This window comes from Amblyomma americanum, chromosome 9 (genome assembly GCF_052857255.1).
Source record: "Amblyomma americanum isolate KBUSLIRL-KWMA chromosome 9, ASM5285725v1, whole genome shotgun sequence".
In the NCBI taxonomy this organism is placed as follows: domain Eukaryota; kingdom Metazoa; phylum Arthropoda; class Arachnida; order Ixodida; family Ixodidae; genus Amblyomma; species Amblyomma americanum.
In genome coordinates, this window is record NC_135505.1 from 141,617,479 (window position 1) to 141,759,223 (window position 141,745).

Consider the following 141,745-nt stretch of genomic DNA (forward strand, 5'->3'; position numbering starts at 1 on the left):
AAAAAAAGAAAATCTAAGAAGTGAACAGAAGTCGGGAGAGTTGTAAGAAAGAGATAGGAAAGTGAAAGACAGAGGGGAGGACAGGAAAAGGCGACTGTCGATTTCCCCCGGTCGGGTCAGGCCGGAGGTGCCGTCTACAGGAAGCTGGGGCCAAAGTGGTGTGTTGCCTCCGCCGAGAGGCCTTAAAGGTCCAAACGCTCGGCATTGGCTCAATCACCAAGATCCCCTTTTCCCCGCCCATGGCGATGCCATGGACGGCTAAGCGCGGGTCCGTGGTGATGCACTGCTCGCCATAATCCCCTTGCGGGGATGTGTCTGCGGATGCTCAGGAACCCGTGGTGTCGCAACTCACCAACATCTGCATGAAGCAGATGCTCCTGCGGGGATTTTTCCAAAAGTTCTGTGCACCTAACTCTGGAGCTTTTTTTGTTTGGAGTTACAACTAACAAGCCACAGTTCGATGCCTTACATTATGCAGTGCCTCTGGCACTTCTTGAGGAAATTATTTTTTATTTAAAACACTGAAATTTGGTCATTTTTTTCGTGGTATGGAAAGAGTTAAGGATCTGACTTGTCAGTCTCCAATTACACTTGCACTGCATTGATAGGGATATTAAAAGTGTGGTCTACACCCCATTAAATGGCTTACCCATCCTCGTCATCCACAATCACTGATCATCACCATCATCGCTGGTTGCTCGCCAGGATAAAATGCTTTCTGCAGAAGAATGCAGCTGATGTGAATCAGTGTGCAAGCTTCTCAAGCTGGGAAGTTGGAGCCTGAGAGAGCTCGCTTGTTCACAGCAGTTTCTGTACAAAAAAAGACGAGCAGAAAGACATCCACGACACATCACAACTAGAATTTAACTATTGTCTGTGTTTTTAATCTCGCAACTTCTTGAAACAACAAGGCAATTCTGCCTGTGCAAATAAAAGGGGAGGCCAAAAGAGAAGGGAAAAAAAATAAAAAAAGAGAAAAACAGAATTTAACACCCTCCCAACACCTGCGCTCACAAATCCTATTGTCTGCTCCTTTGTTGCGAATCTTGCACCACGACCACGGGCAATTTCCACTACAACCGTGTAAAGAGAGTCCTCTTCTTGACGAACGCAGGCGCACACAGGTTGAGCTTTGAAGGGAACACCCCCGTACGACTAGCAGCAGTTTGTTGGTTTCACAGTTCGAGAAAACACGTGGCATCACAAGAGCGGTGGTGGTGGCGCTTGCAGCCGGAAGAGTCTTTTGCCCGCCGTCTTCACCAGAGACCGCTCACGCCCGCCTGAAGTAGACCAGCACGCCGAGGAGAATGGCCATCACGGTCATGACGTAGAGGTCCCAGTCAGGCCCAAGCGCATCACTCGGGCTGAACTTAGGCAGCAGTTTGTCCCACTGTTGCTGAGGTGCAAGAGAGAGAGGGGGGTGGGGGGGTGGAAGGTGACCAGGTGCAGTTCGCCAGAGCTTGCGACCAAAGTACAGTAGACAATCACTAATTTGAATTTGCGCTCGATTAGAACCTACAGTTTATTTGAAGGAACGCACTGGTCCCATCAACATCAAGTGTATTAAAAAAATTAACGTTGCACACAACATGAATGGCACTTGACTGAACCACATGTAATCATACTGCTTCAACAACGCAACACGGACAGGACAAAACGGAAACACAGACAAGTGCTGATGATCAACTATCCCATCCTTGCTGCGCTGTTCAGCCAGTACGAATATAAGTACCACTTGCCCAATCACATGTCATCAGCCTACTGTCCATCCTAACGCTGCATCATAGTTACTGCCACAGCGCAAATGCATGTACGCCTCATGCTCATTACCAGTAGAACATTATTTTACCATTGCCCTTCCGTGCAGCCTTGAACAGGTACATAGTACAGTCTAATTTTCAGTGTACAATTTTGCACACTGCACCACAAAATCACCAGCAATGTGCCATAGCTTCAAAGAAATTAAATGTCCGTGTGAATAAAATTTTTTTTTTTTTCCTAAGTCCTGTTCCACAAGTTTTCAATGGTGGGCGTGCACCTTACACAGTGAAAGAAGCTGGCTAGGACCACGGATGGACGTTATTAGCACGTTTCCTTACCAAGCTGCAAAATCGGAGTACGCATACTGTGTACAGCTCGCTCCTTTGCTAGCTTTATCTGAAAGCATGACTTCTGCTCTTTCTTGCATGCATGTCAGGCAGTAAGAAGCAGAAACCAGGACACACGCAGTATTCCTCAGCATCCTGTGAAAGCTGGCGAGGTCGCAAGAAGGTAAAATGACCAAGATCCCCTGGTTTATCCGTACACATTTGCACACTACTGCGGGGAAGATGGTTTAGCCTTACACGCTCGAACACTGCGTGCGGAACCACGCAGGAGCCAAAGGAAGGTAGCACGCATAGGAGAACGCCAGTGCCTCACCTCCTTGAGGTAAGCGAACCCGTAGAGCAGACCAAGCTTGACAAGTGCCAGTGCAACGGGGAGCTGTGCATCCGCACTCGTCTCGGCCGCCATGTCGTAGTAACGCTTGGCCAAGTGGATGTCCTGCGAGGTGAATTGTGAAGATGTATCTAAGCATTTTTTTTCCTGCACGCTGCAGGTAACATTAAAAAAAAATAATTACAGACAATCAATGTGATCGATGTGGCACAGTACGCTTCTGCACAAAAAGTAAGAATGCACCAGGAATTGTGCTCTAAATAGCGGCTGGAACACTGGCCCACATAAAATTGTGATTGGCGGAAAGTACAGATACATGCCAGGGACAGCTGGCCTAATGGCAAGCAATTGGAGTATGATGCAGGTTGAGCTTACTTTTTTAAGCCCCAGCCCCTGTTCGTGCATGTAGCCGAGGTTGAACATGGCCTGCGCATTGTGCTGCTGCTCGGAGGCCAAGCGATAGTGGGTGGCTGCCGTCTCGTAGTCAATGGTGGTGCCGTAGCCGTAGTAGTGGTAGTCGCCCAGCTTCACCCGTGCCACCGAGTAGCCTGCGAGCAGTTATCGAGAGCACCATTGGTAAGGCAGTCACAGCACAAGCAACCACGGAATTTAAGATTGCTGACAGCTGAGTGGCTCGCAGCCACAAACTGTAAACAGCGGGATTTCACGTCCCTAAGCAACACACGGACCATAAGGGATGTTGTAGTGGAAGCCTCCAGATTAACTTGGTCCGGATTAATTTAGATTAATGGCTGTTAGTCTAAAGTGGAGGGGGGACCACGCCTCGCAGCTATTTGCGCCATTGCCCACGCCGCCTGTGCAATTTTCACAATGAATTCCAAGAGTAACTGCATTTACTCGTACAAAAATTTCATTGCGCAGCGCCACTCGTCATCTGTCAGCAATAGCGTTCCTGTATATGATATGGAGAGTAGACTGGGCAAGAAAAAACAAATAAGAATAAAATTGCCCAGCCTGCACACCACCAGAGTGTATATGATACAGGAACACTAGTCAGCAAAGACGATATTCTGGCAGATGCAGTGTGCTGTATACGGGGCACAGCCTGGACCAGAGGGCACTGCGGATGCCAGTGAACACCGGGCCTCTCCAAGCAAACTGCACGTAATTGATCGGGCAGGCCGTGCAAATGCGTAGATAAATAAACAAATTAAACAGAGTGAGAGAAAAAAAGCCGCCTTCACCTTGTGCGGCCGCTCTGTTCCAGAACAGCAGGGCCCAGGCGAAGGTCTCGTTCTTCGGGAAGTGCTTGCTCTCACCTGGAAAGCATGGAGCAGTTTTCAAAAGGAAAATGCGAACCTGCTATTTGTGACGATATGATTTGAATGCAGAGGCACAAGGGCTGCAAGGCTAAAAGGGAGTCGAGGTTAAAGTGGTTTTTGTCTACACTTAGGCCTACTTCACCTAGCACTTTGTGCCATGGTTAGGGCAACCCAAAAAGGAAAGGCATAAATAAAAGCGGAGGAAGCCTGCGCCTAATGAAATTTTGAGGTATAAACCAAATATCTTGATGATATGAACGTCACAGAGTCACGAAAAATTCGTTATCATCCGGAAATTTTTTATCATCCAAAACGAACAAAAACCCGATGCAGAAGCATAAGAAATGCATTCGTGCAGAACTATTTACGGCTATCAGGATTTATGTAGAGATGCATGGCACAGCTTAATTTGTTTCTGAAAACAAAATCTAATTTAATGGACATTTGTGTGCTGTAGCACAGCCTGAAAGTCCCTGCACAAAATACTGTCTTGAAATCACCGTAGGTTCCTAGTAAAAATGACTCAGGTTTTACTAATATACTGTTTTTATCATTAGAACGTGGTAATCAGGATACAGTAACTTCAATATGTCCTCAGTCTCCCATCAAGCCGTATTTTCCTGCCAGTGCTGATCTCGGCCACTGTTTCTTTTGTGGATTAGGATTTTTGGCTTTTGATTTGATCACATCAAAGCTGGTCCCCGAAACTGGTCGCCTACCGCACTCAGCATGCTTAATGCTCGGAAATGTTCGCCAACCTCTGTCGAGGATGAAGGCAGAGTTGCTCTGGGCCACCTCGTAGCCGAGCTCGGCGAGGAACGCGTACTTCACGAGGGCGGCATCAATCCGGCCGTCCCGGTAGTCGGCGTATGCCTGCATCAGCTTCTCGCTCCATCGACCGCGCTCCGCCACGTTCTTGAAGAGCTGCAAAAGGAAGGCACCCAGAAACACACATGCTTCAGCCTGCACTGGCCACGTACAAGCAGTGTTTTAACAACAAAAGCTTATGTGCTTGTAATGCGCACAGATGAAATTTCTTGTGTGCTTTTCTGTGCTTTTGTGTACTGAAGGCCAATAAGACACCAAACTGCCCGTTTCATTCACTTTTTTTTGCTTAGGCGTCTGCCATAAGCGTGTGGCTGGGCGGACATATGAGAAATTTTGACTCTCGCAAAAAAATATGTCCAGACCCTTTTGCAGCGATAGCTACATTACGGTAGCATTTCAAACTTTCAAACGTTCAGCATGGCAGCGCCGCCACCCTGGGGCTGTCACGTGGTGCGAAGCAGCTGCTGGTGGCGCGCGTCATGGCTGGTCACGTGACAAAGTTCCACTCGGCCAGCTGTAGCTATTGCGTCACTCCAGGTTTAACCAGAGCTAAACCACCGCCAATTTTTTTCCCCCATGAAAGAGACCCTCCAAATTGATAACTCATCATGCGAGTAAATGTAATAAGTTTCAGGGAACCAAAAAACTGCTCCAAGGTACCCAATGGTTCCACAGAATCCCACTCGAAAACTGCTGCTCTATCCCATCTCTCTTTACCTGACTCTGCCACAGCAGCAGCTAACTCAAATCACCTGATAATGATTACAAGGACAGTTTGATGGAAACTATGCTCTGGACATGGAACCCACCTCGACGGCGGTGCTGCAGGAGCGCACGGTGCCAGTGCCGGTGGCATGCATTTGGGCCAAGTTGTAGAAGGCCAGCACATGGCCCGACTGTGAGGCCAGCGTGTAATACTTGATGGCCATCTTGAAGTCGCGCAGCACACCGAGTCCATCTGCACAGAGGAACGTCACACCAAGTTAAGGCCGTATGCCTACAACTACAAGTCCAACACCGCAGCTAAAGCTCTTCGGTCACAACCTACACAAAACCACCCCCTTCAGCCTGATGTCTGGAAAGGTAACAATTGTTTCAACGTTTGGAAGTCTATACAGATTATACCACCACCTGGAGGGAAGCAGATCAACTCCTAAGTACTGTTTGGTGCTGCCAAAACTTCCCATGCACAAGGTCATCCACTTCTGGGGTGAACATGTATGGCCACAAGTTGGCTGCTTGCCAACAGACAGGCACTGGTGGCGTGGGCAGCTATCACTGTGCACATATGTGGACATTACTCTTGAGTGATGATCAGTGAAACCATGACTAAACTTGATCACATGATCCTGTGTTCACCTCAGAATTGGACAGCCCTGCACATTAGCCTGTTTCCATCTGATAAAGGCCAGGCTATACCATTTGATGCTGAGAAAAGCTGGACTGGTCCCATGCAGGGGCAAAGCCAAGAGAATACGGTTAACAAGAAAGCTTCAGACTTTTGAACATCTGTCCTCGAGGAACGCGTTCCCAGAGCCACAAACCTGAATAACACAACCACACATGCACACTTTCATAACCAGGAGGCCACCGTGTGAAACCGAAGCGGTGACATCAGTGAGCATTCTGTTTTGACGTACGTACATGTTGTTACTACGGTGGCTACTATGAAGAACATACCCAATCTCATCGCAAACCCCAGAAAACTTCCCCGATCGAGCAATCATTACAAACTATGCTTTTGCAAATGCTCTGATCAAATCATTCTCCCTTACGTTCCCAAAATGCTGAACGTCACTCACTATAGTACATGTTGCCCAGCTGGAGCTGGCCGTCAACCCAGCCTTGGTTGGCCGCTAGTGTGAAGTACTTGAACGCCTTCTGGTAGTCCTGCACAGCAAGAGCAATAGAGTATTGTGCATTGCAGTTACTGAAAGGTAAGGAGAAAGAATAAATGTAGATAAATACGCCGTGCACTGGCATGGCATGATACTGTCAGGGGTGGCTGAACGTTACTCGCACGCTACTGCCATCTGGTGATGGTGGTCAGAATAACCCCTTCTGCTTACATCTGTTGATACAGGGCAGACTTTTATCTACGTGATGTGTCTTATGTGTAGCGCGGAGCTAATAATAATTGGTTTTGGGGGAAAGGAAATAGCACAGTATCTGTCTCATATCTCCTTGGACACCTGAACCACACCGTAAGGGAAGGGATAAGGAGGGAGTGAAAGAATAGAGGAAGAAAGTGGTGCTGTAGTGGAGGACTCCGGAATAATTTCGTCCACCTGGGGATCTTTAACGGGCACTGACATCGCACAGCACACAGGCGCCTTAGCGTTTTGCCGCCATAAAAACGCAGCCGCCACGGTCGGGTTTGAACCCGGGGACTCCGGATCAGTAGCCGAGCGCCCTAACCACTGAGCCACCGCAGTGGGTCAACGAGCGGAGCTACGAAGTCAACACTCTCAACTACACATAAACCTTCCCCTCCGACATGTTGGAAGGTTGCTTTCTGCAAAGCCAGGTGGCACCTCTGCATGCACCTCCACCAATTTACGCGAGGTCGCCTGGTCGTTTCCGAATGCTGGTGCCACTAGGGAGCTTCCACCACGGTGCATTCACGGCCTGCGGCTAAAGCTCTGACTTCCTTGCAGCAGAGCTACCGAGCTAGTAGCAGTTTGCACACCTACCTTTTCCACTCCCTTGCCATGCAGGTACATCAGGCCCAGGCCACTCTGTCCAACAGCGTTGCCCTGGAAGGAGAAATCAGAAGCACAGTTTCAGTGCTCTTCATGCTGTATGGAGCTCAAAGATGTTCCAACAGGCTAGCCAGCTAACTCCGCAATCTAAGAGAGGCAGCGGCACAGATAGGTAAAAGAATGGCTGTGTTTAGGCCCGTTGTTTCCGTTTCTTGCTTTGTATGCATTGTTGCGTTTGAAGTCCATGTTTTATTTATGCCAGTGACTTTCATGGTGCTGCAGAAAGTAAGTCTGCATGGACCAGGTGCTTGTGTGTGCTCTCGGCCAAAGCCAGTTTGAGGGAAAGCAAGCCATACAAAGTAAAACGAGAAAAAAAACCCTCCGTGGTTAATTACAGTTTTTCCCGATATCAAAACTTCAGGTGCGCACTTCAGCTTAGGAACTAATCAAAGACAGCAATCAGTGGGTGTCTTCCATTATAAACTATCACTGCTCAAAACAATTTTTTCATACCTGCAACAACTACAAGTGCACAGGAACGTCGAAGGGCACTACTGAATGAAAAATGCAAATATAGTCAAGGAGAAAGCACCTTAGCCAAGAGCAGCCACCTTTTACCCAGTGCAGTAACTATTATTGAGCCTCTTATTTGTTTTCCTCCTTTGCATTTTGCCTTGCCACACAAAACATATTACGGATTTTTTTTTGCCTCTTTTGAATTCTGTGCTTCAAATACCCTACCACTGTGCTTGATGTCTTCAAGTCGTGAGTAAAGATGAAATAAAGTACAAGAAGAGGTAAAAGGCAAACACCTTACCAATCTTTTAAAGACCGTTTCGCCACCAAATTCCGCGATGTTGCAGATTTCCTTCTCGCTGGAACTAACCCTACTCCCAAGTTGTGGGGGACCCACCTTCTCGGCGGCCATGGAGAAGTACTTGAAGGCGGTCTCATTGCTCTGGGGCACCACGGAGCCACCCTCGAGGAACATCTTGCCCAGGAAGGCCATGGCATTGGCGTTGCCCGTGTTGGCCGCCTGGGTGAAGTAGCCGAGCGCCCGCGAGTGGTCCTGCTCCACACCGCGGCCCCCCTGGTAGTGCAGCTGGCCCAGGCCCACCTGTACGGAGGAACGCAAGCGTCTTCAGGAGGCCGTCGTCACGACACCAAGCGCGCACCAACAGGAATGGTGCATACACGACTGCCACTGCTACTAGAGGGCATCACTGCATCATCCACTGATGCAGCACTGCAGGTACAATAGAACATTTTAATTTTGACTTGAAGGAGATGAAAAAAATATGAATTACGAGGCATATGCCATACATCACGTGAGGCTGCAAATGGAGGAACTGCACATAGAGAAACTGCAGCTTTCCAGCGCAAATTCATGCAGTTCAGCTGAAACTTTGGATGTCCATTACACGCATCTCTGCATTTCTTGCTTTTTATTTGTAAGATGAAAACAATACAAAGCCCCGACTTTGTCATTACCTGAATGACACATGCTTTTAAGCATATAAATCTGATTACACACTTGCCCTCTTCGTTACTCTTCTCATTATTTTTATAACCTTTAGAGACGGGGCAGGTTCTGTACTCATTTGGTAAAAGAAAGAAACCAATTTCGTTTCATTTATATTTCCGACCGAGTTTAAACTGAAGAAAAAAAAAATCATTTATACACCACTAGTCGCTACACAAGTGCAAGCCAACTCACCTGAGCTTGAACATCTCCCTTATCAGCGAGGAACTGGTAGTACTGGATCAGATCGTCATCGATGAGCCCCGACGAGGAGCCGGGGTTCTCGACCTCGTCGAGCAGTCGAATTCGCTGAATCACGGTCGAGCCGCCCTTGTTCACGTCCTGCTCCACTGGAAAAGCAAGACGCCACCCTGGAGTCAAGGCACTGCCTGGGCAAGCACTCGCGGTACCACAGAGGCTGCTCAGGAAATGCAGCATGACAAGTCTGTCACAGGACCATGAAGGAAAAAAAGAAAAGGACCAGCACACGAATGCTGCTGTAGAGGAAGTCAATCTTCACAAAAGTCAAAGAGCTCACTCAATACGTGTTGTATATCTCAATACAGCACTCAATAGGTGCTGTATAAGAGCCAAAATGGCTACTGGTGATTCAAACATTGCAAAGTGGCAATTAGAGTGAATTGAGAACGCAACAAAAATTTAAGAAAAGCACGTGGGGGGGAGAGCTCTCTTTCTCTTTTTGACTCGGGAACACGTCCTGTGCTCCGCTCTCCGCCAGGGGGGCGAGGCCTCATGGGAACATATTCCCACGAGCTCGTCCCGTCCAGCCTCTGAGTTTCTCCCCTGCCCTAGAGTATATGAACATTCCCTCATAACCTTGCTAGTGAGTCGGAAGATTTCGATTCCCTACCGCATTTTGTTGCTAGCTGGCGTTATTATTGTCGTGACAATAAATGCCTTTCTGTTTCAGCCGGTGTCGTTACAGCATGCGCTTGTTTGCGCGCGCGATCACGGGGTGGGGACCGGCTGTTTAAGCGAGTAAAACGTATTTACCTTGGTATTTCAAAATGCACAACAAGCAGCGACGCGAGCGCATGCGCACCTAGTTCACGCCGTAATGCCTCCCGGCAGCACAGTTTCAGACAGATTCTCGTAGAGCGAAAGCATGGGTGCTTTTATAACACGTGCAGTAAAATTTTTTGTTTTGATAACAAATTTAGCAGTGCGTTTATTATACAAATACATCCAATGTCGGATATTTCTAGGGCACCAAGAAAATCGTGCCACAGTGCTGATCTGGAAATGGCAAAAAGACCAAAGGCTGACAGATTTTTGGGAAATAAATGTCATTCATGAGCTATCCAGTCCAATCTGTCAATGTTCTGGCCTGATTTCCCGATAACGAAGCTTCCGCTTCAGCAACATTTTTAGCGGGTCTCGTGAACTTCATTGTAGCGGGATTCGACTGTATTAGCTTTCAGCAGAACGTAATGCACACATGAAAAAATTATTTTGGCTTATATATATATATATATATATATATATATATATATATATATATATATATATATATATATATATATATATATATATATATATATATACACACACACACACACACACACCTTTTTTTGAATTACTGGTTGCCAAGTTCAGGCTGTGGCCATTGTAACAGTATGTACGATATCCATTCCTCGTATCAAATATGAATTCAATAAAAAACACATTTAATTTGTATTTGAAATTTTGAATGTTTGCAAACTCTTAAAAAAACAGCAGTCATGAAACTCACCCCTTTTGGCCACTTTCCGGTAGTAGGTGAGCGCCGCCTCGCAGCTGGTGAGCACGCTGGTGCCGTACCAGTACCGGTAGCCCAGTGCCATCTGGGCAAATGGGTTGCCGCCCAGGGCCCCGAAGGTGTAGTAGATGAGTGCCTTTGCCTGGCTCGAGTCAACACCCAAGCCAATGGCATAGATGAAGCCAAGGTATGTCTGGCCGGCCGGCGACCCGACTGAAGCCAGGGCCTCGAAGTAGAGTCGGGCTTTGGTCACGTTCTGAGCAACCCCGTCGCCAAACAGGTATGCCTCGCCGATGGCCTCCTGAGCCGACGTATGGCCAAGGTCGGCCGCTTCCTCCAAGAGCTCATAGCCTCTGCAACGAGGTTTGACAAGGTGACAGACCAATTTGAGGTGCACAGGGCACCTTGATGTCACACAGGAACTAGTCTCCTGATTACAACAAGCGGGCAAATCATCTTACTGTCAGAAATGAGCCAGATCTGGTATGGTGTTTGGGGTCCAAAGGAGCATGGGGTACAACTCCTTCTACGGCATTTACTCGCACAATGAACCACCTTTTTCCAGAAAGTTGACATCAATGCGGGGAGATGGTTTATTACAAGGGGAACAAAAAAAGTTTGGGCAAATTTTTGCGTAAGAGTCAAAACTTCATATCCCACATCTGTCCATATGTTCGCCCGCCCTTCCGCTTGCCTGCCTGTCCACTCGCTAATCCGCCCATCCGCCAACCTGCCCGCTCGTTCACTAACCTGCCTGCACATCTGTCCACCTATCGCCAAAAGTGCATGGTCGACAAGTTGCTTCTCCGCGTCACTCACATTCGTGTGTGGCCAGTGTTTTTAGAATCGTTTGATTCAGAAGGTGTTTGCTGTATTATGGTGCAATCCAACGATTTTCCGACAGTCGACTCTGGCGGCCAATCGTGGCAAGATAAACTGCTGCAAACCAGCCTGGCGGTCAGGTGCATGCCTTTTATGCAAGGTTAAAAAAAAAAAAAAAAGAGTACATCCTCATTGACAAAAGTGGGGGGCTGGGTTCATTATGCCGGTGGATTCATTACACGAGTAAATGCAGTGTAATTTTCATTCTAAATATTTATTGCATGGCCCTTTCCAGTTGCGTTCATGCTTGCTCAGCAGCAAAAGTCGTGTTTATAACTGAGAGAACTAGGATTTAAGAAATATAGAAGATTTTTAGCCCCTCAATTAAAACTCATAATGTCAAGGCCAAAAACCACTCTGTGATCACCACAGGGAAGTGAATGACTGTGTGTCCTAGACTCAACTTAGGTATCCATGCGCAAAAAAAGGTTTGCTCACGAAAACGATCACCGCCGGTGACACCTGTATTAAAACTTTTCCTAGCTCACAGAAGTTCCGATTTTAGCGAAAGCAGCCCCCTGCCTGCAGAATGCGGCAATTTATTGGTACAGATCAACTTCATTTTGCCCCCAGTGATCCTTACACGACCGAAGCTATACACGGGCTATGGGAGAAGACACTGTAGTTACAGACCTAGCTGTTACCACAACTTGCCGACATCAAGTTATAATATGCGTGACTCTATGTATAGTTACTGTGAGCTATTTTGCACATTTTTTTTTTACTGCAAAACTAGTGCTACCGTATGTGCCCCAAAAATATGATGTCTATTGAAGTGAAGCCTCCAGTGCAAGCTGCCACCCACTAACCACCCACTAGTCACTGGTTCGAGTCGTAAAGTGCGTCAGCATCACCCGCGCCTCATGCGGCACGCCACGATTGGTTCACTACATCATGCCACTCTGGTCACTTGCAGCTCCACCAGGGTATACAAGCGAGAGCCGACACACGACGCAGCCTTTCTCAACGCAGTGAAATGCATTAGATGCCATTTCTCTGATCACAAGGTCATGGTCCCGGCGATGAATCCAAATCCTCTGCTGGAAAGATCAATTCACACGTGCGCCTAGAATAAAGCATCCATCAAATTCAATGAAGGGAAGACATTCGGTAGTTATTGATGGGTGTACACAATTACACCAGCTTGCACGGCTAGAGGCGGGCCATCGTGATCCCACAGAAATGACAGCGGCAAGCCTTCAGGTACTAACTCATTCATCAGAAGCAACACTGCGGCAAGCCCAGGTGAACCAGCCAATGAAAGCCGGATGCATTACTACGACCAGTTCAGGAGTTTGGACATGGCAAAATTGGAAAAGCACCAAAACCAAAGCACCATTTGGAAAAGCTTTACTCCTGACTGCGTATGCAAGATTTGTTGCATCAGATTGTCTGATCATCCGTCAATTTTTGTCTTCGACTCATACTCATCATAAGCCTTTGATTCTATGGATAATGAATACATACACACCAACATGATCAAATGAGAAAAAAAGGAAATCTGATACCACGCAGCTCTCAGATTGCTACAAGTGAAGAAGTACATGTCACTAGCGTCGTCTCCTTGGCCTGAGAATGTTGGTTCATGGTGATAAAATACAGCAGGGAATTGCGTTAAGCTGCCACACTGATACAGCAGTTGAAGGCCCCTTGAAGGGAGATTGCTACAGGGAAGTTTGACAAACATTAACACACCTGAAAATGTTAGCTAATTCGTGAAGGTAACTTAACATTCAATAAGAAACAAGTAAGCACACATGCACCTAACCGAACACTTACTGCATGGACAAACATTGTGTGTTGTGACAACTTACTTTCTCCTGTCGGAGTCGGTCGAGTTGAGCAACGCCCTGGCCGCCTCGTAGAGGCTGATGGCTGCAGAAAACAAAAAAGAAACAGAGTTGTTGGGGAGCATGACAGGCCTAGAAAATGTGTCTAGAGGCCAACCACTCAGTCTGCATACGAGAAAAGCATCACTTTCAGTGCACGACTGGTGTTTAAGCAGACCAACCACTTGGGGCCAGCGAGAGCAGTAGGGGGCTAATACTACAGTCGACTCAATATTTCAAATTCAAACGGGACCACAGATTCGTTTGAATCACCGCGGAGTTAGAGTTCACAGTAGTACTTTCAAAACGCTTGACGTAGAAAGGATGAAAGAATCAGCTGGAATAAAGCAGATGTTCTGATTAGTGAGAGCCCAGAGTATGGTGGAACCCTTCTGTAGTAAAGTCACTCGGACCAAAAAAATCTTCACTGTAGCAGGGACCTTAACCATCTTAACATGTGCTAATGATCTATTTTCAGTTATCACGTTTTCGTTCCATTTACAAATTGAGGAAGTACCACATTTGCATGAATACAACATGGCTAAAAATATAACAAGTTTGATTCTAAGTAAAAACAAAAGCGCTGCATGAAAATGGCATCATCTTCTACGGCCTCGGTGTCATTTAAGATAGTCAGGAAACTCGTGCGACACAGCAGGCTGCGAAAGCTGCGCAGATGCTCGTGCCCGCCTCACCCGTACTACCCCAGATGGCACGCTCGCTCTACTCAACCACCTGCGCCCACAATACAGTTTTTCCATGTCGTTTTCGGCCAGCAATGAAAGTTCGTTACATTGAAAGTGCGACAATATCTACTTCGTTATACTAAAGCTAAAAATATATGGTGTTCTATGGATGTGAAATTATGAACACTGGAATACTTCGTTACACTGCAGTTTGTTACATTGGGGTTTAACTGTATTAGCAACAACTTATTTCCACCCTATAAAAGCTTGAAAAGGGTCCTCAGTAGTATAAAGGGTTGTTCACATGCAAGCGGTCGAGTGAACTGAACGACCAGCGGCTCGGTGCAGCGATGCTTGTCGAAAGGTTCCGTTTCACATGCGTCGCTCCAGAGCGTTTACTGCCGCTGCGAATCCCAGTGTTGCTGGCAGAGAATACGAGCTCGCGGTTGGTTCCGGTGGTTTGCAGCTATCAACATAGACCACGTTCATGCATTATTTTTCTAAGATTGCTCAAATTTTGTTTAGAAATAAAGAACTCTTGTTTGTTAAATAGCAACTACTCATTTTGATGCCAATAATTTCATTTTTTTAAGTTCGTACGTGCGTGGCGGAAGCACGTGTAGTAAACAAACATTTGTCTTTCCCGCACGAATCCTCTACTTGTCACGTGGTTTTTCCGCCGTGCAGTCATTGGTCAGAGGGCGGAGCTATCGCGCTGTCGCCACGAAAATTTCCAACTTGTTGGAACCCCTTCGCCCTGGCCGGCCGAGCTTCCGTGACGGGTCGAAACAGGTTTTTCATCGCGGCGACAGGCTTCGCTGGCATTTTCACTTGCATGTGAAACACGCTTAAGTGAGTAAATAACTAAATAAATGAAGATGCAAAAAAAGGAAAAGAAACTTGCCTCTTTTCTCCTCTTCTGTCAGTTCTAGAGGAGCAGGTTCAGGTGGCGGCACTTGTGTCTCTTCAATGGTCGCCTTCGGGGAAGGCGGCACATCGGCAGTAGCGGAGGTGGCATCTGGATCAGAGTCGCCCTTGGCGGGCGGCAGTGCACTATCACCACCAGCTTCATCTTCCGCTTTCTGCTCAATGGTAGCATCATCTGCAGTTGATGTCATCTCCCCTTCTTTCCTCTGCATTGATTTTGAAAACGAGGCCATCGTTTTTAAAGGGCCACCAACGACCAATTTTCAGTTGGTCTAGCAGTATAATCTCATAACAGACCTTGAAAGTGCTAAAGATGTCGATTTTTTGTAAAAAGTCCACAACCCCAAATACTGTTATTAGAGACTTGGATTCACTCTGCAGGAAGCTAAGAAACTTAAAATGAGCTGCATGGCTAACAGCTTTTGATTCAGACTGATCTGAACCAGCCAAGGTCAAGCGTACAGAGGTTGCACTGCCCATCTATGGAAAGCACCTCCATGTGAGCGGACAACACTCACCGCCCACATGCGTATATTGTTACACACCGCCGTGGTGGTGCGACAGAACCTCGCTCAGAGGTGTGCGCTTTTTGTGGACCACAAATGAATTGCGTCATGGTTGTGGTGTTGGCTGGTTGTCCCTTCCTCAGAGGCCACTTGAGACAAAGCATACTGTGTAGTGCTGTGAATAAGTCTTTTCTCTTTTGTAAATGGCCATCAGTAATTGGGGTGTTGGGGATCTACCCATGGAGCAGACCTATCTGCATTATGTCCAGGGTCAAAGGTAGTTTTGGCCTACCTGTGAGTAGCAATTCATCTCTTGTGAGCATAATTCAGTACATGAAGGCGCCACTGGATTCAAGCTTTCGGATAACTTTAACCTTAGCCCCGCAATCTCACCAGAATGCATAGAGCTATAAGTGCACAAAAAAAAAAACCTCATCACCTCATGTGCAAATTGGGTCGGCCACTGATATTTCAAATTGTGTGCCGTCATAGCCACTCTTACTGGTGATGTGCTCATGGCAGCAGTCGCTTTCCTGTATAAACAAGAGGTGGCGCAAGCACAACCTTCATCATCAGCAACTTCGTGAGCTTGCGCAGCATGCATCGCACCGGAATCTAAAACCACAAGGCTGCTGGCAGAGGTTGGTAGTTTATCAGTTCAAATGGCCACTCACCAGGCTAACCAAAGTGCGAACTTAGAAGTGCTATTTTACTGTCCTTGATCTTTGTTAGGCTCCAACAGTTAGCTTTGCGATTATGTCGTTACATTCATTACCATTGCTCTGAGACATCCTAACCTGTGTGCATGCCACGATGTCAACACCTTGCGGGAAGAATGTAGCAGGTCACCAAAGCTCCCGGAGAAACTTTGGCAACTGACCGGGAGGTTGATGAATGAAAGGTGAGTGAGCATGGGTTTGCGAACCACATACCGAAGAGCACACTGCAGGCATTGCTCCGTGACATGCTAAAGCTGAGGGGCGAAGAGAACCATTAGCTCACATTTAAAATCAGCTTTGTTTTTGCTAGCCAAAGAGTCTGTGAGTTCGGGATCAGTTGACTTATATTCAGAGCCGACTCAAACGTGGCATTATGCAGCTACTATAATAAAATGGCAGCTCCCATCTTTGCTGTTGCAGTTGCTGTGTACCGCCTAGGTACAGCTGTGGGAAAAAGTAAGAGCCCCCCCCCCGCCACCCATCGCGTTCTGAAGCTTGCTGCTCTACAGCGCAAAGCTTCGGAACACAATGGGTGGCAGGGGGGGCTCTTACTTGTTCCCATAGCTGTATATCGAGGAATACGTAAAATTAACCACTGCCGTCAAAAAGTTCCCAGTAACAAAGTGCGAACCAGCTTATTAGCCTCCTAATTTAGTCCGTTCTATCCGAATGTATGATGTAACCAAATCCAATCCATACCATACTATGCGGAGTCAGCGGCAGAGACAGAAAGACCAACCAAACATGGTAGATTGGTATATTACCGTAAAAACCGGACTATAGGTCGGACCGGTATATAGGTCGACCCCCTAACTAACCAATTCTAAAAATGAAAAAGATCTTTTTCAATGGGAAAAGTACCGAAAGACATCCTTACTTTGAAACAAATGCGACTCGAGAGGTTGCACAATGGTGACAGTATTTAATTTCATTTAAATGCTGCTTGTATGTACACCCGGCAAATTTTTTAACAATATCGCGCACCAATCGGCTTGCGTGTTTGTTTCTGGCACAGGCAAGTACGGCGCCGTAGAGCAAAGCCCTCCTCTTCATGAATCGCCGCAACCAGGATGGCGAGCCTTTGAATTGCGCCCTCGTGAGTCTAGAGGCACGCGCGATCTGCCGCTTTCACGCGGATGCATTCGGCAGTCACAGGCAGCGATCTTGCTCGCAGCGCAACGTTTCCTTCCTATTCTCGATACACTACGCTCTGCTCACGAAATGATGTTGTCTTCTGGTTGCTGCAAGTTGCAATACGCAGCTTCTGCCTCCGCCAGTACTGAATACTCTTTTCGGATACTCCAAATTCGCGCTGTGCCGCCAGGTACCCGTGAGCTTCCTCGTACTCAATCGTGTTTTTCTTGAAGGCGACAATAAATTGCCGTTAGCTTCCGCTTTGCATCTACTGAAACGCAAAATGGCGGCACTGCTGCCGATGGCGATGGTGATGGAGGCTGCTGACTTCAGTCACCCATTGTTGCAAGACTGCCGTATTTTTTCCGCCAATGACCGGTATATAAGACTGGTGTCGACTTTTCTCCATGTTTTTTTGAAAAAAAGTTCGACCTATATTCCGGTTTTTACGGTACATCCGAATATCTGTTTGAACCCGATCAGTTGTAAAGAGATTATTCTGTTTATCACTTGATCACCACATCCCAGCACTTAACAAGCATGCTACCTCTATTGAAAATGGAAATTTTATAAGACAGAGAAGGCAAAAAAAAGGAATTGCTGCTGCAGTCATCTTTTACAGGCAAACTGCAATGATAGCAACACAATTTTTCTGTGCGTGGACCTCTGATGTTAGACCATACCATCATTAATTTTCATTCAGTGACCAAGGAGCCACTAATCATTAATGTTAGGGGGAGGAGGAGGAGGAAGAAGAGGAAAGGCAAGGATGTTGACCCGAACAATAATCAGTTTGCAATTTCTATCTTCAAGACTCTCCTGCCAACAGCACTGAAGAAAACAGTGAAATGAGCAAACCAACTCGCCTCAAGTTTTCGTGTCTGTTCACTGGACACATCCCCGCTGGGAGTCTGTACAGTCCGCGTTGCAGGCATGGGCTCAAACCGGTTATTGCTGCGGGCCTCCAATGTTTCTCTAGCTTCTGCATTCGACGATACGTCATCACTGTTGCCAACAGCACTTGCTTTTGGCAGTGCTGGCAGGCGGACCTCGGAAGCAGGTGCCTGGAGAAAAAAAAAAAGCATGACTGAACAACACTTCCATCTAGTTCGAAATGCAACTCAAACCTTACGTAGCCCAAAACTTCTCAGCTCAGTCAGACATAGCTCTATTCTGTGTGAACTGGTGAGACCGTACTCAAGAAATTGTGTTCATAATGCGAAACTGATCTCCATAAAATTGATTCATCTGTCCACAAGGTGGGAATGTCACTATCTTCAAGGCTTATGCTAATCCACGTGCCTTTCATCGCACTCTCACTGCATCATCAATACATGACAATGTATACCTTCAATAAACACACACCTGCATAATCTGACCAATCATTTGTGAAGATGATGGGCTATGATTGTCTAAGCATTGCGAACCACTTGTCCAAAAGTGCGACTTACAGAGTGGAGGCTGTCAAGGCTATCCGTGGAAGGATTTCATACTTTTTCCTAGTTGCAAAAGCCTTTGCTATATGCGTGAGCTGTCAATAGCCTAAATTAGCTGCAAGCATTGGTCTTGAAATAAATAGATAATCTATGGATATGCATGTAGTCAATTGATAAGTGCACTTAAGGTGCTTACCTGCGACATAACTACACATCATAAATTAATTTTTTCTAGTGAGCTTTCGGACACTGCCGACTACTCGCACTACTACACACTACACAGAACAAGACCTGTCTTGTTTTGTGTAGTGTGCAGTAGTATGAGTGTCTGCAAGCTTGCCAGAAACTAGGAAAGATGAATTCAGGAAGCCGTTACCAACTCGCCCAACTAAATGTGTTAACTAATCACCCATTTTACTGCAATTTACATCTTCATCCACCTCAATGCTTCAACTGCTTTTATTTTTGTCACCAAATTTTTCCAAATATATACTCCCTTGATTATTTTACAATGCAGAGACACTTTTCATGCGAGGCAGATAATCTCTGACATACAACCTTGCTGTAAGGACTGACAATGTAAAAAAAAAAAGAAAGTTTCCTACACCAAACTGGGAGACAACAGTGAGGCTCGTGACTACAATAGACTGATGAAATGACCAAACTGATGAAATGACCGGCAGTTTATGTTGTAGTCACTTTTGGTAGTCACTTTCCGCAGCCATTAAAATGCCCACTCACCTGCAGCCCTTCCTTTTCATCGCTACTGCTCGCTGAGTCATCGGAGGGGCGCTTCCCGGTACCATCCCCGCTGGCCCTGTCACAGCTGCAGGGACCAGGCAGAACTGCGAGCACCAGCAGGCAGCACACCAGCCCCGACCACCACCACGCCCGGTACCACATCCGCCTTCTCGAGCCACGCTGCATTTTGCCCGGCTTTGGTCGCTAACAATGCATCTGCAATGGAGACAGCATGCGTCAGAATGTGCCAGACCAACAGCACTCTTAAAGGGACACTTAAGAGGCCGGAGATGGGTGGCACACACAAAGCACCACAAGAAAAAGAAGAAAATGAAGGACAAGAAAAATGCAGCACTGAAACACAACTCCCAGTTTACTGCAAAACTTAGCTGTTTAAGTACAAATCCACCACAAAAGAAGAAGAAAGGAATGAGCAAATAGGAAATAATGATAAACTAAATGATGAAATGAAAATTACGGAGGGGACTTAAGAATACTTACGTGTTTTGAAGGCTAAAGCATTAAATTTTTAATTTATATTTTCCTTCCTTTCTAATCACAAACCTACTAATTAGCATAGAGTCGCAAGGCAATGCATACACTAGGTTCACCTTTATTTGTCAAAAAACAACATGGTTTTTTGTGCCCTATGGGTTGAATGCTTGCATCACAATCTGGAAGTCCTTTTTCCAATTCTCCGCACCTTCGGAAGAAATTTCTTTCCTTGCTGATGATGTCATTGTTTTGTGGACCATTTTTCCTGGATGCCGACGTCGCCGCCGGGTTTCGTAGGTAATGATCCATATAAGGCTGTCGCCTTAATGAAAGCCTACATAACAAATTCAATGAATTAAAAGAAGTAACCTAGTAGTTCACATGACTTTAGGCACGGTATAATATGATATGTAAACCAGCACACAAGCTACGGGAGACGCCCCAGTTGAGGGCTCCAGATTAATTTCGATCACCTGGGGTCCATTAACGTGCACTGACATTGTACAGTACACGGGCACCTTTTGCATTTTGCCTCCACTGAAGTACACCCGCCAGACCCGGGATTAATTACAGTGAACTCGGGCTCCGTAGGCAAACATCACAGCTACTAAGCCACTGCAGCGGGTCACATGCTATTAGGCGCTGAGCTGACAAAGAAACGTTTGATTCTTCCTTCACCCTTGTTCTCAAATTGCAATGTATGCCATCAAAAAGACAGGAAATCAGCGCTTGTCTTTGTACTCTTCCTACGTCCCTGTCTTTTTTGTGTTGTATACAATCATGGATTACCAACTCGCCCACGCATCTGTTTTAGCCACTATGAAACACCAACTTGCGGACTGCGATTACGGCTGGTGGATTAGAACCTATCAGAGCGCATTGCAGTGCTCCAACACTTTCGTTTGCCAAAAAAGAAATGCAAATTTCTAGGGATAGAGAAAACTGCCGATTACGCTATTGGCATTGATGTAGTAATTTTTGACACACTGGCCTGAACATGCTGACTTTATTCTTAACTTCTGAGTTCTGTATCTCTGCCTAAGCCAACATTATCAAGTCCATCGGGACACACATGTTGTATTGCATAAAATACCGTTTAAACATCCCCTGTTAAAGCTTACACTGGAATGACAGACAACATCACCATCTGCGTTTAAAACACGGAATGAACCTTAGCATTTATGAAAACTCTCCAAAGCTTCTACAGGATTCAACCATATATGTATTACATGATGCACATGCATTCATGGTGTTTTCTCCATGCTGAGCAGCCATCGCGGTGGCTCAGTGGTTATGGCGCTCTGCTGCTGACTTGAAAGACGCAGCTTCGAACCTGGCCCCGCTGGTCACATTTCGATGGAGGCGAAATGCTAGAGGCCCTTGTATTGCTTGATGGCAGTCACGCTAAAGTACACCAGGTGGTCGAAATTATCCGCAGCCCTTCACTACGGCATCCCTCATAGCCTCAGTCACTTTTGAGACATTAAACCCCTAAAAACCATCAGTGCTGAGCATACGTGGCCACTCACTGCATTTCTTTTTGTCTTTGTCTGCATAATACGCTACCATTAATGCTGCTTCGTAAAGAGGAAGTCAGGATCTCTCAAGCTGTTTATACGGACTTACTACAACACCTTGTTGCAAAATAAACCTTCAAACCGTCTATAGACTATACTAATTTTGGCCCATTTTAAATGCCTGAATGTCAACATGAACACATGTTCAGTGCTGCATTTCGTCCCCTTAATGCAAAGAGACTTCTGCAACATGCGATGACTAAACAGGGGCACTTAACAGCCCTGTAAATGATGATGATAAGTCTACACCAGACTATTCTGCTGCTTGCAAACTGACTAAAAAGACAAATCTACAAGTGGAAAGTCAATTTTTCATTTCAATAGCCTCGTTTTAAGCGTAGCGCCATCGATTGGCCTGTTGACAAGGGTGTCTGTAGAAACATCATGATTGCATCCAGTGACTGACACTGCCAGAAGCACCTCAGAAATTCTGCCTGCTATTAGCAAAGTTGTCATTTGCAATGCAACACTGCACAGCAACAGTGCGGGTGAAAAAACAAAGGCAGATCATACTAGAGGTCCCTAACAAAACCTAGGAACTCTTGTGACTGCAGATGCCACAAAATAGCAATTAGAAACCCTGTGTAGCGCATATGAATTAGAACCTTCGAAAGAGGAAATGGCAATAAACGAAGAACCTAGGAAGTACCCCACAACTTGCATATTCCAGCAAGCTAAGACGTGTGCAAAATAACATCAAGCAGCTCGGGAAATGAAAAAAAATGAACAGCACGAAATGGAAGGCTTCTCACATTTGATTCCACCACAAAGATTGCTTTTAAAGAAGAAAATATGCCTGTAAATGCCCTGCCTTCTCGCTGTCAATAGGTTTTACAAGAATGAAGTGAAAAGACCATGCTCAACACAGTTGTGGGAGACAGCTGCAAATGCCTGCCTGCAGAAGAGGAAATAGTTGTGGTATAAAGCTACTGCACATTCTTCCTACAGCCCAAAAACAAGCTTCTCCGAGGGTAGTGAAAAGGTCTACATGGGCACAATTTCTACAACCACCGCCAAGACCACGTCTCTTAAGGAATTTTTGACGAAAATCCCGCCACTTTGTAGGGTAAATTCATACTGCGACCTAGCTTGTGATGTCAAATTGGGACTCTGGCGTAATTAGATGCGCGATCAGTTATCTCACTCCATTCCACGCGAGTACCCGCCAAAGCTCACAACACTCACACATGGATGATAGCGATCAAATGCCACGTCCAAGTTCACATAGCACTACTCTTATGCATTCTGCTGTAGACGATGTCTATATCTGCATCTTGGCTGTTTTCCGATGTCTGGTCAGGAAAAACAAAGATAGCACCGGCGGCTTGAAACAAATAAGACGCGACCTTCACAGAAAACAGGTTATGTGCGCTCGCATCTCTCGAGATTGTCGTTTGTCGCGGGCAGACAGACTAGAGTTTGGCTTTGTGTCTCGAAAGACATGCTTTTGCAGTGCACGGCTTTTCAAGCAAGAGATCTGTACGAAGATGCAGCATCGGGGGTCACTTTGAAGAAGCTAAGGCCTGCGAAAGACCACGTCGCTTAAAACGACGTGTCCTTAGGAGAAAAGAGCTCCTAGCCCAGACCCGCATCACGGCAATGCCCGTAAATCGACTGACGCCGGCGGAAAACGCCCCCGTACATCGATAACACAGGGTCAGTTTCAAACTCAGCAGTTCATCGGTAACCAGGGACTGACCACGAAGCGATGAGAAAAACAAGAGAAAAACGACCTCCAAAACTGCGCAAGTTCCAAGCGGCGTCGGGGACGCCAGTAGACACAGATAGGGCGCGACGTTTACGCATTTGACCGGCAGACGTCAACGCCGGTGGCTGACGTCTCGCAAGGGCGCGCGACAGAAGCAAACGCGCACTGCTGCGTAAAGGTAAAACCGAAACGTTGATCGCCGATTTCCCCTCACCTGATCGATTTCACGCTTGTGCTGATGCGCCGAAGGGGGCTTGGTCCGTCCGCGGACGACGCCAGCTGTCCGTCGCTGTGACGATCATTCCGGGCGGACGCTGCGCGCCATCGCGGCTTCGCTGCGGGGATTTGGGATTTATCGGGCGCACACGGAGGTGGGCTCAAGCCTGGGCTTCTCGTGCGCGACGATTCCTGCGATGCCACGTAAAGCAAGAGCACATTGCAGTTGACTACAAGTCGATGTCCATTGGTCCTTTTTAGGCTTGACAGCTGTGGGTGTTATTCATTATTCTTGTGGTGCGCTAGGTGGCGCTAGCAAATGTACGGCTTTATTCATACTAAAGTATTATTATTTCTTTTTTTATTATTGGTTTTTGGGGAAAGGAAATGGCGCAGTACCTGTCTCATATATCGTTGGACACCTGAACCGCGCCGTAAGGGAAGGGATAAAGGAGGGAGTGAAAGAAGAAAGAGGTGCCGTAGTGGAGGGCTCCGAAATATTTTCGACCACCTGGGGATCTTTAACGTGCACTGACATCGCACAGCACACGGGCGCCTTAGCGTTCTTCCTCCATAAAAACGCAGCCGCCGCGGTCGGGTTCGAACCCGGGAACTCCGGACCATTAGTGATAATTGGTTTCTTGGGGAAAGGAAATGGCGCAGTATCTGCCTCATGATTCGATAAGACCAGCGCGGAAACAGACAGGGACACGAGAAGAAAAAACACTGACGACAGGACGAGCGCTGACTAACAACTCTTTATTGTCGAGGAACACCCAGCACAATATATGCCAAAACACCACGTGACAGTCAGGGGGCCAAAGATTACAACCTAATCCACAGTCATCAAGGGGCGGCCAACACATGCTTGAACCAGAAGGAAAAACCACAAAAAGTGAAAAAAAGGGGTGAAACTTTATGAAGTGAGCATATCAAAAGTACTTTAACCAGCAAAACACCAAGGAAAAAAAACACAAGTGCCAAACAACATCGTGTCCAAAGGGCGGTGTCAAGAACACTTTAACAACAAAAAGCGAGCCTGAAAGGGCCCAAGCAAGCGAAGCAAAAGCAGTGTCAGAAATCTAAAAACAGATAAAACGTCATGCAACCCTACAGATGCGGACACCTGAACCGCGCAGTAAGGGAAGGGATAAAAGAGGGAGTCAAAGAAGAAAGAGGTGCCGTAGTGGAGAGCTCCGGAATAATTTCGACCACTTGGGGATCTTTAACGTGCACTGACATCGCACAGCACACGGGCACCTTAGCGTTTTGCCTCCATAAAAGCGCAGCAGCCGCGGTCGGGTTCGAACCCGGAACTCCGGATCGGCAGCCGAGCGCCCTTACCCCTGAGCCACCGACAAAGTCGTCTCCGCCGTGAACGGAACGGGACATCTCAGTAACGCCACTCTGTGTTCCTGAAAAAAAAAACCTACTGTCCCGCACCAAGTAGCTCATCGCCCCACGAAGCTTCGAGCGCCCATGGTGGCTGAGGTGGAGTGCCGCCAGCTTTCCCTCTAGTTAATAGTAAGAAACTCTATGGTGATAGTCTGACTTTCGGCAGTGAGGTCCTGTGCATGAGATCAGAGGTTCAAGTAAGGTTAGAAATTGAGCAGCAAGCGGTAGATAGGCTTACCTTGGGAGCATATGGAAATGCGGCAAAACGGGGCACAAGGTGACATGGGATGGACATCATTCGAGGGCACGGAAGCTAGCAGCAAGATAGAATTTGAGAAGCGACTGAGAGAAATGGGGAAAAAGCTAGGAAGGTTTTAAATTAATTGTACAGGATTGTCGACACAAAATGGAGAAAGCGAAAAAAACTGTCTAGCAAATATTTGGACAGCAGTGGGGAGGCAAACAAGGAATTATTGGTTAAGAAGAAATAGAAAGGAGCCAATGGAAAATAAAAATAGGGATGCAGATGAAATCAGCACTGGGAACATACAGCACATTCAAACAACCAAAGAAAATATCTGTGATAATCCAAGGTAAAACTGTTGTTTGAATCCAGGACAAAAGTATGTGAACTAAGACACACTAAGTCAAGTAAGAAGAGATAGACACATTATGTGGATAGGAGTAAACGGCTGAACACCTCAGACGCTTCTGTAAACGGCTTCATCCTACAGTTCAAAGCATTCAGTCTCAAGGACACTAGAGGAAAAATAGACTTCATAGAAATAACCAACTGAAGGTTATCTGACTGGTGGCTAAAATCAAGGCAAGAGTGAAATTTCATCCGCACCCTGAATGAGGTGATGGAATGGCTCGCGCTAAAGGTGACGAAGAACGTTTCCTGCCTCCAGTTTAAGTACAAAATATTTTAACAGTCACGGGTAGGTGCAGTGAGCCACCACCCAATTTAAAGAATTCAGCTTTATCTATCCATACGGGCACCAGGCTCAATAATTTGTTGCATCAGCATGCTAACAATGTGTGAAGTGTACTGCCTACACCCCACATCACTCTTAAAGGGACTGGACACATTTCTTATTGTGTAAATACTGTGTATACTACTCCTCCCCCTATCCTCTCTTCCTGCCCCCTCACCTCTTTCATTTCATTTCTCCATTCTGCCTGCTATCCTTTATTTCCGCTGCCCCAGCTCAGGTGCTTCAGTATGGATGGCAGATGACAGATGACGGGGCTAGCAAAAATCTTTTCCTTCCTTTTTACTGTTATTTTAATAAAAGTCACTACCATTACCACCATATTCCAGTGCAACAGATCTGTAGAGGTGGTCTTTTTAGGTGTCAGAGTCAGATTTGAAAGCTCTGCGTGGACCCTGTAATTTAAAAATAATTTTTAAAAATACCTGCTTGTTGCAAATGGGTGAGTCTGGCTCACCCACACTGCCCATTGACGTCAGCGGGGTGGGGGACGCAGCAGTGAGGTGTTGCTTTAATCGGTTTCGAGTTATTGCGAGCAGTTATATTTAGAAAATTTTAAATTAGAGTCTATGCAGAGCTTTCAAATTAAACTCGGATATCCACAAAGACCACTAATTTATTCTTGCACTAGAATATGCCCATTGCAATAATTTTAGGGTCCCTTTGATGAAGCCACACTTACGGCCACTGCTCTCCTGCATTTTTACACTGAGGAAGTGCGTTGCTCATGCCGTTTTGTGAGGATCGATGAGGAGGCAACAACAGTCCCATTACATTGCAATTCAAACAAGAAGATAGTTATCTGCGCAGTAGAGACTGAGTAAAGAAATGTAACGGGTAAGAATACTATGGTCAATGGAAGAAGACGGAACTGTTCTACAACTTCGCAAAACAAACTGGCATGAAACTTTACTTGCAGTATATTACAAAATATATCGTGTATCAAATATCAACGTGTATATCACCCGTGTGCACTTTCTTTTTAGCACTGATCGAAACAATGTAACGCACAAACTTAAGGCTGCAAATATTCGACCACCTTTCACAGCACGTAATCCTACTAGCCAGCGTGCCTTTCAGTCACGCCCAACGTCGCTAATCCTTGACGTACAGCTTCTTTGGAAGCACCGCGCACCTCACTTCGTGATGGTACACATCCGGTATCAAGGTCCTGAGGAAGACGTTCAGCACCATGGCTGTGAGGCCCCACACTCGGAACTGACCAGCCAGGAACACCGGCATCGCATAATCACCGCGCGGGTGCCTAAACTGCGTATACCGAAGGTTTGTCGGCTCGCACAGCTCTTCGAGCGTCCGCAAAAAGGCGAGCTGAACCTCCGAGTCGTTGACGTTGAGGTCTGCTTCGAGGTCGACATCGCGACCTTCGCCCAGCAACGCCACGACCACGGTCATGGTCAGCTTGTCGCGCGGATTGTAGAAGGTCGGGAACGTGCCGATCACTTCCACCCTGTCCCTTTTGATACCCAGTTCCTCTTCAGTCTCCCTGAGCGCAGTGTTCACGGGGTCGATGTCTTCGGGGTGCTCCATACCACCCGGGAAACAAACGTAGCCTCTATGCCGGGGCAGTCGGTTCGAACGAAGAGTGAACAGTATCGATGGCTTGCCCCGATTACTCGTGCACAGCGGTATGAGGATCGAGGAGCGACGGTGTTGGGGGTCAGGCTTCGCGGGTTGAATGGTGCCCAGCTTGACCTTCTTAATGTTTTCGAGGCACGATTCGAGCTTGGAGCGCGAGAAGGCAGAGTCCAGAGACAGCGAAGCGTTTGTGCAGAAGCCAGAGCGGAGCGCTCCATGCTGACGGAATAGGGTGTTGCAGATCATCGGAACGCGAAGGCAGCTAATTCGTAAGCCCTCACGGAATGTCAGCCTGCGGTGAATGTTGAATGTGGTGCGACGGTTGCTGGAGTGACGTTCCGACTCAGCACCATGCACTGAGGCTAGTTTTATAAACGCAAAAACGTCGAGTTCGGGCTGGCCGTACTGGCATTAAAGAAACACGGCAGCTGCCTGTGGGATCCATTAGCCGCGGAACCTGATGATGATAATGATCTAAGTAAAAAAAAACTCATTACTTCACATAAATTGTAACTGCAAATTATATTATTTAACTAATACAAAATTTAAATTTTATAAAATGCACTATACACAGTTAAAGTTTACAGTTTAGTTGTGTTCTAGCTTCAGTTTCGGTTTCAGTTTTTATTGCATGTTCATTTTTGAGAATGTGCCGTCTCCTCAACCGCAATTTTTGGAGACTTATGTCCGGAGAAGATGAGAATGGATTCGCTGCACGTGTTCATCCACACACGACGTTTCCCTAATCAACGACGCGAAGATGACTCACGCCTATCTGTCGCAAAACTTCTTTACATTTGTTTGCAAGATAGATTTAACGTGGAAGAAAAAGTTATTTGTTTTTGTAAGGTTAACCGCGTTCACATATTCGTCAGGGGCAGACTTGTACGTCGCCTATCGCATATTAGAAGGTGAAAGCTTGGCAATTCGGCATGAACGTTTCTTCTAATTAGATAATCTCCTGAGGTGCGAACTGTGCCAGGTTGCTTGAGGATTAGAAATGACGATGCGCTTAGGGATATAGTTGCCGGATAGTTGATGTACCTTGGTTTTAAACAATATCTAGTTTTCTTCGACAGAGAGCGTGTTAAAATTTTCAAGAAATCAATCAGTAAAAGCACATATAGTTCATTATCAATAGCGGCACAGTTAGCACGTTTGCAATCTAGAACTTTTTTTCATTTTATTCACTTTGGGACGAGGTGTATTAATGCAGAAGTTGAGTAGAAGGTGATCACTGAATACTGGTAGATACGTAAGGTCTTTGGGGAATTCTGGATTAGTTAAGATTAAATTAATAGTATTCGCAGTGATTGCAACAGTACTAATGGCTTGCGTTACTGAGTGAGCTTGTGACGAAGGCAGTGAAGAATAAGGCGGCTGGGCGGTCCACGAGATAGTAGGAAAGTTAAAGCAAGCTCGTTGACTAATTTTTAATAAAGTTTTTAACCTATGGAGTTGGGCACCTAGCTGTAATTAGAAATTTGTAGCCGGTCGTTGGTATAATAGCCATACAGATGGTTTAACGCAACACCAGATAACTGCTCTGGGACACAGAATTATTTGATACCGTTTCACTATCACACAGACACATGTGCGAACGTTAGACTGTACAGAAGTCAGTCGCTGCACAGGCACCAGTCTAGCTCATTAGTGCGCGGCGGTATTGAACACTTCTGGTATGTAGTGTGCACTTGCAGAAAAGTGTTTTGTGATCAATGTTTTTTACACCAAAAATTAACAGCAAGAAAATCCTTTACAATTTCCCTTGGCGTGTGTTGACTATTAAGTTGGATTTCGAGATGCCTTTGCGCCAAAATCGCCGTTTGAACGTTTGTGAGACGAGCTGAGAGGAGAAACAAGATTTTAGGGTGCTGCGTTCACCGGAGGACAGAATGACGTCGCTTATCCAGTGCTAAATGCCATGCATAAATTACGCAATACAAGTGGGCTGTTCCTCTAACTCTCACAAATCACGCTGTAATTTGCGAACTCCGATCACATTTATTCACTGCCCCCATTGGAACAAGTTGCGCAATGTCATTTCGCAATGTCTTCGTTCTTCATTCAGTGTGAAATAAGTTTCCACGCGCTGTTGCATCGCACAAATCGTTTGGTTGACACACATGCAAATTCAATCCTAAGTGGAATAGTAATTGAAACTGTGAAATTGTATGCATCGTTCTGTTTATTGTCGTTAGGTCTTCTGTACTCTCTAAGTACTCACATCCTGTATCTGAAATTCTGAAGTGTTTAGATTATTTGTACAGCCTCTTACACCAGTACTGTGCTGAGTTCAGGGGATCCTTTTTTTTTTATAAAACATTGCAGTGTAAAACCACTGACTGATAATAAAGCACTGCTGGTTCTGATTCTGTGATAAACACGGTCGAGACGTCCTTCATTATAAAAAAAATATCGGACTTTGTTGCAAATTTTCTTCCACCCCAGGGAGTTCCATAGTCAGGACGCAGCAGAAAAAAAAAGTGTGCATGCTCTCTGCACTGGAAGTTTGCAGATTGGAGCACAATCTGTTTGATGCACACCTTGAAGTTTTTACATGACTCTGCGAAATCTTTTCGCTCAAATTCTGCACATAATTGAAATCTGTCGGCTGCACGCGAGCATTGGAGAACATTTCAAAACGGCAAACAGCACTAAAGCAGAACACAATGTCGATGATGAGCTATAGAGAAAGATGCACAGTAGAGAAAGAGAATCTTAGAGAAAGAGAAATCAGTAGAGAAAGAGAAAGTGCGCCACAAGAAAAGAAACGGTGCGTTGTGTGCTAACATAAGCCCAGAATAATATAAACATTCCAGAAATGGCGAATAGCTGAAGCGATAACAGTCTAAGATATGGCCTATGCACATAATTGTCTCTTCAAACTGTTTGGTCAAGTACGGCACCGCGCAGAAGTTCCATTGCTACGTGTAGCTCTGTTCATAAGAACATTAAAACACACAACAGAAACGAACAGGACCAGTCACAGCTTTCAGAACAAAATGAGAATAAAAGTGAAGCTAAGGTAGACTTCCGATGTGCCGAGCGTCCCAACGCAGAAGCGACTATATAGACGGAGCTATCACCTAATTGAACGGGACGGGTAAGAGAGGCGCCCATGACTACGCAGACAGCAGGCTGCCTTATTAGTACACGCGAGGAACAGCGTACTTAAGGTCTCTTTTTAACCAGCTAAAGCAAGAATGGCAAAACTAAAAAGGTCAGCAAAGGTCGGGGTAAAAAGGAGCCTCTATAAATTTATCCTATATCCGTAGAAGTCAAAGCTGTTTTCAGGTAAGTAGTGCTGACTTGACTGCTATATTAAGGGCTCCACAAATTCCGACACATCAAGTGAGAACAGCTTAGAAATCATCTTGCATGCGCAAAGTGGAGGTCCAGTCCTATTGTTTAACCTAACCATAACCAGGAGTAAATTGGTGCATGCAGTGAGCTAAGACGATGACCCTGATGGCGATCTCACTCCCTCCTTGCGCCGCTTGCGCCACCTTTGGGCTTCCGTGGCATTCAGTGACTTCTTGAGGGCCTCCTTTCGCTCCTCGTCACTCATGGCGCTTGCAGCTTTCGGCGGCGGCGGAGGGGCCTCCACGAACACTTCGGGCAGCCACTGGATCGCCAGTCCGCTGAGGGCGCTCATCACTGCCGAGAACGTGGACAGAGCGAAACCAGCATTCTGGCCACTTATTGCCACGAGGAGAACTCCAGACAGTGAACCGCCGGAGTTGAAGACGTGGCACAAGCTCACGCCGGCGCTGCGAATGCTGATGGGAAAGATCTCCGCCGAGTAGCAGAAGACCACGCTTATGGCTCCGGAGACAGCGACCTTCGTGGCGAGGTGAGCGAAAGGGATCGCTTCGCTCGGGCCTAGTGATATCAGGAGCGCCTCGGACACAGAGCATACGCACACGACGGCCAGGAGTGCAGACAGAGTGTCCCGGACGTTGTACCTCACCATGGCCCAGCAAGCGGTCCAGAAACAGCCGATCAACAGGACCACCTCCGCCGTGAGCCAATAGACACCCGCCGTCTTCTGGGTGCGGACAAGCGTGAAGTAGACGGCGTTGAGGGTGAACCTGGCCACAAACACGGAGGCCGCTCGCCGATTCACCTTCGCCGTCTGCAAGAACTGCTCTCCAGCGCTCACGACGTCCATTGAAAACTGCGGGGTCCAGTCCATAGTCTTTAGCTGCCTGCGGGTGCTATGGAGCAAGGCTTTGGCCTTGACCATGTCCACGCCGTTCATCTTGGCAGCCTTGAGGATGGCCGCCTCCGCCTCCTTCATGCCTTGCACGTCGAGAAGCCACGCGGGCGATTCATTTACAAAGCAGCACCAAACCGCAAGCACTGTGGTCGGGACGAGGAGGAGTGCTTGGGAGAGTGCCCAGCGGGGCTGCAGCACGGACACGGCACCCACGGCCGGAGGAACCATGATTGCTCCAACGGCCGTGTGCAAGATGGTGTACAGGGGCCGCCACCTGTTGCCCGTCACCTCGTACAGAAGTATGAAGGTGAGCAGAAACGTGCTGTTGAAGCCCACGAAGATCAGTATACGTGTGAGGATGTGGAAGGTGATCGTTTCCGCCACACAGTTGCTGTAAGCACCCAAGAAGAGGACGAAAACAGCCATGAGCAAGACGGGCCTCCGGCCTACTCTGTCGGACGCGAAGCCGAGGAGAGGTGTCAAGATGCCGCCAACGATGACGGGCAACATGACGCGAATGTTGGAGATGTAGCGACGATCGCACACCAGGTCGTACCGGCTCGTGAGGCTCTCGAATTTGTCAGTAAGGTTATAGTCCCATCTTTGGCATGGCACTGTTGGCCTGTTCGCCTCGGGATTGTCCTGCAAGATACAGCAGAGCCGCTGTATTAGATGAGGCGTGGGTTTTAAAGAGAATTTTTATCATTAGATATATCGTGATCAAATCAGGTCTGTATGTATATGTCGTCCTCCTGTTTTCAAAAATATAATTAGTTTCAATAAATCTCCAAGAATTCCCATTCTGTGAGGAAATAACTGGAGCATATAAGGTAATATCTTACGAGTAATTAAGACGCTCTCGCTCAACATTTTACGCATGTCGGCTACCCTGCATAGCCGCCTCGTTTGAGAAGCGTGTAAGAAACTGGCAGTTAGAAAATGTGCATACGAAGCTGCTGTGGGGATCTAATAATGCCAACAAAGCGCATCTACGGACGGCCCAGCGAAACGTCCACACTGTTCCTTATTCCAGTCACGATAAAACACGGCATTTATGGTGGGCTTCTGCAGGCTCACTTGACTGCGCAACGGAAGCGGTGCTACACAGCCATAGCAACAAAGTAATCCCTTTTAACAGAGCGAAATATTGCGCTTACCGCAACGCCGGGGTCATACATGGTGCACTTGCTGAACGTGCCGTCAGCCTCGACCGGGATGGACATGTTCTTCCAGGCGTCAGCGGACAGCGCGCTCAGGTCATGGGGTGGGCTGCACCAGTAATCGACGGGTCGCACCAGGATGGTGTCCGAGAGGACGTGCAGAAGGGACACGATCGTTGCTAGGATGCCGCACAGCAGGACGCGGTACTGGTACGGACCGTGGCCGATGACGACGTAGACGCCCTCCTGGACGGCGGCCCTGCTGTCCTGGTTGACAGAGCCAGGCAGGTTCTCCGGGGAAGCCACGGCCGACACTGTCGCTGACATCACTTGTGAGGCTGCATTACCGTTGACAGACAGGAGGTTCCCGGGCGAGGCGACGGCCGACTGAGACTGTGGTTTCCCTGGCGGCGCTCCTTTGCTGCCGTCAGGCGGCGGGTTCGTAGGGGAGGCAGCAGTTGACCGCGACGACGATTTTACCGGCGACACTGCGTTAGTGCCGACAGCGTTTGGGCTCTGGCCCATCGTACGCTCTGCCCGCTGTGTTCTAGATGGCTTCATGGCTTCCTGCAGAGTATTTAGGAAGCCTGTCGATGGCGGTGTTCCAGGACGACTCGAAACGCGTGGGCTCGTGAGCGGAGCACTTCTTCTTCTGAGAGGGTTTTTCTTGTCCTCTCCTTCGAGTCGTTTTTGATGTAGCACGAGGAAAGGATAGTCGATTAGTTCAGAAAAAAAATTGGGGTGGCTTGGCTCTGGTTAAACCAGCTGGACTGAATCGGTACCTGCAGCTGGCCGAGTGGAACTTGCTTAGTTGAATTGCAAAGTGCCGCCAGCAGCTGCTCCGCACCACGTAACCAACCACGTGACAGCGTGGCGGAGCAGCCACGGGGTGGCGGCGCCGCCACGCCGAAGGCTCGAAATGCTACCGTAATGTAGCTATCGCTACGAAAAGAGAGGAGAATGACGCAAAGCAATAAGGTGAGCTGCCATATCCCTCCTCTAAATCTCTATCTACACAGCTCTAGTTTGGCGATATCTCCCCTTTGTGCATTTTGCTGTGAACAAGAATCGATCGATCTTCATTGTCTTATTTCGCAGCCTCACCTTTTTGAGATGAAGGTTGCTGGACGAGCCCTTGCTGCATTTCAGTCTTAGTTTGAGCAGCCCGCTCTTGGTATAATTTGGCGCTATCACACCTGGTTTCAGCCACAGATCTGATCGTGTATTAGTACTGATAACAAAGCTAACAAATATGATAAAGGTCTGGAGTTGGGCTACTTGGTCAGCAGTAAACAAGGCAGAAAACAGCTCTCTGTGTGTATGTCGACCCTTTTCTTGTGTTCGCGCTGTTTTCTGCCATGTTAATAATAATAATTGTTTTTTGGGGAAAGGAAATGGCGCAGTATCTGTCTCGTATATCTTTGGACACCTGAACCGCGCCGCAAGGGAAGGGAGAAGAGAGGGAGTGAAAGAAGAAGGGAAGGAGGTGCCGTAGTGGAGGGCTCCGGAATAATTTCGACAATCTGTTAACTCGCAATTTTTTTTCGAAATTATTAATGTCCGCCGCAGCTAATGCTTTGTACCTGAAAATGTTTTGTTAGATTTTCGACCGCTCCATTTGCCGAATTTTCGAGAGTGTTTGCTAAAACGCTCTTAATAGTCATTACATGTATGAATTATAAGTCAAGCATCTCGAACAATAAGGCAAAGAAGATAGCGAATTCTTAGGACGAAGAACTCCCGCTTACGAGCCCATGGGCTTCTGCTTGTGGCCCCCGGCAGGTCACCGGGAGATCTCCTTGAAGTGGGTTCCTGTCTGCATGCATGAGCACATTATTTGTCGCTTCAAAATTCTCCAGATCTGCGCTCTCTTCGCAAGTAAGACGTTATCGCAGTCCTAATTAAGGTCGTGCAATCTGCGTATTAACGAAGTGTATAAAAACGCGAGCAATATATTTTCTACTGACATCGCAGTATCTGTCTCATATATCGGCGGACACCCGAACCGCGCCGTAAGGGAAGGGATAAAGAAGGGAGTGAAAGAAGAAAGGAAGAAAGAGGTGCCGTAGTGGAGGGCTCCGGAATAATGTCGACTCCCTGGGGATCTTTATAGTGCACTGACATCGCACATAACACGGGCGCCTTAGCGTTTTGCCTCCATAAAAACGCAGCCGCCGCGGTCGGGTTCGAACCAGGCTGCGTTTTTATGGAGGCAAAACGCTAAGGCGCCCGTGTGCTGTGCGATGTCAGTGCCCGTTAAAGATCCCCAGGTGGTCGAAATTATTCCGGAGCCCTCCACTACGGCACCTCTTTCTTCCTTTCTTCTTTCACTCCCTCCTTCATCCCTTTTCTTACGGCGCGGTTCAGGTGTCCGACGAGGTGTGACAGATAGTACTGCGCCATTTCCTTTTCCCCGAAACCAATTATTATTATTATTATATATATCCTACTGTGTGTACAGATACAGTTCCTAAATTAGTGCTCTCAATACCTGAACAGTTCTAGCTTCCCGATTTGTTGTTATTGGATAGCAAGTGAAAAGCCCCATAAAAAACGAATGTATGAGTATCTCGATGAAAATAATATCTATTTACTTTCAAGTAAATTCGGTTAAACCGTTCGCTAGGATGCGAGTACCAGTGCAGATAGTTTAATGAAATACAACGTAACTGGTATGCCCAACGGGAATATGCGATACCCTTACAGTACTGCTCGCATGCAGAAGCTTCCTAACAGACAGGTGCGAACACATAAGACTATTATATAAGACTCTACAGAAGTCGGTCGCTGTACAAACAGGAAACTCGCTAATATGTGTCGGAACTCGAACGACAGGAAGATGTAGCCCACAAAACATCATTCCGTTCAAATAATTCTTCGATTGTTTTAAAATCTCGATTTTTTTCACACTTATTCCTTTCTTCATTCACTCCCTCCTTTATCCCTTCCCTTACGGCGCGGTTCAGGTGTCCAACGGTATACGAGACAGATACTGCGCCATTTCCTTTCCACAAAACCAATTATAAAATTATATATTTTTCACATAGTGGTGAAAAATGGGAAAACTTAGATGGGCCGCTTCGACACCCCCCCCCCCACACACACACAGACACACACTAACACACTTACTGAAGAGCTATTGAAATAATTGCCTCTATGCGCTAACTTCACTCTATGCTGTTGTTATTCTGCGCTTACTCCTGCTGTTTCTCACAGGGAGCGCGCAGTATTCCGAATATGCGCTGCTGTCTTAATGGCTTCCTATTGTATTTAGAACGCTTTTGGAGAAAAGCTTTTTCTCGTCATTATTTTTTACCATTAGCAGCATGGAAGTCATTTACGATCTCTTCATTAAGTCGCATGTTGAGATGTTTTTGCGCCAATATCACCGTTTGAACAACTGGGAGATGAGCAGGGAAGCGGAACCAGGTTTTGAGTTACTCTATCAGACATAAGACAAATTGTTTTGTTCACACAAATATGCAAATTGAGTTCTAAGTGGAAGAGCAATAACTATGCGGAATTGTAGGAATTTCTTCTGTTTATTGTGTTTAGTTCTGTACTCATATCATGTTTGTATACCTTCTTATGTGTTCAGGTTGTTGTTGGTACTGGCCCCTAAGATAAGCCCTGTGGTAAGGTCAGGGGTTTGTTTCGTGTAAAACATTGCAGTGTAAAACCACAGACTCATAATAAAGCTGATTGTGATTCAATGTGTTAATCATGGTAAAGACGTCTATTATCAGATATCTCGAACAACGCTTGGCCATTTTATTCAGCCACAGCGGCTTCCATGGACAAAGTCAGGACGCATGAGAATAATTTATCTGCGTGCTTTCCCCAATCAAAGTCTCTGCCAATTATGATGAGTCCCAAGATAAGTGTTTGCAAGTAATACAGGAGGACAATCAGTGTACTGCGCACCGGAATGTTTGTTCACTGACACTGCATGATGCCTCAGGTGACATCTTTCCGCTCAAATTCTTCACAGAGATAAAATCCGTCGGCTCCACATGAGCATCAGAGAATATTTTAAATCTACCAAACGGCACCTGAGTATAGAGCACAATCGATGGTGAGCCATAAGAAAATATGGACAGTAGAGAAAAAAAAAACTCGAACTACGCACCGCAAAGAAAAACGATGCTTTAAACTTGTGCTGACATCAGCGCACAAGTAAAAAAAAAACATTCGGAGAAATAGGGAACGGCTAATGCGTCAACAGATAACACCTAATGTGATTATCTTTGTACACGCACCCTTCAAACTTTTTGCGAAGTACGTTAAACACAGCATTTCCAATTTTAAATGCGGCTTGTGTCCATGAAAACATTAACACGCACAACGAAAAACGAGCACAACATACATCACACGCTTCATAACAAAATCGAAAAATAAGTGAAGCTAAGATTGACCTGCGATGTGCCAAGTGTCATAACGCAGAAGTGCATAGTAGACGGTGCAATGAGTTAAACGACGGGACGGCCAGAAGAAGCCCTTAGGACTACGCAGACAGCAACATGCCTTATTAATATATACGTTAGCAAGTTCAGTGTGAATGTCTCTTTTTATCCAGATAGAGCGATAACGGCAAAAGTAAAAACACAGGAAAGATTGGGTAACTAAAGAGTCCCTGTAAATTTATCCTGTGTCCGTAGATGTCGAGGCTGTTTTGAGATAAGGAGTGCTGATTTGTCTATAACCTCAAAAAGCACACAAATTCTAGTATGTCAAGTGAGAGCAGCTGAGGAATCGTCTTGGATGTACAAAGCAGAGGTTCAGTCCTAATGTTTACCCTAACCAGGAATCAAGTAGTGCATGCGGTGGGCTAAGTGGGTGACTTTGGCGGTGATTTCACTCCGTCCTTGCGCCGCTTGCGTCGCTTTTGGGATTCAGGGGAAGCCAGTGACTTCTTGAGGGCCTCCTTTCGCTCCTCATCGCCCATGGCGTCTGCTGGCAGCGGCGGTGGAGGGGCCTCCACGAACACTTCCGGCAGCCACTGGATCGCCAATGCGCTGAGGGCGGTCATCACCAGCGAGAACGTGGACAGAGCGAAACCAGCATTCTGGCCACTTATTGCCACGAGGAGAACTCCAGACAGTGAACCGCCGGAGTTGAAGACGTGGCAAAAGCTCACGCCGGCGCTGCGAATGCTGATGGGAAAGATCTCCGCAGAGTAGCAGAAGGCCACGCTTCCGGCTCCGGAGACAGCGACCTTTGTGCCGAGGTGAGCGAAAGGGATCGCTTCGCTTAGGCCTAGTGATATCAGGAGTGCCTCGGCAATGGAGCAGACGCACACGATGGCCAGGAGTGCAGACAGAGTGTCCCTCACATTGTACCTCACCATGGCCCGGCAAGCAGTCCAGAAACAGACGATTAACAGAAAGAGTTCCGCCGTGAGCCAATAGACACCCGCAGTCTTCTGGGTGCGGACAAGCGTGAAGTAGACGGCGCTGAGGGTGAACCTTGCTAGAAACACGGAGGCCGCTCGCCGATTCATCTTCGCTGTCTCTAGGACGTACTCTCCAGCGCTCACGACGTCCATTGAAAACTGCGGGCTCCGGTCCATGGTTTTTAACTGCCTGTGGGTGCTATGGAGCAAGGCTTTGGCCTTGACCATGTCCACGCCGTTCATCTTGGCTGCCTTGAGTACGGCTGCCTCCGCCTGCTTCATGCCTCGCACGTCGAGAAGCCACGCGGGCGACTCATTTACAAAGCAGCACCAAACCGCAAGCACCGTGGTCGGGACGAGGATTAGTGCTTGGGAGAGTGCCCAGCGGGGTTGCAGCACGGAAACGGCGCCCACGGCCGGAGGAACCATGATTGCTCCAACGGCCGAGTGCAAGATGGTGTACAGGGGCCGCCACCTGTTTCCCGTCACCTCGTACAGGAGTATGAAGGTGAGCAGAAACGTGGTGTTGAAGCCCACGAAGATCAGTGCACGTGTGAGGATGTGGACGGCGATCGTTTCCGCCACACAGTTGCTGTAAGCGCCCAAGAAGAGGACGAAGACAGCCATGAGCAAGACGGGCCTCCGGCCTACTCTGTCGGACGCGAAGCCGAGGAGAGGTGTCAAGATGCCGCCAACGATGACGGGCAACATGACGCGCACGTTGGAGAGGTACCGACGATCGCACACCAGGTCGTACCGGCTCGTGAGGCTCTCAAATTTGTTGGTAAGGTTATAGTCCCAACTTTGGCACGGCACCGTTGGCCTGTTCGCCTCGGGATTGTCCTGCAAGATACAGCAGAGCCGCTGTGTTAGAGGAGGTGTGGGCTTTAAAGAGAGAATTGTTATCTTTAGATGTATCGTAATGAAATTAGGTCTGTATATATATGTCGTCCTCCTGTTTTCAAAAATATAATTAGTTTCGATGAATCTCCAATAATTCCCATTCTGTAAGGAAATAACTGGAGCATATAAGGTAATTTCTTACGTGTAATTACGGGACGGCAGTTCGGTAATGTGCATACGAAATGCTGTTGTCATCTAATAATGCCCACAAAGCACAGCTACGGACGGCACAGCGGAACGTTCACATTTCCCCTCATTCCAGTCACTATAAAACGCGGCATTTCTGGAAAGCTGCTGCAGGCTCACTTGACTGGGGAATGCTAGCTACGCCACACAACTGTAGGGAGATAGTACTCTCTATTACCAGGTGCGAAATATTGCGCTTACCGCAACGCCGGTGTCATACATGGTGCACTTGCTGAACGTGCCGTCAGCCTCGACCGGGATGGACATGTTCTTCCAGGCGTCGGCGGACAGGTCCCTCAAGTCGTAAGGTGGCCTGCACCAGTGGTCCACGGGCCGCACCAGGAGCTGGTCCGAGAGGATGTGCAGAAGGGACACGGTCGTTGCTAGAATGCCGCAGAAGAGGACGCGGTACTGGTACGGACCGTGGCCGATGACGACGTAGACGCCCTCCTGGACGGTGGCCCTGCTGTACTGGTTGACAGAGCCAGGCAGGTTCTCCGGGGAAGGCACGGCCGACGCCATCGCTGACATCACTGGCGAGGCTGCATTAGCGTTGACAGACAGGAGGTTCCCGGGCGAGGCGACGGCCGACTGCGACTGTGGTTTCCCTGGCGGCGCTCCTTTACTGCCGTCAGGCGGCGGGTTCGCAGGGGAGGCCGCAGTCGACCGCGACGACGATTTTACCGGCGACACTGCGTTAGTGCCGACAGCGTTTGGGCTCTGGCCCATCGTATGCTCTGCCCGCTGTGTTTTAGATACCTTCATGGCTTCCTGCGGAGCATTTAGGTAGCCTCAATGGCGGTGTTCCAGGGGGAGCCGAAACGCGTGGGCTCGTGAGCGAAGCACTTCTTCTGAGATGGTTTTCGTTGTCCTCTCCTTCGAGTCGTTTTTGTTGTGGCATGAGGGCAGTATATGGTCGGTTAGTTCACTGAAAAAAAAAAATACATGAGGAGGACGCAAATCATCTTGCAGCATCTTAACCTTAGTTTGACCAGCCAGCTTTTGCTATCATTTGGCTCCAACACACCTGGGTTCATCCACAGATATGATTGTTGTGCTGTCCGAAATTCCTTGCTGAAATCTCATCGACTGTCTTGCTAAAGCTTGCAATACTTTCTTTTCTTTGCTTTATTACATTTTGCATTAAGCCATTAATTATTTTTCCTTTTTCCACCAAACTCTTTTCCTTTTCAGTACACGTTCTACTTCAATTAGAAACCACGGGTGTATTATCCCGGGTGCGTGTCATTTAAACTGACTTAATTATGTGCAGGTGAATAGCAATCTATGCCTCCCGATTCTTGGTTTATTCCGCGGTGTGGGTCATCATCATAAGCCGCACTACACCCAGTGCAGGGCAAAGGCATCTCCCATATCTCTCCATTAACTCTGTCCTTTGCCATCTGCGCCCACCATATCTCCGCAGACTTCTTAATCTCATCATCCCACCTAACCTTCTGCCGCCCCCTGCTGCGCTTGCCTTCTCTCATAATCCACTCCGTTACCCTTAAGGACCAGCGGTTATCTTGCCTTCGGTTTACATGTCCTGCCCAAGACCTACGCGACACCGTTGAGGAGCTCGTGTCGCAGAAAAGCCGTTGTCGTCGGCGTCTTTGGCCGTGAGGGAAAAATGGCGCATCTCGGTGGACACCTGAACCGCGCCGTAAGGGAAGGGATTTTAACGCGACAGCGCTGATTGATAGATGGATTGATTGATCGACCGATCGATCGATTGATTTTTCCTTTACGGCGCGATCCGGGTGTCCAGCGAGAAATGTGAGACAGGCGTCATTTCCTTTCGTTAAAAGCAATTGTTCATTTCATTTTCCTTCCATTATACGGCCCGGTTCGGGTGTCCGCCGAGATATGTGACAGGCGTCCTTTCCTTAAATTGTCCAACGGGCCACGCGTCGCACCAAACGAGCGATGGCGTTCCGTGTACTCCTCGGCAACGCTGCGACACGCTGTCGCGTCTCACTCTCAAAGACGAAGCCTAAGCTTCCTCCAATTTTTTTTCTTCTTGATTTCGACTAGGATGTCATTAAACCTCGTCTGTTCCCTGACCCGCTCGGCCCCTTCCTTGTCTCCTTACGATACACCTGTGTGGGTATCCGCCATCTTTTGTAAAGCCAACACCACCACCAACAAGAATATATGGAGACTTCTAAATAAATTTATTAGATGAAATCCCTGCAGTTCAATGCGCCTCCACGGCCGACTACCGAACAAATAAAAATATTTTGCCATCGTTTTTCGGTACGGCGACTTCGTCTGGTTAATGTAGTTCGTTTAAACTCATATTTGTTGTTCACAATGTAGATTTTCACTTCGACAATCAACCAACTTTCCCAGTCTACTGCCTGATCAGTTCAGTCACTCTGCACCCTGATATACGCTGAAAAAAAATGGCAAGGTGATTTAGCGCTGGCTAGGCCAAATGCGAATTGGGTGCTCTAGCACTTCTGTTCGAGGCTCCATTTCATGGTCAAACAGGTTTCAGACAAGATCGGTTAAATCGGAGTTAAGCTCTGCATTAAAGAAGAATTAAGCTCCGCATGAAAGAGAATTCTGAGCTAGTCTTTATCGTGGAAACTCGATCTACACGCTCTGAGCACTCCTGCAAACTTCGAATTATTGTACTTTGAGCACGCTCCTATTCCTCGATTGTTGTTTATGTCACATTTAATTAACATTTTCGCGAGGCAACAGGTAAAATTGTAAACTCGAGGAACACTTTATTTTTATCTAGACATTATAGCTGCATCTTTTTTCTTGCTTTGACATATGCAGGTCGGCGAACAAACATTTCGGATGTGCCTTTTTGTTTTCTTCATAGTTAAACCCACTTCAATTTTCAGGGTGTTTACTGGTTCTAGAGATAAGGGTAGAACATGTTAACAGTCGGGGCTGTTTGCAGTTTCATCTTAGATTATTGTAGACAGAACTTACCCCTCTTTGCCAAAAGTAACCTAACAGGTTTTTGCTTGTCAACCGTATAGTGGAGCTTTTATGGCATCCCTAAAGGCCGAAAGGCGTCAGAACATGAGTACAAGGGTTCGCCTTACTTTACACAGATTCAGAGCTTAAGTGGTATCGTGAGCGCTTACGGCACTGACATGGACGCAAAAATGTAGCTGTCACCAGCTGGTACATTCAAAACGGTCGCGATGGCTCAAAAAAATACAAGGAGCCTTCGTTTTATTAAAAAAAATTTTTGTCGGCGAAATTTGCTCATGCGGACTATGCACCGAGTGCGGACTATCTAAAGAAGAATTTTTTTAATGAAATTTTCCTCTGCGAACTATGCACCAGATGCGGACTAGAGTGCGGAAATTATAGCACATTGTCGACCTACACACTTTTTTTTGTTTTCGAGAGTGCTTGCTAAAGTTCTGCCAATAGTCACTTCATGGATGAATTATAAGTCAAGCATGCTGAACGATAAGGAAAAGAAGATTCAGAACTTTGAAGAGGAAGAATAACTCCCGCTCACGAGCCCGTGGGCTTCAGCTCGTGCCCCACAGCAGATGACCGGGAGACATTCGGAATATTCTCAAAGAAGCCATGGAACCTTCTACAACATTGCGAGGGGAGAGTTCAGGGTACCGCAGCCCAAGTGCCGTCAGCACCAAGACACCGTCACCAGTGACGTCACCGTCGCAGTCGGGCACTGCCACCCCAGGGGCCCTGCTGTCGGGTTTCGTCGCCCAGGACAGCTGGTCCGCCGTCCAGGAGAGCGTCTACATCGTCATCGGCCACGGCCGGTATCAGTACCGCGTCCTCCTCTGCGGCATTCTAGCTGCGAGCGTGTCCCTTTTGCACATCCTCTCGGACCAGCTCCTGGTGCGACCCGTGGACCACTGGTGCAGGCCACCCGACGACTTGAGGGACCTGTCCGCTGACGCCTGGAAGAACATGTCCATCCCGGTCGAGGCTGACGGCACGTTCAGCAAGTGCACCATGTACGACCCCGGCGTTGCGGTGAGCTGTTTTGCGTTCTTTTGAGAGGTTGCACATTGCCAACAGGGCTGCGGGACCGCGAGACTATTGCAAGGAAGTAACACAAGTCCGGTTCATATCGAGAGTTATATGAGGGACGATGTGGAGGTTTTGGAGGTTCCTTCTTTCCACCGCTACTGGCTCGGTCGGCTTTGTGCTTCGCCTGTCACCGTAATTTTCCGTAAATAGATACTACTGGAATCACGCACTAGTCAATACGAAATTTATCCAGGGAAGTCAATCGCCAGGGGACATGACCATGAGGGACGGGAAAATAGTACTCCAAACGTGTCACTATTCGTGAACAACTGAACGTTTAAGGTTGCAGTCACGAGGACATGTACATAATCTAAGGAGTTTCCACTGGGTTGGCGGTACCAATGAAACAAACGTGAATGATTAACATTAATAAATGTAATACCCCTCAACTGTAATATCCTACTGTGGGCGGGAGCTACTGACTTTTAAATATTTCTTACTGAAATTAGAGTTCAGATGGTATAGATCGTCTTGAAACACAACAAAGTGTAATATCTACAACAGGGAACTACTCACGGAGCCTCTTCTTACCGGCCTAAAAATTAAGCCCGCTAATAGATACAGTTGCTGGCGCGTATATTGTGGTCTTTGCAATAGCGAAGCAGCGTCGGTGACAAAGCTTAGGAGATTAGTGGATTTTGTTCTCCGATCTTCGGGCGCTGAGGTGGCACTGCTTTCGCTTAGTGGTACGTCGGACCACCAAGATGCGTCGCTGTACACAAGTACACCGACGCGTCTCTGCACAGTGCAAGTACAGGTGTAGACTTGAGGTTATGCTGGCCGACGAGCTTCACATGGAACTGGTGCGATCTCATGACCTGTCCGACGACTACATTGGGTATAAGATCACCAGTTCTGCCTAGGCTTATCAGTGAATCTTACGAAGGTCCGTAAGCATGCTCTCATGCAGTCAGTCATTACTGTGCCACAGAATAAGTATAGCCAGTGCGTTAATATCTACGGGAAGATTCAGAAGGTTAAAACAAACGTGGGTAAGCAGAGTTTCAGCTTAAACTTGCAGCTATTTTCGTGGTTGTCTAATCTTCTTTTGCAAGCACTTTAGACCGATTTAAACTGTTTAGTTTACATGAGAACATATTATTATCACCTGAAGTCTTGATTGGCTGTTTCAGTGCCACTTGTCCACTTACTACTGCTGCACACCCGCGGTCTCCTTGATGCGGGTCGTGATGGTGTAAAACATTTATGTGTACTATTTACAAAAAGGTGCTGCTTGGGCCTGAAGAGCCCGGCCCTCAATCACTAGGAGGGATCTCTAGTCTGGGACCACATTGGCGTCCGCGGTGGCCTGGGCTGGGTAACAAGTTACAAGGGCTCAATGTTCCTGGAGAGTTGAGCAGCCGGCTCTAACTTTCTTCGCAGGACTATACTGGCGCAAACAGGTCGGTGGTGCGTTGCCATGGTTGGGACTACGAGATTGAAAACCGAGGCGACAGCGTCATAAGCCGGTTCAACCTCGTCTGCGATCGCCTCTTCCTGTCCCACGTCCGAGGGATCGTCGCCGTCAGCGTTCCCGCACTGCTGTCACCTCTCCTCGGCATGGCGTCCGACAACGTGGGTCGGAGGCCCATAATGTTGGTGGCCGTGTTTGCCCTGCTCGTGGGTACCGTCGGCAGCAGCATCGCGCAAACGATCACCTTCCACGTCTTCACCCGTGTCGTGATCTTTGTGGGATTCAACGGCACCTTCCTCCTCACCTTCATACTGTTGTACGAGGTGACAGGAAATGCGTGGCGGCCACTGTTCGCACTCACAGACACGGCCATTGCAGGCACCGTGGTTCCCCCATTCGTGGAGGCAGTCTCTGCGCTGGAACCCCGTTGGGCGCTCTGCCATGCTCTGCTCCTGGTTCCCACGGCGATGCTTGCTGCCTGGTGCTGTCTTCTGGACGAGTCACCAGCGTGGCTTCTCGCCACGCGGGACATGAAGCAGGCAGAGGTGGCCGTCATCGCAGCAGCACAGGTGAACGGCGTCGACACGGCCAAGGCCAGGGCCACGTTCAAAACAATCAGACGACAGCTGAGGAAGATGGAGCGCAGCCCGCAGACGTCGGTGGATATCGCGGTCGCTGCTGAACACTTCTTGCAGGCCGCGAAGACGCATCGGCGGGCGGCCTCGGTGTTCCTTGCCAGGTTCAGTCTAAGCGCCATCTACTTCACACTTATCCGCACCGAGAAGACTGAGGGTCTGTACTGGCGGACGGCGGAAGTGGTCCTCTTAACTGCCAGTTTCTGGGCTGTTTGCTGGGCCATGGTGCGATATAACATCCGGGAGGCGCTGTCTGCACTGCTGGTCCTCGTGAGCGTCGGATCAATCGTTGAAGCTGTCCTGATGTCTTTGGGCCCTAGCATCGCGGTACATTTCGCTCACTTTGGAACGAAGGTGGCCGTGTCCTGCGCCATGAGCGTGTCCTACTGCTACTCGGCGGAAATCTTTCCCACCAATATTCGCAGCGCCGGCGTTAGCCTCTGCCTGATGTTCAGTTCCGGTGGTTCCCTCCTCGGAGTTGTCCTCGTCGCATTCAAAGGTCCGACTGCAAGCACTGCTTTCTGCGCATTCTCGGCAGTGATGGCTGCCCTCAGTGTGTGGGCGATACAGTGGCTGCCTGAAGTCTTCGTAGAAGCGCCGGTAGAGACTCGAGCGGCGACCGCCATGAGTGACGAAGAGCGAAAGGATGCCCTGAAGAAGTCCCTGGCTCCGATTAGTGGTGAAAGACGACGCAAGCGAGGCAAGAGGAAGGCGACATCACCTCCGAAGTCTCCGCATTAGCGCGCCTTGCAGACCCAATAATGCCGAGAGTTCTCGATGGGTGACTGCAAACATTAGGCCTACCATCATTTCACGCGCTCAAAAATTATTCTCAGATGTTGACACACTACGTACTGCAATCCGTTGCGATATTAATGTTACTCTCGAAAGAAACAATGTTTTTGACTTGGACACATATTTAATTTGTTGCTGATGGTCACTATTGAGAGCAACGTTCCGGACATTTTACTCTACTTTCTCAGCTTATTCTGGCTAGCCCCAAATTGATCACGCAGTTGCTTGCCTGCACTGAAGAATGTTGTAGTGTGAGTATTCCTCGCCGAACTCGCTGCCCACTAATTTTTGTACCCGAAATTCGGACAGCGTAAAAACTGCTCCAGGCGCAGTGAGTTTTGCTTATAGTGACGCATAACACCTCGTATTGTATACCCTGCTTTTTCTTGGGACATTTGCTGACGGAGAATGCGTGTTTGGCTCATTCTTCGCGAGAGTTTTGCCTTTTGCCCATACTTTGTCATTTCAGCAGTGACTTCTGCGATACAACGTAATTCTGAAAACAGTTCGAATGTGCAAAAGCTCTGTTGTTCTGTAGTTGTTTTGTATGTCTTATATAAGTATATGTTTATGAAGCCATGCCGCTACGCCAGAAGACCGTAATTTTGGCTGGACACTCAAGTTTTCTCAGCTTAGTATATTTTTCACTATGCTGTGTTTTTAAATGGCTTACGTGCCCGGTTCTGTTGTGCATTGGCGGTAATTTGTAATTTTGAATTATTGGCTGGCACCATCTCGAAGAGGATGGACCCCCCCCCCCCCCTATTGCATAAAAGGAAAGAGGAGCTACGATATTTGCCAGTCACTCGGATTTTTTATTGGCACCATTCAAAGCTCGGCCGGGCTCCTTGGACACTGAACCAACGGGTGATTAAAATTAGTAGGAATGTACAGTGTGGGGAATACGTCGCGTATAATTGTCGTGGTTCATGCCAACGTGGAAACGCTTTCAAAAACAAAAAAAAAATGCATGTCCAGTTTTTCTGTGTTCAAAGTTCCCAAGAATAATCACCACTGAACGTGATCACAGATGCATACCCTGTGCATTCGGTATCAATATGAGAGCAATCACATGAGGTCTAAACTACCGCTAGCTGCTCGGAAGAAAAAAGTATAAAGTAAGGACAGGAATTGCCAGCCATATCAGTTTTTTCATGAATATATGCTTGTAAGGCATAACAACTAATTTCTTTAGACTCTTTTTGACCCCCTTTAGCCGGTCGTTTTGACTACATCAACATAGTTTCGGCGATCAAAGCCAGAAGTTTGGAAGGGTAGGCTGCCTTTTCGAGCCTGCCTGCCTGCCTGCAAAAGGAAACAGTTTCCTAATCTTTGAATACAGTACTTTTCAAGAGCCGTTTCTTAACACTGCTTGAAATAAATTTCTTTTTACTAGCTTTGAATGGCTCGAATCAAACGGAAGAATTGCCTTGTTGCCTTTTGGTTTGTATGACCAGCAAATATGGTCTACCTTGAATTCAAGACTGAGCGCGAGGAATTGTAGGATGCCTTCTTCTGGAAATTCATGAGTTAAGCAAAGAGTTATCAGGCAATGTGAAAAAGACTGCTAAAGGACCTGAGACTTTCAAATAAAATGTATCCTGATTAGAATTCAAAAGTACAAAGAAATTAACAAATCTGAAGACCTCTACGACCTTCGGTCCTTCCAGGTGGCTATGGGCAATGTTGTTTAGTTTAGCTAGATGCAGATTGCTTGAAACCTGGGCTATAACTTAACCAAGAGATATGCCTTGTTTCTCCCCCCAAAAAAGGATGTTCATTCCACATAGCAAAAGCTGATATCAGGTAGGCTGATAACAGATCCATGAAACCTTCAACCGGGATGCCGCATTCGTTTTGGAAGGCAACAGCACCAAACTTATCTATACTATCGCTGATACATTGAGCAGGTCGCCTTGAGGAGTTGAACATTACAAGTCTCATATCTACCGGAAAAACTAAAAATGGTTTGATCTGCTTAGTTTGCAGAAACCGAGAAACGTCTTTCGTATTTTTCACTAAGAAAGATCTCAGACAGGTAGTTTCTTCAGATACCTGTTGCAGAAACATTCCTACACATGTTTGCCAAGTTCCAGTTTCTGACACTATAACACGGAGAGGACATCCTGGTTTGTGCGCCTTTGCCGTGAAGAACATTTGAAGGCTCAATTTTTTGCTGCCATTTATACCAATAGAAAGCTTAAGCAAGTTCATCTTTTCGCACATTTACTTATTTCTTTGCCTTCAGAAGCGAAACATCACTGCGTAGTTAAAAAGAATGTTGAATGACCTATGATGCTTTTGACAAGTACACCTGTTCCGTTGAAACGTTGAAACCACCTTCTTTATCCGCGGTGAGCAAAATTAAATCGTTTTCTTTTAAAAAACCGACAGCTTTTTTTTTCAACGGAGATTTCCTGATCGTACCTTCACTGCTTGTGGGCATATCCACTCCCTCTGAAATGCGCCCATCAGCTTGAGAACTTGGAGCAAGCCTTGAGACTTGCCTGAGCGAAGTCAGTAGTTGTGGTGCGGACATCCTTGGTGAAGTGGCGAACTTTGGACCATGGCTGAGCAGGCGTCGCACATCGTCAAGTAGGGAGAGGGCTACCCTTAGGTGCACGAAGTTCCTGCACGCCGGCTTCATCTTGAACACCAGTGTTGACAACTGCGAAATGACTTGTTGCCACAAGAATTCTGTAGTCCTGTCAATGATGCTGTGTAAGTTGCACCACTTGCTCCTTGAGATGCCTATTGGTTGCGGAGCAAGAAGTAGAGGGCGATGATGATCTCTGCGAAGGCGATCCTGGTGTTGCCATTCAGCCCTCTGGATCTTGCACAACCGAATGCAATGACTTGGCGATGGGGTTACACCACCTAACAAACTTAAGACCTCTGGTGATAGCAACTTGTGGCGCATGCAAAAGCCCAACACCGTTGCCCTGCACGAAGCGGTGGCTAACAGGGCAACCTCTTGTAAAGGGTAAACATAAAAGGGTGAGGAACAGTCCATTGTACTAGAAATATACTTGAGCAATACTTGTTTTTGGGCTATAGTTGGTTTGATTTCATGCTTGCAGAACTCAGGGCACAAAAAGGAAGCACAAGAACAGGAAGGACGACAGGACGGGGCACTGAAGTAACAACGTTTATTTCGAAAACGAGGCGATCCAGTATTTAAGAGGTGACATGTCAGGCCACGTGACCACGAAAAGCATAAACAGGAATTACCAAGCACCACACGGAATATGGAAAAAAAATCCCACTCAGATATAGGGTGAAGCGAAGGCAAGGTCTGGCGTGTCTAAAGAAAGGAAACAAAGGTTCGGAAAAGGCAAAAAAATGATAAGATATCTTCATACACCTGAAAACCAAATCTGGTAAAATCTTTTCAAAACCTAAACGTGTACAACAAGGAGGTCAACCGAAGCACAGAAAAACAAACCTAAAACTACCAGGAAGGGAGAAAAATTCGCTAATAAAACCCGACAGTACGCGTGTAGAAAAAAAAAACAACAACCTCATGAACGATAAGAAGCCGACAACTAACACAGAAAAACTTTAAAAGCAATCTGAAGTCCAGGATTTTCCGGGTTCGAACCCGACCGCGGCAGCTGCGTTTATATGGAGGCAAAACGCAAAGGCGCCCGTGTGCTGTGCGATGTCAGTGCACGTTAAAGATCCCCTGGTGGTCGAAACTATTCCGGAGCCTTCCACTACGGCACCTCTTTCTTCCTTTCTTCTTTCACTCCCTCCTTTATCCCTTCCCTTACGGCGCGGTTCAGGTGTCCAACGATATATGAGACAGATACTGCGCCATTTCCTTTCCCCCAATACCGATTAATAATTATTAAGTCGAGGATTTATTCCTCTAGGTCGCAGTGTTTCTGCCTATCTTCGTCAGTGTCTCTGCCTGTTGTCCAAGCAAGATTGCTTGTCAGGAAAACGAGCATTTGCGCGAGTCTTCCCAGTAGAAAATGGTAAATAATATTTTTTTGTTCTAAAGCACCGGTGATTAATAGCGTACCATGTAATTATTCCTACTTACCGCCAAGAAGGCGCAGAAGAAAGCAGCACAATGACGACCACTGTAAAAGCGCCGCAGAGTCAATTTTCAGTGCCCCTTTATTTACACGGGATGACTATCCGCTGACATGGAAGGCCGGGGATCCGTCTCCAAAGCACCGTAGAAATCGTTTTCCTTCAAGCAACCGGTGCGATGCCACGTGATATGGCCCTTGTAGCCGGATGTCTTCAAGGTGTCATTGATCCTTGCCATTATTGCATTGGTAAGCTTCTTCATGGCCTTGCTAAATAAAACACAGATGTGCATATCACCTGCAAAAGAAGATTTTAAAGCGGCATCAGACACGCGCTCGACGATACCAGCTTACATTGAGAAACCTACAGAAAACACCGCAAAGCAGGATAGTGCTTAACATACTCAATATTATTAATCTCATTAAATTCAATGTTGGTTCATTTGGTTTTAGAGTAGTTAATGATCATAATCTTCTGCAATTCATACTCTTAAACGACATCACGAATTCAAATGTTACATGCTTCTCACATCGGCATAATCTTTTGCTTCCGAAAGTTCGCACTAACTTCGGAATTCATACAGTTGGATTTTCATTCATCAAACTTTGGAATTCATTGCCGTATGGCAATGAAACAACATCACCTTTGTCGTCATTTAAACGCAAACTTAATATGTTTCTTTCCAACTGCTAGGCTAGTTGTTTTTGTTTTTTTTAATTGTTTTGTTTTTCCTCTATCGGTGATATCTCTCTGGTTTTGTGTTTCAGTATGTACTTTTATCTAATATGTGACAGTGTTTACCCGATATACTCTAACTCGTTACTATTCGTGGTTGCTACTGCTATAATCGTCATTAGTTTATTCATTTTATTATAACAGGTCCCGTTACAGCATATTGCTCTGGGACCTCTTTCTGTATGATCAATCAGTGTATGTATGCATTTTTTCACGTATTTTAAGAAATAAACTAAAGTAGTCAGGAGAGGTTAGTCGTTACATTTTTTTCTCATGAATGCGGAGTTATGAGAAAATTTCTCTATCTATACTGAAGATTTCAAGTTTGAGTCCACTCGTCAAATCGGCATTTTCTCGACGACTACGGCGGATTTGGCGCTGAAGGGGAGCTTAACGCTGGAGGCTAAAATCAGGGGGTGAGCCACTCACACGTGTGGTTGCCTTACACACCAGTGTATGGCCGCGAGCACGCAGCCTGAACAAAGTTGCAGATCAAATTAGGCGGCCAGCGATCGTGGGTGATGTTTAGAAATAATTATAAGCGACAAAAAGTGACGTGGCGCAGAAAGGGGTCGAAGAAGAATGGCTTAAATAAAACGGAGAGGGGGGGGGGCACTGTTTCAAAACCACATGCGAAGGGCGGGGACGATCCCCTTACAAAAACGGTATATACACAGTCTATAGATTTCTTATAGACTATTGCCTTCCTATACATATTTATTTTTGTGTATTCATACTCTATAGACCGTCTACAGACAAGTCTACTAAAAGTGTATGGCCATAGACCTATAGATTGTCTACAGACTGTCTATAGGATTTGTATTGCCTACAGACTGACCTCTAGGGTTTGTATAAGGAGAGTCTACAGACTTTATAGACAGAAATCTACGAACAGTCTATAGACTGTCTAAAAAATTTACAAGGGAGGTGCTTAAAAGTGCACTAAAGAGGAATCTGAACTCGTATTTTTGCAGCGGGAACTCTATCTACACGTTCCGGGCATTCTTAGAAACTCCGAATTATTGTCCTGTGCGGCCGATTTGCCTAATTTATATCGGATTAAACGTCCCGGCTCCCGCCTTTTTTTGAACTGAACGCGGTAGGTAGGCGGAGTCAACCAACGCGTCAGCCAGTCCCGTGGCGGCTTCGCTTTCACTTTTATTTTATTGTTTAGGTTTCCGTGAATAAACACTTTCAGTCGCACACAATAAAGCCGCAAATTAGGCCCACGGAAATAAAAATACGCGTGGACTCTTTGATTTGCGTATCACTCCGCCGATGGCAGAGCGGCAAGCCACCGCGGGACTGGCTGACGAGATGGTTCCCTCCGCCTACCTACCGCGTTGAGTTTAATAATAATAATAATAATAATAATAATAATAATAATAATAATAATAATAATAATAATAATAATAATAATAATAATAATAATAATAATAATAATAATAATAATAATAATAATAATAATAATAATAGGTTTTTGGGGAAAGGAAATGGCGCAGTATGTGCCTCATTTCTCGTTGGACACCTGAACCACGCCTTAAGGGAAGGGATAAAGGAGGGAGTGGAAGAAGAAAGGAAGAGAGAGGTGCCGTAGTGGAGGGCTCCGAGATAACTTCGACGGCCTGGGGATCTTTAACGTGCACTGAGGATTTTTAACGTGCACTGACATCGCACGTTAAAGATCCCCAGGTGGTCGAAATTATCCTGTTGAGTTCAAAAAGAAAAACACGAGCTGGGACGTTTAATCCGATTTGATTAGGGCAATCGGCCGCACAGGACTATAATGATAGAAAGAGGTTGGAAGAAGAGGAAATGGAACGAACAAAGAAGAAAGAAAAGGAGAAGGCAAAGGAACCGCGAAAAAAAATAACACAATTGGCCATTCTGAACAAGAGAGATAGAAAGAAGAAATAAGTTTACAGGAAGCGACTAAAACCATCTAGCCCTTATAAAAATGGTCTATAGGTAGTGTATAGACTTCTTATAGACTCCATTGCCTTCCTATAGATATTCTTGTTTATTTATAGTCTATAGACTGTCTATAGACAGAATTCTACTAAAAGCATGTGGCCATAAATATATAAATTGTCTATGGAGTTTCTGTGGATTGTCTATAGGATTTATATTACCTATGCACTGTTTTCTAGTATTTGTATATATATATAGTCTATAGACTTTATAGGCACAAGTAGGTGGACAGTCTATAGAATATCTGAAGAAATTTTTGTAAGGGAGGGTTATGAAAAGAAACGACGGTCCCCTGTCTGCGAAAACGCTGGAGCCAATACTGCGCACAGTGTTCGCAGAAGTAATTTGAAAAGTTTTATTTTATATCTTCGGTAAGACGATTGGTATACTTCTTGTGGTGATAAAGCAGACTTAAAAAAGACAGGCAGCCGTGATCCCTGCACCAAATACGAAGACGTCTGTTGATCCCACATCGAGCGCCAGTATAACGCGGAGACTGGACGTCCCACCAGTCAGTTTTCTGCGTATGTATTGAACACAAGGACTAATGAATCATCTGTGACGATGTCCCTGTCATTCACAATAGAAGGTGTGTCGAAGGATATGATCTGCTCGTGTCGCCGCAGGCTCGAATCCCACTCGATGCCGTATATAGTATTATTAAGTTTACTGGTGCTACACGCTCTCATGGTCATACATTGGACGTCGTATTTCGTTCACATAACCGCTCTAATGCTAACGCGTTAGAGAATATTATATTTATGTTATAATGCTATTGAAATTGAAATGATTTTGTATTACTCTTTATTCTACTCCAGGTTCTCCTTTCCTTTCACCAACAACCAATTTTCAATGTTGGACATGATTGGTCTTTTGCTTCATCTCCTCTGGACTATGATGAGCGATAACAGATCAGCAAAAAATATGCTCAATTTATTATTTGATTCATGGACTGCGCTCCTCGTTGGCTTAACAAACAGCTTCGGTTTGTGGGCAAACATGTTCACCTCTGCGAAACCCATATGCTCAAATGTGGCGGGAGTTATCGTTAAATCTACGTTCGCGTACGTCCAACTAAAAGTGCGTCGGCCACACACAGTACAGCTTACCAGGCCGAAAAATGATTGTGTATAGCATACGAAGCGGACATAATGTATTTTAAAACTCTCTCACAAGACAGCCATCAGCAGGAAAACCCATTGCGCCATTTTATTCACGCAAAGACCGATATACCGTAATGTAACCGAAAAAGGCAGTACTTGTATTTATTATCAGTCAAGAAATAGCTTGGAAGGTGCAAAGAAGGTCCAGTATTGGGAAAATATGCAAATATACGAAGCTGAATAGGTTAGACGGATGCTCGTACGTTGGCCCTCTGCTGCCAATATTGCCAACAAGACAGAAATAAAATGCCTTGTGTTTTTGGGTGAAAAATCAATTGCTTACTCCTCCTTGCGCGGAGAGTTGATATACTTGTATTCCACGGTTTTGGTCGACGGGAAATACCTTTCCACAAGGCACTTTTGATATGGCCAGATGCAGAGCGCTTCCATCCATTCCTTATGTGCGAACTTGAACAGCAGGTTGAAAACGCATGCGTGGAAAATGAACCAATTATTGCGCTGATTTCTCGACCCTTTCCGCTTGAAGTGCGCATGGGGGGGGGGGGGGGGGGCGAAAAACCGCTGGCCGCCCGCCTTCTGACGATTTACAATATTAACTTGCCAATACACAAATCAATACACCATATTGAAATATTCAATATCACGAGTTCTATAATTCCATACGTTTTAGTAATTAGTCAGTCAGTGGTGGAGCATATATAACCGATATGGGCTATATGGAAGCATGTATAGGATCTTACGGACTCCATATCACGTCATGTACATCGTATGGAAATCGTATAGAAATTATGCGGATTGCTTATGGACTCTGTACAGAGTAGTTATTAATGTTCATATATTTTTTCATATTTTATGGACAGTATATAAACCGTATCTGTGCTGTGCGATGTCAGTGCACGTTAATGATCCCCAGGGGGACGAAATTATTCCGAAGTCCTCTACTACGATACCCTTTCTGTCTGTTTTCTGTTTTCTGTCACTCACACCTTCTTCCCTTCCAAAATCAATACTGAAGTCCAGACGCTGATAGTATTGCAAGGGTATTGGAACCGCTGATTTATGATAGGTGTCTTGACGCTTAATATTCGGTCGCTGCATCAGCGTCGGCACATTTTTATACCAAAGCTCAAGGTCCCTGCAGTATTTGACTACCTCTCCAAGAAAGCCTCATTTTAAAAGAAGGTAGATAGCAGAAGATTCGCACACATTGTGCACTGACGCGCTTGATAAGCTATGTGAAAAATGCTAGCTTTGATTAAAATGGCAATGCAGCTGCGAACGTCCCATGTAGCGGCATGAACGTCTTATACTCATATTTCGCCTTTCCTTTTGAAGCTGGCGAAGGTACATACCTCCCTCCAGTTCACAGCGATGTTCCTCTTGAGGCTTAAGCATTGCTCGTTGGAAGGCGCTACCTGAATCGGCAGGAACAGTAGCGCGGCAGGCATCCGAATTCCAACGCGCCATCGTTTCGCGCATGAAGCGGCTCTTTCGCAGGATCGACGGGGCTGCATACTTTGGAAAGAGGAAAAAGAGAGTATTGGTTATCTCTTCTTTCCCTCGAACGTTGCAGTGTGGGTTGCTACGCCACAGACAGCAGGTGGGCGGTACTGCGACCTTTTCTCTGGCATGAGAAGCAATCTTTTACGAAAAAAACTCAACGAACCAGAAGAGGAGCCTGACACCCTTTGTTCCTAAATTCCACCTTGATGTGAGGGATATCACGACCGTCCTCAAGTCTATTACGCCCACTGCGGTGAAGAGGACCCACCGAATAATCCTGCCGATCGCAAAAGTGTTTAGAGAACTAAATTCCTTCCGGGTGAGGACCCAAACGGCTGAACATGCAGTCGGTAGCCAGAGGACTGTGCTATGCGGGGTATAACGCTACGTGGCGGTTATGGCAGACCCCGCAGTTAAGTGGTCTGCACTATTTGGGCCGCCTCAAATTCTTTAACGTCTACCAACACCACACAGCGCACCGCAGTTCCTGCAGTGGCTCAGTGGTTAGGGCGCTCGACTACTGATCCGGAGTTCCCGGGTTCGAACCCGACCGCGGCGGCTGCGTTTTTATGGAGGAAAAACGCTAAGGCGCCCGTGTGCTGTGCGATGTCAGTGCACGTTAAAGATCCCCAGGTGGTCGAAATTATTCCGGAGCCCTCCACTACGGCACCTCTTCTTCCTGTCTTCTTTCACTCCCTCCTTTATCCCTTCCCTTACGGCGCGGTTCAGGTGTCCAACGATATATCAGACAGATACTGCGCCATTTCCTTTCCCCCAAAACCAATTATTATTATTATTATTATTATTATTATTATTATTATTATTATTATTATTATTATTATTATTATTATTATTATTATTATTATTATTATTATTATTTCACCAGAAATACGGCCGACATGGCCGGTGGTGCATACCGCCCTTTTAGATGCTTCAGCCGAATGGCATAGCTAATGAGCCACATCATCATTATCATCACCATCAGCCTTATTACACCCACTGCAGGGCAAATGCCTCTCCCATGTCTCTCCCATTAACCCTGTCTTTTGGCAGCGTCATCCATCCTTTGCCTGCAAACTTCGTAATCTCATACGTCCACCTAACCTTCTGCCGCCCCCTGCTACGCTTGCCTTCTTTTGGAATCCACTCCGTTACCCTTAATGAGCCACAGTGGCAGGTAAAATAATTTGCCTTCAAATTCACTCCGCAAGACGCAGCGAATAAATATTGGCGCAGAGTCTTCGAGTGGGGTGGTTGAAGGTTGTGAATAAATTTGCAAAGCCCGGCCGCGGCGGTCGATTTTCGATGCAGGCGAAATTTTAGAGACCCGTGCACTGTGCACGTTAAAGATCCCCAGGTGGTCGAAATTTCCGGAGCCCTTCACTGCGGCGTCCCGCATAGCCCGAGTCGCTTTGGGACGTTAAAACAACCATAAACCAAATAAAAAAATATCGCAAAGAAATACACATTTTTGGGGCATTTACGATTTATTTTAACGCTGCAGGAACTTTTTCGTATAAACTGGACGCCTTTAGCGTATTTAATGCTTGTAATTAAAGTCTTCAGCAAATATCGACCAATATTGCTTCATTACATCATAAATTAGTATTCACTGACGTACTAGAATTAAGCAGTTAATAATATTCGCACTCACCTGGATGTGCTTGCGCAGACCAGGCCAACTGCGCGTGATGTCCACGTCTCAAATTTGTGGTCGTTTCTTTTTGCAGCTCAATGTCGGTCCTGTTCACGCTAACCTCGAATGTGTGGTGAGAGGGATTATTGTAAACGAGGAGATTCAAGTGTCCATTGTGTGAGGACTGCGAGGACTCCTTTCCAGTGCCACGTGTGGGAGGCATCTGAAGGCCCGCCCCCCTCCCTCCCCCTTTTTTGTGTATGCTTTGGCGAAATTCCTTGAAAAAACATTTGCACGGAAACAATGCAGACGCCGTCGCCTAGAAGACGTCTGAGCGGTCTATTTTACTGGCGTGATAGCCCATTGCACAAAGAAAGAGTCTTTTTTTCTGCTGTTTCCCTTGCCATAACAATTGGAAGGATATGAGTATAGTTTGGTGTTTCGTACTAGGCGATTGACGCTTCACTCTTCAGACACGTGCCGGTGTTGTCAAACTGAAAGTATTTATTATCGTCTCGCACGTTGGCAGCGTCTCAACATGCGTGCATATATCCCAGGAGAATTTTTGAAGAATGCTTTCCGGAGGTACTTACCTTTGCGGAAAAGTGGACAAAAGCTGAACCTTACCGGTACTCGCCTACGGGGCATAAACGTGGAGGCTAACGAAAGGGGTTCAGCTCAAGTTCAGCTAAACGCAGAGAGCTATGGAAAGAAAAATGATAGGCGTAATGTTAAGAGACCGAAAGCTGGAAGAGTGGGTGAGGGAACAAACGCGGGTTAATAACATCCTAGTCGAAATCAAGAGAAAGAAATGGGCTTGGGCAGGGCACGTAATGCGAAGGCAAGATAACCGCTGGCCCTTAAGGGTAACTGACTGGATTCCAAGAGAAGGCAAGCGTAGCAGGGGGCGGCGGAAAGTTTGGTGGGCGGATGAGATTAGGAAGTTTGCAGGCATAGGGTAGGTGAAGCTGGCCAAGGACAGAGTTAATTGGAGAGACATGGGAGAGGTCATTGCCCTGCAGTGGGAGTAGTGAGGCTAATGATAATGATGATGAGAGAACCTTCGTGATGAAAGGCGATAACCTCTACGGCACCAAAGGCACTTGGCACTTTACGAATGAACTTGTACTGGTTGCTAAGCCTTCAACAGGTTGTATTCATAGCCTTTCTCTTGTGTCACCCAATATAAAATATTGCATAACTGATCTCGTTTGAGTAGCTTGTGCCTTGTCGAGACCTTTTTTGAAGTGGGATCCTCGGCATGCATGAGCACATTATAGGTTGTTCTAAAGTTCTCCAGATACGCACTCTGTTTGGAATTAAGTTGTTATACTGTAGCCCTTGTTCAGATCCTGCTATTCGCGTATTGAGAAAGTGGAGGAAATCGGGAACAATATATTTCCTACTGAGCATGGAGATTAGGCAGATCCTAAAAAAGCGCTTTTATATCTGAACAGTTCTAGCTTCCCTATTGGTTGAGACTGGATACCAAGTGAAAAGCCCCACATTGATAAAACTTATGAAGGGTGACTGTATCAGTCTCTGGAGAAAGAAATATAATTCACCTCCCGGAAATTCAATTAAACCGCTCGCTAGAATGCCAGAACCAGTGCAGATAGTTTAATGAAATACAATGTATAACTGGTCTGCACAAAGGGAATATGTGATACAATTCCATTATACCGCTCGCGCGCAGAAGCTTTCTAACAGACATGTGCGAATGCATAAGACTATTACATAAGAATGAACAGAAGTCGCAGTCGCTGTACAAAGAGCAATCTCGCTAATATATGACTGAATTCGAACGACAGGAAGATGTAGGCAAAAAAAACATTACATTTAAATAATACATGGGCTGTTTTTAAATCTCATTTTTTTCTTATATTGATGAAATATGGGACAACCTAGATAGTTCGCTTCGCCCCCCACTTTCAGAAAAGCTTTCGAAATAATTGCCTCAGCTTTATGCGTTAGGTTCACTGTATACTATAGTTATTCTGCGCTTACTCCTGCTGTTACTGAGACTGGTCCATAACAGCGCGACAGACGGGACAGAGAAGAAGGGACGCAGTGCCGACAGAGTGCACAAATTGTTTTAAAGAATAATGAATAAACAAATACGCGCTGGGGTGTTGAAGGCTTCCGACTGTATTTAGAACGCTGTTTGAGGACAGTTTTTTTTTTCTGGTCAGTATTTTAACAATTAACAGCGTACAAATCCTTTACTATCTCTCTTTTAAGTTGTATTTTGAGATGCTTTGCGCCAAAATCAACGTTTGAACATCTGTGAGACGAGCAGAGAAGCGGAACCAAATTTCGGTGTACTGTATTATATATTAGATAAATCGTTTTTGTCACACAAATATGGAAATTCAGTTCTATATCGAAGAACAATAACTATGCGGAATTGTACGCATTTCTTCTGTTTATTGTGCTCAGCTCTGTACTCATATCATGTTTGTATAATTCTTGCGTGTTGAGATTGTTATTTGTACGGGCCCCTAAGGTAAGTACTGTGCTAAGGTCAGGGGTATTTTGTAAAACATTGCTGTTTAAAAGCACTGGCTGATAATAAAGCTGATTGGGATTCCATGTGAAAAGCATGATCGAGACGTTTATTATTAGAAATCTTGAACAAAGCTCTGGCGCGTTCTTCAGCTACAGCGGCTTCCATAAATTTCAAGACGCAGTAGAAGAATTTAACTGCGTGCTCTCCACAATGAAAGTTGCTGCCAGGTATGATGAGCCCCTGGATATGAGTTTCCCGGCAGGAGCACAATCAGTGTACTGCGCACACCAATGTTTCTTCATGGACACTGATGTCTCATGTGACATCTTCACTGACACTGGTGCCTCATGTGACATCTTTCCACACAAATTCTGCACAGAGATAAAATTCGTTAGCAGCACATGGACATCGGAGAATATTTTAAATCTACCAAACAGCACTTGAGTAGAACACATAGTCGATAGTTAGCCATAGAGAAAAGATGGACAGCAGAGAAAAAACAAACTTGAACTGCTCACTACGAGGAGAAATGATGCGTTAAACTTGTGCTGACATCAGTCCACAATTGAAAAAAAAAAATTTGAATAAGAAATGGCTAAAGCGATAACGGCCTAAGATGACCTTTGAGCACGCATCCTACGAACTTTTTGCGAAGTACGTTAAAACACAGAAGTTCCAAGAAAACATTAACACACGCATCGAGAAAACGAGCTGAACACACATCACATGCTTCATAACAAAATCGAAAAACAAGAGAAGCTAAGGTTGACCTGCGATGTGCCAAGTGTCATAATGCAGAAGTGCATATAGACGCAGCTATGAGTTAAACGACGGGAAGGTCAGAAGAGGCCCTCAGGGCTACGCAGACAGCAAAATGCCTAATTAGTAAACGCGAGCATGTTCGGCGTGAATGTCTCTTTTTATCCAGCTAGAGTAAAAACTAAGGAAAGATTGGGTAAGTAAGGAGTCAGTATAAATTTATACTGTGTCCGTAGATGTCAAAGTTGTTTTCAGATAAGCAGTGCTGATTTGTCTTAAAAACCTCAAATTCTAAGATGTCAAGCGAGAGCAGCTGATGAATCGTCTTGGATGCACAAAGCAGAGGTTCAGTCTTAATGTTTACCCTAACCAGGAATCAAGTAGTGCATGCGGTGGGCTAAGTGGGTGACTTTGGCGGTGATTTCACTCCATCCTTGCGCCGCTTGCGTCGCTTTTGGGATTCAGGGGAAGCCAGTGACTTCTTGAGGGCCTCCTTACGCTCCTCATCGCCCATGGCTTCTGCTTTCGGCGGCGGCGGAGGGGCCTCCACGAACACTTCGGGCAGCCACTGGATCGCCAATGCGCTGAGGGCGGTCATCACCGCCGAAAACGTGGACAGAGAAAAACCAGCACTCTGGCCTTTTAGTGCGACGAGGAAAACTCCCGCCAGTGAACCGCCGGAGTTGAAGACGTGGCACAAGCTCACGCCGGCGCTGCGAATGCTGATGGGAAATATCTCCGCCGAGTAGCAGAAGACCACGCTTACGGCTCCGGAGACAGCCACCTTTGTGCCGAGGTGAGCGAAAGGTATCGCTTCGCTTAGGCCTAGTGATATCAGGAGTGCCTCGGTAATGGAGAAGACGCACACGACGGCCAGGAGTGCAGACAGAGTGTCCCGGACGTTGTACCTCACCATGGCCCAGCAAGCAGTCCAGAAACAGACGATTAACAGAAAGAGTTCCGCCGTGAGCCAATAGAGACCCGTCGTCTTCTGTGTGCGGACAAGCGTGAAGTAGACGGCGCTGAGGGTGAACCTGGCAAGAAACACGGAGGCTGCGCGCCGATTCATCTTCGCCGTCTGCAAGAAGTACTCTCCAACGATCACGACGTCCACTGATTTCTGGGGAGTTCGGTCCATACTCCTTAGCTGCCTGTGGGTCGTACGGAGCAGTGCCTTGGCCTTGACCATGTCCACGCCGTTCATCTTGGCTGCCTTGAGTACGGCTGCCTCCGCCTGCTTCATGCCTCGCACGTCGAGAAGCCACGCGGGTGACTCATTTACAAAGCAGCACCAAACCGCAAGCACCGTGGTCGGGACGAGGAGGAGTGCTTGGGAGAGTGCCCAGCGTGGTTGCAGCACGGAAACGGCGCCCACGGCCGGAGGAACTATGGTTGCTCCAACGGCCGAGTGCAAGATGGTGTACAGGGGCCGCCACCTGTTGCCCGTCACCTCGTACAGGAGTATGAAGGTGAGCAGAAACGTGCTGTTGAAGCCCACGAAGATCAGTATACGTGTGAGGATGTGGAAGGTGATCTTTTCCGCGACACAGTTGCTGTAAGCACCCAAGGAGAGGACGAAGACAGCCATGAGCATGACGGGCCTCCGGCCTACTCTGTCGGACGCGAAGCCGACGAGAGGTGTCAAGATGCCGCCAACGATGACGGGCAACATGGCGCGCATGTTGGAGAGGTAGCGACGATCGCACACCAGGTCGTACCGGCTCGTGATGCTCTCGAATTTATCAGTAATGTTATAGTCCCATCCGTGGCACGGCACCGTCGACCTGTTTGCTTCGGGATTGTCCTGCAAGATATGGTAGAGCCGTGGCATTAAAGAGGTCGTGTCAGCTACGCGGACAACTCCCATCGGGACAGTAGACCATGGCAACCACGAGTGCTACTGAGTGATAGCCGTGCATAGGAAAAACACTTTTAATCTTTTCTTCGCGTCCTGTATTGCCATCCAAAAAACCCAATATTATGTTCTGATGATGATGAATTTTTATGGCGCAAGGTCATCTGAGGCCAAAGAGCGCTGTGGCACAAGGTATTTTCGATTTCTCAATGTGGGGTCAAAGACCCATTTCCCAACCATTTCACCCTAAATAAGGCGAGCACCAGAGCAGGAATAATATTATGTTCTATGGGACACACATGAATCCATATGATAAAAGGAATTTACATAGGAGACATGAATTCAAATGGGATATAAATTAATGAAGACATGCGCTTATTAAGACATGTGTGTCCCTTATGTCGACCCATATCACTTCTTATGGGGCATAGGGGAGCAAGTCTATTTGATAGGGGAGGGGGATATGAGGCCATACAGGCATATGTGACGATCTGCCCATATGCGCTCTGGTTAGACCGGTTAACGTAACTTGAATCCCTAGGTGGTCGAAATTATTCCGGAGCGCTCTACTACGGCAATTTTCTTCCTTTCTTCTCCCAGTCTCTCGTTATGCCTTCACTTACGGCGTGGTTCAGGTGTCCATACACCGAGATATGTGACAAATACTGCGCCGTTCCCATTCCCCGAAAACTAATTTTAAATTTATAATATTCATGCCGTTCGTCTGATAAACCCATCATTGCCTGGCCTCAATGTTTTACCAGCGTTCCTGACAATATTCATACCAAAACTATGAGAAGCCGTTCGTCATACAGCGTTCCGGGTGGTGTCATTTGATTTCTCTTCACATGTAGCTTATATGTTTTAGTAATGTTGGAGACTAGCTCGCTACAGGAATTCGAATCAATGATATTGCACCTTCAATAGTGTCTCTTCTCTTACTTTACCTCTTCCTTTATGACATGGTTCGTGTGTCCACCGAGATATGTGAGACTGTTACTGCACCACTTCCTTTCTTTCCTCAAAAGCGATTTTTTTTCATATCAGAATTGCGACGCAACCGCTCGTCATACACCATTGCGGGTAGTGTCGCACGGTCTCTCGTTCAATATAGCATTCGTTTCTTATGCTTGGGGGTAGCTCGCGACAGGTGTTCAAACCACGTGTGCGAGTGTAAAACTCGGATCTTGTTCGAACCCGACCGCGGCGGCTGCGTTTTTATGGAGGAAAAACGCTAAGGCGTCGGTGTGCTGTGCGATGTCAGTGCACGTTAAAGATCCCCAGGTGGTCGAAATTATTCCGGAGCCCTCCACTACGGCACCTCCTTCTTCCCTTCTTCTTTTACTCCCTCCGTTGTCCCTTCCCTTACGGCGCGGTTCAGGTGTCCAACGATATATGAGACAGATACTGCGCCATTTCCTTTCCCCCAAAACCAATTATTATTATCGCTTTAACAACTTTTGTAGAAACATTGTTCGTAGGCGCGTCTCCGATTCATTTCGAAAACCTGTTTCGATGACAAACGCTCACGACGACACTATTGTTTTCACCTTCAAAGCACGTAAGCAACCTTATGTGCCCTCTGAATTCTTTTCTCTGCCTGAGTCCACATGAAGAGGATTCATCGTCGGGTTCGCATGTAGTTTCCAGCTGTATGACTACGCCATCAAAGGTGTTTTCATTTAGCATGTCAAAAGGCATTCGCTCTGCTCAAAGTGGACTGCGCAGTTGGGCAAAAACGTCCTCTGCAATGCCCAGCTCTTCCTGGTGCTGGTAATGTAGATTCATTCGAACCACGCGTACTGTGTAGGTTGCCTAGACCACTCCGTCTTTGCTGAGTTGGGGTGTTTTTGTTCTGGTGTTCGGCGTCGCAGTCTTATTTTAAACAGCTGCAATTCACTCAACGCACAAGGAACAGGCGCGATAGCGATCGCGAACTCTGTAGAGGCAGTTCGGTATCAACGGACACGAATAGGTTGGATTCATACCGGAACGCTGCGTTTATCAAGCATGCCAGAAGCAGTCACGACCATTACGTGTGGACGTCAAAGACAATGATGACCCTGTATGTACGCTGAAGCTCGGTATTTTGTCCAGAGCCTTTGCCCTGATCTTGAATCTGGCCAGTAATTTTATGTTCTCCTCCTGATTGTATATAGTCTCGGGAAGTAGTGCTGGGCAATAGCCTGAGGCCACTGCCCAGAGCACATACGGCCCCCGTTACCACTAAAGAAAACGGCTTTTGGTCTGGGCCTATGACCATGGCCGTGGTCCTGGCAATTGCTTGTGGTCTTGGGTGCTAGGAGCGCGAAATCGGGCACAGGTCCTCGATAACGCCTGGTTACCGTTATATTAGGCTAGCAGCTCATTACGGGCGTTTTCGAATAGGACGCGGGATACTGGCATCTAAAACGCCAACAAAGCACAGCTACGGACGGCACAGCGGAACGTTCACATTTCCCCTCATTCCAGTCACAATAAAAAAGGCGTTTCTGGAGAGCTCCTGCAGGCTCACTTGACTGCGCCAATGCTAGCTATGCCACAGAACCATATAAACAGATAAATCCCAATTAACAATCCCAAATAGTGGGCTTACCGCAACGCCGGGGTCATACATGGTGCACTTGCTGAACGTGCCGTCAGCCTCTACCGGGATGGACATGTTCTTCCAGGCGTCAGCGGACAGCGCGCTCAGGTCGTGGGGTGGGCTGCACCAGTAATCGACAGGTCGCACCAGGATGACGTCCGAGAGGACGTGCAGAAGGGCCACAATCGTTGATAGGATGCCGCACAGGAGCACGCAGTGCTGGTACGGACCGTGGCCGATGACGACGTAGACGCCCTCCTGCACGGCGGCCCTGCTGTCCTGGTTGACAGAGCCAGGCAGGTTCTCCGGGGAAGCCACGGCCGACGGCGACGCTGACTTCACTGGTGAGGCTGCATTAGCGCTGACAGACAGGAGGTTCCCGGGCGAGGCGACGGTCGACTGCGACTGTGGTTTCCCTGGCGGCGCTCCTTTACTGCCGTCAGGCGGCGGGTTCGCAGGGGAGGCCGCAGTTGACCGCGACGACGACTTTACTGGCGACACTGCGTTAGTGGCGACAGCGTTTGGGCTCTGGGCCATCGTACGGTCTGCCCGCTGTGTTTTAGATGGCTTCATGGCTTCCTGCAGAGTATTTAGGAAGCCTGTCGATGGCGGTGTTCCAGGAGGACTCGAAACGCGTGGGCTCGTGAGCGGAGCACTTCTTCTTCTGAGAGGGTTTTTCTTGTCCTCTCCTTCGAGTAGCTTCTGTTGCAGTCAGGTTAAGCACGAGGGTATAAAAAAGAAGGGCATTTTCTGTCAGTTCAGCAGAAAAAGAAAGAAGTCCAGAGAAAAGGACGCAAAACAAGGCAGCGCTGCCGTACCACTCCTCAAAATTTTTATTTATACGGCTCTGGTTTTCTATTATTTGGCGCCATCACACTTGGGTTCAGCCACGGATCTGACCGTATATTAGTGCTGTTTTACGATAGCCAAGCTAACAAATTTGATGTAAGTCTGGAGTTCGGGTAGTTGGTAAGCAGTAAACAAGGCAGAAACCGGCTCTGTGAGTATGTGATTCCGTTTAATTTGTCTGTCTGCGCGCTGCTTTTTGTGATGTTAGCTGGCAAGATTTTTGAAATTATTAATCTTCGCCGCCGCTAATGATTTGTACCTGAAATTATTTCATTACATTTTCGACCGGCGCATTTTTTTTATTTTCCGGAGTGCTTTTTTGTAATAGTCATTTATCATGCATGAATTATAAATCAACCATGTAGAACGATAAGAAACAGAAGATTACGAATTCTTAGGACACTGCCTGAGGTCATCATCATCATCATCATCATCAAGTCCCGCTCACGAGCCCGTGGGCTTGAGCTCGTGCCCCACAGCAGGTCATTCATCAGGACGCATTAGGAATATTCTGAAAGAAGCCATGGAGCCTTCTACAACAATACGAGGAAGAAGTTCATGGTACTGCAGCCCAATTGACGTCCGCAGCAAGACACCGTCGACAGTGACGTCACCGTCGCAGTCGGGCACTGCCACCCCAGGGGCCCTGCTGTCGGGTTTCGTCGCCCAGGACAGCTGGTCCGCCGTCCAGGAGAGCGTCTACATCGTCATCGGCCACGGCCGGTATCAGTACCGCGTCCTCCTCTGCGACATTCTAGCCGCGAGCGTGTCCCTTCTGCACATCCTCTCGGACCAGCTCCTTGTGCGACCCGTGGACCACTGGTGCAGGCCACCCGGCGACTTGAGGGACCTGTCCGCTGACGCCTGGAAGAACATGTACATCCCGATCGAGGCTGACGGCACGTTCAGCAAGTGCACCATGTACGACCACGCTGTTGTGGTAAGTGCACTATTTCATGTTGTTAATAGGGATTACTCTCTTCCTATGGTTGTGTGGCACCGCTCGCATTGAGCACCACTAGCACCGCGGTTCGTCTGTCGTCGTCCTTGCAGAGTCTCTTGTCTAAATTCCAGCGCGCTTCCCATACGATGAGCCACCAACTATCCCCTGTAATCGCTCTCTATGGCAAGCTTCAGAGTTCAAGCTATTTTCGTGGTCGTCTTATCTTGTTTTGCAAGCATTATACGCCAAGCAAAGTGCTCAGTTTACACGAGAACATTCTATTAATATCACCTTCGGTCTTGATTGGCTGTTTCAGTGACACTCTTCCACCTAATAGCAGTGCACACCCGGCCTCCCTAATGCGGCAGCTCTAACTTGTTTCGCAGGACTATCCTATTGCAAACAGGTCGGTGGCGCCTTGCCATGGTTGTGACTACGACATTGAAAGCCGAGGCGACAGTGTCATAAGCCGGTTCAACCTCGTCTGCGATCGCCTCTTCCTGTCCCACGTCTGAGGGATCGTCACCATTCAGCGTTCCCTCCTCGGAGTTGTCCTCGACACACTCAAAGGTCCGCCTGCAAGCACTGCTTTCTGCGCATTCTCGGCAGTGATGGCTGCCCTCAGTGTGTGGGCGATACAGTGGCTGCCTGAAGTCTTCGTAGAAGCGCCGGTAGAGACTTGAGCGGTGACCGCCAGGAGTGACGAGGAGGGAAAGGAAGCCGTGAAGAAGTTCCTGGCTCCGATTAGAGGTTAAAGACAAAGCGAGGAAAGATGAAAGTGAAATCACCTCCAAAGCCTCCGTATTAGCGGGCCTTGCAGTCCCAATAATGCCAGGAGTTCTCGATGAATGACTGCCAACATTAGGCCTGAGCCATTATTTGATGTGCGCAGAAATATTTCTGAGATGTTTACAGGGGCATACTGCAATCCGTTGCGTTATTAAGGTTATTTTCGAACGAACATAGACGTTCGTGACATAGACACAGATGTAGTTTGTTGCTGCTGTTTACTAGTAACAGCAACATTCGTGACATATCACTCAATGTTTCCCTCTTATTCTGGCCGGGCCCGAAATCTATTCCGCAGTTGCTCGCGTTCACTGAAAAATGCTTTAGTGTGTTTAGCCGTCGCGGAACTCTCTGTCAGTCTATTTCCTTGCATTGTCGATTCGAGCTGCATAAAAATAATTCTCCTCGCAGTGATTTCTTGCATAGTGACGCTAAACACCTCGTTATATCTACCGTAACTTCTCTCACGGCATTTTCTATTGATAAATGTGTGTTTGGCTCCTTCTAGACGAGTATTTAATCTTTTGCGCACACTTAGCCACTTCTGAGAGACTCCTGCGATGCAATGTATTTTAGCAAACAGTTCGGTTATTCAAATTTTCTGTTCTGCAATTGTCTTGTATGTTTTGTATGTGCATATAGCTATGAAATCGGGTCACTATGCCGGAAAACATTTTTTACGCAGCAGTTACTTTTGCTGGATGCTCAAGTTTTCCGAGCTTAATTTTTTCTATGGTGCACTGTTCTTAAATGCCTTACTGCCCGCTTGTGTGCTGCATTGGCGATAATGTTTTATTGCTTATAAAATATTCGCTGATAGCATCTTGGAGGAGAAGGATCTGAAGCAGCCCGTATTGAATATGAGGAAAAGTAATTTCAAGATTTGCGAGTCTCTGAAAAATTTCTTATTGACACCGTGCAAGCTCGATGTTGCTGCCTAGGATTTCACTGAGCCAACGGGTGATTATAATTGGTGAGAATGTCCAGTGTGGGGAGCACGCAGGGTATAATATTCGTCGTGGCTCTTGCCAACGCGGAAAGTGGTTTTAACATTAAAAAATACATGTTCACATAGGTGTCTTTCTGCTTAATTACTTCTAAGGAATATTCATAACGTAATCACAGCTGCATGTACCATTGGTGGGAAGACAGTAGGCGGTTGGCTACAGTGGGTATCAGTATGAAGGTAATTACTTGAAGGCTTCACTACTGTTAGTAAAAAAGTGTAGAGAGAAATTGTCAGACTTCGCTGTTTTTTCGTGAACCCAGTGCTGAAACTGGCTAGTTCGAAAGGTTTTCGCCGTGCACCCTACCTTTTTGTGGCTATTATTTCGGCATGCAAGGAGCTCAATGATACAATGAATATATAATTTTCAACATCCTTGGACAAAAATTTTGAATATTGGAAAACTAAGATGCTGTTATGGAAATGTCGAAGGTATAGGGTCACTCTCAATGTATAGAACCTTTTAAAAGTTTTTCTGTCGCTCGCATCGAGCAGTAAAGACTGCCTCAGAAAACCCATGGTGAATGCTTTTGACAATAAAAAAAGCGTTAAAAGCAAAAAAAAAAAAACACAAGCCTGCCGATGGGAGATCTGTGGATATATTGATTATTTTTGGTGACTTTTTACAATATATGAATAAGTGGCGTCAATAAACTCTTTACTGTTCAAAAATGCCTTGGTCAAGAATTACTGGGTATGTACTGCTCAGTAGATTCCTTAGAGAGCTTGTAGGGAACAGTCCCTAGTCCAGGGTTACGGCAGCTGCTGCGATGAAACATGCCTGGTCGATAAGTATGTTTCTCTTCCAGGTCATTGCTTAGCAGCGCGGTCTACCACGATCCGGTGTGGCACTTGGTATGTGAGGGACTGGCTCTATGTGTTGGGAGATCCATGTCCTGTGATAAAGGTTTGGTCGGTACCAGTACCAAGGGAGGTGTCCCGGTAATGCGGTGGGATAAATGCAGTGAATGAATGCCCCTCCCCCCTCCCCCAACCATCCAAGGACGGTGCCAAGTCAGTCCCATACCTTTACTCAGTTGGACCTGTCCGGTCATTGTTTATAGAGTGCTTTGTTATGGCCATGCGGCCTTTTTGACGATACTGGCGGCTGAGGGCCCGTGACGTTGCCATCCAAGAACAATTTACTTTCCGGGTCACTTTGAGGTACTCTTTGCAGGTTTTTCTTTGCGGTAAACAAACGACAGATGGGTCGATATTTTCTGTGGTTTAAGGAGAATGGAAATTACTTCTGAAGCGCGTTGTTACATTGATGTCTAAGTCGCGCAAAGATTGCCTCCTTCTGCCTATGTTACACATGAAAGTAAGAACTATTGCTTAATAAAGTTTTGTTTATTTTGTAATTTCATCACATTGAAACAAATGTTTTATAACCATGCTCTGCGTTTTGACCGTAGGGGTCTCGATGGGAGAGGTCGGCGGGGGGGGGGGGGGGGGGCTGCTCTACGATGAAACATGGCTACCCCTATGGCGAGCCTTGAGCACGCCTACGGTATCGATATCATCTAAACGTGATGTTTGGCTCCCTCGTACGGTGTTTCGCATGGCAATAGAAACAAAGTGTGTGAAAGGGTGTCCATATATATTCGGGTGACACGGCACGTCGATGTTCTAACGTTCTCTTCCTTATTTCATTTACAGCCAGGAAATTGTTGTCTCGACAGGAAGCATTCTTTCCAAGCCTAATAAATGCTTACTATTTCAAAGAGCCCATTTCTTGATGTAAACCGTTAATAGTTACATTCCTGTTCTACATGCACTAGTCTTGTGAGGAAAACATGGAGGTGCCCGATTACTACTCTTCCAGTTAAGTACAAAAGGCTTATTTTTGTGTCAGATATTTAGATGGGACTGATCACAGTTCAGGCATCCCTTTATGATCGACCACAACTGTGGAGTCTTACCTGAAAGGCGGGTTAGAGCGACTGACGTACAGTTTATGGCGACAGTTTCATGCACAAAACGCATTGCATGCTTTCACAAAAAAATATAAAAAGCCGCAACTGGCCAATTTTTCACTCAAAAATTTGTAACCCTGAATGAGGCAGATCAGCAGAACCCTCCACTTCGGTTCTGAATTTGAGGGTTTGGTGCCAATCGCGTCAGGTCAAAGATGAATGTAAAGATGAATGCGTCAACAGTGACACCTGAAGAAATCAATCAACGACGTTCAGAGAGTGTGAACGAAGCTTCAGTTTGAGAAGTGAAAGGTCAAGCATGTATTGCTTCACTTCGTCGTGTCTCTGCTACTCATCTTCGGTCCTTTGCCTGTTGATTAATGCAACACTACATGCTTCTATGGAAAGCGCGCATTTGCATGAATCTTCGTGGTAGAAAGCAGCAGGTATTTGTTTTGCCAGACAGCACAGCAGATCAACTGCGTAGCACGTTGCTGTCGCCACTAGCCAACAAGAACGTGCAGGAGAAGGCTGTACCCCAGGCAGCACAGGTAGTCGACTTACCAGTGGAAGTTGATGGTTTTACTCTGGTCCTTTGTGGTCCTTTGTGGGTCCTTTGTGGGGACCAGCCTTTGCCAATATATTTACAATATTGGACAGATTAGCTGTGCTGCTAGGGTCAAAGACGACCACTGTAAAAGCGCCCCACGGTCAATTTTATATGCCCCTTTATTTACACGGGATGGCTATCCGCTGACATGGAGGGAAGAGGATCTGCCCCTAAAAGGTCGTAGTAATCGTCCTTTTTCAAGCACCCAGTGCGAAGCCATGTGACATTGCCCTTGTACCCGGCTCTCTTCAAGGTGTCGTTGATCTTTGTCATTACTGCTTTGGTAAGCTTCTTCATGGCCTTGCTAAATAAGACACAGACAAACGACGTCTCCTCTGCAAAAGACAACGTTTGAAAGTGGCATCAGACGGGCGTTCGACGATGCCAGCTTTAATTGCGAAACCGACCGACCACTCTGCAATGAAAAGTATAAGGGCATGTGGTAGTCCGGAGATGTTAGTCGATGTGGCTTTATTCTCATGGGTACGGAGTTAAGACAAAAGTTGTTCCATTCAAATAGAAGTTGTGTAATCCCACACAGGGTACATTAGTGGCCACGCAATTGGTGACCACCGTTTCGATAAACAAGGAAAGGAAGCTTGACGTGCCGGAGCGCCCCGCTTGCAATCTAAAGCAGGTTGGGGACTACGTAGGTTTAAAGGTTCTTAGTGCAGCATGCCGTGAATTATACCCCTGTCACACGGGCATTTCGAGGGCCCTCGAACCGATAGTCTATCGACTCAAAGGCGATCGAGCGCTGCCACACGGGCAGTTTCAATGGCGATCGAGTCAATAGCCTATCGAGTCAGCGGAGTAGCGCAGAACTCCATCGAGATTTCGAGGGCCTTCGAGCGCTGCCCAAGGTTGCTAGCGTTGCTCCGAGCGGCGCCAAGCGCACTTTCGTACACGACACATTCACGGTGAAAAAACATGAACAAACATTATTCGCATAAAATTTAATGTAAGCAGCCTGTAAAATTATTTTAAAATTATATTAGACTGGTTTTAAGCGCATTAAGCGCATTCATTTTGCGTTGCAGTCTTTGCGTTGCTTGCGTACTTAACGTTGACAACATGGCGGCACCCTGCCCGGCCGCTTCACAGCGATAACAGCTTCGTCGCTAATCCCTCAAAGCAATATCGTGTTCTAAGCTGTTGTATTCGCCTTCGATTTGCCCATTCTTACTCTCGCATAAAGTTTCAAGAGAAAAATAGCTCTTGTTTTTCAGATATCATGGCGATTTCCCCGGTCTTAAGCCTGACGAAGCAGCGCTCCGACGCAGTTGGACTGGCTTGGTTTTGGCTCGTCTTGTATTAAAGTGGCTACAGCAGTGTATGCATATGTACGTCGCGTACGTGCAACTAAAAGGGTTTTTAACGACTTTCGCGTATGCCTGTATTTCAGCATTTAGTATACATTTATCAACTATTTTTGTTATTTTTGCAAAATCCAAAGTAGAGATTGTGGCGCCACTCATCTGTGGCGTAAGACACGAGAACCATTTCAATGGCCATTGAGATTTGCCGTGTAGCAGCGGCGAGTTCGATGGCGATTGAGAATCTCGAAGACCCTCGACTCGAGGGTGATTGAAACTGGCCGTGTGACAGGGGTATTACACGTGTCCATAGTCGCAAACCCTCGTGCCTTATGGCGATCGACTTGGTCGTATAATATTCAGCCGCAGACATTCAGATAAGAAACGTGTGTGTGTATATAGTATACTAGTAAATACTACTATTACTTTATATACTTTAAGTATATACTTTATATACTCATATATATGCATAAGTATATGCATAAATAGGTATATATATCAGCCGCAGCGGTGGTCTATAGTGGTATGAGCATCCGCCTCGCATGCGAGAGGTGCGGGGTTCGATCACCTGTGCCGCCGGGTACCCATCGGTGATACAATGGGTAAAAGCGTTTCCCTGCCTGGTGCTCGGCTTCTTTAGGGTGAAATTCTTGGGAAATGTGCCTCTGACCCCACCTTGTGCAGCGAAAAACTACCTTGTGCCATGGCGCTCTTTGGCCAAAGCTGCCCTTGCGCCATAAAAATTCATAATCATCATCATCAGGTAGATATAGAAATGCGTTCTTAAGGATGGCACGACTTAGGTAAAAAGGCTCAAACTACGAGTAAAGATCTGAGAAGTAACGAGATCGTCTGCAATACTGATGGCGCTGCAATATTTAATGCTTGTATAGTGTTCTTGAAGGCTCTCTAGCAGCAAGAGCCGAGCGAATTGACACACGGGGCGCTGTAGCAAAAAATGTGAAGACGTGAAAGGAAGCTAGCCCAGCAAAAAGTTCTGCTTCAGTACCTTTCTTATATAGTGGGCCTTTCGTTATGTGTTTCTTCTCCTACCGAACGAATGGATGCCGTCGTCAGCAGCATCACTTCGTCAATCTACCACTCCGGGCACATCACGTTCTGCCTCAAGCAGAGATTGGTTCAGCGCTATTTCCTGTCCCATTTTAGTCCTGCCTTCAGACACCTTCATTAACTAATGTCAGAATTTGAATACTAATATCAGAATGGAGCAACTAGCCAAGCAAAGAGTTCTATTCAGTTATCATTGTACATTTTGTTTATTTTCGCTAGTGGCTAAGCTAAGAGTAAGCTAAAATAAATTGAATGTTAAACTGAAAGTTTAGCAAGTGATTATTGCTATAAGACCAGGCAGTAGTGACAAGAAGCTTATGAGGTCCGAACTAGCTGTGAGTATCATGCAGAAAGTCTGCAGTATTCGAAAAACTAGCAGTCGTGCGTGTTGTGCCATTAACCATTTAAGTGAGCTTCAGCAAAGAACGAGTGTCGAGGAGTGCGTGACACTCAGCGGGAAATAGCGCTCTATGAGGCGATGGGCATGAATGAATGAATGACCGTTATTTTGAGAGTGTAGTGGCGTCGTCCGCCCAGATGACGCCCAGGGTGCGGGCCGCCGTAGTTTGGGGCGATTGCCTCGGCCCGTCCGACCAGCCATTATAGATGTCCAAATTATGGAGGGGCGGAAAGTGGAAGTGGCCGCGCGCTGTTGTGTTTGGACTGTACCGTACAAGGAAAAAAGCGGTTGAGTACGACGATTTCCAAAGCGCAACGCGAGACGCCGGCACTTTAACACACGCAGAAAGAGGACGCGGGGGTTGCTGAGTGTTCTAAAGCCGCGACAAGCCAGACTGATCTGTTACTATCACCACGGGTTCGAATCCCGCTTGAGGCCCTAAGTAAGAATTTTTTTTTTCTGCTGCACGCTGCGTTGGACTTAAATCAGACGCCGGTTGTCGTTCACATGACCATTGTAATGATATACTTATGACATAATGATATACTTCTGACGTAATCCTTCCGAACCTGCGAGATTATCCGCAAGGCCCTCTGGTGGGGCTCAGCATGGGCACGACCTGGATGCTATAGCGTGTGCTCCAGGAGACAGCGCCATGCCGTGACAGCCGCTCCGAGAGCCTCACAGTAAGCAGTGGAGCCATTGTGACAACACGACCTTCTAGACCACTCACTGTGTTGGGTAGCCGCCTTACTCACTCTTTCTGCAGTAGTGTTCGAGACTCCACGTGAGATGGTCAGTGTCCAACATCTGGTGGTATCCTCCTGCGCGTTAGAAGGCGAAATAGAAGGGCCCGGTATGTCTATTTTGTCTGCCGCGGTTATGAACAGAATTACACACCGCTTCATTATGGCCATGCAGCGCTTGCGAGTTCTGCACATACCAGAGCAAATAACTTTAATCGCGTTCTTAGTAGCCGTTTAATAAGACATTCGAGTGAGCACAACTTTTATTTGAATCTAAACAGATATTGAAACCGAAAAATGCCAAGAATATTGATAGTGAAAATCATAGTTTATGTCACATAAGTTCTCGGAATGCAATAAAAAAATTATTACTGCTCCGAAGGCTACCAGCGCATTACCGCAGCTATAGTAAAAGGCTCAATATCGTCGCTGAACTGGGCTTGTTCATTCCTCTCTAATCTATATTGTAGAACTCTTGTTGTAGATATCGTGGATATTGTAGAATTTTTGTTCTTACAGAAAGCTGTGAATCTGAGCACAACCTGGCGGAAAGATATCTTAGGATGAGTATGAAAGCCTCAATAACTCAGCGCCAGAGTCCCTGGAATGTTTTATGCCTATGCCTCGGTTTAGGAGTAAGCGTGGATACCTCTGCATAGCGCACTTTCCAATTTATGCATATATTTTTGTTTATTGATACCGTGGCCACCAGTAGCCAAGACCAAGGCACCAGCAGAAGTTTTGCAAACTTACGTAACTTGAGAACTATCTACAAGTACTGCTGTCATAGGTTATAGCGAAAAGGCACTGTTGAAATCTGCATCTTATTTTGCAATAAAAACTTGTAAAAACCCATTTAAACGCGCACGGAATTGTCATACACGATTTCCTCACAGCATTAAGTAAATGGCGGAGTTCACTTACCGCTTTTCAGCCGAAACTCGTCAAGATGGGGAGCTCCTGGACTACTAAGGCTCCTGTTCAGAAAAAGGTGTGTTATAGTAGCTCTTAAGAGAGATCAGAAAGGCGAGACGACGGGTAGGGACGCTCGCTGGAGGCCAAAAGCTGACATGGATAGCGGTGCTACGCTTCTTTTTTCACCATAAGAGCGCTCAACGGCATATCCGTCCTAATTTTAACTCATTATTTAGACTTCCAACTCGCTTTGCAGCATGCATGACTACTTCATGTTGCGCCCTGCTGTGAGCACATGAACCGGAAGTGGGTTACACCTGATCCCATGACTGCACAGGAGAACATTCTAAACAGCGGGGTATCCTTACCACGTGCTTTCATAATGTGACTATGTAGGCCTCAGAACGTGGCCTACATAGCCACATGAAGAAAGCCTGCGCACATGGGTGCAAAAACATGTGACTACCCTAGATGGCACTCTGATCGGGCATGTCAACACACATTTCATTGCTTATGACGTACAACGAATACATCCTACGCTGCTAAATAGGAAAATCTGCGTGCTACTCTTATCTCCCCCTCCCCTCCAAAAAAGTGTTCATATTACTATCACTCTCTTCAGATATACACAACTGATATAAAGAACGATACTGCAATGTTGAAATTATACAGCAGTCAGATTTAATGTCGCGTACGCAAACGTGGGCAAAGGAACACCATTCCTTAAAAACAACGTGCTTATTTAACGCATTTAACGCATTTTATGACACATTTACCGCACTAATGCGCCAAAGGCATTTCGTGCGTACCACATGTTCCTGTTGCATACACAAATTTACGAGGTTAGCGTCCGTGGTTGACGCATAAGCGAGGGGATAACGCTGCCAAAATGGCGATGCGCTTTGCAGCAAGACCGCGCACTGCAGAGTGAATTTTTTGTTGCAACTGCCCTTTTCAGAGCCTTTACAGGCTATAAATGAGACAGTTGTCTTTTGTTTCATCTTGTCTAGCCTATGATGAGTGATAAAAAATCAGCAACAAATATGCTCTATTCAATATTTGATTCAGTGATTCTGCTATTTGTAGGCTTAACAAGGAGATTCGATTTTCCGGAAAATATGTTTACCATTGCAAAACCTTGACCCGCCGTGGTGGCTCAGTGGTTAGGGCGCTCGACTACTGATCCGGAGTTCCCGGGTTTGATCCCGACCGCGGCGGCTGCGTTTTTATGGAGGCAAAACGCTAAGGCGCCCGTGTGCTGTGCGATGTCAGTGCACGTTAAAGATCCCCAGGTGGTCGAAATTATTCCGGAGCCCTCCACTACGGCACCTATTTCTCTCTTTCTTCTTTCACTTCCTCCTTTATCCCTTCCCTTACGGCGCGGTTCAGGTGTCCAACGATATATGAGACAGATACTGCGCCATTTCCTTTCCACCAAAAAAAACAATTATTATTATTGCAAAACCCATATGAGCATCTGTGGCTGGAGTTTTCGTTGTCTGCGTCCGAGTACGTTCTACTAGGCGTGTGTATGAAACATACGCTTAGCTTCCCGAAAAACCCTTGTGTTTAGCATACGTGAGCGTGCATAAGCTATTAGTAAATCTTTATTACAAGATCGGCATCATTAGGGAAACCCTCGGCCTACTTTTATTGAGTTAGGGGCCGATATACCGCGATGCTCACAGAAGAGATAGTACTTATTTTCATTGTGATTCCAGGTATAGGTTGGAAGACGAAAACAAGACCAGGTCTTGAGAACATAGCCAAATTTCGAAGAAGGCAATCTGATGCAGATGCTGGTACGTTGGCCCTCTGCTGGCAATATTGCCAAAAAGGGAGTAATAAAATACATCGCAAGTTGGGGTGAAAAACGCCATGCTTACCTGCCGCCAGATGACCACACCATATATCCCCCGGTTCGGTCGAACGGGTAAAACGTTTCCACAATGCACTTGCTCTGCTGGTCGATGCACAGCGATTCCATCCATTCCTTGTTAGCAATCTTGAAGAGCAGGTTGGGACACACACATGGAAACAAACACGGGTGGGTTTAGAACAAGTTATTACACTGACAAAAAAGGTGTGCGCATCAATCAATCAGCCACTGAAAATAAGATGCGTCACTCGGGAGGTGTAGGGATGCAGACGGCTCCTGGTGCAACGGTGAGAGCCAGAGCAGCACAGGTAATCGGCCCAACGTTGGAAACGTATTGGCTAATATTGGCCCAATAAAGGACCAGATGGGAAGCAATCATTTCCAATATTGCGCCGATTACCTGTGCTGCTTGGGTTGGGGTGCTGCTGTGGAACTGCTGCAAAGCGGTATTCACGCCACGCCGATTCCTCGACCCTTTATGTTTGAAATGTTGCATCGGGGGACGAAAAAGCGCTGGCCGCCCGAACTCTCACAGTTTGCACACTGAACGTTCCTACACAGACCCATACATAACTCTGCTAAACTCGGAGGGTCAAGCGTTTTACAGTGCAGCCGTTAATGGCTAGTTTGCTGGTTTGTCGTCGGAGTCATAAGCAGGTCAGGCGACCACCTGACTCATACAAAGCTCCTCGTGAATTTCTAGAATGAAGATGTCTTCACTTAGTGACCTGTCGACGCATCTGGATTTCTAAATATGTGGCGTCATCACTAAGAGCATATAATACGGCTCTCGGCTGCGCATCATCGGGTCATTGCTGCCGGTGCCATGTAGCCACGCCCAAGTACGAGACCCCCTCCAGCTGCAGCCAAACGCGCCACCCGTGCGGAAGCTGATCACTGGCGCCGTCGAGTTTGAGCTGCGAGCACTGCCGAAGCAGAAGCGCCGATGTCGAGAAGGTCCCGCCATTCGAGACTCGAGATTGTGCATCAGGCCGTGGCACCCCAGCCCCGGAGCCTCCAACACACGGTGAACCAGCGCCTGCTGGCCGATGCGCGGACTATGGTCTCAAGAAGGGTCCCACCGTGACACATCTTATTTTGGAGTGCGGGGCACTGACCGGGCCGAAGGAACACCACCTCGTCCTTGCTCTGGCGTGGACTTAAGAGACCTGGATCCGGCAGCCTCGAGGATCGCCCAACCGCCAGTGGCCGGTGCTTGGATCAATCCTTAGTTTCTTCAAATAGACGGCCCTCGTGCACCGCCTGTAACACCTAAACCTCCTTTTCCTTCTTTGTAATCGGTAAATTGTGCGGTTTACCGTCCTGTAGTGACACCGGGAAATGGCGGTGCAGAGATCTGAGAGATCTGAAGTCAACTACTGAGCAAGTTTTAGAGAAACTGTTCATTTCCGTTAGGCCCGTCGGAGCAGCTGTATAACTTCGCAGCCTTTGCAGGGAAGTGTCGAAAGAGAGTTTTTGCACTGTCGAGAATACTTGCGCAGTTCTTACTCTGCCCCTTCCATGTGCTTACCGCATGAGCTCAATAGTGCACTCGTGAGTACGGGAATGCGCAGTGCTCGCTTTCTCTAACGCCTTCCATAGATTTAGAAAAAAATGGCTGAAGTTCAAAGTGGCTTTAGTCTCGTTATACGAGCGAAAGCTCTGTTAAGTATGGTCTCCACTGTCTGAAATCAAGTGTCAAGATCAAGTGTCAAGATCAAGGGTCAAGCTCAAAGGTCCATGTCAGGTACCCAGCGGTTATAGCCATATGATCATGTGGTCATACACCATAGCTTGGGCCATACCACAGCGCAGTTAAGTTTGATTGGACCATGCGCGGCATTGAAAATGATTGTCGATGTGGTGCCCAGTGGATGAAATCAACTGTCAAGGTCAAAGGTGAAAGCCAGGTACGCAATGGTCATGGTCATATGATCACGTGGTCAGCTACCATAGCTTAGGCCATACTACTGGACATTTGGTTGGTTTGACCTTGTGCGACATTGAAGGCCATTGTCGATGCGTTACCCACCCGCTCAAATCAAATCTCAAGGTCAATGGTCAAGATCAAAGGTCAAGGCCAGGTAACCAATGGTCATAGTCATATGATCACGTGGTGATACTTATCCTAGCTTGGGCCACGCCACCAAGCAGTCAAGATCGGTTTGACCTTATGAGGCATTGAAGGTCATTGTCTCATCCACACCGAAATCGGGAGTTCTACTAAAAACCTCCCCTTCACTTCACCATGCTCCCCGCTGCACTGTTTGTGCACCTGAGGTTGAAAGTGAACTAGTGCTAGTGCGAATGTTCCGCACGTTGGAGGCGCTCTGCTTCCTTATTTATACATTCAATTTCAAGCTGAAAATGAGGCGCGACTGCTGTATTGGCACAGCGCATATCATCCCTGGAAGCCATCTCCAATCGGCGATCACACATACCAGATTCCAGTTGATCGCTGCAGTTTTCTTGAGTTTTAGACATTCCTCGATGGAAGGCGCTGCCTTAGTCAGCAGGAACAGTAGCACTGCGGGCATCGGAATTCCCAGACGCCATCGTTTCGTAAATGAACCCGCTCTTTCCTTGAGCCGTCGCAGAGGCATTCTTTGCAAAGAGGGAAACAGCGTAAATGGTTATCTTTACTTTTCCTAGAACGTCGCTGTGTAGGATGGTACCTGACATACAGCAGGTGTGGTGTACTACGCCTTTTTCTCCATCATCGCATGAAAATTTTTTACTAAACCCTCCACCAACCAAAAGAGGCATCCTCCTTTCTGAATTAAACCTCGATGTGAGGAATATAACGGCCGTAATCAAGCTCATTCATTAGGGTCCTATAAATAATCCTCTTAGTCCTAATTTAGAGGCGTCGGTTCGAGATAATTTGAACTACTTTTGGTTGAGCGTTTTTCAGTAGCATGTCAGGATGCAAATAAATGGATAAATTTGATGTTACCATAGCTAACGTGGGATGTATATGCGGGAACCTTAAATTTTTCTTAAAATACAAACTTCCTTTTTTAATTTTTCTTTAGGCATTCAGGTATTACAGCATGCGACACTTCCTACAAACGAGCATGACGCAGAGAGTGTGTTAGTGATGATGTCTACATAGTATGACTTCCTTTCCCATGAAGTGAGACTTGGCAGATGTTAGTTGCTGAAATGAAGGACATGTAACGAAGGAATCCGCTAACCGTTTAATATGCACCGTATGCTGCTTCTATGCGAGTGCCCGTTGCTGATAGTGTCTGGCGTCTATGGCGTAGTCTTGACAAAGTCGCTTAGAGAGCTAAATTGCTTTCAAGTGAAGATTCAAACTGCCGAACATGATGTTGGTAGCCATAGTACTTAGGGTGTGCTATGTGGGGTCTGACATCCCGAAGATGCGTAGCGGCAGAGGTCTCAGTGGAGCGATCTAGACTAGTTTAGACCACCTGAAATTCTTTAATGTGCACCAACACCGCACAACGCATCATCATTTCTGTATTTCACTACCACAGATATACGGCCGCCATGGCCGGTGCTTCATGCCGCACTTTTCGAGGCTTCAGTTGAATGGTATAGTTAATGAGCCACCGTGGCAGGTAAAATAATTTACCTTCAAAATCAGGCCGAAGCACGGAGAGAATAAATATTTGCGCAGGGCTTTGAACCACACTGGTTGACGGTTGGGAATAAATTCACAACGATATGCACATAGTTTAGGAGCATTCACGATTCCTATTAGGGCTGGAGAACCTTTTCGTATACACATGGCGCCTTTAGAGTATTTAATGCTCCTCATCAAACGTCTTCAGTAAAAATCAGAAAATATTCTTTCAGTCAGCATTACGTAGTGTTCACTGGCGTACTGGAATTGCGTGGCTATTAATATTTGCACTCACCCGAATATCCTCGCGCTGACATACAAGTCAACTGCGTGTGTTATTCATGGCTCAAATTTGAGGACGCTTTTTTTTTGTGCAGATGAATCATGAGGCTCGTCACGTTTTTCTCTCATTTAGGGTGAGCGGGTTTATTGTAAACGAAGAGGATGAGGTGTCCATTGTGTGAGGACTGCCAAAACTCCTTTCGGGCGCCACATACGGACAGGCTTTTGAAGGTCCTTTTTTTTCTGTTAGAGACCTTAGAAAAAGATGACACGCAAACAATACAGACACGGTCATCTAAAAAACTGCTCCGTCTAATTTACTGGCATGATCCTGCGCACCACAGAGGAAGGATTGGCGTTTTTCTATCGTTTCCTTTTCCAAAAAAATTGGAAGGAGAGTATAAATGGGCTTTTTTTTTAGTAGAATACTGACGCTTCATTCTGCAGACAACTGCGACTGTTGTGAAAGTTGAAGGCCGTTTCATTACCGTGTCTTGGTGGTCAGCGGAGAGAGCACTGTACACGAGGCCGAGATGTTTGTGGACGCTTCTCTTATAAGTTTTAGTCTGCTCTATTGCCGGTTAGTCGTCAGCCCCCCTCCACAATAGGTGGTGGCCATCATAGGCCCAGACTGCCGCGGCTGTTGGCTGGTGATAAAAAAAAATCGCCTTACAGCTGGCAGGTCTTTCACGACCGTTACCCTCGTAAGATGATCCACCCTTACAGAAATTTCTTTAGAGAGTCTATAGACTGTTCATAGACTTCTGTTTATAAAGTGTATAGACTGTCTATAGACGAACCCTAAAGAACAGTCTATAGGCAATAAAAATCCTATAGACTGTCTATAGATTTATGGCCATACACTTTTAGTAGATTTTTGTCTATAGGTAGTGTATAGACTCTGAATAGACAAGAAGAAATATCTATAGCAAGGCAAAGAGGCTATAATACGTCTATAGACTGTCTATAGACCATTTTGCTAGGGATGCATCATTTCACTCGTGTTTCACTCACCGCAGGGAGGCGCGATATTCAGAACTGTTCAACTCATTTACAAAATTATCCGGGGAGAATGGCACATTAGCAGCAGCTTGTTGATACAGTGTTCCGAGATTTACGGTGGAAAACCTAACTTCGTGGAGAACAGACTTGGGATGTAAGGACGCACGAGGAAGTTTTCATTGGAATCAAGATTTATTTAATATATGCACGCTGCTTAAATACGGCGCTGTGATAGGAAGCAGCAAGGTACAGGGCGCAAGTAGTGACGTTTTTCGCCTTCAAACAATCTCGCTTAGAAGCTTAAGTTTCGAAAGGCCCTCATCAGGCGTTCCGCCACGCTCTTGAGGTTTGTGCAAGTCTAGGCAGACGGTGTCTACCCAACTGGCTTTCTTGTTGTACCCAGAGCGTGCAATGGCCTTCTTAGCCTTTTTGTTGATTTCCTTTGGAATAGGTTTCATGGGCTTGGAAAGGTAGAGCCTGAAGTTGGAATAACGGCCTGGAAATAGAAGAAGCAATTTACTGGGAAGGAGCTTATCAGTAACCCCATGCACACTAGATAATACTCAGTGCATCAAGGACATAAGGGAGCCATGCGCAGTCTTTGCCAAATAACCAGTATCCTGTGATTGCTTCGGGAGCAGGCTTGCGCAAAAGCGGATGCAGTGCGGACACCTGTTTTAGTCGTCTGCAAGGATAATATGCCGAACGCGAAGCCGCTACATCGCTTTCTTCATTTGAATGTGTGGGATACACAGGTATCCCCTCCTCGTCCCCCGCGCCAGCGGCGACCGTGACTTACACGGGCGCGCTGGCCACCAGGAATGTGGAGAGAAGGCACCCCTGCGACTCTGCTCATTTCCGCCCCAGCACTGACGTGACGTCACGGCAGCGCGCTGCCTTCTGCGGAGAGGGTAGCACGCCTAAGCTTGACGGCAACGATTTGCTGCCAGGGAGGCAATGACCGAGGGGATAAAAGGGAAGAACGCGCGGCGGGAAGGGACTCTCGCTGCCGGACCTTACCGAAGTGCCCCACGGACCCCTTCCGCTGCCCGCCGGCCACCGAACACCAACGCCGGTCGACGTCAACGACTTGGTGAGCTACTGAACATCTATTTTACGGATAAAACATTCTTTCGCAGTGTGCTTTACCTCGCGTTAGGATAATAAACTATTTCCTAGCGTGCCCTGCCGTTGCCTATTTCGTCCGGACCTGCCGTGGCTGCGACTCTGCGCCACGGGTTGGGGAAACGTGTTGTGTACTTGAATAACGTCTGCGTGTAGCTTCCACGGAAGCTCGCCTTCCCGGCCGGCTGGACGCAGAGTGACCCCATAAATGATAGATGGTTTTTTGTTCATGGGAAGTTTCGACCACCTGGGGTTCTTTAACGTGCACTAACATCGCACAGTACACGGGCCTCTAGGATTTCGCCTCCATCGAAATTCGACCGTCGCGGCCGGGATCCAACCCGCGTCTTTCGGGTCAGCAGCCGAGCGCCATAACCACTGAGCCACCGCGGCGGCGAATGATAGAATAGCTTTCCTGATAGAATGTGAAGAAGTAAGAGCGGCCTGGTTACTTTCAGCAAAGGCAGTACTCGCTCGGGTGTGCGACTAAGTTTACAAATTATAGCCTAAAAGTTAGCCGCAGTTACAACACTGTGCGGCTGAAAGAGAGACCACGCGGTCTGATTGTTTTCCACCGGGGATATATACGCTTGCACGTAAGGCTGAAACTAACTGAGGGATGCTTTCCCGAAGTACCGTCCTTATCAGGAGTGTCTGATTAGAGGAAACTCGCTTACAACGACAAATTCCAATATTCTTCGCGGTTTTAGTGCAGTTTTATATTTTGACCCGTGTGTGCTTTTGTCTTTAGCCATAAATAACTTCAAGCGACCAAGTTTTTAGCTAATACTTGAAAATCAGCGGAAACTATAAAATACTCTCCTTTTTCTATAGGTCCAATTTCCGACCGAAAAATTCTTGACAAAGAAAACAGTTTCCAAGAGAAAGAAAGAGAACTGGCGAGTAATCACGTCGATACTTTTGAAAATGTGCCACCCACGGGCCTAATCCACGAGACTTTGCTTTAGAACCGGCTTGTTTCCCTTCAGTGTAGGGTGGATGCCCTACCCACAGTAAGTCGGGTCGTGCACCCACTAGGGTGTAAGGTGGGCATCCAAGATTTAGTAATACTTGGGGTATAATGCGACTATCATCATCTATTGTACGCCAGGGGTAAGGTGGAGGCTTCTTTAAATTTTCCAGAAGTACGTTCAAGTTGTGAAGTGAGCGCAAATCCATTTCATTCAGGGATGCCATCCAGCGTCCTCGGTACGCATATGTTAAAACTTCATCACTCACCGCTGTCGCAAGCGTGCATGACCGCCCACGGGGAGTAGTCTGTGTCCACGAACTGAAAGTAGCTCTACGCTGCAGGGGAAAGTCGCCAGGTGGCGTGTATGCAATCAATGGTCATGTAACAGTTTGTATATTCACAGCAAAAAGCATGGACACTAAATACGGTAGTTTCATTGGCCTTAAACCCAAATGGAAGCTGATGAAGACTGTCACGTTTACCTTGTTCTTAGCATGACCTTGTTGCAGAGCTCCACACAATGATATGTGTGTGGACAACGCCGAGATTGAAAACGAGGAACCTCGTAGCGATGAAACTGGCGCACCTGAAGGCACAAAAAGTGGCTGTCCATTTGCCCTTCTTGGTAATGCGAATTGCAGCGAAAACTGGGTTGCTTCAAAAGACTAATACCAGTCAGATTGTTTACCAGCTGTGGGTAGGAATGTGAGTTGTCTGCTGCGTTTATGTTGACGCACTTGCATTTGTCGGTATTCACACGAGCGATGGTGTCCCTCTTTAAGCAAGTGTGAATGCGTGCACCTCATGCCTTCGAGAGACCGCGCGATGACGCAGTCTATAGACTCTGTAGACGAGCCCAGAGAACAGTCAATAGGCAATACAAATCCTATAGACTATAGACTGTCCATAGGATTTGTATTGCCTATTGACTGTTCTCCGGGGTTTGTCTATAATGAATCTATTGACTTTGTAGACAGAATTCTGGTCTGGCTTGGTTTATGGAGGTTTAACGTCCCAAAGCGACTCAGGCTATGAGAGACGCCGTAGTGAAGGGCTCCGGATAATTTCGACCACCTGCGGTTCTTTAACGTGCACTGACATCGCACAGTACACGGGCGCCTTAGCATTTCGCCTCCGTCGAAATTAGACCGCCCCTGCATGATCGAACCCGTGTCATTCGGGTCAGCAGCCGAGCGCCTAAGCAATGAGTCACCGCGACGGCCCTACTAATATAAAAATTAATAAGTCTTGTTGTTCCCCTAAGTAAGGACCACACTGGCATCTTTCTGTCTTCAAATTTCGTGAAAGGTGTCTGGGCTGCTTCGTTTCTGCATTAACCCTTCTAAAATTTTCAGATACAATAGCGAATGAAGATTAACTCAGGGCTCAAACAAGCTGCCAGACTCTCTGGCTCTGTTTGTGGGTACCTTTGTGGGTACAATAATTTAATTTAAGCAATAGAGTAGAGGCAGAGCACACATCTGGTCTAATATGTTGGGTAACAAAAATATGTTATGGTTATTGACACCGGTGTAATCGATAATGCCAGGCTTTGTATAATGACTAACACTTTAACGGGCCTAGACATATGGGACGACAAAATGCGCAGTCTATGAAGAGCGTGCTTGAAGCCTCTCGGGTCACGTGTTTACTGCCAGTCTCCTTGTCAAGAGCGTGTCAAGAGCGTTGTCTTACCTCGGAAACGAGTCGTTTGAAAGAGGAGCTGGTCTCGCCGACTGTTTACGTGCCTCAGAACGAACGTAGGCGTTTTTAACCACCAAAAGAACAGGTTTAACCAGATGCAAGAGAACGCATCTGAGTGTCCTACAGAAAATAAGAAAAATCACCCTTTCTATTCGGCATCCCTGATGAGGGCCACCTAGTTCTCAAAGCCAGTTGATCTTTTCCCAACGTTTGCTCCCAACGCTGCAGCTGTTTTTGAGGGACGCCGTCTGCAGTGCGTCCAGCAGCACTGCCAACATGCCGGCGATAAAAATGAGAATACATCTGCAGTGCTGCGAAAAGGGTTAAGCTGTCAATCATTTGTCATTCTTATTGGCAGGTCACCTTTCAGCCACCGATGGCGCATTGTTCTGCTGTACAATGGTTTTTATTACGTGTTTCTCGCTGTCTCGTCTGCCACAAATTGAAATGGTAATTCTATTAACGCCATAGCATTAAGGTTGTCGTTCTGTAATAAATCTGGCGTCGGTGTTGTGAGCGAAAAAAAAATGGCCTGGATTCAACTTGGCTTGAGCCTAGTTATACGAGCGAAAGCTTTGTTAAGCATGGTCTCCACTGTCTCAAATCAAATGTCAAGGTCAAGGTCAGGTACCCAATGGTCAGTCATATGATCGCGTGGTCATACTACCATAGCTCGGGCCATATACCACCACGCGGTTAAGTTCGGTTTGACATCGTGAGGCATTCAAAGTCATTGTCAACGTGGTTTCGTCTGTCTCAAATCAAATGTCAAGGTCAAAACTGAAGGTCAAGGGTCAGGGTCAAAGTCAGGTACCCAATGGTCGTAGTCGTATGACCATGTGGTGATACTAACATAGCTTGCGCCATACCGCCATGTTGTTAAGCTCGGTTTGGCCTTGGGAGACATTGAAGATTATGGTCGGTGTAATGCTCACTGTCTCCAATCAAATGTCAAGGTCAAGGTCAGGTTTCCAATGGTCAAAGTGAAACTATCACGTCGTCATGCTACCATAGCTTGGGCTTTTCTACCATGCAGTTAAATTCGTTTTGACCTTGTGAGTCATTGAAGGTCATTGGCTCATTCACATCGAAATCGGAAGTTGCACTCCGAGCGGTACAGCTCTCGCTCTAAAAGCAAGTGGCCTACCTGTCTGCCAAGGCAACGTGATCTTGTGACATGATCACAACCCGCCCGCTGTGGCAGGTGGAAGGTAAATCAATGATTGGTTGAGAACAACAGCCTGGGTCTCACAAGCCCCCGGTAGCTGTCACTCAAAAAATCACGTAGCTGCCGAAGCAGTGGCGCAACCCATACATGCCACTCCTGGCGCAACGCTGCACCGCTGCGCCAGGAGTGGCATGCGGAATTCTCATAATTTATGAACGTAAAGTGGAGAATGGTAGCCTGCGCCGCGTCGATTGCAGCGCCTTAACACAGCCTAGCGGAAGCAGCAAGCAGATTTGGTGCGCTCGTAGTGCTTTTCCACGCCAACTTCTTGAGCTATCAGCATGAGCTTCCGCTCTCTTTATAATCCAAACATGACGTGCGTCAGCTGTCTGGGCTACGTCGAGAGAATCACCTTGTTTTCACCCAGTGCCCGCAATCGTCACGAAGACTGTTGGCGCTAGTGTCGCTGGGACGCAGGCACCCTCCCTTGTAGGTATCTAGGGTGAATAGAGGGGCCAGAGGCCAGACCACCCCTGCTGAATGTTTCCGTATGACGAGTTCCATAATTCCATACGTTTTCATAAAAAAATTTATGGAGTCATTATAGTGCATATGGAGTCTGTATGAACTCTATGGAAGCACATAAGGAAACTTATGGACTCCATATAACGTCATGTACAATGTATGGAAATCGTATAGAAATTTTATGGAATGCTTACGGACTCCGTACAGAGTTGATATGGGTTTCCATATATTTGTTCTCACTTTATGTACTCCATATTCCCAGAGTTCCATACGAGCGGCTCATACGGAACTGCTCAGTAGGGACGGACCGAGTCGCCACAGTACAGAGTGGAGGGATCCCTAACGGAGAGCGATTACCACAAGAACCATCCACAGGGTGGTTACGCTGAAAGGAGGAGAATATGGCGAGAGAGGGTGAATTCGCAACTGGAAGGTTACCTTAAAGACAGGAGAAAAAGATACCCACCGTGGCAGGATGACGGTGGCGCTTGTGGCAGCAAAAACCTCGGCATTCAATTCCTGGTTAAATGTTTACCATATATGGGTGGTGAGCTGTGGGGGACAACAGGTCGATATGAGAGTGATCTCATGAATGGGCCGCCCATGCTCCTTTGACCCATTCCACCGTTAGTTCGACAACACTCATGGACGAGGGTGGAATGAGTTACAATGGATAATGTAACCTCCTCGACGTGGTGCAGGTAGAAGAAATATTTTTCTTCAATTTTAACTTAGAACGCCGTTTAAGGATAATGCGCGCAATCAGTCGTCACACGCATGCGTTTTAATTGCCCTGCGGTGACAGGTGCTGCCACCGGCGGGGTTTGTGCGACCCAGGTAGATAGATCTTCTCGAGAAACCTCTCGCAACCGTTGTTAATGTAACTGCCACGGTGCTCAATTTGCTCACAATCCGGTGGGCGGGCTGTGATGACGCCACAAGGTCACGTGACCTAGGTTGCTTCTGCAGAGATTTTTCGCTCACAACATCGCCACCGTTATTTTATGGAAGTAAGATCACTTCAGTATTGCTTCTCGCATCTACTGGGGTTGCGGAATTGGTTGGAAGCTTCCTTATTTTTCGTGACAAAGCTTCACAAACAGCCGGTAGGAAAGAGGACGGGAAACTGGAAGCTTTTAGCCGACCCGTCTGCTCGGCAAGGCTTTGCTGCTCAACATGCCGGCAACTGTTTTTCAGTGCATTAATGAAACGCAGGTTCGTAAGGTTGCGTTTAACCAAAGTCGTGTAGGCAGATTCATAAGGCGAAAATTGTCTTTTGAGAACTAGAAGAATACTTAAAAAACATGTGTCCCGTCAGACAAAAACTTCAGTTCTAAATGAAAGAACCTAGCGGTCTTTTAGGAGGATACATTTTTGTTCTTAGAGCGGGCACTAAAAGATGTTTAAAACCTTGTTGCTATCACTTCCTTGAGTTCTTTAAATTTTTGTGGGTGCAAGTCAGCCTAGTGAGAGTTTTTTAGGAAGCCTTTTAAGTGGCTTGTTGACTGCTGGACTTCCGTCATCACAACGTGACAATATTTATCAAAACGCTAATATATTTGGCACAATTGTGGATTGTGCATGTTTTGTTAGGTGTGCAGAATATTGTTGAGCTGCACATTGCAGTTCTTTAGCTATCATTGCTCTTGATTACCGGTCATCACGAAGACGTGACATCAGAAACTTGTATGCATCGCATGACCGCTGGTTTCGGGAATCAGGATGTTAAATCATGTCCAGCATTTTTGGTCAAAAATTTTGAACATTAGAATATTGTAAGGAACTGTTTTCGAAATATTGAAAGCAATGGTCCATTAATGGTGTCTGAACTTGAGCCTTAGATAACACGAATTGTCGCTTCGCAACTGTGAAATCCTCGCACCTATCGATTCACTGTGCCGCATGTAAAGACCGTATTACCCATTTCAGTAACCCTTCTTTGCTAATCACGCAAAGCAAAAGGTGAGAGTGAGGTTGCCGAGGCGTACCATATCTGAATGTCGAGAGCGATCTTGCGTCAGAACATTGGCTAGCAATTCACGCAAAGCACACGACCTTTTTCGGTAAATGATTTTTTTGTAATCTTAGGCCGCCTTGTTGCAATCCTTTTTTCTTGTTTTGGTTGCAGTGCCCTGTATCTTTCTTTTGTATTTAATTCGGTAGCGTTTAGGTTGTCTGACTAAAAATTTAAATTTCCGGCTTCTCACCACGAAATTTGCTGATTGGTCAAGAGGGTTTGACGTCAACAACACCCCGTGACAACCAGTGGCACCAATCATAGGGCACTGCCAAACTTGAAAATCTGCAAAAATTTGAAATGTCCTGGATAGAGAAAAGAGCGCAGAAATGACAAACGCTTCATCCTCTGGCCCCAAATTTTCTTTTCATTTTCTGATCTAACTAATGGAAAAAAAATTATGGTGTTTATGACATTTGGAAAGCTGGCTTTAATTAATGCGACGATGTTAAGTGTCCCATTGAGCAGCTCGGGGTCATTGTCGTATGCAGCGAAAAATGCCCACAGAAGCAAAGTCACGTGCCGCGTAGGCCACGTGACTTTGTGACGTCATCACAACCTGCCCACAGTGGCCGCTGACAACATGCCAATCGGATTGCGAGCAAATTTCCCGCCATGGCAGGCGAAAGTTTTATCTTTTTTTTTATGTGACTTCCTGAAGTAACATCTGAATGGTATATGGTGCGACTCGTGCCATGAGGAATCGACCATCTGGGGTTCTTTAACGTGCACCGACATCGCACAGTACACGGGCCTCTAGCATTTCGCCTGCATCGAAATGCGACCACCGCGGCCGGGATCGTACCCGCGTCTTTCGGGTCAGCAGCCGAGTGCCATAACCACTGAGCCACCGCAGCTGCTGAAAGCATATGTTCATCAAAGCGCCAGTCTTCGTGCTTGAACCTCCGAAAGGTTCAAAATATCTACAGGAGACGTGGCGAATGAAACTGGGTGGCATGTAAAATGGTGCTTCCCATGTAGAGGAAAATACGGACGTTCCATTAAGAATGGACTCCGTATATCAAAACGAGACGGAAAATTCTCAGTGGATGGTGGTTTCTTTGAAACTCATAATGCTTTAAAAGCACTAAGCGATCACATGTTCGCAGGTAATGCGTAGATGCGGTTGCTTTATTGCATTACCGTCAGATGACCTCGACGACGATTGACAATCTTTCCAGGACATCGCCAATCACTTTCTTCGCCTCTGGTGTGAGGTTTACTAATTTTTGACAGCCCGTATCAAACAGTGGAATTAGTGATCTGTAACCAGTGGCGGCTATGGCCTTGGCAGCCTTCTTTCTGAGTTCCTTTGAAACAGTCATCGGCGTTGAAGTGTACAGGTGAAAATGTGACGAGTGCCCTGAAAAAGAAAATTGATGTTTTTTTACCAAACAATGCTTGCAAGTTGAATTCATGACCGTTGCTCTTTTTAATCGACAATATCAGGTAATGGTGAGGGAAAGGAATACAATCTGCTTTAGATGTTTACTTTTATAGTTTAGAACAGTATAATACAACACTTTGTTCTTGATCTGGAATTAGCAGGTCTGAAGATCCTTCAGGAAAATTAGAAAAAAAATGGCGAGGGTGTTTTCTTTTAAATCTCCAACGAAATTTGCTTAAGCTTTGCGAATTCCAGATGATTTCAACACCCAAATAAAATGATCTCATCGCTCTAGAACTGCAAACTTTCTTCAAAACTTTCTTCACCTGTGAGAGTGAAAACGTAATTTGTATACTAGAATGTTCTGTCTGTCAGCTGCAATATATATGCCAAAATGTGACGTCTTTCAGTTTGCGCTTTAACAACCATAAGGCCCACAATGCAAGTTTACCCTCCCTTCCCTTATCTAAGCATGTAAATGCTTCGGGTCACTCAATGTACAAATTAAAAGCCACCATCTCGGAACCTGGGTTTCGATCACACTACGACCGAGAAGTCAGATGATAATTTTTAATTGACAAGTTTAAACCCATCTAGACAGGTATAAACCAAAGTGTAGGTAAGCTGAATTGCCTTTCCTAATCGCCCTATTTTTCTGACCAACTTCTTGAGAACTGCGGGGACATGACTGGCATTTTTTTTATTCCCTATATAAAAGGCATTATACCTGACGAGACAACACGTATGTATTGTGATTGCATGCTACTGTGAATCACTGCCCTTTCGAGTGGTTTTATTCATTTTATTAGATTCGCGCATATCGCAGGTTACGCATTATTATCCAGAATCTAGCTTGGTATCCTGTTCTTTTTTTATTTTCTTGCACCGCTCCCTTTTGGCACGTATGCGCTCCGAATCATTCTGCACCTCGTTAGTTTGATACCTGCCTATGCTGTCCTGGTATTTTATGTGACCCCCGATATATAAGATTAGTGCCTTTGAGATTGCATAATTCCGACTTCATTTTAGCTTGTTTTATATTTATTTATTTATCTATTTATTTATTTATCGTACTCCTCAGGGCCAGAGAAATTACAGAGGGGGAGTGGAAAAACAAGAATAAAATTAGAAAAAAATACAGCAGAGAGACAAAGGTAAATGACACCTGAGTATACAATGCTAGCTATGGCTTTGCGGAACATCTCGTAATTATTAAGGTCGCCCAATATCTCCGGGAAGGCCATTGCAGTCGCGCGAGGTACGAGGCAATAATTAATGAGAAAAATATTTGGTATCGCAAGAATCAAAACCGACTTTGTGAGGATTATCAGTACAATGGGATACATAAAATGGCTGCGGTATAAGAAGACCGCGCAGTATGGGGTGATGGTACAACTTGTGAAACAAAGCGGTACGAGAGACTTTTCGACGAAGTGACAGCAATAGAAAAGAAAGACTAGATTTCATTGTATATAGTTATGCTTACAGTGCGGTTGTAGCTAGTGAGAATAAAACGCACAGAGTTATTTTGAACCATCTCAAGAACAGTAATATGGCTGTCATAAGTAGGATCCCAGATTGATTTTGCATACTCCAGTTTGGAGCAAATTAGTGCTTTATATAGCAAAAGTTTCAAAGAAGAAGGAACGCTGGAAAAATAGCAACCTAAGTAACCTTGCATGCGAATAGCATTATTGATTACATGCTCCATACGAACAGACCAGCTTACGTTATCTGTGATGTAAACGCCAAGTATACCGTTTGCATCACTTATTGGTGCAGATAGTGACAACATCATCCTTTAAATTTGAGAGACTGCCTGCAGCTCAGTCTATTCAGACGAAAGCCGGTCCCCGGCCGAAACGTCAAGCGAAGTGCAGCGTTTCTTCTTCACATCTCTTTTCCTTTACTGATGCTCCAGGTGGGGATCAGTCTTCATCACAATGATCAGTGATTGCACCTCGCCAGATTTTATGGGGACAGGAAAGCAGACACTGCAGTGCAATACTGCAATGCAAGGCAGCCAGAAAGAAATCGAGTAACTGGGTAACTCTCCTATGCCCCATTAATTAATCACTGCTATAAAGAAAGAAGCTAGGCGAACACATTGAAAGCACGAAGTCCCCTTGTTCAAAGAAGTCCTGTTGTCGAAACGCCCCCCCCCCCCCCGCCCCTCCACCATTGGTGGCCTGAGGCTATTCTACCGCCCTTTGCCCATTTTATGCTGCCATGAAATAGTTTGTTGTGGTGCCTATTCTAATGAACAAATTTCCCACTTAACTGATTTGAAGACAGTGAACAGGCTTCCAAACAAACCTCCCAAAGCTCTATCTAACGCAATCTTACTGCTACAGCTGTCCTAGAAGTACAACTGACTTAGACTCATGTAGGATTCAATGAACACCCGCTGAAAATTTCGTGCTTCTTCTCACCATGTCATCAGTTTATACAGGCTGCACTTTTAGAAAATTTCGAAATACATTTCTATGCGTATTACCCTTTGCTGCAAAAGTTTTCCGTCCACCGCGCTGTTCAGATGAGGGACTTCGTGGACAGTTAACTTTTGCAACATCCGCCGCATGTAAGCGCTCTGAGTTGCTCTGAATCAAATATAAGTTCCTTGCTTACCATCCAGACAATCGTACATCAACACCCATGTGGAGTAATCCGTGTCTATGACCTGGTAGTAGCTCTTGTCTGCAGCAAAAAAAAAATATATATATATATATGCAAGGGGAACAAGTAACAAAGAAACACTCCAGACATTTCTCACGTGATGAAAGGAGCATGAAGGATACACTTAACATATTGCGCACTGCTCCCAAACTGCGTTACAGGGCAGTGTTTTCTGACCACGCTGTGCGATCTGTCTGAAAGTCCCTGGTGCCTGGTGAGCGCCTGGTGCGTGCAAAGAGTGCCTGGTGAGGAATATAACGCGGCACTCAGGATGAGCTTGTCTCTCGCCAGGTTGGAGATTGCTGTGGGGCAAATCTTGCCCCGTTCAATAACCAACACTTACAAGCTACGAAGCCCTCATACTCAGTACGAACAGCATTAGTTTGCAAGGCTTCTGTCGCACGCTGCATGATGCTGAATAACCAAAACTTCCGCGTAATTTCGAATGTTTGGTAGGCCTCAATAATATCCTAAGTTTGTCGGAAGCAATCAGTGCAAGCGCGGGAAACATTTTATAAGTCAGATGCTGCAGTGCGTAGTAAAAGTAGGCCATCAGGATAAACCTCTTAGCACACCTCATCACAGCGCTCCGAAGTTTTCTTTCAGTTACTAATGGGACTATTCTCTTTGAGTTGCGTCGCTTTCGCTACTCGCAGCCGTTAGATGGCGCTAGATGATTATGTCCGAAAAAAGTGGGCATGAAGGCACCGGTGTCAGCCTCCAACCCAGCGTAAATTGCTTCTACTATGTGTGTTTTTGCCTCCGTTTCGATGTTTGTTTGCAGCGAAACAAGTCCAAAACCTAATTTATTCCTTCATAAATGTAAATGCGAATCATCGGTTACTACAACTTAATCCAGCCAATGCCGGAATTGCGTTCGTCGGTTCAGTCGCCCTAGCACCAATTCAATTCACTTTGTCCAGTTTTTGCTGGAGGTTTCCTGGATAAAAGCTGCAAGAGCAGCTTGGCTAAGTCCTGGAAACCGCTACAAGGCTATAGCGTATATATAGTCGGATACAACTTAAGTCTCCAGAGAACCTCCTCCCGCATTCAGGACCGGTGCACAGAATTTCAGCACGACAAAAAAAGTAGTCCGTTGTTAAAACTTTTCTTGTCACCTAAACAAGAAGCTAATCACGGGAAAAAAAAGTTATGAGCTCTACAATTTTGATACACGGCTTGTTTAATAAAGTGAAACATTAAAAAGCTGATTTCGTTTACTTTTGTGACTGGCTAGCCGGGTAATACAGTACGCCGCGGATCGTGACCCAGTGTGAAAATCTGCTGGTTTTTTAAAGTCGTATCCTACTATAGCAAACGTAACAATAAAAAGCAACCATGAAGACATACGAAACATAATGAAAACTCGTCATATATGCATCAAAGAAGAAGCATAGCGAAGAAAAGAAAGCATAAAAAGCATTTTGCGAACAATAGCAACAACGCTTTTATTTTTATGTTCTCCGCAAGAACACTGGCGTAAAAGTTCAACTCCACTTCATGCTCTCATCAGTAAATGAAATGCAGTGACTAGCAAACTACGTTGGTTCACCGTATTGTGGAAACTCTACAAGGAAAGTGCATTACAAAGTGAGCAAAAGAAAGGTAGCCCAGGGCGCTTAGCCAACGTTTCAAAAAGAGGAATTGGCTTCGTCTGGGCAAAGCGCACATCATTGGCAGGGTTTAAAATAGGGCCTTCGTTCCGATGTGTCTGTCTGTCTGTTGTTGCCACGAAGAAAGAAAAGGAAAGTGCACAGGCCTGCTCACTGGCTCTAGCCAAGCCACAATCGCTACCACGTGCAGATAGGAGGGTTGAAAGATGGGATAGAAAGACAGGATAGTAAAGACGCGCTAAAGACAAGGTTGATCCCGGAGGTAGTGCAATACCGGACCAACCGTTGGCGGGAGTGAAGCATCCTTCAAACTATCCGCCACATTTCCAAAAATAAGTGCAACTGGACCCGTAACAGATTGAAGAGAAGTTTATTGACCACGGGCCTGGAAGGGACTGGTATCCCTCGAAAAAACATAGGCACAGAACGGCGAGAAATGTCGCCCAACATAAACAAATGACATGGTTTAGCGGCAATCTATTTATGCAAAATTGCACGTTGGCATGAAATGCACAAACACAAAATGCATAAAAGTCCAAAAGAGTTCAAGAGAGGGTCCATACGTGCGGGGTGGGAGAAGCACGCGGGGGCATGCACGCACAACACACCGCACACAATCGCCGCACACACGTATGTACGTTGGCATGAAATGCACAAATACAAAACGCTTGAAAGTCCAAAAGAGTTCGAAAGAGGGTCCATACGTGCGGGGTGGGGGAAGCACGCGGGGGCATGCACGCACAACACACCGCACACAAGGAGCGCACAGCACACTCAGTATGGCAGGAGCTGCACGGTGACGCGTACAGATGCTCTACGGGGTCCGGACATTCGCAAGCTGACATGAATGGGGAAAGCCCGGTGAGGGGGAGTTGGGTGTGACGTGGGAAGAGTGCTAGGGTGGGTAGCGTGAGCTTTAAAATCTTCACGCTTCCCGTCTTAATATCCTTGCCACTTCACGCCCTCACTGGGCCTTCTTCCTCGGGGTTAAATCCCTATTTATTCCCCCGCTTCCAGAGATCGACGCTTGCCCCGACGAAGACAAGTTCTCTTGTCGAAACTCTGGCTAAGCACTTTGAGGGTCCCCCCTCGCTTATTCCCATTGCGTTATTAAGAAACCCATTTATTTTCCGTCTCTCTACCGAAGAAAGTGTCATACAGGTACGTAGTAACTTTGGTATGAAATTGAAATGCTTCTATTACTAGTAGTTAACTTATGAGTACCTCTATGGTGACAGATGCTAAAAGCCCTTTCTTTCAGGTAAACAGCGTCGTTTCGGCATATCATGTCGTATCAGAAAAGCTTCGGCCTTCACCTCCTGCTAGGCAGACGCTGTGATGGAGAGATTGCGCGATATAACGTGGAACATGGTGTCGGTCCTCGCCGAGATGATCGTTCCCTTAGAAATGTCAGTCTTGTGAGTGGCGGTTGTCGGTGCGCATACCACTTGTTACGAGTTAAATGTCACAGAGGCCATAGTGGGTATGCCTCCACTTCACAGAAGGACTGTATCGTGAAAAGCAAATGGTTTATGGTTTATAGGGGTTTAACCTCCCAATGGAACAAAGGCTATGAGGAAAGCCGTAGTGAAGGGCTCCGGAAATTTCGACCACCTGGGGTTCTTTAACGTGCACTGACGTCGCACAGTACACGGGCCTCTGGGATTTCGCCTCCATCGAAATTCGACCGCCGCGGCCGGGATCGAGCCCGCGTCTTTCGGGTCTGCAGCCGAGCGCCATAGCCACTGAGCCACCGCGGCGGCCAACAGGCAAATGGATCGTATTGTCGGTTCTCGAGAGTGCGGCGCCTTTGGTAATGTCAGTGTCGGCACCAAATAGAAATGCGTGTCATCATCATCATCATCATCATCAGCCTTACTACACCCACTGCAGGGCAAAGGCCTCTCCCATGTCTCTCCAATTAACCCTATCCTTTGCCAGCTGCATCCACCCTTTGCCTGCAAACTTCTTAATCTCATCTACCCACCTAACCTTGCGTGAAATGCGTGTACTGGGGCAGTAATGGGTGCAGTGCCTGTACAGAATCTTGGCTCGTACTCGGGCATGAACCATAACTGGCATGCAGATCATGGTGCATGTCCTGGCGTAAACGTGGAGCTCTTAAAACCGGGTGCAAGTCATGAAAAAAGGCGGCTTTTCCCCGCACGAGCACACCCTTCCAGCCAATGGCGTCGGCCGATTCTCATGAAGCTACTAGCGGGAGTAGCGTGACAATACAGGGAATGGCTTGACGTTGCAAAAAGGGACTATCCTCGATAATGCATGGAGGGGACAACCCCATTTCTTCGACGCCCTGCATTGTCAAGCTTGCAGGTTTTGGGAATCGGCTACACCATTGGGTGTAAAGGGTTACTGGTACGTGGATAAGCTTCTTTTTTTCTTGGCTTGCACCTGACTAGTGATGTCAGTCAGGTAGAACCGTTGGGAGTGGGTACGTTAGCTGATACGGGCTGCGTGAATAAAGGTGTACTTGGTTCTCCGCCGGCCGACATTGTTGTTTCGGGTCTTCTCGAAAACGTGCTACCTTCGGGAATGTCATTCAAGTAGCTGAAGGTTGGCAGTGGACACTGCAGCAGTAGTGGATGCGCCGAAACTCGCGCTGTCGTCTCTCTGTGTTGGGCAGTGTCGGACATTTTCTGCGTCGAAAGCTGCTGTATTAACGCTAAGTAAGAGTGCCGTTGGGCGTGACGGATTCCTTTTGGAAACATGACGTAAGTTGATTGGTCTTGTGTGCCTGTGTGTGTGAGCGCATCTGAGTGGCCAGTATGCTCGCATTTTACGAGCCTCTCTGTACCAACCTCAGACTATACGGCTTGCAATGACCGCCAAAAACTTTTTGAACTCACCAGGCTGCAGTTTATCGGAGGTATACCGAAAGCGATCGCGTTCGAATCTGCCGCTATTGGGGTCCCGACGCTGCACGTAGCCAAAGCTGCGGAAGAATTACCGAGTATTACGGCAAATCCCAATAATGTAATTAAAATAGCAATAAATGAGAGTATTCGAGTTATTAGCAAAAAAGAAAAATGAAAAGCCGGCATTTCATGGATGAAAAGGAAAATTGAGAAAGTTCTTAGAAAACGGCAATGGCATTACAAGCAACGTCATGTAATTAACCATGATCCTTACGAATTCCAGGAAATGGGAATCACGTCAGTTTCTCAGATAAGAAAAAAAAATTGAATAGCACTCCTGATATGTTCGAAATTTTGTCAGGAACGCAAAAAAGACTTCGGGGATTGAACACGTCTCAACAGACAATTGTTAAAACGGACAGATATTAGCAGAATTTCGGGAACAGGAAAGAGTGAACGAGTTGAACCGTTACTTCATTACCATCGGTCTTCTTCTAGCAGCAGAGTTACCTCAGGTTTCTGGTGGTCCCTGAATTTTGTTACCCCGCTATCCCTGAATTCTGTCAGTTTTAATCAACGCATTTGTTTCGGAAGAAATGCTTGCTAAATTTCAAATACGTAATGAGACAAGCAGCTGTTTCTGATGCAGTGAGAACAGAATAATATAGGAATATTACATACATTACGGAAAACGTTTATTTGACCCGGGAATATTATAGATGAGACACGGTTAATTTCAGATTAGTTTCAGACGTACCTTTGCTTGCAGGGAATGTCCCCCGGCAAAAGCAAGAGATTAGTTAGGTGCTTATCTTCCTGACTACGTCTACTGGTACCTAAACACGTTGCAGCCAATCCACGGACATACATTTTCCATCAGTCACTTCATTCAGGTATCATACCCCAAGACTGGAAAGTTGGAGAGATTATCCCAGTTCATAAGAAAGGGCCCTCCATCATCAAGTAAGAACTATTGTCCAGTTTCACTCACTAGCGTTCCCTCTAAACTAATGAAGCATGTTATTTACTCACACATGATTAAATTTTTAGCCTGTCAAATTCTTTCAACCTAACCAACATGGATTCTTAAAAAAACATTTCTTGTTCAACTCTGCTAGCTCTACTGCTAATGATATTAGTTCGAGTATGGATACTAATATACTTGTGAATGCAATTTTCTATACTTCGAAAAAGCATTCGATAAAGTAGCCCATAAAAGTCACTGACACAAACTCTCACGCTTGAACTCCTTTGTATTCATTTGGATAAAAAAAAATTGACTAACCACCAGCAATTCGTATTCGCTAACAACCACACGTCTTCAATGTCTTCTGTGATCTCTGGTGTACCACAAGGTACAGTTCAAGGTCCACTGCTATTTTCTATCATCACTGTTCGGATGTACGCTGACGACTGCGTCATCTACCGGGGTGTCACTAAGAACACTCACTCATTCTACCTGCAGAATAAGCTAGCACTCGTTGAAAATTGGTGGCGGAGGAAGCACACCATTTTTTTCTAGATATTTTATCTTAGAATATGATACCTTTTTGTTCACTACTGTATGTAAGAACCTCAGTTCTCGTAGCCTACCCGTAAGCTCGTTAGGGTTTAGCAAAAAAATTTTCCCTCAGTTTCAAAGGCTTTGGAGTGGTGGCGATAAACAGCGTTTCCGGAGGGCCCGAAAACGAATACAGTATGCTGTGTTTTTTTTTTTTTGCAGCGAAGAGCTTCACTACGCTACGCAAAGCAGCTGTTACCGCGAGACTGTTAGAGACTGTTAAGAGAGCCGTTAGATACTGTTACCGCGCCATTTCCTTTCCGTAAAACCACTTTTCAAAACCAATCTTCAATTTTCTTCCAGAGCAAAGGAAAGGCGCATAACTGGCCCCCTTGGACAGTGGACACCTCAGTCGCGCTTTAACTCACGTGGCGGCAGTGACAGATGTGCGCTGCATGCGCTAGCATTTACAACTTTGTAGCAGAAACGTGGCACTGAAGCTATAGACCATCGGCGTTCATTTTGTTATTGCCGTTGGCGTGGACAACGTTCTAGACTCCGATGATTCCGGAGCCCTCCACTACGGCACCTATTCTTCCTTTCTTCTTTCACTCCCTCCTTTATCCCTTCCCTTACGGCGCGGTTCAGGTGTCCAAAGATATATGAGACAGATACTGCGCCATTTCCTTTCCCCAAAAAACCAATTATTATTATTTTGAGGAAAGGAAGGCGCATGTTACTGGCTCCCTGGGACAGTGGACGCCTCAATCGCGCTTTTAGGTACGTGGCGGTGGTGAGGGAGAGATATGGGTTTCATGCATATATAGCGCTGACAGCGTTGTGGCAGACACGCGGCACTGCAGCAATAGGTCGCAGCGTTCATTGGGTGACTAACGCCACACCTCTCGCGATAAGCCAATAACTGCCACCAGCCGGGGTGGGCGCGCTGCCTATCCAGTGTGCGGAACGCACTCAACGTTAGAGACGCCAAGCCGCGTCTTGTTGGCGGATTCACCACAGACGGTAAACACACTGCTGGGTGAAGTTTTTTGCTTACCTATCTATCGAGCCGGCAGACACTTTGCCTTGATCAGGGTAAAATTTTCTGAAGAAACAATGAGACATAGCACTCCCGCCAGTAAACTGAGTCTTCACCTCCAACCACACTCTGTTTGCCAGCTGTAAAAAAAGAATTTACAAGACCCGATGTGATACAGAAGCATGGAAGTAAGCCTGACACTTAATTACGCACTTCAAGCGTCGCCCTACCATTTACTGAAAAACGCAAGTGCAAATGAGAAGCTGAAAAACACGCAGCCTCTCGTTTATATGACTATGGTAGTAGGAAAATAACGTTTCTTTCTAGGAATACGGAACGATAAAAAGTTATAATTTGTTGTTTTGGTAAAATGTTCTACATTGTTCTGAGCGTCCGATTTTTCTATCGTTTCTCAGGCCTTACAAATGACCGTATCGCTAAAAATTCTGCGAACCTAAACAATAGGAAAATACGACCTTGAATAGCACAGTGCAACACCAGGGATACATTCAGGAAAACTTCGCGCAGGTTAACACAGGACGCGAGTGTACGTGTACAGATAGATAGATAGATAGATAAAGAGAAGGAGGGAAAGACAGGGATGTTAGCCAGAAAGGGGTTCCGGTTGGCTACCCTGCACTGGGGAAGAGGGATTAGGGGACTAAAAGGAGGAAGAGAGAAGGGGAAAAAGGCATAACACACACACACACGCACAACGCTGTCACAATTTGTCACTCAGTACAGTCGCACTCAAGATAGGCATAGAGTGCCTTGTATGCCTTGAGGGCAGTCGACTGCTGTGGCCACGGACCGAGGATCTTCTGCTCTATTAATGGGCGAGGATCGAGGCGGTCCAGGGCACAACACAGTGTATGTCTTGCACTTGCAAATGCAGGGTACGTGTACAGTGTACATGAACCCCAGGTGGTCGAAACACTACGCAGCTCTCCACTACGGCGTCCCTCGTAGCCTGAGTCACTCCTCAGCTAGTTGTCCAGGGAACAGTCGTGTTCTGGTCGCCACGGACCTCGGACAAGCATCTCTCCTCGAACAGGTTTCCGCATGGATCACCGCGCCCACGCAAAGAAGACCCTTATGATGCGTCTGTGCACGAGGCGACCACCCGGGGTTCCGGTACGCCAACCTGCCCGGCAGCAAAACAACCCGTGTATCCCCCTTCCATACGCGCCATCCCAGGTCTTCAGTGAAAGCAACCGTCCGTCACGTCCGGTGAGCCATTCGCCGTGTACTTGCCCACCTTTCAAAGGCAACAAATAAACCGCTGTTATGATGATGCATTAGATGGCTCATAGAAAACTCGGCGTCACACAAAAAGTGGGGGCGTAACAAAACTCTTGATTAATCGAAACGATGTGACGGCATTGAACACGGTAAAATTATGAAGTATTAAACAGTAATAGTATAGTAAATACTAATACTTACGACTTCGCCACTACAAACGAATAGAATAGAATTCGAATAGAGTTGAAATGGAATTTGAATTGAATTAGAATGTAACTATAGATTAGAAATTGAATATAATTGCAATGCTTACGCACTATTCGCCCGTGAGTTCTTTAAGTGGCCTCGCGAATTTTTTCTCTCCGAGCCTCGGCACGATTTCATGTCAAATATATTTTTGAGTCGCTTAGAGGCGGTCCAGGCCCAAGCCTTTCGACGACTCTAGAACCGTCACAGGCGTCACTCATTGTATGACCGAGGATCATAACGGTGGGGCAAGACAAGACGTCAGTATGAAATATTTTGTTGTTACTGAGGAAATGTTCCCCCGACAGTTCTTCAGCTGCAACTCAGTAAAGCTCCACCATCGACCAGCCAACATGATTGCGCGAAACGACGAAACCGCCCAGAATATGCGCATGCGCACAAGCTATCTCCTCTTGCGAGTTTCGCATATCGGAGTATTTTCAAGCAAACGACACAGCCTCTGCCACTGTTGAGGCGCTGCCCAGCGCCAAGCAGAAATATCTAGGGCGCGCACGTTTATTGCGGTTTTCTTATTAAATATCGATCTATGGCTGTGCACTGGAAAGTATGAAAGGAGCAGTTTTCAACAGAAAAGAAAAGGTGCTGGATGATGTAAAGAAGGTTGTACGTAAAAGCGCAAAAAACAAGGACGTAGAATAAGAGACACAACACGAGCGCTCGTGTTGTGTGTCTTATTCTACGTCCTTGTTTTTTGCGCTTTTACTTTCAGCGTAGAACACGGGAGAGTTTTGCAACTTCTGCCTCAAGGCACTGGACCCTGAACTGCGCCTTCGTCTTCCACGTAACTTAGAACGTCGCGACGCAACACTGTTATGCCGTTTATGGATCGGTGTTGCATTTACAAGTTACTATGCTTTCCGGATGGGGATGGCCGACAGCCCTGCCTGTGAGAGCTGTGGTTGTGAGGAGACCATCGCTCATCTTCTCTGTGAGTGCCCTGCATTTTCGAGTGCAAGACATACACTGTGTTGTGCCTTGGACCGCCTTGATTCGCGCCCATTAATAGAGCAAAAGATCCTCGGCCCGTGGCCACAGCAGTCGACTGCCCTCAAGGCATACAAGGCACTCTTTGCCTACTTGAGAGCGACTGGAATGAGTGACAAATTGTGACAGCGTTGTGCGTGTGTGTGTTATGCCTTTTTCCCTTCTCCCTTCCTCCTTTTAGTCCCCTAATCCCTCTTCCCCAGTGCAGGGTAGCCAACCGGAACCCCTTTCTGGTTAACATCCCTGCCTTTCCCTCCTCCTCTTTATCTATCTATCTACGTTCAGCATGGTAAACCAACTCGCCCAAACTCGGCCTTTATTGTAGAGAAGGTGCTGGATGATGTAACAAAAAAAAGTTATTCGATGTTTCAGGCTTCTTATTCATGCATTGTCTTCCCCTTTTGTCAATCTTTGAACGTTGTTTATTTTTTAGTCAAGTTTTTGTTTCACGATTGCGCGTCTGACGCCAGGTTTTCCACGAACCATTGCTGTATGCCGACAAACGAGAACAGCACGACGGGGGAACGATATTTCTTCTCGTACACAAGGACGAAACCTGCTTGCTTCTAGACGGCAGCAAACAAAAAACATATACAGGGGAATGCTGTCTATACCCAGCAACAGCTGAATTGTCAGCATTGAAGATCTGAAAATGCGTTTCAGGGCAGACTAAAACCGTGCCACAAGCGGGAAACCACATGGAACAGCAGCTCATTCAGTCGAACACTTTTTTTTCATCTTACGCCGCTAGAACTGAACTGGCTTTGTCCCGCGTCGAAGGAAAAGACAGCAGCCGGCATTACAGCAAGCCTTTATAATTACTGCTTTCGCCGCCACTTACCGCAGCACGGCGCTGACATACCGACCAGTCGTAGGTTGCTCGGTATTGATAAGGGGTAGGCGGCTGTATCGCAAGAGCTCTTGTCGCATGTTGTGCAATACCATGACCATTGTTTCGCCCTGCGCCACCATGCCGCAGAGATGAAAGAATCTCCCTGTTTGCCCTAGTCTCAGCCTACACTCCAAACAGGCATACGCCTATAAGGGGGTAAAAAGGGGAGTAAGCTGTCCTCTAGCGCGCACCCTTTTATGAAAGGGTGTGCACTACAGGACTGCTTACTCCATCTTTAGTCCTTTCTGTTTAGAATATATTAGCCGTAGCTTTCTTTAAGACTGCTCTGCTACAGCCAACTACCCTCTCAGAATTGATTCTCTATCAGATAGAGTACACCGGCTGGGGTACTCTCTCTAGGTGCAGTTTACTTCGCCCTAGATTTCCTAAGGAGTCAATCGCCTCGTTCGGCAAAGAGTACAACCCTCTCTACGGCCAGAAGGAGTTTGAGGGTGCTTATTTTCTCAGATTGTGCAATGTAGTGGAGGTACATGGCCACCTGTGACCTGCGTCTCATCTAAAATTGGTCTGTCCTCCACTACATTGCACAATCTGAGAAAATAAGCACCCTCCAACTCCTTCTGGCCGTAGAGAGGGTTCACTGGCAGTTGTACTCTTTGCCGAAGGAGGCGATTTGTGGAGCGTTGATAAAGAGATCTCCTTTTCACCGACAGGAAAGAAGCAGTATGCCTGAGCAAAAGCTTTCCACAAGTACCTTTCAGTGAAGGCACGCACTTCTGTGCATGAATATGACGAAAGACTTTCTTTTGGTTTCGTTCGGTTCCTGAAGGTTTCACGTGCCAAAACGACTCAGGCTATGAGAGACGCCGTAGTGAAGGGCTCCGGAAATTTCGACCACATGGGGTTCTTTAACCTGCACTGACATCGCACAGCACACGGGCCTGTAGAATTTCACCTCCATCGAAATTTGACCCCCGTGCCCTGGGTCAAACCCGCGTCTTTCGGGCCAGCAGCCGAGCACCATAACCACGCAGCCACCGCGGCGGCTAGACTTTCTTTTAACTGTTCCAATTTCTCCAAAGCTATTATATCAATTCTTAAAAAAAAAAAACTTGCCACCAAAGCCCTTTTTTAAAGTACAACTATACATCAATTTGTTTGAGGGAATGATGCTGCCTTCTGGGACTACCGTGTTCACATTCATTGGTACTCTTTGTGAGGAATTCTTCACATGATCCATCCATTTCATAAACTATCGCATCATTCAACTTTTTCTTTGTCCCGTCGTCGTCCGTGGGATATTTTGGGTGCCCACCGCTCGGTCAGGCAGTAATGTTGTCCATGGCCCTCCCTCTAGTTTTTATTTCTTGCCAAACCACTCCAACTATATTATATAGTGCCTGTAACTACTGTCTTCAGCCCCTTTACATTAGCAACCTTGTCCTGAAGATCAAGAACCATTATGGCTATGTGGACGCTGCCCTGAAAGAGCGACCGGACTTGACGCCATCTGTTTTAGAAGTCCAAACGTCCAAACTTGAACATGGACTTAAAAGCCCATACTTAGAAGTGTGGGTGACATCTGGGTGTTGCGACGCAACTACCGACAAATATCCTTCATCTTTGTCAATGGCAAAAGATGGGGAATTAAGTGTGTTGTGATTTCATAATACGACGCCCATATGGCAACGACTTAAGACAACTACACGGCGCAACGAACAGAATATTTCAACCTGCTGGTTTGTTGGATTAGATGATAGCTTTCTATTCCCTAATACCTTGAAGGGCAACTGCACATGTTTTAGAAATCGACGAGCTTAAAATGGTCGAATGTGTGAAACTTGCAGGTACAGCTTGCGAAGTCCTTTTGGGCTAGCATCTGAAATGAAGTAATCGTCGAGTGTAATCTCGACGGCTTTCAAGCTTCTCCGCAGCGCACAACGCCAAGACGAGGGCGCATGGTGATTTCTTCGAAGGTAATAATAATAATTGGTTTTTCGGAAAAGGAAATGGCGCAGTATTTGTCTCATATATCGTTGTTCACCTGAACCGCGCCGTCAGGGAAGGGATAAAGGAGGGAGTGGAAGAAAAAAGGAAGATAGAGGTGCCGTAGTGGAGGGCTCCGGAATAATTTTGACCACCTAAGGATCTTTAACGTGCACTGACATCGCACAGCACACGGACGCCTTAGCGTTTTGCCTCCATAAAAACGCAGCCGCCGCGGTCGGGTTCGAATACGGCAACTCCGGATCAGTATCAGTACATTTCCAACGCATATCGCCTGTTTTTTTTTTTTTTTTGTCACCGCAGCGGTGGCCAAGTGGTTGAGCATCCGCCTCGCAAGCGGGAGGTGCGGGGTTCGATCGCCAGTGCTGCCGGGTACCCACCGGTGATACAATAGGTACAAGCTTTCCCCTGGTCTGGTGCTCGGCCAATTTACGGTGAAATGCTTAGGAAATGGGCCTTTGACCCCACCTTGAGAAGTCGAAAATACCTTGTGCCATGGCGCTCTTTGACCGTAGATGCCCTTGCGATATAAAAAACCCATAATAATAATCATCATCACATCGCCTGTTTTGAAGGAAAAAAAAACTAACGCGACAGAAGGCAAAGCCCGCCGAGCGTTGCTGGACAGCATGCAACGACGCACGGCAGGGCGTGGCTGACGGCAGCGGTAATTTGAAATCACACCTTCCGTGACATCACACTGAACTTTCTCGCTCTACTTCAGTGCATTGAGGAGAAGCGCAAAATTCAGTCGTCGATTACGTCCCTATTTTAAACGCTAGTGCAAAAATACTTGGCATGCTTCGGCTACAGCCTATATAGATTTGAGTCCTTGAATATTGCGAAATTCTCAAAAAGTGTTGCAGTTGCCCTTTAAGAATGCTAAGACTAAGCCTGTAGTGTATTACAAATAATTAAAGGCGTCCTGCCTTTTATATGTAATGTCATAGCGCCAAAGCGTCTCCGGAGGTGTGCCCTAAGAAATGTAGAAGAAATGCGGGAATAGATGCAGGGAAGTGAACGCTGAATATATAGAGCTGCTTGTCTCCCCTGCGCACAGGGAGCCTCATTGCTGCAGAAGTGTTACAGGTATTTCACAAAGTAGCTACAAAAGAGCGTTAGCAAGCAGTAGCACTCAGTATCGGGAAGCAATGGGAGCGCAAAGTTTAGCCCAGGAGACCGTACAGAACTGCTGTATGTCATTCTGGAAATAGGCCTAATCGGGTCTGATTAGATCCTCTTGTTGAGGGAGCAGTACGCTCGAGTGTGTAAGTGAATCGCCAAAGCTGCGATCGAGGACATGGCACCTTTTTCCAGTTGAAATGGTCCGGTGTTGGTAAGTCCAGGCATTCCCAGATGACGTTGTCCGGCTCGACGTATGGCGCAAGTAGCAGCAACGCTACTGAATAGCGTACGACTAAACTTTTCCAGCTTGAGGCCATGGATGCGCCTGGTGTCCCTGAGAAACGCAAAACTTTGAATTCAGAGGTAATCGAACGATTGATGTGCACAATGTAATACATGCAAAGAAATAGTGCGGCGTGGTGTACGGGATGTAAAATGACACAGATGACTACATTATTCAGCTTTTGCATTTAGCTAAAATCGACTGTGGTGCTCTTTCTGGCTGGGTTTACGTAGACGGGAATCAAGAGACCCGTTTAGTGCCGAAAAAAAATTCTCCGCCAACACTGCCTCTGTTTTCGACTTAAAGGCGTTAGCTACGAGAGCTTCAAGTGTTTACATCGGTGCTCTCAGCAAACGTGGAGAAGGCCTAATCGAAACATCCCCAGATGTTTCCTTTCCGGAAACATCCCTTCTAAGACACAAGCAGCAGCGCCACCTATCTCATGGATTTTACACTGCTATTGCCATTTACAGCCGACTTCGCAATATGCGGTATATTTCCTCGTTATATCACTTAATAAATTTTATAAACGTGTTCATCACAACACAAAAAGTCGTTTGGCACCATCCGGAACCCCCTGCGACTAACGGTTTGGCCGTAATGGCCGTCTGAAAGTGCTCGGAATGCACGGTTTGAGGGCAGAAAGGTCCTCGGTGCGAATCCCACGCATATTTTGGGCTTCACCTCAATTACTAATTTTATCCTCAGGAGCATGCCAAGTCATTTGGCAACACTTCGAACATTTTTAGTCAAGCGGGTGGCCCTCATATTTTATGCAAAGGGGGAGGGGTCCCTCTTAGATGGCCGCTATACTGGCACATATATAACGGATCGAAAGCATACGCATCAATTGAGGCACTACGCGCCCACGGTTGCTGTGTGGTATAATCTGATCACGTGGTAGCTGTTTTGGTCAATTTGACCTCAATTGCAGACAGACGCGTCTATGATAAAAGTAAGCAATAAGAACTAACGCTCTAAAAAATTCATTACAAAACTTTCCTGCTACACGACTGAAAGTTGCGACATACGTAAAAAAAGTGTTACTTGGCTAGAACTTCTTTAAGTGGGTGACCTCCAATAGGAGCGTCTCCAGTCTTTTGCCATACGAATTGTGTTCAACTTGCTTGTCGTTCGAAGGTCATTTGCTGAGAAACGAGTGGAACCGACATGAATATCGAATCGAATTGGGAGCATATGAAGAAGCGAAGAATACATTTAACTTAATTCGCCTCTCTTAGCCAGCTAGTGCTTTGACACCAGCAACATCCTGTAATGTGAGGCTGGCATTGCACTTTAAGCAATGTGGAGATACCTGGGATGAATGATCGCGTTTACAAAAACGCGCCACCATGCCGCAGAGATGAAAGAATCTCCCTGTTTGCCCTAGTCTCAGCCTACACTCCAAACAGGCATACGCCTATAAGGGGGTAAAAAGGGGAGTAAGCTGTCCTCTAGCGCGCACCCTTTTATGAAAGGGTGTGCACTACAGGACTGCTTACTCCATCTTTAGTCCTTTCTGTTTAGAATATATTAGCCGTAGCTTTCTTTAAGACTGCTCTGCTACAGCCAACTACCCTCTCAGAATTGATTCTCTATCAGATAGAGTACACCGGCTGGGGTACTCTCTCTAGGTGCAGTTTACTTCGCCCTAGATTTCCTAAGGAGTCAATCGCCTCGTTCGGCAAAGAGTACAACCCTCTCTACGGCCAGAAGGAGTTTGAGGGTGCTTATTTTCTCAGATTGTGCAATGTAGTGGAGGTACATGGCCACCTGTGACCTGCGTCTCATCTAAAATTGGTCTGTCCTCCACTACATTGCACAATCTGAGAAAATAAGCACCCTCCAACTCCTTCTGGCCGTAGAGAGGGTTCACTGGCAGTTGTACTCTTTGCCGAAGGAGGCGATTTGTGGAGCGTTGATAAAGAGATCTCCTTTTCACCGACAGGAAAGAAGCAGTATGCCTGAGCAAAAGCTTTCCACAAGTACCTTTCAGTGAAGGCACGCACTTCTGTGCATGAATATGACGAAAGACTTTCTTTTGGTTTCGTTCGGTTCCTGAAGGTTTCACGTGCCAAAACGACTCAGGCTATGAGAGACGCCGTAGTGAAGGGCTCCGGAAATTTCGACCACATGGGGTTCTTTAACCTGCACTGACATCGCACAGCACACGGGCCTGTAGAATTTCACCTCCATCGAAATTTGACCCCCGTGCCCTGGGTCAAACCCGCGTCTTTCGGGCCAGCAGCCGAGCACCATAACCACGCAGCCACCGCGGCGGCTAGACTTTCTTTTAACTGTTCCAATTTCTCCAAAGCTATTATATCAATTCTTAAAAAAAAAAAACTTGCCACCAAAGCCCTTTTTTAAAGTACAACTATACATCAATTTGTTTGAGGGAATGATGCTGCCTTCTGGGACTACCGTGTTCACATTCATTGGTACTCTTTGTGAGGAATTCTTCACATGATCCATCCATTTCATAAACTATCGCATCATTCAACTTTTTCTTTGTCCCGTCGTCGTCCGTGGGATATTTTGGGTGCCCACCGCTCGGTCAGGCAGTAATGTTGTCCATGGCCCTCCCTCTAGTTTTTATTTCTTGCCAAACCACTCCAACTATATTATATAGTGCCTGTAACTACTGTCTTCAGCCCCTTTACATTAGCAACCTTGTCCTGAAGATCAAGAACCATTATGGCTATGTGGACGCTGCCCTGAAAGAGCGACCGGACTTGACGCCATCTGTTTTAGAAGTCCAAACGTCCAAACTTGAACATGGACTTAAAAGCCCATACTTAGAAGTGTGGGTGACATCTGGGTGTTGCGACGCAACTACCGACAAATATCCTTCATCTTTGTCAATGGCAAAAGATGGGGAATTAAGTGTGTTGTGATTTCATAATACGACGCCCATATGGCAACGACTTAAGACAACTACACGGCGCAACGAACAGAATATTTCAACCTGCTGGTTTGTTGGATTAGATGATAGCTTTCTATTCCCTAATACCTTGAAGGGCAACTGCACATGTTTTAGAAATCGACGAGCTTAAAATGGTCGAATGTGTGAAACTTGCAGGTACAGCTTGCGAAGTCCTTTTGGGCTAGCATCTGAAATGAAGTAATCGTCGAGTGTAATCTCGACGGCTTTCAAGCTTCTCCGCAGCGCACAACGCCAAGACGAGGGCGCATGGTGATTTCTTCGAAGGTAATAATAATAATTGGTTTTTCGGAAAAGGAAATGGCGCAGTATTTGTCTCATATATCGTTGTTCACCTGAACCGCGCCGTCAGGGAAGGGATAAAGGAGGGAGTGGAAGAAAAAAGGAAGATAGAGGTGCCGTAGTGGAGGGCTCCGGAATAATTTTGACCACCTAAGGATCTTTAACGTGCACTGACATCGCACAGCACACGGACGCCTTAGCGTTTTGCCTCCATAAAAACGCAGCCGCCGCGGTCGGGTTCGAATACGGCAACTCCGGATCAGTATCAGTACATTTCCAACGCATATCGCCTGTTTTTTTTTTTTTTTGTCACCGCAGCGGTGGCCAAGTGGTTGAGCATCCGCCTCGCAAGCGGGAGGTGCGGGGTTCGATCGCCAGTGCTGCCGGGTACCCACCGGTGATACAATAGGTACAAGCTTTCCCCTGGTCTGGTGCTCGGCCAATTTACGGTGAAATGCTTAGGAAATGGGCCTTTGACCCCACCTTGAGAAGTCGAAAATACCTTGTGCCATGGCGCTCTTTGACCGTAGATGCCCTTGCGATATAAAAAACCCATAATAATAATCATCATCACATCGCCTGTTTTGAAGGAAAAAAAAACTAACGCGACAGAAGGCAAAGCCCGCCGAGCGTTGCTGGACAGCATGCAACGACGCACGGCAGGGCGTGGCTGACGGCAGCGGTAATTTGAAATCACACCTTCCGTGACATCACACTGAACTTTCTCGCTCTACTTCAGTGCATTGAGGAGAAGCGCAAAATTCAGTCGTCGATTACGTCCCTATTTTAAACGCTAGTGCAAAAATACTTGGCATGCTTCGGCTACAGCCTATATAGATTTGAGTCCTTGAATATTGCGAAATTCTCAAAAAGTGTTGCAGTTGCCCTTTAAGAATGCTAAGACTAAGCCTGTAGTGTATTACAAATAATTAAAGGCGTCCTGCCTTTTATATGTAATGTCATAGCGCCAAAGCGTCTCCGGAGGTGTGCCCTAAGAAATGTAGAAGAAATGCGGGAATAGATGCAGGGAAGTGAACGCTGAATATATAGAGCTGCTTGTCTCCCCTGCGCACAGGGAGCCTCATTGCTGCAGAAGTGTTACAGGTATTTCACAAAGTAGCTACAAAAGAGCGTTAGCAAGCAGTAGCACTCAGTATCGGGAAGCAATGGGAGCGCAAAGTTTAGCCCAGGAGACCGTACAGAACTGCTGTATGTCATTCTGGAAATAGGCCTAATCGGGTCTGATTAGATCCTCTTGTTGAGGGAGCAGTACGCTCGAGTGTGTAAGTGAATCGCCAAAGCTGCGATCGAGGACATGGCACCTTTTTCCAGTTGAAATGGTCCGGTGTTGGTAAGTCCAGGCATTCCCAGATGACGTTGTCCGGCTCGACGTATGGCGCAAGTAGCAGCAACGCTACTGAATAGCGTACGACTAAACTTTTCCAGCTTGAGGCCATGGATGCGCCTGGTGTCCCTGAGAAACGCAAAACTTTGAATTCAGAGGTAATCGAACGATTGATGTGCACAATGTAATACATGCAAAGAAATAGTGCGGCGTGGTGTACGGGATGTAAAATGACACAGATGACTACATTATTCAGCTTTTGCATTTAGCTAAAATCGACTGTGGTGCTCTTTCTGGCTGGGTTTACGTAGACGGGAATCAAGAGACCCGTTTAGTGCCGAAAAAAAATTCTCCGCCAACACTGCCTCTGTTTTCGACTTAAAGGCGTTAGCTACGAGAGCTTCAAGTGTTTACATCGGTGCTCTCAGCAAACGTGGAGAAGGCCTAATCGAAACATCCCCAGATGTTTCCTTTCCGGAAACATCCCTTCTAAGACACAAGCAGCAGCGCCACCTATCTCATGGATTTTACACTGCTATTGCCATTTACAGCCGACTTCGCAATATGCGGTATATTTCCTCGTTATATCACTTAATAAATTTTATAAACGTGTTCATCACAACACAAAAAGTCGTTTGGCACCATCCGGAACCCCCTGCGACTAACGGTTTGGCCGTAATGGCCGTCTGAAAGTGCTCGGAATGCACGGTTTGAGGGCAGAAAGGTCCTCGGTGCGAATCCCACGCATATTTTGGGCTTCACCTCAATTACTAATTTTATCCTCAGGAGCATGCCAAGTCATTTGGCAACACTTCGAACATTTTTAGTCAAGCGGGTGGCCCTCATATTTTATGCAAAGGGGGAGGGGTCCCTCTTAGATGGCCGCTATACTGGCACATATATAACGGATCGAAAGCATACGCATCAATTGAGGCACTACGCGCCCACGGTTGCTGTGTGGTATAATCTGATCACGTGGTAGCTGTTTTGGTCAATTTGACCTCAATTGCAGACAGACGCGTCTATGATAAAAGTAAGCAATAAGAACTAACGCTCTAAAAAATTCATTACAAAACTTTCCTGCTACACGACTGAAAGTTGCGACATACGTAAAAAAAGTGTTACTTGGCTAGAACTTCTTTAAGTGGGTGACCTCCAATAGGAGCGTCTCCAGTCTTTTGCCATACGAATTGTGTTCAACTTGCTTGTCGTTCGAAGGTCATTTGCTGAGAAACGAGTGGAACCGACATGAATATCGAATCGAATTGGGAGCATATGAAGAAGCGAAGAATACATTTAACTTAATTCGCCTCTCTTAGCCAGCTAGTGCTTTGACACCAGCAACATCCTGTAATGTGAGGCTGGCATTGCACTTTAAGCAATGTGGAGATACCTGGGATGAATGATCGCGTTTACAAAAACGCGGTGCTTGTGTATATCATTTACTAAGAAAGATATTTGAAGATTATCATTTACTTATTGAAAGCATAACTCACGAAAAAAGAATTAAGTTTATGAATGATTGAAGTAGCGACTGATATAAACGCGTAAATCGTGCCTGTGTGTAACCATCAATTTTTCAGCCCCCGTCCAGTGGAGGAAAAAATGTTTCCATCTTAAATAACTGCATTCAGTCGTCGTATTTATTAATAGCTTTCAGTAGAACTCATCAGTGCCATATACTTTGTTATACTTGAAAAATATACACACTAGGCTCATCAATGCTTCTTAATTATACTAAATGATCGAGTGAACGCGCTAAGACATGAAGACATGGTTGAAATTGATAGCGCCGTCTTACCCAGAAAGCCGACCGTTGGAAAGAGGACTGAACTACGCCAGCAAAGCATGTGATGGAAGCGAACGGAAGGCCTTTTATAATGTCAAGACAAAAGCCTTTTCCAAGTGCCTATACACTACTTTGAGTGAATTACAATAAAAAAAACAGCTTTCTTCTTCTGGTTTTCCTTTGGGAGCCATCTCGTTTTCAATCTCAGCTGACGTTTTCCGAAATTTTATTTTCAGAGCCACAGCAAACTTTGGCAGACACCGTCTACAGACGCGTGTCTACAAGAGCAAGATGCCGGCAAAAATTGAATAAAAAAATTCCTACTGCTGAACAACTCTTGCGATTGTCGTAAAAAGATAAGTAAACTGCCGTCATTCTCTTTGGGAAATTGGCTCCCGTTAAGAAGCTTCAGTTTATTCTGCCCCACGCTACTTTGCCTGACGTATTTTTCTCAGTCTCATCGGTCGGAAGTTGTAACGTCAGTTTTTTTTTTCCAGACTCGTCAGTACACAATGAGGATGACCCGGAAAAGTAGTTTTATTTCTTACGTACATATCAATAAAATGTTGACGCACCTGCTATCTGCCGTTTAGGAAACGAGAAAGATCCTCCTTTATTCCATGATTTAACGGAATGTTTGGTCTTACTTGGCGGTAACTTCAGCGCGATGGGACAAAGGATGGGCGGATAGAAGAACATTACTTCATATTCAATCAATCGCAGGGTCGCAGGACTTTGTACTCTCCCCTCTCGCTAAGCGTCTGCCCTAACCCCCTGGAACACGGCGGAGGCCAACCCTTACAAATTTTTTTTAGACAGTCTATTGACTGTCCATAGAGTTCCGTCTATAAAGTCTACGGACTGTCCATAGACAAATTCTAGAAAACCGCCTATAGACAATACAAATGCTATAGGCAGTCTATAGACAATCTATAGATGTATGACCATGCACTTTAGTAGACTTCTGTCTATAGAAAGTCTATAGACTATGAATAGACAAAAAGAAATATCTACAGGAAGGCAATAGAGTCTACGAGAAGTCAATAGACTCTCTATAGACCTTTTTTGTAAGGGAAAGCTTGATTGACGATGTTTCTTTGGACTTCTGGGTCTGCGTTGTGCACCAGAGCGTCCCATGAGTCTGGGGTGCGTGTGTTGTCTTTGGAACGTGGGTATGTCCAGACCATGTGTACCATGGTCGCCCATCTGTAACAGTGTTTACATCTAGCATTGAATTCACCTGGACATACTTTGCTATAAATCCATGCGTTTGGAAATACCCCGACCTGCAGTTTCCACCAAGCTGTCTCCTACTTTTTACTAAGTGTGCTATCCGCTTGCGGATATTCCTTTCTAGTTAATCTGTAATGATCTGTGCCATGAATGCACATTCGTGAGTGACTAGTAAATGGGGTCTCATACGCACCAAATGGGCATGTTCCAAATTGTGCATGAAGTACTTCCTAATTTTTCGCTAGGTAAGGACTGAGGACAGTTTGGCCACTTAAGCTCGCTCCGTAATATTGTGGTCGCAACTCAACCACCCGGAATGAACGCCATTCTAAACGCAAAATTTCCCGGTAATGCGGTACTGCAGACTGCACAAATACACGCCCCTAAAAAACTCAGCGACGGTTTGGATACTAGCTAATGCGAAATTTGCCCGCAGCTTTCTAAGCGTTTTGATTTTGTGCGCGGTTCTTCGAAGCTTGAACTACGACACGGGCTACCGACGGCGCTAAACTATCTTTATATGTAGGGCGAGCAGCATCTGTTCGAGCAATCGATGGCATGGAGCTGTTCGCTGAGAACCAAGCTGCCGGTAGGAAAGAGAAACTAGTCAAGTTATTCCATTTCACCGCATGGTTCATAAAGGATTGACAAAGACAACCTCGACTAGATCAAATAAAGATATAATCCTGGTGTTCTGCAGCGCACTACGGTCAGGCACCTCGCACTGCCGTGAACTGCATAAGGGGACACTCCAAGGGAACGCCAAATGCTGAAGTTCCGCTCATGGCTCAAGCAGTACAGATACAGGAAACGTTGAAAGTGGGCTACCATTATGTACACAGTGTTTAGAACTAACGGGACCAGAGATCCTCAAAGGACAAATTTTGCTAACGAGATTATGATTGATGTTGTTGTTGTCTAAGAAACGATGGCACATACCCACGGTGGGGGATTGGCCAGAGTTTGGTGCAGATCCAAACAGGGAAAAACTCCTCCAGGTTTATCTCAAGCGGCTCATAAATGCAGAGAAATCTGAGAGAAAAAAATAAAGAATTTTGAGAGATCTTGAAGAAATCGGAATGAAAATCGAGGAAACAAAGAGGTGTGGGTTGAATAACTAAATTTTAAGGAACTAATCGGAAAGAAAATAATTTTGAGAGAAAACTAAAGGTATCGTGAAGTAAACACAAAAATATCCGAGTTTCAATAATATTCCTGTGAAGAAACTGACACACCTGCCTATAATGGCATGCCCTTTGACGGTTGCACCGAAGGAGAGGAGGACGGGAAGAGTAAACGGCAGCCCTAATTGAGCGAGAGGATTTTGCAAAAACTTAATTCGCTGCCGTGCAAACCGCCGGCAGTAGATGACGTAATGATCGATCGTTTCTACGTCCCCGCATGACGCACATAGATTCGACGGCGTGAACCCCGAATGGCATAAATATAGATTAAGGCGAGGAATCCTGCAGCGTCACAGCGTCATGGAAACCTCACATTTCCTTGATGCGCAAGAACGTATGTTCCATGGGAATTTTAAATGTTATTGGCTTGACTGTTACTTCTTCTTCTTCTTCTTCTTCTTCTTCTCCTGTTACTGCCCTCATCGGCTTCTTCTACAGAACAGCCGCCACAGCAACTGCCACTACCAATCTCATCTGGCGGGAATGGAGAGCTTTGAAATAAGAATAGGGTTAATTGACTGCGAACAATTCTATATACCTACCCCCTTTTCCGCGTCCCTGATCAGCTAAAAATGCTGACCAAAATTCCGATATGTGCACGTGCACGTTATGCGCACGTTTGCACGCGTGAGGAAGCAGAAGAAGAAATTTTTCACCCATCCTAGCTAGGCTGCAGCGTCGCTCCTGCAAATATGACGGAGGAGAAGCGACAGGTCAAGAACCCATCGCTAGACAGCAGCAAAGAAGCCAACAGCTCTGGAAGCAAGTCGAGGCGTAGCTTGGCAGAAGAAATGTCGCAAGGAGAATCTCGCTCTCGTCGCCGACGGCGACCGAAGCGAAGGCGTCCCTCAAAGAACAGCGACAGCCACGAAGCAGACTTGAGTGCACGCGACGGCAGAGGACAGCCGTCCGAATCGCATCCTCTTACCGCGGTGAGAAGTTCCAGGAGGAACAGCGGCTCTGCCACGCCAGGTGCGAAGTCGAAACGACGGCCAGATGCGCAGGCTGCAGGCAAGGGCACGCCCACAGTCCGCACCAGGACTCCACACGACAGTGGAAAGACGTCGGACACGCCTCGTCCTGCCGAGGGCTCAGCCGCGGTGATGACGGGTGCCAGGAACGATGGCGGTTCAATCTCACCAGGTGCGAGGCCAACACCACGACCAGATGCAGAGACTCCAGTCACTGGCACGTCCGGCCTCCTCCCTAGGACTCGACACGACAGTGGACAGACGTCGGACTCACCTCACCCTGCCGAGGGCTCAGCCGCGGTGATGACGGGTGCCAGGAACGATGGCGGTTCAATCTCACCAGGTGCGAGGCCAACACCACGACCAGATGCAGAGTCTCCAGTCACTGGCCCGTCCGGCCTCCTCCCTAGGACTCGACACGACAGTGGACCGACGTCGGACTCACCTCACCCTGCCGAGGGCTCAGCCGTGGTGATGACTGGCACCAAGAGCGATGGTGGTTTAGTCTCGCTAGGTACGAAGCTTACACCGCGCTCCGATACAGAACAACCGGACTCTGGCCCGTCAAACATGAGCGCTGGCACTTGCGACAGTAAAGCAGACACGTCAGCCTCTTGTCATCCCGTCGAGAGCCCGGCCGCCGCCACGACAGGCGCGAGGACGGAATGCAGTTTAACCTCGCCACATCATAAGCAGACACCGCCGCCTGATGCGGACTCCCTACGCACTGGTACTGCCAACATGCCCACTGAGACTGCCGACGGCAAGGTACAGGCACCGGCATCCCATCTTGCCGAAGGCGCAGCTATGGTGACAGCCAGTGCCAGCAAATCAGCCAGTTCCGTTGAGCAAGGTACGAGGGTATTCAGCACTGGTACGTCCGGCGTTTGAGCGCATGCTGAAGTGCAGTTTTGAACAAAGTGCCGGTTGCTCAGAGCTTGTCCTCTCTCTGTGCTGAGCACTAATCGGTCTTTACTAGGCGTCACATGTCTTGAGACTCCCGAGCTAGCGATAACGCGTCATTCGAGACTGACAGAGCTGGAATATCCTGCTGACACACGTGGGATTGCTCCCGTGATTAGTAGTAACCTCTCTTAAAACAGTGATTAGCGCCAGCTGGTGTCACACGTGCAGTCTGGAGCTTGCAGCTAGGACTTTGTGGAAACTAAATTTGTCGTCGGTATGCTGTGGCACATTACTATCAGGAATAAAGGCGCTGGGGGGAAATTACGAACCATGCAGTAGAACAGAAAAAGGTGAAATGTGGTCTTGGCGAGAATCGGAGTTTTATATCGGAGCTGCAGGATGAAAGCAGAGCAAGGGCGTGGTGAATGCTTCGCATAGCCCCCCGCCTTTCTTTGGTTGCCTTTCTTTGGTTACACATTTTAGGATGCTTCCTACGCCACACAGCCTACCAAGCTCTGGCTCTTGATATCATTAGTCTCGTATCATTTGCTCAGGGAAACGGCCACCGTATAGTGTTTCAGTGGATCCCCGGACACTGCGGACTCGATGGAAATGAGACCGCCGACGCTGAAGCAAGGAGCGCCTTCAGCAGTGGCCTGCGTACAGCTGTACCGTTCTCTATAGTGGACACAACTTGTCTCCTTTCGGAATTGATGAGGAGGGTGACGGCTAGGTACTGGGCCCTGCCAGACACCCGCCATATCCGCCTTAAACTGCTAGATCCGACGATGACCTTTTAAGTTCTTCGCGGAATACCTCGCCCTATTGCATGCGTTATCCGTAGACTACGTTTAAACGTGGCATTCACGCGCAAATACTTGCACTTAATAGGACAAGCGGACTCCCCGGAATGTACCACATGTGACGTGCTAGAGACTATAGAACATGGTTTAGTGGCGTGTCCAGCGTATGCACGTGAAAGACTCATACTCGCATCTACTCTGAAGCCTATGGACACATCGCTCCTCTCTGAGGATTTGATCCTCGGCGCTTGGCCAGATAGTTTCAGAACTGTAAAGGCAACGCGAGCGCTCTCACGCTTTTTGAGCGACACGGACCTTGTCTCGCGTTTGTGAAGTCAGAAAGTGTGCCTTGTTTGTTTTTTTTTCATCTGCCTCCTCCCATCATCGTCGTCCCCCATCGTGACCTTCTTTTATTTCCTCTTCCCGTCCCCCAGAGCAGAGTAGCAGGCCAGATATTTTTCAGGCCAACCTCTCTGCCTTTCCTATCAATAAACCCCCTCTCTCTCTCTTGGTTGACAGCGCAAAACGGCGCGGCACGTTGTAGTGCTTATATATGTTGCATTGTAGCCCAGCAGTCACTCGGACATCTCTGAAAATTTCTTTCGATATTTGCAGGATCAGCAATGCCTTCTTTTCAGGTTGGACGGTATGAATATTTAGAAGCTGTTTTTCGACTGTGAAGCCTTCGCTTACAGTGGGCAAAGCTGCATTATTCTTGGGCTGCCAAACACAATGAGGAAAAGGGTACTCTGATGGAAGAGGAACCAAACTCAGAAACTGAGGACAATCTTGTTCACCGCCAGGCGTTAAGGGGGGAGCATCTCTTGGGAGTGTGCTCACGCGTCGTCCTCCTCAAATGCAGGGCAGTGTCATCCTGCTAATATGTCGACTGGAGGCAGCGATCTTCCTGCCACCAGGGACGATGCGCAGCTCCCGGATCATGGTCAGGAACCAGCACCAGCAGTGCTGGTCGCCTCCCCGCCGACAGCTGTATTGGCGATCCAACAAGAGGACATGTTCCCATCACCAGGCGCTCTCAAGGCTTTTGAGAGCACCCAGGTGCATAAGGTGAGCTCAGCGTGTGGTTGAAGGGCATTCCCCATAGAACATAACTTTCATCCTTTCGTCAAGCTTTCTGGTATGATATTGTGTATATTAGGCGGTGTTTCCCGCAGTACGTCATCCTACCACCTTAATGCAGCTGTATTCGGACATATTTACACTACTGGGGATTGGGCCCCGATGTTGGTTCAGATAAGCTGTACTCGATGACAACTTTCCGAGGCTCTGCGGTGTACGCTGCCAACACGATGAGCTAGCTTCTACGCCTGCTTGGCTGTCTTTAAGGGATACAAATACAGGCCACCGGAGGAACTTGTCGCCTTGCGCTCGTAGCATTTATTGTAGAGTCTGAAAAAAAAATGGTCCCTCACCGTTTTCACGCTGGGTGACCAGGCTGCGTGCGGGGCGGGGGCAGGTTGCGGCTCTGGGCGGGGAAGGGGGGGGGGGGGGGGGTTAGGAAAGATGCGCCATGATGTTTCGGACAGTTCAAATACAGGGCAGTAGAAAACTTCGCATGTTGTCTGAAACTCGTCATACTACTAGTTTTCTGGGCGTGACATTTCCGGTACTTGCGATTTCTTTGAATAATGTTGCTCGAAGCAGTGTCTCATGTGGCCTCAGGATAAGATATTCAGAACGGAGCTTCCCGTTTTTAAATGCATGGCATAAACTGCTTGAAAATCCTCGCGAAAGTAATAGCTGGAAAGAGACAAGGGCACAGATAGAAGAAGCTCGGACTGTTATCCCAAAGAGATTGTGTAGAAATGCGTTGCAAAACCTTTGAGTACAGCCTGAAGTTTTGATTCCAGAGAACAGACCATGTGCTGCTAGAGAAGAACATCGGTCTTCTACTAGTTTACACTGGAGCCAACAACGACTTCTTTTAGGAATATATGGACAATCGGATTGGGGGCTTCCTTCGAACGCCAGCTTGTTACCGTAATTCAACCCTCCTCCACTAGCGGCGTATTTACTAAGTTTACAGTATTGATTTTAAACATCAAGGTACAATAATTAAGCATCCCATAATTACTTCCTCTCAACCAATAGTCCATATTGTACCCACTCTAAGCTTACATGTAACTAGGGCCTGAACGAATGTTGTTCTTTGAATATCTGCAGCTGGACCACTACGCATTGTCGACTTCCACTGTTGCGGAAACGAAGCAGTCAACGGTATTACCGTGGCGTAAGACACTTGTTCGGTGTAAGTATCTTCCATTTCGTTACACAATTATCCACAGCTTTCTGTTCCTGAACAACATTTAAGGCCAGAACTGCATGCGTTTTAAGCGTCCTCGGGAAGACTGGTGAGCAATTAAGAAGTAGTTCTGAATGATTACCGTTCGTACAGATTTATGGCTCTGAACATACTGTGGAAACTGCTGCATAAGCGTCAAGGGGACTGGAGATGTCTTTTACAACTTGTCGCAAAACATGCCAAACAGATAACATCATATGCCCGCTTGCTGGACGGCAAGTTTATTTGTGTGTACCATCCGCAGAATACAAAACTTTTATAAATTGCTGTTCAGGAGACGAAAGTAATTAAACTCACCATCATCATCATTACTAGCCGGGTAGCATCTATTTACAGGACTAAGGCTTCTTTCAGTGACCCTCACTGGCACTGTCATGCTGCGTCTGTCGGGCCGGCCCTATACTGCTGAACTGCCTGTTACCTGATCTTTCCATCTGATTCTCACTCTCTTCTGCCTGCATTTTATTTCCTCGGAAGTCAGTGTGCTAACCTCTATGCTCCCAATTAATTTATTTCGAAGCGCTAACTACTCATCCCATTCACCTGAGCAGAGCCAGAAGGCTACAATGAAAAATCCATGTTTTTTTAAGAATCACCACATTTGAATAAAATTCGTCTTTTCCAACCCGGTCTCGGAAGGGACCAAAGCTTAGGAGTGCTCTATATTTGTTAAAGGGGAACATTGCCCACTGGACTTCAGAAATTTTCTCTTTCACCCTAATCTGCTGCACAACTGAGGATTCATTTAAACTCACTGGTGTGGAGTTAATTTCCTGCTCTGTATATACCTTACAATATCAAGAACTCTAGTTTGTTGGCGGTAGTTGTGATTATACAAGTAACATTGTGCGTTCCCGCAATTATAGCACAACAGAGAGTTATAGCATAGCGCGATCCGCTACCGTGAACCGCCACCGCGGGGCTCCACTGTGCGTGCGCAGAGCTCCATAAGGGCGCCAGATGGCGCCACGTTCCCGTCAACTGCGTGCGCGCCTGCCTCGTCGCGACCAATCAGCGCGTACGCAGTGGCGCCCCGTCGAAGCAGATCACGGTACCGGATCGTGGATCACGCTATGCTATAAAGGCTGAACACCATGTACGCGAAAACTCACGAGAACGCGAAGGCAAACGCCGTCGCGCGAAGCATTTTTGCCGTGTCGCTTGTCTCGTCGTTCGTATCTGCACCAACAGAAAATTTCGCTCGTCGACCGGAAGTCCCCACGTGATTGGCCAATCAGAGCCCCGCACAGCCGTTTCCGTTTTTTTGTGGTTTGTCAGCGTATCTCCTCCGACGTCCGAGACCGCCTCAACCACCGTGGCCTCAACAAGCGCGTTGTCTGGGTCATGACCTCCGCGGAGAAGATATTTGCTTTGCTGTAGCTGTGAGGCAGACCCGAATCATTTAAATAATGAGTAGAATGTGCTTGTCTGTTACGGAGGGCTAATAGCATTTGGAGCGGGCGTACTGCAGGGAGAGATGCGTGTCGAGCCGCGTGTACCGGCACTCGATCCACCGTGCCGCTGCGCTCCAACTGTATATACGTGTAGAAACACTCGCGGCGCGTATTCTCACTTTCACATATTAGTTTGGTCCTTACTTAGAAGCAGATTGCGGTGACAGTTTACGGGAGTGTTTTTACTAAGCCGGAGTGCACAGGCACCGAACGAAAGCACACCTCCCCCGTGAATCCGTGATGTGACTTCGTCTCCGCAACCACGCCGGCTTGGTTATCTCCACTGCCGTAGAGGAAATATTTCTTTTTCCCTGACTATGAGGCACACTCACAAAATTTTAATAGAGAGAACAGGTTACGGGGCGTGTTTACTAAGCTGGAGTGCGCAAAGCACGGAGTCCGCTGCGCACGTCGCGGGTGCGCGTCGCCTGCCGCCTTCGCTTGCATGGGGGTTGCCCACTAAAAGCGACGGAGCGAACGTCGCCGTGCCGCCTCGTCGCGTCGCTGGTTCTTTCGCGCACATGAAGCCCACTCTTAACTCTTTAATACTGAAGGTTCACCGCTCGTCTTACCACATCTTTCCTTCCTTAAATGCTGCAGTCGGCGGAGCAACACTTCGCGAGTTCGTCCCTCTGACCACCGTCACCGAGAAAATATCGCAGGCCCCAGCGATTTACGGCAGTCTCGGAGTCTTCGTCGGCCTGGCCTGTGTCGCTGTGGTCTTCATGGTGTGGGCCACGGAAACGAGGCGCCGGCGGAACGAATGCGGGAGCGCAGAGTGTCGCGATGCCCGTGCCTTTTTGGACTCCTTCCTGGACAAGGCCATCGAGCCCTGCAGCGACTTCTACCGGCATGTGTGCCGTCGCTGGCGCATGGAGAACGTCGACGGCGCCACCCTGGCTGAGAAAGCAGCGCGAGACCTCATTGGTTCGCTTCATTTCACCCTGCTCGAACGAGCAAGGCATCAGGAAGCAAGTGAGTCCGCGTATCCAATCCAATCAAAGAATGGGCTTGGGCAGGGCGTGTAATGCGAAGACAAGATAACCGTTTCTGTCTATGGAGCACAAACGTGGAAGCTAACGAAAGGGGTTCAGCTCAAGTTAAAGACAACGCAGCGAGCTATGGAAACAAAAAGATAAATGTAACTCGAGGGTGAGGGAACAAACGCGGGTTAATGACATCCCAGTCGTAATGAAGAGGAAGAAATGGGCTTGGGCAGGGCCGCCAAGACAAGGTAACCGCTGGCCCTCGGGGGTAACGGAGTGGATTCCAAGAGAAGGTGAGCCTAGCAGGGGGTGGCAAAAAGTTAGATGGAATGACGAGATCAAGAAGTTTGCGGAGATATGGTGGGCGCAGATGTCAAAGGACGCGGTTAATTGGAAAGATATGGGAGGGGCCTTTCCCCTGCAGTGGGCGTGGTCCGGCAGATAATGAATATAGATGCCGTCTGCTCAAGTCAAATCGAAATGCAGTTTTTTGTCTAATCGAGCACGTTACGTGACGCAGGGTAGCGTACTGTAGACCCACTTATAAAACCGTTTCTACTGCGTCTTCCTGAAAAAGTTACAAATTTGATAATCTTCCTTTCTCATGATGGGTAAATAAAAAGGGCCCAGTTCAGTTATCCCTGATAAAACTGGTCTATACTCTCTATAGACTTCTTACAGACTCTATTGTCTTCCTGGGTATTTTTTGCCTATTCATAGTTTATAGACTGTCTATAGACAAAAGTAGACTAAAAGTGTATGGTGATAAATCTATAGACTCTCTATAGACTGTCTATAAGGTTTGTATTGCCAGTATACTAGTCTGAAGGCTTTGTCACTAAAGGCTTGGTTTGGTTTGGTTTATGGGGTTTAGCGCCCAAAGTGACTCAGGCTATGAGGGACGCTGTATAGTGGAGGGCTCTGAGTAATTTAGACCACCTTGACTTCTTTAACCTGCAACGACATTGCAAAATACACAGGCATTCATAGAAATGCGATCGCCGCGGCCGAGATCAAACCCGTGTCTTTCGGGTCAGCAGCCCAGCACCATAACGACTGAGCCACCGCAGTGGCTCAGAGACACGGGGGAGGCCTCTGCCCTGCAGTGGGTGTAGTCAGGCTGATGATGATGGAGATGATGATGAAGTGAAAGGGGCAAACGGTGTTGAGAAGGTGACAGGACAGGAGCAGAGATAGGGCTCTAAATTGTCATAGGCAGTCGGGTAGATAGAACAGGAGGCATAAGAACAGAGAAGGGAAAGGTGTCAGCAAAAATAGAGAAATAGACCTTTAAAACACAAATACATTTTTAACTAGAACTCTTTTCTTAACTAGCTTCCCAAGCCGAAGCCCTCCTGGTCAACTTCTACAACGGTTGCAGGCAGTTCGTGTCATCCACACGCCGCATCCAGGGGCGGCGATTCGTGAGACCGAACGAAAGCGACATCGACATTCTGCGGCTCCCAAACCCATCCGCCGTTCTTCGGAAGGTCGTTCTTTTGTCTCTACACCGGGGAATCTCCACCCTCCTCAGCGTCAACATCGTGCGAAACGGCGACAGGGGCATGGCCCTTTACGTCTCCAAAGGCAGGACCTTAGCCGAGAAGCTGGCGGACGCTGCTCACAGAACCGCACTGACTGAATACATCACGGAGGCGCTCGAGCAGCACACCGGCGAGATTGAAGCCAGCATGAATATGTCAAACATTGGAGCCAGAATTCACGAGCTGATGTCCTTTGACAGAATAACTTCCAGGAACGAAGACAACTTTCCAACAGCAGAGACAGTTAACGCGTCGCACTTCGCCACGCTTATGCAGGAAACGCAGCCTCGGCACTGGCTTGAGTTCGTCAACACGCTCTTGCATGGAACTTTCAGGCTGAGCGAAGAATCGCCTGTAATGAGCCATCACCTGACTCTTGTGAAGGCCGCAGTCGAGTACTTTGCAAAGAACCAGAGAATTGGGCTTATCTACATTTTCCTGCACATAATTACGGAAGTCGGCCAATTTTACCACAAAAGCTCATTGAAAAGCGAAGCAGACGTGTGCCTCACTGCGAGCCAGGAAGTGATGGGGCCCAGCTGGCTAATCATTTTCTCAGGTCTCACACGGTCCCTGCTGTCGACGCCATCACGTGCCGGCAGCATATTCTATAGCGTTCGAAGGCTATCCTCGCAGCAGTTGCTAGACTACGCAATGGAGGAGGCGGACAAGATGAGAGCACTAGCGGCTCTTAAGGGCGTCGCCATGCTTGTGGACTACGAGCCCCTGCATCCACGATCACCACCCAATGGCTCGGTCGTACCTCAATTAATTCTTGCCGACAATTTCTCTTACTATTATGCGTCTCTCAAGGCTCTTGAAGCGAGACGACGTCTGCAGGAGCCACCTTACCTCGCAGAGGTTCTCATCGCCGAATCATTCATGACGGGAGAGACCACCTACTCCCGCCTGGCGAACGCCATTGTGCTGCCGCCTGCAGTGAGACAACCCCCTATGATGTACTCTACCAGAGTCCCGCTTGAGTTTGACACGGGCACAGTTGGCGTCCTCTTAGCCAAGGAAGTGTTCCAAGCTGGTCTGCCCTCTGCCGGAAACGGGAAGTCCTGGTACGAACAGAACGTCAAGAGGTTTGTCCAGTGTGTTCAAAGTTCCATTATGGGCAATGCTACTATGTCCCTTCGACAAGGTCTCGAACTGTTCTCCTGGGCCCGTGCCGTTAAGGTCGCCCATAACGTGACGTTGCACATGTACGGTGCCAATAGAGCCAAGGAGGACTTTGAGGAAGTCTGGACCGCAGCACAGCAGACCTTCTTCCACCGGTTATGCCTGATGACCTGCAGCGCCGTCGAAACAGGAGTCGATTCTCGGTTACGGTGCCTTGTGCCAGTCCTCAACATGATGGAGTTTTCCAGCGCCTTCAGATGCAACGCTTCCGAGGGGGCAAGCCTCAAACATTGCGCTATCTTCTTGGGCTACTAGGGACGAAGGAGCCTACCTCAATGATTCTGTTCGCAAACTAAATGATGTTACCTGTGCAGACCACGCGACAAGCAATGGCGAAACCTCGCATGAACACTTCAGTTCTGATTACAGTGCAAATAGCCATCAACGTCATTTTCTTTGATTATCACCTTAGTTATCGGGATGCACTTGATTTGCGACAGTGTAATCCTGCTGACTTTATATGCAAGCGTGATACTGCGTACTTTGGCGCATGATTGTCTTTTTTCTTTGTTCTTGTGCAGAGCCTTTGTTTTGCAACGTCTTACAATCGAACTGATGCGCGTAATCGCTCATTACAACCTTCTATTGCAAAAGGGTTCTTTTTGCACTGTGTATTAGGATAATTATCAGATATATTGCTGCCTGTGCAATCAGCTACAGATATGGTGCTGCGTGACATCACTTAACGCTTATTTTGACGCTCCCATTTGCAGAAGGTGGTAAATTGGGGCTTCTTACTGTTTCTTTAGCAAACACAATTCGATGCTACGTATTAAACGTCATTTTGTTGTAAGCCCTTACAGAATGACTTGTGTATAATACAGCTGGCTTGTAATTGCGTTAGCGTTAGAAGCTCCACCATGAAGAAAAATAAACCGGCGCTGTCTGCCTGCGTGGCGTTGTGTGCTCTTGGCACCACCTGCCAGAGAAGGCATGCAACAAAGTGGAGAAAGAAATCCCTCCCTCCACTTTTAGGATAGAGGCCGGATGGTTTTTGCTACGGAAAAAACCGCCAAAAAAGACTGGAAAATTAAATAATGACTAATAATAAGCGCGAATTACACCGAAAAAAGAAAAATGGCAAAAAATCACTCGGCGAAAATGACAGATTTAGCCTCACTCCACAAAAGATGCAGCATAGAGACAGCAAAGTTTTTCAGCAGTTCACTGAGAAAAGTTAAGCAAAATACCTTTAATGAGTAACGCAATACGTGATAAAGTATACGAGAAAGTATTCATTTCGATCTAATAAGGGCTACCAGATGTGGGAGGCCCGCATAAAAGCTGTCATAGAGGCAGCTTGAAAAAGCCGGAGACCACCCTATACGAAGAAATATGAAGGGAAGACGTAGAAGAAGAAGCAGTTAAAAGCAAGGAGAAGACCTCGTTCCAACACTTTCTCATGGCGTAATAACAAGCTTCTTATCATTATCATTTATTTATTCATCATGCCAACCTCCACCGGACTGGCTGTGCCATGTCCTCTGTAAATCCGAGTCAGCCACTTCTTGTGGAGAACCATCGCATTAGACATACCCAGCAGTTCAGGACGAATGCATTTTTGATCAAAAAACCATTTAAAACGCAGCTTTTTTCATATAATGTAAGATTTCACTACAAAAATCAATATATCCACAGATCACCCGATGACAGTCATGCTTTTTTTTCTCGTTTACGTTAACGCTATCATAAAAAGCGTTCCCCACTGGCTTTCTATGGCAGTCTTATCCGTTCGATGCGATTGATGGAAACACTTTAGGCGAAATATTTTGCAACATAGTGGATGAATGGACAATTACCCTCAAATTTTAATAGGGGTATCATACAATTTTAAAAATGTTTAAATTTTCGTCGCATTCGCATCGACCAACTAGACGATTTCTTACGTTTCCCCGTTATACACTGTAAATTATGCCGACGTTTCCCACCTAAAATATGAGATTTACGAACTGAGTTGGGGCGTAAAGACCGAAAATACGTTTGTTTCCTCTACGAACAAATTACGTAATGGAGTAAATAGCAGGGAGGAACGAGCAACAATAACAGTTTAAACCCCATAGTGTTAAAGGTTCTCTTACGCACAAAATCCGCCGTCGGCGTTGTCACGTTGTGGGCGATTAATACGGTGGCGTAGGGTGGCCCAGGCTCCAACCCCAGAACAGTAACCAAGGTGGGCAGCCTGCGTCATGTGACCTTGATGCGTCATCACAACCTGCCCACCATATAGACAGCAAACTGCCCACCGTGGCACGTGGCAGGTAAATTAATGATTTGTCGCTCGGGCAGAGCAACCTGGGTCGCACAAGGCCCACCGCTGGGAGCAGCTGCCGTCCCAGAGTGGTTCTGCATCGCTTGAATCACCACTGCGCCAGGAGAGGAATGAGGACTCACAGGGATCTATGAATGTAAAGAAAAAATGATGTTCTGCATGTATGGGAATCAAACCATTGCGCTATGGCGTCATACCCCTAAGGTGGAGCTTTAGTGTCCCCGCCATTTTTTTCGTTCGATCACTAGGTGTTGACCATTGTTGAATGCTAACCTACCCAAAATTAGCCTGCTATTACTGAAAACTGCTAGAAAGCGGATATTTCTGCAAAAGTACTGCATCATGCTGAAAAAAAAAGTCTAACAGGCAGCAAGAAATCTTTAGTGAATTCGCCCCCTTTGAATTTTTCCGTTAGATTGGTGCGTTCGGCTCCGGAACAACAGATTTATTCTTTAAGTGCAAGAATTTAAATGAAAATTAGAGAGTTTGCAAAAGATTGTTAGCATCATTCAGGCAATCGCAGAGTGCAACGAGCAACATTTTTTTTTTCAGTTCGCTAGTTAGGCCTTCTCTATCAGATTGACGTCACAACTTCACAGCATCCGCCCTCCAAAAAATTTCGTTGTGCGACTTCAAAGAGCAAGTGTGCAGAGGTCTTCTGTAGAGAAAGGTTCCATTTTGTTGGAAAAGGCAGGGTGTAACGAACCGCAAGAATAGTTTCAGGGAGACAGCTTCGTGATGGATTTTCTCCATTTTTGTAGCGAGTGTGTATCGCAGCATGTCATGAACGGAAAGTTCTCGCTTTAAGCTTCAATTACCCAAGAGGGACCTTTCATGACGCACTGAAAATATTCCATGATCAGTCATGTGAAAATATTCCATGATCAGTCATGTGGTAAAGGATGACATGAGTGGTATGCTAGTAGTTGGGCGATCGTGGAGACGATGGATCGAACTGCACCACTGCTATGAATGCCACTTCGAACTTAAGAGTTGCCTTAAGGTCAGACGTGTTTTAGAGCTTGTACACTATATACACTTTTGACGCATGACGAGCGAATAGGCTACGGCTCTTCACGGATGAAAAAGGCGTTGTTTGAAATCAGCAGATGGCGAAAGAAACCAGTAGTAAAGGAAGAAGTCATCAAGCCCCTTCATGTTGTAGTTTTATATGTGAAACAGTATGTACGGGTACTTCTTTTTGCTGAGGCACGCTGCCCGCCTCACAGGCCGTCACATAGACAAAATCCTTTAGTACTTTTACTGGTCGTGAAGCTTCGCGGTTAAGATATGGCACAGCTTTGTACGCTGCAAAGAGCGACCACGCCGCGGCGCTATAGTTTAACAGGGTAAAGTTGTAGGCCAGTTGCTGCGACATTAAGGCTAAAAATCCGCAACAGACGCAAGACAGAGGGAGAAGACAATACAGGGCGGTACTTAAAACTGAATTTTTATTGAAAAACATGACTTTACAGATGGGAAACACGTGTGCGCTACAATCAAAAATGACAAGGGGCCGGAAAATATTAACACACAAGAGGAAAATCTTCTCGGAGGATAAAAAACGTCAGGTTACACGTGGAAATGAAAAAGCGATAATGGCACAAAAACTAAAATGGAAAGCTCCTGATAATGATAACAACCCAGGTTCAGAAACAGAGAAGACAACAGTGATGTCACAGAATGCCCATAGTATACCAGTGTGCAACAAAGAACTCAAACTTCAAGAAAACGCAGTTCTTTTTGCTAGATAGCTACCAAAGGAGAGCTAACATATTCGTGTTATAGGTGTCGTCTGTGACAACCGAGCAGACGGAGGGCTATATTTCTAGAGTTGTCTATTAGAGATAGAGAAGCGGATTGGCACGTGGTTTTTGCCGCTCATTCAGCGTGTCGCGACTATTAGGTTGTGTGTGAGCGCTATGAAGGATCATGAACAACTGTTGTGTACCCTGCTGGCTTTCTAGAAACACACGGAAAAAAAAGGAAAAGGTGTTTTCTCTGCGTAGTTTCTACCAATCGTGCTAAAGGTGGCAGCGGGCTATACAGCGGCAGGGAACTGGGCGGGTTACGTTCGGCTTCTGGACAGCATTAGTGGCGCAGCGGTTTGAGCATCCGCCTCGCTTACGGGATATGCGGGGTTGAATCGCCAGTTACGCCAGGTACCCACCGGTAATAATACGATGGGTACAAGCTTTCCCCTAGCCAGGTTCTCGGCCTCTTCGGGTTGAAGTGCTTGGGAAGTGGGTCTTTGACTCCACCTTGAGTGGTGGCAGAAAGTCAGGTGGGCGGATGAGATTAAGAAAATAATAAAGGTCTACATGCATTGAGTAAACATTCAGGTGAATATCAGCGCATGTGGTGTCCACTTCGTGTTCTTCGTGGTTACGAGCGCTGCAGTCGACATAAAGAGATTACGAAGTTTGCGGGGATACGGCAGCCGCAGCTGGCACACGAGAGATTTAATTGGAGAGACATGGGAGAGGCCTTTGGCCTGCACTGGGCGTAGTCGGGCTGATTATGAGTAAACTAAAGCACCTTGTACCATGACGATCTTTGGCCACAGATACTCATGCGTCAAAAAACAAATAAATAAACTTCAGCCGCCTAATTAAGTAACTAACTATATTAAAGAACTTCGAGCCACTATCGGTAGCGTGAATGTTAACATTTGAAACATAAGGGTGGTCGCATTTACAGACTACTTCATTTGGCAGTGTAGTTTAGAAAATCTTCTATTTGGGCTAGATGCTTCAGCGCTTGCCTTACGTCGTTCTTCTGCTGTGTGTGTGTGTTTTTTTTTTGGCGCTAATGTTTTCCTTTCTCCATTTGGTAGAATTCCTCTAAATCTCGCTTGTTCCGAGATATTCGCCACAAAGTTGCCATGGGTCTCGCATAATTACGGTCGCAAGGCGGTGCAGACGCCTCCCTGCCCCGTAAGCATTTCTAGCGAGTGCATTGTAAGCACTGTGTATCGTGTGCCGTACCTGTGTAGTGTGTATCATGTCGCTAGTTCCAGTGTGATTTGTTCTCGTGGGCGAAAAGCAGCGGCGCCATTGTCGGGTGCCAACCTGCGCTTTCATGCCCACGACAATAAGAAAAAAAAACGTGATGCAAGCGTGGGTGGCCAAGTTGAACATTTGTATGAACAACGGAAGCTTCTGCGTTTCTCAAGAGCATTCCGAAAAAATGTGCGCAGTCTGATGAAAGCGCGATTGCATAGTCACCGGATTCGCTCTCAAGGAACAAGAGGACGCCAAAAAGAGTAGCGCGAAACAAATCGCCGTGTGATAAACGATCTCACTTTGCGTAAATCTACGTCGAGCTTGCTCTGATCGGTTCATATGGAGAGCAGGTATCGGCAGAATAAACCTAAGCATTGTTTACTACTGAGCAAGTCGGTTTGACATACTCAAATGCGCAGCGCAAGCAGACGACGGAGGAAGAGAGGACGAGACACACAGTTGCGCTGAACTATCAACTTGAATACCTAGCATGCTCAGCTTTCGTCATATATTGGGAACAGAGAGGCAGAGACTTATGTGCGGAGTGACAAATCATGTGGTAGTCACAGCCTCATGCAGGATTCCAGATGAGCACCGCTTCGCTATCTACGGACCCACGCCATTTTGTGACCTTTCTGCGTCATTCTCCAAAAATACGAGCGGGAAAGTATCATCCTTCTGCTGCTTTCGCGACGTCGTATAGAAGCGGAGAACACGACGTTGTTTTTTTTTAAGCACTGTACAAACGCTTCACGCTCTGAATGAAAGGTAAGAAAGCACGAGAGACGACAGGCGAATCCGCCTACTTCTGTTTCTTTGAGCCAGCAGCGCATATGCCGTGGCTTTAGATGTGCTGAAACTGTACTACCCCCCCATTTAAACTTCATCAGCGTCAAAGTCATTTAAAAAAAGAACGCCAGAATTCTTAGGCTTAATTACGTTTAGCACTTTTCGCTCCACGTGTTCGTCACGATACGGCAGTAGATAATAGTCGGTCCATGCCCCGTGAACCGACGCCAACCGGTTGTCACAAGGTTTCTTAATCTTATTTTCCGCTAAATAATGACAAGCTGGGCTCACTATCTAAGACCCGCTGTGCAACACAGGCAACTGGACAACGCTTGTGGTCGCCGCTGAGCCACTGGCGAACAAACAGCTTTCAGTGAAAGCGTACAGTCCACTCTGCACACGCGCGGGGTAGACAAATCGATTCTATCGGGGCATGGCACGCACTGCGCCACCAACCATGCACCCCGCTCCGTTTTCGATATTCGGAGCCTTCCTATGTCTCCACGCTGTTGCCCTTAAAACATTCCCATGGGAGGACGAGAAAAGGCTTGTGAAGCACCAGGATTCTTGGCAGGCCTTTATTTTCTTTGAATCTTACGACTTTGCTTTAACGCGCTTAAGAAGCACCTAACAGTAGAACAATATCGTTTCAGAGACAGGCAAAAAAAATTCTGTGCAATTCAATTTCAAGAGTATTTAATCTCGATCCACTGCCAATGACAAGTCATTGCGAACAAGGCGTCCCTACCGGAACCGATACGACGTTTTTCAGCTTGCTTTTTTAGTTTTAATAAAAAATGACTATGAATGGAAAACTAAACAGAGCACCTACATCTATACATATATGTGAGGTCGCTCTCATATCCACCACCACAACATATCGTAAAGCATAAATACATTAACAACTGTGGCTGAATCTGGCGTTAACTGCTGGTAACCGTCCTGACAATTTTAAAGCGAAAGCTTTACTGGCCGCAGGTTGAGCAGTTTCGCGTGATTCCGGGAGAGCCGTGCTGCGCATGCGTGAGGAGCAGTGGCGACCAGAGGTGGGCATTCGACATCAAAAATCTCGACCTCACCTCACCTCAACCTCAACCAATATTTGCTGACCTCACTCAACCTCAACCTCATCAGTTGAGGTTGAAGTTTCCTGATACGCCCTCACCTCACTTTTCCTAAGGCCGCTGCCGACCTCACCCAACCTGACCTAAACCTCAAAAATTGAGGCTGAGGTCGGCTGCTCGACCTCATCAAACATGCAAAAAGCGATTAAGTTTTTCTGTTAAAACTGAGAAGCCTGTGAGACAGGAAGGCCAAAATGATGGTGGTATTATTTAATAAGGTAAAACGTGACATTGAAGACGCGGACCACAACAAAGAAAAGAACACACAAAAGACGTTTAGGCTCCCAAACGGGAGTCTTGTTCACAGTAAAAAACGAGAAGCGGGTGCGCGAGCTTATGTATGCTTGAAAAGGGGGCTCAGAGAGCGTGCGTAAGCAGTTGTCAGATAGCCGCAGTTTCGGTTCAAGGTGTGACAGGTCGTTTGTACAATCAAAGATTCCAGGCGAAGGCGAGGGAATTTCCTCCTCTCTGCCGCAGGAACTTGTGCCTTGTCCCAGTCGATAATGTGCTGTTTCGATATGCAGTGTTCGGCGATATCACTGGAAACTGTCCTGTGTTTGACGTCGTTTTTGTGATCTTTTAGGCGCCTTTCGAAGTTACCAGTTTCGCCAATGTCGACGCAGTCGCAGTCGGAGCAGGTGGTGCTGCAAACCACGCTGGGATATTTTTTCTTTTGGAAGAACGTCCTTTACGTTGACCAAAGCATGTCGCAGTTTTCTGGTCGGAATGTGGGCAATGTAAACATTGCCCACGTCTTTTGTGTGTTCTTTTCTTTGCTGGGGTCGGCGTCTTCAATGTCACCTTTTATGATTCACCCTGACCGGACGAGGTTTCGTCCACTTCTTGATTTCATTTTATTTAATAAGGTGTGCAAGACACTATTGACGTGCATGCAGTAGGAGAAGCGTATAATCTGGGATGAACCCTTGGAGAATTTATGGCCTCCGGGCAGGGGTGTCCCATACGCGACTACCACCAGCACCTCGGTGAGTACTTTCCTTTACCGGTGTCAATATTCGGCAACCTGCTTCGTGTATACACATACTATGCATACACTTGTTCGTATTGGAAGCCTCTCGCTCATTCACCCACGAACTGGCAACTGACAACCACAGACCTTCTACACCATCTACCAAAAATTGGAAGGCGGGCGAAGGTATTCACGATACTCTTTCTAGACGTGAGAATAGTTAGCGAATGTAAAGAAACTGGTCGTCGATGTATTTCCATGGCGACGGCTACGCAGACGCATATGAGTATATTTCGATTTGCAAGCTCTATCCGGCTTACCGAGAGGACTCAGCGTAGATAATCTGTCCGGTACTCTTCTCTCGTGTGTGTGTGTGTGTGTGGGGGGGGGGGGGGTTCGGGCGCTTCTAAAGTACAATGATCAATTACCAATTACCCCAACAAGAAGTTCTCTTAAGCTTTATTTCTAATACAGTGGGCCCATCTGTTTGTGTGTCGTCTCCAAGCTTTATTGACGAATGGATTACACGTGTCGTCACCAACACCTGTCGCGCAAGAAGCATCGCCTTCTGCATCAAGAATGAATTGGTTCCCGCAGAAGTGAGTGCCCTTTTTCGCCCAGTGTTACCTTCATGTGGACACGTGAAAAAAAGGCGCTCTGTACCATTCTCTTCTCTCGTGCGTGTGTGTGTGTGTGTTTTGCCGACTTTAAAATACACTAATTTTGTCACCCAGCAAACGCTGTTTTCAGTCCTCTGTATGCAGCCTTCAAAAAACACTTGCGATTCGGCGCCATTTCTCGCTAGAAATGAAGGCATGCGCTTTTAATTTGCAGACTTTCGCTCATACGTCGAGGTTTGAGTAACAACGCCATGTTTTTGAGACAGCCTGACGATTTTTGAGCAATTAAGCCTAACTATATGTCGTGTTGTGGAAACCTGTGCCCCCTCCATTTCGACTCGGCCCATCTTCATCGTCAGCCGTCAGGACAGCACCGGTTGGGCGAGGTGGGAAGTCTCTCCCGTGCGGAAAAGGGAACGGCGTCGGGAGCGCCACCTCGTAGGTTACGGGAATTCTGCGGGTCCGGACAGTCTCTTCGGGATCCGGCCAGCGTTGTGAGCGTTTGCAGCCGCTCCTGGTCGCGTCACCTTCCGCGGCAGGCGCACGGGGATCCGTTGTGTCTTGCCGCTGCACTTCTGGTTCCAGGCAGCGAGTGCGCGCTCTCGGCACCTTCCCCGGCAAGTGCTCGGGGATTGGCCTTGCCCCAAGAATGCGGCGCGCACGGGAAAACCCGGCCGCCATTGTCGGCGCATAAACACGTTCGCCGCCGATACCTCCGCAGTCGCACCCCTGCTCCAGCCGGAAAGTCGGAAGTCCTTCTTACGTTGCCTTCTACTTCCGAGGAATGCCCCGTTGATGCTCTGTAGCTAGCTGGCCCGCTCTGTGTGTTACTTGCAACTGTAATAAATAGCACATGAATGTTAACGCTATTGTCGTCACCTCCCTTTGTTTCCTTCGAGCACGAACCCCTCCGCGGTTAGTGAGCGGGAACGCTGCATCCGCGGTGTGGGAGTGCGGCAGGGGCAAAAGGCTGTGCCCCGCTATATTTCCGCAGTGTACATAGCCAAATAGCAACGACTACACTGCAGCTCTTCAGTGTTATGCCCGATTTGATATTTTTCTATATTTTCATGATTTTGTTTCCTTGAAAGAAAAAAAGACTGATAATTCCCCTACTATATTCATCAGTAAATGCGGAAAATAAAAAGTTTCTCCAGCCCTGGGTTGGCGCGCTTTAACTTACTGTCACTAGATGGCGCCACTATGTTTCCAAACACACAAAGAAGCGACGATGCTGCACGGCAAACAGGTGTCGCAGTTGCACTTTTTTACAGCGCTCGCAACGCAACGTGCGTTGCGTATGCAAGATTACTGAGGCCTACGTAGTGAAATTGTCTACTCGCCAGGGTAGGCAAAGGTGCCTACCTTCACGGGCACATTTGAAAAGCCGCTGAGTGGGCTGTTAGCTGAAGTGTATCCGGTATACGTCTTTATATGCAGAGAAAAAAGATTACTAAAGTGCATATAGCATCTCATTTCATATAAATGATTGCGAAGCATTCGTATTTTTGTCTGCATTAAAGGCTGGGCATCTGCCATTATAACCACTCGTTTTAGCCTAACGGTAACTTGTTACGGGAGAGACGGTACGCTAAAACGTCTTCTGTCATGCGGCGCGCTAACCGGAAAGTCTGGCGTCCGGTAACACGGTATATGGTAACGTAAACACGGTGACCATATGCTATAACTCTCTAATTTGACCATCCCAGCAAAACAGGAGCTAAACGCAGCTCAGAATGGACAAACAGGCCGTTGTCGTAAAGGGCCGTGTGTTTCGAGGAGGTTCGAAAACGGGAATTGCTACTTTCCAAATGCAGTCAGTACGGCAGTTCTCTGTATCGTTTAAAAAAGACTTCCTTGGAGCTAATTGGCTGACGGGGTGCATTGGGTATTCGCTATATCCCTTCGTATACTCGTAGGAAAATTGTAATTCGTAGAAACCAGATATGAATACATAGGCGCCTACAGTAATTTCCAAAGGCTGTGGGTGTTCGATCTTCGTACGAATTATTTGCTAATAAAACGTTCCGGTGTAACAAAGTGCTGCTGCATGTCGCTTTCCCGCATTGCGCAGCATGACGCTAGTTGGTATTTTTTTGCTGGGAAATATATCTGCACAGCCCAGTCGAAATCATGAGGAAGTAGTGCACTTGCGTAGGGCATATGATGCGAAGTCAAGACAACCGAAGGGGCTCTAATAATTAAAGTCGCAATACGCCTGGGATGTTAAAGCACGCCGGTTCACGAATATTGTCCTTCAAGACCTTTTTTAACGCGCTTTATAAAAGCTGCTTTATCTATGGCCAAATTTTGAATTTCAGCGTCCTCGCGCCATTCCCTCTCCTCTCGCCACTTTTTGCACGCTGGAAGGTCGGCGCTCCACGGCCGGCCCCACCTCTGGGAGCAGAGCTTCCTGACCCGCCTGAGCTACGCGGCTTATTGGCCGCGGCCACGGTAGCTGCCTGACGTCTGAAAGAACCTAACCAACACCCACCTCTCAACTTGTACACGCAGGTGCGAGCAGCAGAGGAGGGTGCGAGCATGAAAAAGTCGCCGGGAAGGGCTCGACAACTTGAGCGCGTGATCGTGGCTCCTCTGCTGCGAGTGGAAGTGTATTATTTGACTCAGGTTTTCATGAGAACACAATGCAGTGATTGCGTGAGTTCATGCGCTCTCTTCAGAACGTGTCTCAGGGCCCCTTTACGGGTAACGGATTGTGGTACCAATAGATGGCGAGCACCGCAGCGGCGACAGAAAATAAGCTGGGCGGAAGAGGTTAAGAAGTTTGCGAGGATACAATGGCCGTAGCTGGGACAGGACAGGGTTAAGCGGAGAGACACAGGAGGGGCCTTATCTCTGCAGTGGGCGTAAACATACCAAGACTGAATAACCCAACAACGGAGGACTGGGAGGAGGCGCTGTCCGGCTCGCATTCCGAGGAGCAGCTTTCGCTGGTGGGCCGTGCAAGAGCGGAGACAAAAGTCAATACTGGCTCCTGCAATGAGGGCCCGACCAAACATTCTGTCCAATAAACGTTTCGCTCTCTCCCTCTCTCTGGGCGTAAATACGCTGATGATGATTATCTTCAAGAGTTCACACACACCTCCGGAATTTTCGCATGCAGCGCATTTGGGGACAGCGTCTGTATAGCGCGAACTTCCGTATTCAAACTGTCGGACGTTTGCTGGTCCTCAGATCGGGGCTGTTTGCAGCGTCTGAGAGGAGTTGTGAACCGCTCTGTGACGTCAGAGTCAGGCGACGTCTCAAGACAGCGCCTTCCACCGCTTGCTGACAGAGGCGAGAGGAAGCGCAGGGTGGTTGTAGGGCGTGTTAACATCGCCGTGGTGGAGCGCCCGCCTACAACGAAAAGACGATAGCAACGCGAGACGCGTGCAATGGGTCTTCGCAGAGTTCATTTAGGTGTAGACGCCAGGAGCCATAACCACTCATTTGCCCGCGGGGAGCCAACAAAACACAGGCCAAAATAAATAAAAATTTATTTTGCATGGATTTTCACTCCTGCATTTAACGAAGTCGCCTGGGCCGGAATAGCACGAGCGATAGCCCCTCAACAAAACCGCTCCTCCCACCCCATGACACTCTCGGAGCCATTTCAATCACAGGTGGGACTGCAGTTATGGACGAACTAAGAAGGGTCCGTGCACGGAAGGTACAACGATGCAAAATACAGCCGCAGCCCTCAGCTCGCCCAACATCGATTATTCCCATGTATGCACGCACATTTCGGAAAATTCTTGGCGGTGTTTATCTCTCTGTCGTTTTATATCAAGCGGCTGCACTGCTTCGCCAGGTTCAGTTGTCCCGCTGCTGTTTCATGGCAGCTCGATCATTGAGACACATCCTCAGAACCACCGAGCGTAGGACCCGCTGCGCTGTCCTAACATATTCGCTGATGCCACCGTGAGGACACAGTAGTTACAGCATTTTAAATGACGAATGCTTAGCTTACTTTGGATAAGCTGAGCTTTGCGGTAATTTCTTAACGCAAAGCACTCTTCACGCGTCTATATTATTCTTTTCCCACGTAGGCTTCTATAAGTGAGCATATTTTTTACGCCACAGCGCATACAGCTGGTTCGGTCGAAAAGCCGTTGATTATAGTCGGCACCACGTGTCGAAAATAATGACGGGCTGCGCAAAACAAAAATCGCGCCATGCCAACCGTTTTCCGCAGAATGTTCTCGGTGGTGGCATATGATTCACCGTTTCGTGCAGCATAAACTTACTTAAGTCACAGCCTAGCTCGCGGCACGGATTTGAATCGGTGACCTGTAATCGTGGGCTGCGTAAAAAAATCGTATCATGGTAATTTCTGGTTCTTGTGATTGATGATTCGTCTGTGTGTGATAGGAGGTGAGCAGTTCATGAAATCATTTTATACATTTCAATAATTCAGAAATTTAAAAAAAAAATTATAAATGGCGCTCCAAAGGTGTCAAAATGCTCATAATGAAAAGGCAATGCTTGATGCTGATAAGAAAGTTTAAGGCGTGTAATTGAGGGATTAATTGAAACAATTAAAAAAAAGATGAAAAATGCGTTCAAAGGTGCCAAACTGCTCAAAATGGAAAGCCTGACCCACTACCCTGTCGCGCCATTCCCTTAAGCCGGAGCTGAACCGTCCTATCAATTTTCCTTTTTTTTTTGCGCTCAAAGGACGAAATTGGAAAACAAAGTCAGAGTAAACAGTTTCTAGCCCCCATATGTTAAGAAGCACCCAACGCGTACATCAACACGCACAGCGTATTTCGTATACAGCGAGCACGCCCGTCTGGACGGCCTGCTTGTCCGTGCCACAAATACGCGTCTCGACGGGACAAAAAAGAATGAAGGAAAGCTACCCGTGGTACGTCAACGGGCAAAAAAACATATCCTGAATTTCATGTGTTATGCTAATGCTCCCGAAGCCTGTGTAATACAAAGCTTGCATGAATACCAACCACAGTAAACAATCTGCTTCTACCAAACGCAAATTAAAAACATTACCGCCACGATTCAATCAGAAAAAAGAACACACGAATTAATTTTGAAGTAACTTGGGTCAAAATGTCAAATACGCGGAGAATCAAGCTCCTGGTCGCTAAGGCTTCGGCAATCCTGGCGGCTCGGCACACAACGCTAAATAAATATCCACCAGGCAGGACATTTTATTTTTGTTTCTCCTTAAGATCCCACTTTTTTATGTGCGTGTCCACGGAGCTTCATCACAGCGATGCTGACGTGGCCGCTGTACACACATTCCAGCTTAAATCACGGAAGCAGCTCGAACTTCAGCCGAAGCTGGTCGTCTTCCACGTAACCCCCGCTGATGAGATCATCGAGATGAAGAGTTGGGCAACTCCAAAATGGATCTTGTGCACCTCCCTCTTGCGGCTTTTGACAATGCGAATGAGAACTATTCGCACTCTCTACGATCTCCCGTTCTTCTCCTCCCTTTGGATGCACGACACGAAGTTTGATTCTTTGCTGGAACGGCCACCGAACAACATCGTCCATGTCGCCCTCGTGCAGGCGGAACATTGCACCCAGCACTATAATTCCATCCGGTTCGTGGATGAAGTTGACACCGGGGTACACGCAGTAGCCTCGGAGGTATACACGCTCGCTCTCGTAAGCCACGTAACCTCGATTACGTGCATTTTCAACGAGTGATTTGACACCTTTGACGACAAACTCGCACACCGATGCCAGTGGGTCAGGCTGATTGGGCATTGCTTTGTCCATGCGTCCCATTGCACTGCTGCTTTCTCCCGCTTGTTCCGTGGCCCCCTCGGCGCCTCCTGCAACCTGTGTGCCGCAGTCGCATTTTCCTCTGGCCTTTTTTGCCAACTCGTGTTCAAATAGCTTTTTCACCGAAAGCATGCGTTTAGAAATTCTGTTCATATTATCACTGCTTGCAATGAAACGACCTTTCGTGTCCTCTCTGAACGCGGCTATTTCATCCGAGCTTTTTTTCAGAGACTCACGATGCTCTGTTCTTACTTGTACTGCTTCTTGTCTCACTGTGTCCTGCATGCTACTAATGCTCAGTCTGAGTTCTTCTCTCAGTGTTTCTTGCAAGCTGTTCACCCCCTGAACAACTTCGTTTAGTCGGTCGCTATTGGCGCCACTTCCACTGAGATGTCGCTCCAGAAGTGTCTTGATTTCACCGACCTGCTCTTCAAGAATTTCCCTGAAGCGTGTCAGCAGCGCCGTCTGCTCCTTGCGGCCTGAATCCCGTTGGCATTCCAATCCAGCAGGCGTCGCAGTTGTAGAGCAGCACTCCGACTCCAAGTGCGCGCGCACGTCGGTGCAAAGAACTCTGGCCGAACATTTTGGGCAGCGAATTGAATGGCGGCGACATTCACGATGGAAGTGCTGGCTGATCTGCGATGCAGGCAGAACTGCATTGCAGTCACTTCCTTCGTTCCAGCATTTCACCTGCAAGATTAAAACATGGGTAATTTTCTCAGCAATCGTCACTGCGTCTCCGGGTAT

General features: G+C 46.9%; 9 protein-coding genes and 2 long non-coding RNA genes across 13 annotated transcripts in view; 1 reads left to right on the forward strand and 10 right to left on the reverse strand.

Moving 5' to 3' along the window:
* Positions 1–857: 857 nt before the first annotated feature.
* Positions 858–23,648, reverse strand: Hrd3 (HMG-coA reductase degradation 3). Of its 2 annotated transcripts, none has more exons than XM_077637794.1 (16): positions 23,388–23,648; positions 19,394–19,609; positions 18,083–18,280; positions 14,835–15,063; positions 13,230–13,290; positions 10,528–10,886; positions 8,970–9,124; positions 8,166–8,369; positions 7,244–7,306; positions 6,353–6,440; positions 5,360–5,508; positions 4,481–4,646; positions 3,645–3,719; positions 2,815–2,987; positions 2,422–2,544; positions 858–1,390 (listed from the first exon to the last, which is right to left on the reverse strand). In XM_077637794.1, the coding sequence occupies exons 2-16, from the start codon at positions 19,577–19,579 to the stop codon at positions 1,271–1,273; spliced, it is 2,349 nt and encodes a 782-aa protein (XP_077493920.1). In that variant the 5' UTR covers positions 19,580–19,609; positions 23,388–23,648; the 3' UTR covers positions 858–1,270. The 2 variants fall into 2 exon arrangements, with proteins under 2 accessions (XP_077493920.1, XP_077493919.1); XM_077637793.1 differs by having other exon boundaries at positions 858–1,396.
* A 3,003-nt stretch (positions 23,649–26,651) lies between these two features.
* LOC144104659 (mitochondrial coenzyme A diphosphatase NUDT8-like) lies at positions 26,652–27,827 on the reverse strand. The gene has a single exon (XM_077637795.1). The coding sequence runs from the start codon at positions 27,619–27,621 to the stop codon at positions 26,875–26,877; it is 747 nt and encodes a 248-aa protein (XP_077493921.1). The 5' UTR covers positions 27,622–27,827; the 3' UTR covers positions 26,652–26,874.
* Positions 27,828–30,603: 2,776 nt separating this feature from the next.
* Positions 30,604–33,282, reverse strand: LOC144103748 (solute carrier family 22 member 7-like). Its single transcript, XM_077636402.1, has 2 exons — positions 32,755–33,282; positions 30,604–32,239 (listed from the first exon to the last, which is right to left on the reverse strand). Exons 1-2 carry the CDS (start codon positions 33,280–33,282, stop codon positions 30,830–30,832), a joined length of 1,938 nt encoding a protein of 645 aa, XP_077492528.1. The 3' UTR covers positions 30,604–30,829.
* Positions 33,283–37,585: 4,303 nt separating this feature from the next.
* LOC144103749 (solute carrier family 22 member 7-like) lies at positions 37,586–39,967 on the reverse strand. Its single transcript, XM_077636403.1, has 2 exons — positions 39,440–39,967; positions 37,586–38,992 (listed from the first exon to the last, which is right to left on the reverse strand). Exons 1-2 carry the CDS (start codon positions 39,965–39,967, stop codon positions 37,586–37,588), a joined length of 1,935 nt encoding a protein of 644 aa, XP_077492529.1.
* A 2,835-nt stretch (positions 39,968–42,802) lies between these two features.
* LOC144103750 (solute carrier family 22 member 13-like) lies at positions 42,803–46,066 on the forward strand. Its single transcript, XM_077636404.1, has 3 exons — positions 42,803–43,219; positions 44,023–44,114; positions 44,680–46,066. Exons 1-3 carry the CDS (start codon positions 42,803–42,805, stop codon positions 46,064–46,066), a joined length of 1,896 nt encoding a protein of 631 aa, XP_077492530.1.
* Positions 46,067–50,243: 4,177 nt separating this feature from the next.
* On the reverse strand, positions 50,244–57,328 carry LOC144105666 (uncharacterized). 2 transcript variants are annotated; one of them, XR_013308853.1, is made up of 3 exons: positions 57,149–57,328; positions 55,344–55,506; positions 50,244–50,458 (listed from the first exon to the last, which is right to left on the reverse strand). It is a non-coding gene; the product is annotated as an uncharacterized LOC144105666 (long non-coding RNA). The 2 variants fall into 2 exon arrangements; XR_013308852.1 differs by lacking the exon at positions 50,244–50,458 and adding an exon at positions 54,318–54,438.
* A 3,467-nt stretch (positions 57,329–60,795) lies between these two features.
* LOC144103751 (organic cation/carnitine transporter 2-like) lies at positions 60,796–65,377 on the reverse strand. The gene is made up of 2 exons (XM_077636406.1): positions 64,850–65,377; positions 60,796–62,202 (listed from the first exon to the last, which is right to left on the reverse strand). The coding sequence occupies exons 1-2, from the start codon at positions 65,375–65,377 to the stop codon at positions 60,796–60,798; spliced, it is 1,935 nt and encodes a 644-aa protein (XP_077492532.1).
* A 5,650-nt stretch (positions 65,378–71,027) lies between these two features.
* On the reverse strand, positions 71,028–81,209 carry LOC144105667 (uncharacterized). Its single transcript, XM_077638770.1, has 6 exons — positions 81,168–81,209; positions 79,722–79,884; positions 77,288–77,406; positions 75,411–75,463; positions 74,499–74,564; positions 71,028–71,288 (listed from the first exon to the last, which is right to left on the reverse strand). The coding sequence occupies exons 2-6, from the start codon at positions 79,881–79,883 to the stop codon at positions 71,077–71,079; spliced, it is 612 nt and encodes a 203-aa protein (XP_077494896.1). The 5' UTR covers position 79,884; positions 81,168–81,209; the 3' UTR covers positions 71,028–71,076.
* Positions 81,210–90,778: 9,569 nt separating this feature from the next.
* Positions 90,779–107,594, reverse strand: LOC144104662 (uncharacterized). The gene is made up of 5 exons (XM_077637802.1): positions 107,421–107,594; positions 100,779–100,900; positions 98,212–98,297; positions 93,684–93,752; positions 90,779–91,031 (listed from the first exon to the last, which is right to left on the reverse strand). The coding sequence occupies exons 1-5, from the start codon at positions 107,553–107,555 to the stop codon at positions 90,814–90,816; spliced, it is 630 nt and encodes a 209-aa protein (XP_077493928.1). The 5' UTR covers positions 107,556–107,594; the 3' UTR covers positions 90,779–90,813.
* A 4,469-nt stretch (positions 107,595–112,063) lies between these two features.
* On the reverse strand, positions 112,064–113,964 carry LOC144104663 (uncharacterized). Its single transcript, XR_013308607.1, has 2 exons — positions 113,894–113,964; positions 112,064–112,221 (listed from the first exon to the last, which is right to left on the reverse strand). It is a non-coding gene; the product is annotated as an uncharacterized LOC144104663 (long non-coding RNA).
* Positions 113,965–140,399: 26,435 nt separating this feature from the next.
* Positions 140,400–141,745, reverse strand: part of LOC144104664 (uncharacterized) — a 3,801-nt gene continuing 2,455 nt past the window's right edge. The window contains exon 2 of the mRNA XM_077637803.1: positions 140,400–141,688. Within this exon, the coding sequence (XP_077493929.1) occupies positions 140,519–141,688 (1,170 nt within the window). The 3' untranslated portion in view covers positions 140,400–140,518. The remainder of the gene's footprint in view (positions 141,689–141,745) is intronic.

Bases quoted from the DNA above. Each gene is read 5' to 3' on its own strand.
- LOC144104662 (XM_077637802.1), bottom strand. From the start codon at position 107,555: ATGGCCTCAAGCTGGAAAAGTTTAGTCGTACGCTATTCAGTAGCGTTG. The intron at 100,901-107,420 runs GTGCCATGTCCT...CTTTTTTTACAG, and splicing joins ACCATTTCAACTGGAAAAAG to CTGGCAAACAGAGTGTGGTT. The intron at 91,032-93,683 runs GTAAGCAAGGAA...TTTCTTTTTCAG, and splicing joins GATGTACGATTGTCTGGATG to GGCACTCGTCACATTTTCAC.
- LOC144103750 (XM_077636404.1), top strand. From the start codon at position 42,803: ATGGAACCTTCTACAACATTGCGAGGGGAGAGTTCAGGGTACCGCAGC. The intron at 43,220-44,022 runs GTGAGCTGTTTT...GTCTCTGCACAG, and splicing joins TGTACGACCCCGGCGTTGCG to TGCAAGTACAGGTGTAGACT. The intron at 44,115-44,679 runs GTATAAGATCAC...TGGCGCAAACAG, and splicing joins CTGTCCGACGACTACATTGG to GTCGGTGGTGCGTTGCCATG.
- Hrd3 (XM_077637793.1), bottom strand. From the start codon at position 19,579: ATGCAGCGTGGCTCGAGAAGGCGGATGTGGTACCGGGCGTGGTGGTGG. The intron at 8,370-8,969 runs GTGAGTTGGCTT...TCCTCCGTACAG, and splicing joins AGGGAGATGTTCAAGCTCAG to GTGGGCCTGGGCCAGCTGCA. The intron at 1,397-2,421 runs GTGAGGCACTGG...CTTGCACCTCAG, and splicing joins GGTTCGCTTACCTCAAGGAG to CAACAGTGGGACAAACTGCT.
- LOC144103749 (XM_077636403.1), bottom strand. From the start codon at position 39,967: ATGGGCCAGAGCCCAAACGCTGTCGGCACTAACGCAGTGTCGCCGGTA. The intron at 38,993-39,439 runs GTAAGCGCAATA...TGTATCTTGCAG, and splicing joins TGTATGACACCGGCGTTGCG to GACAATCCCGAGGCGAACAG.
- LOC144105667 (XM_077638770.1), bottom strand. From the start codon at position 79,883: ATGCCTCTGCGACGGCTCAAGGAAAGAGCGGGTTCATTTACGAAACGA. The intron at 75,464-77,287 runs GTAAGCATGGCG...TTTTCTGAACAG, and splicing joins GTGTGGTCATCTGGCGGCAG to GAGCCTTAGTAGTCCAGGAG. The intron at 74,565-75,410 runs GTAAGTGAACTC...TCTAACGCGCAG, and splicing joins CGAGTTTCGGCTGAAAAGCG to GAGGATACCACCAGATGTTG.
- LOC144104659 (XM_077637795.1), bottom strand. From the start codon at position 27,621: ATGATCTGCAACACCCTATTCCGTCAGCATGGAGCGCTCCGCTCTGGC.
- LOC144103751 (XM_077636406.1), bottom strand. From the start codon at position 65,377: ATGGCCCAGAGCCCAAACGCTGTCGCCACTAACGCAGTGTCGCCAGTA. The intron at 62,203-64,849 runs GTAAGCCCACTA...CATATCTTGCAG, and splicing joins TGTATGACCCCGGCGTTGCG to GACAATCCCGAAGCAAACAG.
- LOC144103748 (XM_077636402.1), bottom strand. From the start codon at position 33,282: ATGGGCCAGAGCCCAAACGCTGTCGGCACTAACGCAGTGTCGCCGGTA. The intron at 32,240-32,754 runs GTAAGCGCAATA...TGTATCTTGCAG, and splicing joins TGTATGACCCCGGCGTTGCG to GACAATCCCGAGGCGAACAG.